Source organism: Pseudochaenichthys georgianus, chromosome 4 (assembly GCF_902827115.2).
Source record: "Pseudochaenichthys georgianus chromosome 4, fPseGeo1.2, whole genome shotgun sequence".
Taxonomy (NCBI): Eukaryota; Metazoa; Chordata; class Actinopteri; order Perciformes; family Channichthyidae; genus Pseudochaenichthys; species Pseudochaenichthys georgianus.
In genome coordinates, this window is record NC_047506.1 from 4,043,242 (window position 1) to 4,187,420 (window position 144,179).

At 42.2% G+C, this 144,179-nt stretch overlaps 2 protein-coding genes across 7 annotated transcripts; both read left to right on the forward strand.

The window, feature by feature from the left end:
• Positions 1 to 8,420: 8,420 nt before the first annotated feature.
• Positions 8,421 to 61,245, forward strand: LOC117445871 (guanine nucleotide-binding protein subunit alpha-11). 5 transcript variants are annotated; one of them, XM_034081780.1, is made up of 7 exons: positions 8,421 to 9,699; positions 37,987 to 38,171; positions 41,893 to 42,047; positions 42,845 to 42,973; positions 48,083 to 48,212; positions 52,733 to 52,886; positions 56,703 to 61,245. In XM_034081780.1, the coding sequence occupies exons 1-7, from the start codon at positions 9,564 to 9,566 to the stop codon at positions 56,891 to 56,893; spliced, it is 1,080 nt and encodes a 359-aa protein (XP_033937671.1). In that variant the 5' UTR covers positions 8,421 to 9,563; the 3' UTR covers positions 56,894 to 61,245. The 5 variants fall into 5 exon arrangements, with proteins under 5 accessions (XP_033937671.1, XP_033937670.1, XP_033937675.1 ...); XM_034081779.1 differs by lacking the exon at positions 42,845 to 42,973 and adding an exon at positions 43,474 to 43,602 and having other exon boundaries at positions 8,428 to 9,699; XM_034081784.2 differs by lacking the exons at positions 8,421 to 9,699; positions 42,845 to 42,973 and adding exons at positions 31,827 to 31,974; positions 43,474 to 43,602.
• A 1,921-nt stretch (positions 61,246 to 63,166) lies between these two features.
• Positions 63,167 to 114,131, forward strand: tle5 (TLE family member 5, transcriptional modulator). Of its 2 annotated transcripts, none has more exons than XM_034080676.2 (7): positions 63,167 to 64,064; positions 82,253 to 82,341; positions 90,820 to 90,883; positions 95,885 to 95,929; positions 109,784 to 109,846; positions 110,600 to 110,674; positions 111,888 to 114,131. In XM_034080676.2, exons 1-7 carry the CDS (start codon positions 64,038 to 64,040, stop codon positions 112,113 to 112,115), a joined length of 591 nt encoding a protein of 196 aa, XP_033936567.1. In that variant the 5' UTR covers positions 63,167 to 64,037; the 3' UTR covers positions 112,116 to 114,131. The 2 variants fall into 2 exon arrangements, with proteins under 2 accessions (XP_033936567.1, XP_033936568.1); XM_034080677.2 differs by having other exon boundaries at positions 63,168 to 64,064; positions 111,891 to 114,131.
• Positions 114,132 to 144,179: the final 30,048 nt, after the last annotated feature.

Sequence of the window (144,179 nt, forward strand, 5' to 3'; positions counted from 1 at the left end):
AGGAAACTTGATATTATAGCCAAAGCTAAGTTTCGCTAAGTTCATGAGTTTTGACACTGACATAAAACTCCAGTAAATGATACTCACAACAACACTTTTTTTCATTCATTGATTTCACAAGGACGTTGCAAACTAGCAAATAGTACAGTAAATATACCAGAATGAGCCAGGAGGCTGGTTTTATCTTTAATCATTCATGGATTTCTGACATCAGGATGACAGTGGCTCAGTCAGTAGGGGCTTGGACTGTGAGCCGTAGGGTCGCTGGTTCAAGTCCCGGACCAGACCTAAATATGGAGTGTGGACTGCTACTTGGAGAGGTCCCAGTTCACCTCCTGCCCTGCCGTGGTGCCCTTGAGCAAGGCATCGTACACCCCCCCCCCCCCTCTTTACATGCTCCCCGGGTGCTGTGCAATAGCTGCCCACTGCTCCTACTAATAGACTCCTGGTACTAGGATGGATTAAAAGCTCTGCATGTGTGACCATGAACCAGGATGTATTTATTGACAGAGATTTGTTTTTGGCATGTGTTATTTACTGTTTTATTCCTGTATCAGAATCAGATGAAAGGAATTAGCTTTGGTGTATTGGTGCATACATCAACACAGTAAAAGAGAAAACATTTGGAAAATAAATATATTGAAAGAATACGAAAAGAAAAAATTAACACAAAAATGAACCAAAACATAAACAAAATTACTAAGAAAATCCCAGTCACAGACAGTTTATCTAGCAACATGTACCCCTCCCTCATCGACCTTGAAGTGTAGCCTCAGTTGCAGCACCGTGGCTGCTGGTGTGGCAGCCCAGGTCGATGAGGGGGAGGGGTACATGTTGTCAGATTGAGGAAAACATTCACCAGGAGAGTTTTCTTGACTAATAGAATGAATTCTGGGGGTTGGAGCTTAGACTTTCCCACTTTCAATATTAAGGACCCCCCTACGTGAGGCTAAACTAAATGTTTTTGGAATTTGAATAAAATTCACCAGGAGAGTTCTCTTGACTATCATAACGAATTCCGGTGGTTGGAGCTTAAAATAAATGAATTCTAAAATGTACATGGCACTAAGGACCACCCTAATGTATATTTACATTAAAAGTAAAAAGCATTGTATTTTTAAATGTGGTATTATTAAATGTATACAATTGTGAGGCCTAAAAAAGCTGTAAAAAAAGTTAAAATAACTTTACATATATATGTTTTTGTTCATGCTGTCTGACTCCGGTTTGTAATTTACCTACTTTGGTTTTATGTATACTTTCCCACCAAAGTGTTTTTCATGGTCAAACCACAGCATTATTTTGAAAGCTCGTACCGGAAGTGGTTATTCTGTAACATGGTTCGTTTTGACAGCAGAATGAATGCGATGCGGATAAAGTTTCGGCTGCAGAGAGCTTCATGTTACAGCTTCCGAGCACTGAAGAGTTGCTTTATATGACTTAATGTGTTGGGAAATATTACCTGTACACCACCTCATTTAAGCTAACTATTCTAAATAAAAGTGTATTTGTATTCTTTGGGGGGGAGGGGGGGGGGGCTTAGTTTTCATTACTTTACCAGTAGATTTGAATTTACTTTTTATCATTTTCCCTTTGCATGTGATACAAAATATTAAGTAATACAGTTGGATACCCACACAATACAAAAAGTACAACAATGCAATTAAACATATTTCCCAAATAGAGAAGAGTTTATAAATAGCTAAATAGCTAAAGCCTTGTTTCTAGTTGGGCGTTGACATTTGAAGTTAAAATATACAGCATTAAAATATAAAACCACAATTATTTAGATAAAAAAACACAAGGTGCCCATCACATAATACACTAATACTGTACACTAATACACCTACATGTATAGGTAAAAACTCATTACTGAGCACAATGAAAGGTTGTTCTGTGAGTTAGTGATTCCAGCAGGTTGTATTTCACCCGGAGTGTTTCTGAGCAGAGTTGAAGTGCAGCAGGTATTTCATCCCTCCTCCTCCTCGCCTGGTATTAAGGTGTCAATCTTTTGTCTTGGCCCGCAGAACCGGTCGGTCCAGGTGTTCATTCTCGGGTAGAGATCACCTGAGCTCTGCATCGCCATGGTAACAAGGGAGGGGAAAGACCTGGAGACAGGGGCAGACTGGCCATCGGGAATACCGGGAGTTTTCCCGGTGGGCCGGTGCTGTGCGTGGGCCGGAGGGCCGGTCGGATTTGCAAAAAAAGAAAAACAATTTTTTTAAATTATTATTATTTTTTGGCTGGCTGGCTGGCGTTGGGCTGGCTGGCGCTGGGCTGGCTGGCGCTGGGCTGGCTGGCGCCCTGGCTGGCCGTTTTGATAGGCTACCCATGTTCTATCTATCAGATACTTTCACTTTCACATATCAGTGATATCACGATACCCACCACGTGTAATGCATAGGGTTTTTTGTTAAGTAACATACTTTCGTCGCCGGCCGATACAGAGGTGTGTGTGTGTGGGAGGTCTTGATAGAGTTGGTTTATTAAGCATTGGGAATTATTTATTGCACTCTATACACATGGTGTGTGTGTGTGTGTGTGTGTGTGTGTGTGTGTGTGTGTGTGTGTGTGTGTGTGTGTGTGTGTGTGTGTGTGTGTGTGTGTGTGTGTGTGTGTGTGTGTGTGTGTGTGTGTGTGTGTGTGTGTGTGTGTGTGTGTGTGTGTGTGTGTGTGTGTGTGTGTGTGTGTGTGTGTGTGTGTGTGTGTGTGTGTGTGTGTGTGTGTGTGTCACACATTTTAGCCATATTATATTGAGTATTCTTTGCAGTATGTTGATGTGATATTTAGAATATAAATCACAATATTTTAATATCCATGAGGGAAATGTAATGTTAGCCATATTTCACAGCTTTTTGCCCATTTTTATATGTAAGTTAAACACAAGTTATACCGTATACTGTAATAAACCAGCCTACACACTGTATATAATCTATTACAAATATATAAACATACCTTACTTTATATATATTCAAGTTGTATAACCTATTTTAAACAGTAAATGGACTGTACTAGCGCTTTATCCAGTCTTTACGACCCCTCAAAGCGCAAATATCTTTGGACATGGCATCAACACACCCAAGCAACTTCCTTGAATATGAAAATTACCCAGAATCTGATTTAGATTATTTAATAAAATTAGGAGAAAGCTGCTGCACGAGGACCATTGTATACTAAGCGTGTTACTATGTGCTGAAACATCCTCACAGGCGAGAGGAGACTTTGTCCCCGTCTCCGGCTGCTGTGGGAAACAGACGAGGATCAATGATTAACGTGGGGATGATGGAGGTGATGGAGCACCGCCCTCTCTTCATGTGTTCTCTCTTCTAACGATGAATTCACTTCTGCAAACTGTTGTTCATCATTACATTACATGTCATTTTGTTAGACGCTTTTATCCAAAGCGACTTACATACATTCAGTACTGTGGACAATCCCCACAGGAGCAATTTGGGGTGAAGTGTCTTGCCCAGGGACACAACGACATGCTGACTGCTGTGGGACTCCAACTTGCTACCCCCTGATTCGAAGTCCAGCACACTATCCACTGAGCCACAGCTCTATCCACTGAGCCACAGCCGCACTCATCAAGAGAAATCCTTTAAACTAAATGTTAAGGCATTGCTGTTTAGGGGGAATGCAATTAAACTGTATTCACTATTCTTTTGCAAGGTTGCAATAAAATGCGTTTAACATGAATGAAACTGAAATTCAACAATAAACATCGCATAGTAAAAGAGTTAAATAAGGCTCTGAGGATGCAAGAAAAACCAAACAATGTTTTACATTTTGTTTAGAATGCCTTTAAATTACAAACACCATAAACAATTTATAAAAAAGTTGTATTTCTACTTGAAGTAAATACCATTTGATTGTTCATAATACTAAGTTGTTCACATCCTTTATAAGGCTTGAGACCTCTTTAAATACAATTCTTTAGATAACATTATGTTCAGTGGTGGAAAGTACCTAAGTACATTTACGGCAGTACCATACAAATGAAAGGTACTTGTACTTTACTTGAGTATATCAATTTTTCACTGCCACTTTGCATTTATACTCCACTACATCTCAGAGGTTGATATTATACTTTGTATAGCTTTGGTTACTTCGCAGATTAAGGTTAATATACAACACAGGGAGTACTTAGTCTTCTTTTAAGCAGGACTTTTGAGGACTTTAAATTAAATAAGTCTTACTGAACCCACCTGTTGCAACTACATCTCACGTCCACAAGATGTCACCTGACTCTGCAGTATTGTCTGGCAGCCTTTAAGATTTAAATACTGTGGAAAACATTTTGTCCTTACTTTTGTTAACAGATAAAACCGTTCTAAATAAAATGTTTACTGCAGTGGTTGATAGAAGCCCAATAAATGAAATACAGTACTAATAATTTACTTCATTATTTACATTTTCTGCTACTTTATTTAGATATACTGTTTTATTGTCACTTAGATTTGTGTAAGATGTAAATCTGTCTTGAGTCCACACAATCATATTTGAATCTTAGAAAAACTAAGTTGCAGTTATAAAAATATGAATGGATTATCCTTCCACTGGCAATACAAATGAAATGGGATCAAAGAAAGCGTCTGAACATTTCTTCCACACTGCACTGGACAAGCTGAAAAACCTCCTGCAGCATATTATACATAACATGTCAATTCTAAAGTTAAGAACAAGTATTTCTGAATAGTAGGTTCCTTAAGTAGTTCAGTAAATGTACAGTTCTCTGTTTGCAGACAGATGATTAAATATGTCTTGAATAATCTTGTGAAACTCCAAGGTGACAGTGAAGATCAACAGCTGTAGGCTAGCAGTCAGGATAAGCTCACAGTGTAAGGATTAAACACTTTGTTTAAGATAATATTTTACAATAGGACACACAAAATGAAATGTAAAAGACACAAGGCCAAGGTGTCTATACAAAGAGGAAAATAACAAGGACAACAAGGCCTTTCATTCAAAAGTCTGAGCAATGCATTAACTTCAGTACTGCAGGTATAATAGTGCAGTCCTCAAATATTAGAATATTTAAAGAGTCCTGCATTCGACATATTCATTAAGTTCCTTCTTAAAAACAGGCCAGACTTTGTATACATGTGGTACTTACAGTCGGGGTCAAAATACTTTCTGCCCTATAGATCAAGTGTTCTATAGGGAAAACACCCCTAAGCAAATGATTAGAGGTTCTTATGAACATCTGGAAACATTTGTTTTAAAATATTTTTTGTAATTGATGTTTTTGTCTTTTTTTGTTCCAGTGTACCCACATTTATTTATTTTTCTCATGTCGTTAGTCAATAAAAATCATACATTTAATTTATATAGCACTTTGATAATAACCCATAGACACTTTACATTTACTTCCTATTCTTAAGGTTTCTCATGGTTGCATAATCAGAATAAGAATCAACAGGTACCGTCACACTACAAGGAATTGCTTTGGTGTAAGGTGGTGCAAACATAAACATAAGGAAATAAGTTGTAAGAGAAGGTCAAAAATGTAACAATTATAAAAAGAAAATACAATTAAAGGGGACCTATCATGCAAAATGCACTTTTTTATGTCTTTTTTATACATACATATGTGTCCCCGGTGTCGGGGAACTCACGCAGCGTCAGAAAATAAAACCCTCTCTCTTTTCCTCCGTACCCAAATCTCTAAAAACGGGGGAACAACGAGCGGATACAGATTTGCTGCCGACATGACGTCAATTTAGCGGCGGACCCACAGAAAGTTGCTATCAGAAACAATGCCTGACGTGTTTTGGACGTAATCTCGTCTTTGTTTACATTAGCAAGCCTCGCTAACACTCAGAGCTAACCTGTACTGAAGAGCACATGTGTTTAAAAAGCAGGACATAAAAAAAGAAACTCACCTTGTGGTAAACCCACAAGGTGAGTGGGTGAGAATTGTCCGGGGCTATGCTTTACCTGAACCTCATCATGACACTAGAGAGGACGGCAGGATTGTAATTTCCCGTGTTCAGTGAATGCAACAGAGACAAGACACCAGACCAATCACCAGAAAGTTGCAAGGAAATAAACGTGTCTTATTGGCTGACAGGTACCTATCCTGTGAAAATGTTTAAGCTGTCAGTCAGGCCGTTTCTCAATGTCGAATAAACCTGCTGCAGACCCACGATTTCAAGTATACTACGTCATCGAGAGGCACCGAAGGACTGTTTAAATGCATGTTAAATGCCCAGCATTCGGCGCCACTCAATGACGTAGTATACTTGAAATAGTGGCTCTGCAGCAGGTATACTCGACATTGAGAATCGGACTCTGAGTTTTTGAAGATGGACATAAGAAATGTTTTTCTTAAAAAAGACGACAATTCTCAAGTGGTGGCTCACACAACAACCCCAGAGCCACCACTTGAGCCAGGTAAACCAGATGTGTAAATGTCAGTAAACTTCCAAGTTATGCGAACATGTAAGCAAAGCATAACATAAATTACAGCTACGTTGTTGACTTTACTTTGAATTGCGCGGGTAAGCTAAACCGTTAGCAAGTAGCTATAGCTAGCCAGAGATATTAAATTAACACTTTGTCATACCATATATGAATCGTCCTGGAGTAGTCTCTGCCGCGTTGTACGATTGCCATAAGTCTCCCCTCAGCTTCTTCTGTATTCTGTCTTGCTATAAGCAGCCTTTTCCGAAACAAAGTTTTCCTTCTTGCTGTGATAAAAAACCACATACCAAGAAGCAAGGACACGATGGCTTCCGCATTCTCCATTGTTGTTGTGTGAGTTGTGTCGCATTGAAGATGACCTCACGGCAGTTGTATGCAGCGTCGCTCCGCCCGCCAAAAAGCTGATCGCCCCGCCTACACTGCGTTACTATAGTAACTACCCCAGTTCCTAAACTGTAATGGAAACGCAGCATTAAAGTGAGCCGGGCCTAATAAGGCCAAACCAAACCGAGCGAGGCCGAGTGAGGCCTGCAGTGGAAACGCGCCATAAATGTAATGTTTTTTTAGCGTTACCTGGTGATTTCAAAGAAAGGTCTCTGGAAAATGTTGACTTTCTGTCAGTGTTCGACAGGTAGAAGCTACCTTACATTACACAGTCACAGGGGAGTGATTTATAAAATATCCATAAAGAAAAAGAAAATCTGTTTACAGTTCTGTTTCATATGGATGTTGAAATATGTATCCATATCTCTTAATTTTGATCTCAAAGTGCACCAGATTGATGCTTTTAACTTCAATATTTAAAAAAAAATCTTCGGTGAGGACCCCCCTGAGGTGAGGAAGCCCTAGAGGAGGTTAGGTCCGCCCCCCACTTATAAAAAAGTGGCTGCTTACACCTATATGCCGTGAGCTGATTATCGAGCCTTCATTGTAACAGTCGCAGGTGTACTGTGTATGTGCGTGTGGGGAGTGTTGCAGTAGAAATGTCCACTGTAGCGCCCGGTACCTTAATGTACCTTAATGAACTGTGGGCTAAGCCCCAAATGTTTCCAGGTCCAGGAAACGCCCCTGGTAAACCCGCAAGAGAAAAAGCATTTGAGCTCCATACGGTTTAGATAAATAATCCTTGATGTGGTTTAGAACAGGATGGCGTTTTATCACAGCAGAATTTAACTTTATCTCCGGTAGAATTCTGATCAGGCATTAGCTCAGCCTCCTCTTTGTTTTTTTCAAGCTAAGGACCCAAAATCCGTGTTTCTCTAACAGGGCTGCAAAAGAGGGGTATGAGGCATGGCTACAATGGGTGATCTGTTTGGTATTTTAAGCAAAAAACTTCACAGACATGTTTTGTATAGGTATGGCCCTACAATATATGTTTCCAATATAGCATAATAGGTCCACTTTAAATTAAAGAGAATAAAAACAAGTATTTACGCCAAATATAAATATACAAAACAAACAATGGATAATCACAATGGATATGTATATGCCAAACTGCAGTATATTTCTGCTTCTGTACGTCTATATTTATGTTGCTGCAATATTTCGTATTTATAGAACATTTTAATGTATCCAGAATATTTTATATTATTTGTGAAATATGTATTTTCTACTGTATATGTGGTTATATTGGCTGTTTATGTTTTTTTTTAATAGCATTATGGTTCTTCTTTATCCCACCTTTTGAATGTAACACACTGCTGCTGTAACAAAACAATTTCCCAGTTTGGATCAATAAAGTATCTATCAACTATTGTATTTTTAAGATGAGGGCTGTGCAGAAATGTGAGCAGTTCTTTATGGAGTGTCTTTATGTGTTTCTGAGTCAGTGTATTTCTTCTTGTGAATGTGGATGTTACCATGAATAAACTGCTATGCCCCTCTCCCCTGGATGTCTCTGACAGATGGGCGTTGCCCGTGCAGCCTAATTCCAGTTGCTTTCGCCGACACGCCTCCGATAGGAAGACTTCCTCTCAATCAAACTTGGGAAGTTAACCATGCGGCAAAGTCCCACCTTAAACGCCAACACACGCTGTTCTCATTGGATCTCGCCCTTGTCAATCACTTATATCCCAAGCGACGTCAGCAGCAGGCAACTACACCACACCGGGGCTGAGGAGTGGGAGACGAAGAGCAATCAGCACCACCAGGAAAAAAAAATACCAGGAGCGATACAAAAAAATGTACGGACTACAAGGGAACATCTGACTGTCAGTGTTGGTGCATTTTGAAGGCGACGTTTTTCCCTATCTTGATACATGAAGGTCTTCTGTCAGGCTGAGCTTTCTGGTTTTTCGCCAGTTGGCTGCAATTCCAGGGATGGCTAGCTAAGCTAACCTAGCTAGCTAACAATTAGCCTGCCCATTTAGCTTCCACTGGTCACTGGGTGCAACAGGATAACTGCCCTGAACGTGATACTAAAGCATTGTTCTTCAGCTGGATTCACACAATAGCTGTCAATCGTCGAGTGCTAGAGACAACAGGGATATAGTTGCTGTGTGTTCCGTAGATGGACAGTTTTACGGTGCGCTCATTGTCGCTACGCGGGCGTACAGTGATGGTTTCGGGGCGGCTAGCCTTCTACTCGGCCGGGCGACCAGCGGAGGGATTGTACAAATGTGGCAGCCTGTAGTGTCCCACTGTCTCTGGGACCGAAGTCTGTAGTTTTTAAATAAAATACTGCTTATATATTTTGGATGAGTGTTAGATTGGCTGGCTAAGGATTATAAAAGTATTTGTACGTTGAAAATTAATCAACTTGTTAGCTTGGTCCTTAGCTTACGAGCTACTTTCCCAAACTAAATCCAGCTGTTTGTTTTTTTGGGAAAGTGCATCAAGTATTTTTCACACCTGTAGTCATCTGATATGTTTGCAGACATGTTGCATTGCACATTTTTCTGTGATCAGCTGTCAGCTCCTGTAACCTGAGGATTGGCACGAGACTTTGACTAAGCTGTCAAAATATTTTGACACTTGACAGCAGTTTTTACCCTGAAGAAAGGAAGGCCGGATTCTGCAGCAAGCTCCATTATCAGCGTTTTGGATAATACTTGTTGAGTGTCGGACATATTTTTGATATTTGCTGTGAGGTGTAACCCGGCGCCCCTTGTCAGACGGGCTTTTCAGCTCATGCGGTGATGACTTTAGACTCCATGATGGCTTGTTGCCTGAGTGAAGAGGCGAAGGAGTCCAAACGAATCAACGCTGAGATCGAGAAACAACTCCGGCGAGACAAGAGGGATGCGAGGAGGGAGCTGAAGCTGCTTCTGCTGGGTAAGCCTGCATTAAAGGGTTTCACACACTCCATCTCTACCTCTTGTATACACACGCGCACACAGAGCAGATCATACCTGAGCTATTGATTTGATTTGCATTGTAAAGGTTTTGCATGTAAAACTGTGCACCCACCCTGTACAAACCAGATTACTGTAGTCACCACAGGATTTGTGTGTGATGTGATATGCAAATCGAGATTCAAATGCGTTTCCGGTCTAGTAGCTTGTCGTGGAAGAGAAGCTATTCAACCTGGAATCATATATAGAAATACATTTGAGTAATTGCATTATAGCACAAGTATTCTTTTTTTTTTTCTTTGTTTAAAAAAAAAAAATAGATTACTATAAGGCGTTTCAATTTCTTGACAGTTTTTATCTGAGCTATCACTTTCCTTTACACACTTAGTCATTAGTACATATCCACATTAATGATGATGATTGATTCAAATCTCAGTGTGTTAATAGCAACAACAGTCAACCTTAATTAAATGATCTTATCAAAAATATTGAGATATTTGATTTTCTAAATGTTTTCAATATATACTCACACTTTCACACACTAAACTTATTGAATTTTGTCCATTTAAATGCCTTTTTCATGCTGAATAACTTACTTCCAGGAACACGAGCACATCTCTGGTAAACACAAGATTTGAAGTGCTGCTTTTGCATAATTATTGATGGAGAGATTCTGTGTGACAGATCTGTTCATTTAACTAATTAGTCAACAAATTGTGTCATTGTTGGTCCACTATACATCTTCTTTTCTTTATCACATGAAAGTCACCAACAGAATTTAGTTTTGTTTTTTTAAATACCATCTTGGTCTAAGAAGGAAAACACACAAACATTTCCCTAGCTATTGGTTGTGTTGGAGCTTGTGTTGCAGGCCTATTCCTTTTTGTATACCTCTAAAGCTTTAGTAAAAGCTCTTTGACTGCCTGGTTAATGAAAAGCTAATAAGGAAGACAAGTTAAATGCCACTTACTGAGGCAGGGAAATGTCTTCACTTCCTGGTGACTATTTACCTACATGTAGCTTTGTGGATTTTTGTACATTTGCCTTCATGCTTGTCTCTTTATCTTTTGTTCAGGCGTTATTTTGGTTATGGTTTGGTTTTTACGGAGCCCCCCTGGTGACATTGGTGAGAAAAATATTAAAGCGTGGCCACGAATTAATAATGCATGGCCACGAATTAGTTATTACGTTACCACGCATTAGTAATTCGTGGGAACACAATCAATATTACGCAATAACTAAATCCAGATAGTCTATAGAAACTGATGACTGAGTGACAACAAGTCGAGTAAAGTTGGAACGATATTGGCAGATTCAGATTTCACGGATCAATAACTCATGAACAAAACGTTGTTCAGACACACATGACGTCTCCTAAGTACCGTGGTAAGGTTGACAACGAACTACAATCACATTTTGATAAAAAAAAGCCAATACGTGCTGTCCTCCAAACTGGAGACATTACATTGGCCTCTATCTGCAGCCGGAGAAGAAATGAGTGCTCAGGGACCGTCTGCAAAGTGCAACTCCCAAAAAAGAGAATACAATAATATTTAATCACTTCACTATTCTACAGTATATTACTACCAAACTCACTACACACATCAATAGTCTCATGTTGCTCATACTACAGCAGAGAGTTTGGAAGAATGTGCTTTTGAATAATTTTGGTGAATATTTAGTGTAAAATCTTCAATAAATATGGCATCATCTTCAATAACGTTACTATTATACAGTATAAATATTCACCAAAATTATTCTATACCATATTCTTCCAAACTCTCTGATGTAGTATGAGCAACATACTGTCAACAGTTCCTGTAGTGATCTTCCTCATAACCGTAGTTTTATCTGCCTGTAAAACATGGCTTGAATAATGAAAAAAAGAGTTGGTTTTTAATTAAGACTGTTACAAGAGAGACTGCACTCTCCTGGTGTCTGGTCTAGAAAAGGCTTCTCTGAGGTGGCTCACTCTGGGAATGAACCTTCCTCCTGAGAATATGCTGCTCATTTCTACCCTTAATGACAGTAGCTGTGGCATTGTGCTTTTGTATGTTGTTTTATTGATGGAGAAAGCTGTTATTTTGTATTTTCCACACTACTGTTAAGCCAAAGTTCAGTGTAAGCTACAAACACCTTCACTTGAACTAGGAAAGATTTAGTGTCAGTCGGTTACTCTGTGGTTTGTTGTCGCAAGTGACTGAACTCACACTTTCTAGTTTAAGGTGCTCTCACTCATTAAGGCAGCAGGACTTAAAAGAATCACAGCTCATACGACATAACTGTTCTTGATAAGGCCGCACGATATATCGTTTCAGAATTGACATTTCAATGCACAATAGTCACATACCAGAGTTTCCGATTAATTACAACAATTAAATCCATTCACCATTCATGTCTTATAGCCGATGACATTTGATTAAATTGTTAACTAAAGCACAATATTTTTTAGCTAGCCTTTTTAAATGTGTGTCACCAAACTGTTGGCTGTAACTTTGATTGTAGCTTTCAAAATGTAAGGCTAATTAAAGCTGCAAGCAGCGTTGAGCGGGTCTTCGACGTTCCGCAGGCTGTTGTCCGCACGTCGAAGTGTCTTGAGGACTCGGCCGATCGGACAATATATTTAGGAGTTACAGCAGTAACACAAACGTTGTGTTTGATGGCGGGTGATCTGTCGCCATGGCAACGGCATATGATGACATCCCATAAGATACTGAGATGTGTTGAGGGCTGCATCGTTATCAAACCTGTGAAGTGTTGGGCCGTTTGGAGCATGTTAACTGGAGTTATGAGAAAACCGTGATTCACGGCGACCATTTTGTTACCAGAGCAACGACATTTGACGAAATCTCAAAACTGACACATATATGTCTCGAGGGCTTGACGGTTAGCACTAGGGCTGTGGCGATACACTAATCATACGATACGATACACGATATTCAGCCAACGATACGATATGTATCACGATATTCAGCCAACGATACGATTCGATATAATTCGATACACTTATATCATTTTCTGAAAGATTTTAAAGGGACAGTGTGATCTGGTGACATCTTGTGAGTGTTCCATTGACTTGGATTGAATTAATTCAACTGAAAACTGAAAGCATCAATTATACAATATATGGCTCTGACAGAGTCTCCAGCTTACAAATGCTGGACAAAATGAATCAAAAGATGTGGTGAGAAAATTAGTTTCATTTATTGAAACAGTGCAAACTGTAGCTTACAAGCCTTTGAAACGTAAGTACATAAAGTGCAGTATCACAATGGACAATGGAGAATTAAAAGGTGCAGCAGGGGGATTTGAATGGGACTTGTTAGAAATTAAAATCAATGTTTTGATGGCATAAAGTACCATAAACATACCGTCAGTTTAAATGCTGTTTTATACTGAAAAACCAGAAGTTGTCGTGCACAACCAGTTGTTGAGCTTTTATTCTGAAAATCCTTCATCTCCGGTTAGCATTTAGCATGTGGCTAATATACAATTTCCTATAGGGGTGAATTTAGTAGCGATATGACACGGAGTGTTGCACACCGAAACCTACTGATTTCAACACTACAACTATAGACGTCGAGATATTATTATTGCTGAATATTAAATGAAGGTACAGTTTATTTGAATACGTTTGTTTACAGACGTGGGTAGCATGAGACAACATTCGGAACTACCGGAAATGATACCAGCCGTGAGGTATTTTTGGAGTATTGATTACAGCGTTTAAAATGTATTAAATGAAAAGTCATGAAAGAGATAAGGAGGAGAAAAGGCGTGTTTAGTTATATATTTAATGTGCAATGTCTGAATCCTCTGTAATGCGCAACAACGAACATTGGAGACGTGGAGGGCCGATCCCCAGCAGCGCCAACCGGCCCACAGGGAGGATTCAGCAGAGGATATTTAACAGCTGGAAAGGTGGAGCTCGCTCTCTTCCCTTCGCTCACGAGAGCCAGAACACTGCTGTTTTTCTGACTGAACCATCTTCGGCTTGTAACATTACCGTGCTTTTTATTAATTAAAGTATACATTTGAACATTCTCAGAGACTCAATTAGTCTCCTTTTTAAAGCTTCTCTCCTGGACGCGAGTATAACGAACACAGTTATCAGACTTAATGTATCGATACCCGCGGCTGAAATATCGATACTTTCTCGGAAAACTAAATATCGATATATATCGCAAGATCGATTAAATTGCACAGCCCTAGTTAGCACACATGTGACATTTGAACACTTTTTTTAGCATTTACACAGCAGTTATAGCAATATCGTGCTTAACAGCAAGGAATGCGTTGCCATGGCAACAGCTTTTGAGGAAAAGTGACTATTGTCATATTGAGGGGTTCAGGGCCAGACCATTAACTGTCATCTGAAGTGTGGTGGCGTTTAGACCATTTTCATATGAGTAACAGCGACACCGTGTTTCATGGCGAGGGATCTGTTGCCATGGCAACGGCATATGATGACATCCCCTAATTGACATAGAGCTGTTGAGGGCCGGACCATTAATGATAGTCTGAAGTCTGGTGGTGTTTGGATGATTTTCCATTGAATTAGGAAAACACCGTGTTTCATGGCAAGGGAGGCGTTGCCATGGAAACGACAAATGGTGAGATTTCAGATTTCACATAGAGCTGCTGAGGGCTGGACCATTGATGATAGTCTGAAGTCTGGTGGTGTTTGGATGATTTTCCATTGAATTACGACAACATGATGTTTGACGGCGAGGGATGCGTTACCATGGCAACGCCAAATGATGACATCCCATAATTGACATGGAGCTGTTGAGGGCCGGACCATTAGCCATCATATGAAGTCTGGTGCTGTTTGGACGATTTGCCATTGACTTACAACATCGGATTTTTTGGCGAGGGATGCGTTTCCATGGAAACGGCATACGTTGAGATTTCAAATTTCACGTAGGGCTGTTGAGGGCCGGACCATTAATGATAGTCTGAAGTCTGGTTCCGTTTGGAACCTTTTCCATTGAATTACAACATCGTATTTGTTGGCGGGGGATGCGTTGCCATGGAAACGGCATACGTTGAGATTTCAGATTTCAGATTTCACGTAGAGCTGTTGAGGGCCGGACCATTAATGATAGTCTGAAGTCTGGTGGTGTTTTGACAATTTTCCATTGACTTACAACAACATCGGATGTTTTGGCGAGGGATGCGTTTCCATGGAAACGGCATACGTTGCAGCCCGGCGTACTTCGTTTGGAGACATTTCGAGGCTGCACATGTGTAGACTCCGCGGTCTTAAAATCCCCACAATGCTTTGCGCACGGACCAATTTCCCCAAATCTGTGGCGGAAAATGTAAGACGGGGCCTCTCATATGACGCACACCTGCTCGCCTGTTCCATTCTTCGTTTTCCCAATGCCAGGAAGTATTCTTACCTCGCTTCTGAAGCAAGTGACTCGGAAGACACGTGCTACCAAGCAAGCGTACTCGACATTGAGAAACACCGCGAATGTAAGAGATTTGGAGGACATCCTTTTTCTGTCTCTGCAACTAAAACATATTTGATTGGAAAAGTTAAAACACAAAGTGCAGGAGTTGTTAGGAGCCTGAGGTTGGAAGTCTGCTGTCACTACTTAAGGTTATGTGGAAAGGATCTGGGCTGTATGGAGCTCCAGTCTGAGTTATAGGGCACTCTGGTTGTCTCACTTCATTTGGATCCTATTATGGACCTCTTTGATTCTTTTTATAGACACATAGTGTAGCTTTTATAATGTTTTTGGCTCCATATCAGGTCTTCAGTCTGTTCCCTCCAGTGGATGGTGACTTCTTAAAGTCAATGTTGATTTATACATTTCTTGAAAAATGATCAGAAAAAAACCCAAAGAAAGTTCTGGTAATTTTAATTAAAGATCACCTATTATGCAAAATCCTCTTCTCCATGTCTCTTCTACATCAACATGTGTCCCCTCTTCTTCATGTCTCTTCTACATCAACATGTGTCGTCTCTTCATGTTTCTTCTACATCAACATGTGTCCCCTCTTCTCCATGTCTCTTCTACATCAACATGTGTCCCCACTTCTTCATGTCTCTTCTACAGCAACATGTGTCCCCTCTTCTTCATGTCTCTTCTACATCAACATGTGTCCCCTCTTCTCCATGTCTCTTCTACAGCAACATGTGTCCCCTCTTCTTCATGTCTCTTCTACATCAACATGTGTCCCCTCTTCTCCATGTCTCTTCTACATCAACATGTGTCCCCTCTTCTTCATGTCTCCTCTACATCAACATGTGTCCCCTCTTCTTCATGTCTCTTCTACATCAACATGTGTCCCCTCTTCTCCATGTCTATTCTACATCAACATGTGTCCCCTCTGTGAAAGAGACTCTGAAAGTTTCAGGAACAAAGATTCTCTCTCTTTTTGATCAATTTCTATAAAAACCTGTCTGAAAATGAGATCAGATTTTGGCCACTTTATGATGTCATAACGATGTGTTGTCTTGTGTAACCATTAGCCAATCAGTAACCAAGGTAACCCCCCCCCCCCCCCCCCCCCATATCACCTGAATCTCCTCTAGAGCACCATTGTGTTCTTTGTAACCAAATCTCTCTCAGAGGGGCGTGGGGAGGGGCTCCTTATTTTCATCTAAAGTAACAGACAGAGAATCAGCACTTTGGAAACAGGGCTGAAACGGAGGGAATTATGGGTAATGCCGCAATGATCTGTTTGGTGTTTCAGCCAATCAGAGAAATAGGAATAGGCATTTCAAGCAAAAATAATATTTGATTATTACAAGGAACTATTGGATCTTTCCTGAGGAGAACTGTTTATATAGCCGACACATTTGACTATGTTGATGGAGGAATACTTTACATTAGATTGTTGGAATAGTGTTAAGACTTCCCAAGACAGTTCTGGTGACTCATTTTCTTTCTGTCGCGTTTGAATGAAGTGTGGGCCGATCTGTACGTGCCACACACGGCTTGCTGGCACCTGGTTGAAAGGTTCTTGTCTGCCACTGTAAAAACAAGGACAATTATTTCACTTTATTACAAGATAGTCTTACAATCTGTTGGAGAATTTGACTGTTTTAAAAAAATCGTGACCCATCCCTACTTTGGAATACTTGCAACCTAAAAAGGCATTCCCTGTTTAGTTGGATGTTTAAAGCGCAGGCATTGATTCCAGCTGTTTATCGGCAGTGAGATGGCTTTCCTCTGTCGTTTGGTTAACTACTAGTGCATGGTGGACGTGCAGAAAAGGTCTGAGCAGTGCTCTTCCTTCTGCTCTGTCTAATGAAAGTCACAAGTAATGAAATGTGTACAGCTGGAGCTCAGGGAGCCTGCAGTAACAACAGCAGTTTGTGAGCTGCCCTCAGGAAAAAGGACCTTTTTTATAAATGTGGTAATGACTGTTCGGAAATTGGCAAATGCACTTTTAAGTGAACGGGGGATTTGATGAGTTATTGTTTATTATCAAGGGTTTTACAGCCATTAGAAATGTTCCGTTTCCCCCATCTTCAATTTGAGCAGTTTCGTTAAAAAATCCTTGTTTTATAATTTTAACATTTCTATGTTTTTCAGATACATTTTTTCAAACTGTTTCCATAACCCCCCTCCCCCCCCAAGCAATAAGGGTTATTTTTTAATAATTGAGGATAATGTAATAACATAAAAGTATGTCATAAGAATACAAAGGTATCTTATTTTATTGAGAAAAAAGCAAGTGTTAAAAAGAAAAGTACGTGTTGAACATTGAGACGTTGTGCAAACAGAGACTGGAGACTGTTCACTGTTGACTGAAGGTTTAGACGTCCCAGTGCATGACATTAGCCCTGTGGGCCGTCGAAGCTAATTTACAGATGGCCCTGAGCCCAATAGAGGTGGCCCTGAAAAATGCGCGCGGACGAAATGACGCACGAAGGGTTTGGGGGGCCTCCGTCCCCCTAGAATATATAGATTTGTGCAGGTCTTAGATGCTGTCTGGTTCTCGAGACTGAATTATAAGATGAACCACCACAATATTATATTGTTCAATTTCAATTTTATTCTTCATTTCACTTGTTTGTTTGTGTTTGCTCGCTTGCATGCCCTGCATAGCTATAAGAAATACTTAAGTTGTTGGTTAAGACACTTTCCATCTGATGAAGGCAAATGCCTTCCCAGATGGAAAAAAGTCGAAAACATTACATTCAGTTATAACTGCCAAAACAAACATTATTTACACTATTATCGCCCCTGTTAAAAATGTTATCTACTGTAAATTGATCGAACGAATGCCTCCTCATCCGGAAGCTGACCGAGCAGACCCGAGCAGCAGTCGAGAGGAGCCGAGCGCATCCGCGAAGCACACAAAATGGCGACGTCAGAGTTCACGTTAGCCGGCAAATCTAAATCTCTTCGGTCAAAATAATTTCCCTTTAGCGCAATACCGCTTCAGTTGCGCCACGTATGTGACAGACAAGAAGAGTATGTGACAGACAAGAATAGTCAACTCTAATGTCTAACACTTGATGTGGAGAAAGAGATGTCCTGTATGGGTTGATTGTGCGTTGATCTGTTGGTAATGCCTCGGGGTTCCGGTGGGCATGCAACAAATGCATAATGCTGCGCTATACTTTGTGGCCTCATCCAGTTGCATAGCGACACTTATTGTCTAGGTGTCTTTTAATAAGCAGGTAGTCCTATCATTAGCTAGAACTAGCTGCATCTGATCGATATGGACATAAACGCGAGTGAAGTCTAATCTGACGGGAGAGAGATCAGCTGCTGCTGACGAGTCGACACGCAGCTCTGCATGATCACATGCAGCGGTGAGCGGACAAAACACACACTTCAGGTTAGAATATCACACGTAGCTATTTTAATCACCTCTCAAACTACCGTAACTAGTTATAGATATGTTTAGTTTTACTGTCGGGTCACTCATTACTGGATCTGCGAGCTGCATGATACTGGCATAATAGATCGGCCAAGCAGCAGGTGAGGCTTCGTTGCCCGATCAGGCAAGCAGCAGGTGAGGCTTCATTGCCCGAGCTAAATACTAGATGGGCCATCGGGCAGTCGTTAATGTCGAGCCCTGCATCCATATGGTTGAAAAGAAAACTTGCAAGTCCTGTACTCCTGTAGTACTGCAAAAATGCTATGTATTTGTTCATCTTCTGCAGAGGTGTGTACATATTTTACAACCCAATGCAGCTCAGGAACATTTGATTTGTTTCTTACATGAAACAACAGAAATTCTCTATTACATTTTTATAAAACCTTAATCAGGGCGTCCGCGGGGTCTTAAAAAGTATTAAAAGTTGATAAATCAATTTAGTGAAAATTAAGGCTATTAAGCCTATTAAACGGCATTTTCCAAGGTATTACATTTTGTAGCTTGTTTCCAATAAGTATATAAATTGTAGGGATGCCAGCGATTATTCGAATATTCGTTACAGTCTCCATAATCGAATATTATTTTTAAAAATCGATTTATTTATTTTTTATTTATTTTTTATTATTTATGTTTTTTTTTTTTTCTTGCTTAGTTTCAACCAAAATATATATATATATATATATATATATATATATGCGCTAATAATAGTAATAGTATTAATAATTGTAAATGGCCATTGGTCACACCACCAGTTTGTTTTACTGTAAACTTGGAGGAAGCCTGCGTGCAGAGCAGACTGCCCCCCCTCTCCCTCACACGTGCGACTAAAGATGAACAAAGCGGCAGCCGGCAGGTAAAAAGAGTTCCTCCTTGTGGAACTACTTCGAACATACAAGTCCAAAGGAAGTTAAATGCAAGCTCTGCGAAAAGACGTTGGTCTATCACAACTCAACCTCAACAATGCGTTCGCATTTGAGTGCGAAGCACGCCAAAGAGGTTACAGAGAAAGACGCAGCACGGCCATTACCAACTTCACTTCAAGAACACGTCGTTGTGATGACATGCTTGTTTGTTGTTTGTACTGTTAAACATGTTCCAGTAAAGAAAACAACGGAATTCCTTTTGTCTGAGTTTTTTTTTTTTTTCTTTTTCTTTTTTCTCCCATGGGGGGGGGGTCGAATAATCGATTATTATTCGCCAGCGCTGCCGAATAATCGATTTTGATCATGGTCAGTTTCTGGCAACCCTAATAAATTGTCCAGAGAGGTTGTGTTCTACCGTCTGCCTGAATGTAGTCATGGCGTAGGTGTGTAGTGTGATTCTGTGGAGTTTATTGATGGCATCCCGTTGGGTTTGACGTCGTCTGAACAGGACATCGCACGCTCACTGCTTGATAGCGCGAAGGCCCGTTTACGCCGGTTGTTAAACATCGTTATGGGGAAATGCAAGTCTGCGTCCAAATGGTTGGAAGATAAGGGGGAAGGACAATCAATACTGTATATAGTCAATGTGAGGTAAAGTGTGTCGCCAAGGTAACCGGTTAAAACTCCAAGTGGCGATGAGGTCTTAAAATGTATGGAAAGGCTCTTAAAAAAGGTCTTAAAAGGTTTTACATTTGACTTCAGGATTCCTGCATATACCCTGTTAATATGAAAGGTTTTTTAAAACTCAGAACCACAATAGTTTGACCTTTTTTGATCTACTTTTGTCGTCAACTTTTCAAATAAATGAAGCCTTTCTGGGTTTAAAATGTTCAGTTAAGCCAGATTCATACACACGACATCAGGAGCACGTTCTTTACACCTGAACGATCCGAAGCCCTGGGCAGCGCAGGATATTTACCTGAACTCATCATTGAAATGGGAGTCTGGATGCTGACACACACACACACACACACACACACACACACACACACACACTCTGAGCACACACTTCATCTGTCAATGTGCCCACTGCTCAAACAGGTCTGCAGTATCTGGGTTAATGAGTGTTTGTTTTTTGGCAACACCCAAGGATGTCTCATGCATGGAGCCTACCTACGCCTATTATGGTTTCTCTTAGTAAGTCTCTCCTGATAAGCCCTGTTGGCCGTCTTTATTTGGATCCTTGTTAGCTGCTGCCAAGGTAACGGCAGGCATGGCGGAGTTTGGTAGAGAAAATACAGGAAGCCAACATGGGCAACCCACACAGAGTATAACATTACCCAAAGAGAATTGTATGCACAGTGGCATTATGGGACATTAGAGCTTCTCTGTGGTACCCTAGCTTTCCTCATATGCACAATAGCATCTCCGAAGGCAGTTGGCAGACGCCTCCCTGTATCCTCACTCCTACACCTGTGTGTCTAACAACGCGGACTGACTCCCAGCCAAGGTTAATAATGCGAATGTTCACCCACGTGAGCGTAGTTCCCAGAAATCTCAGATTGCTAGGCTCGTGCAGACTGATCGGGCGCTGAGGTGTGTGTGCCAACTAAATGCCAGTTATTTGAGCCAAATGCATATTGGTTTATTACCAGCCAGGAGAAGACTGGTAATCGAGAACTGGAGACCAACTAGAACATGTTCCTAAATTCCCCTTCCGAATAAATATCTAAAGGTTTTATTGATAACAATTTTATGTAGACTAATAATAAAAAAAAAATACACCCACAAATCCTTTTTTTAGAACGGTGAAAAACTAAATAATTTCTTGTCCTTTTTATGACTATCTTTAGTGATTGGCTAAAAGGACAAGGACATCCCTCTGTTGGAGGGGCAAAGGAGTCTGGTGGGATTCTTTTAAAATACAAAATGTTGAGTTATTTAGAAACAATTAACACTTATAGTTTCATGTCTTGTTGCATAAGAATAGATCATATGTGTTAAAGGTGGGGTAGGTAATTTTGGAGAAACCAGCTCGATTTGGCTAGAATTTGAAAATACACAGCCGGAAAAAATCTGCCACTTCCTTACAGAGCCCCTCCTCCAACACACACGAACGCGCACATGACCAATGAGGGCACGAGATAAGTTTGTGCCCAGGTGGAAGGCTGACAGGCAGGTAGGCCATCCAGTTACTTTAGCCGGGCCGGCTCAGATGATTGGTCGTGCTTTTTACAGCACTACGGCTTCCACTGATGACATTTTTTGTCAAAGCACTTAAGATATTCATTGCTATCGGGAAGTTAAGAGCATTCCATGGAATATAACAAAGTGTATCTCGAGCCGGTTTCTCAAACTTACCTACCCCACCTTTAATATAAAGTGTTACCTTATATTCTTCTTGAACACATTTTGAATGTCCTATTGTTATTAGCTGCTGACATATAAGAAGAACTTGTTGTGCCAGTATGCCTGCACCTTAGAGGCACCTCAACCATTTCTCTCAGGGGTAAACTGTATGTCTGAGCTTCTGTGCCCTGTAGTTTCACAGTGTGGTATGAAGTCAGGACAGGTAGGTGTTCGTCGTTCTGAACTGCTTGTCTCGCTGGTTCAGCAAACTGATGTTGACACACCCAGACTTTCTGCAGTTATGTGGCAGTCAGACCTGTGAAAAAGTGCTTCTGTGTCACCATCTGACAGGCTCGTTATTAAACTCTCCTATGGTCCGTCTTATCGCTAAATGTCTTATGTCTGTATGGAAGAGGGTTATGACACTAAGACAAAAGTGTATTATGTTCAAGTACAGTTATTAAAAGGCTGAATTGTTGAAGTTGTAGCACATTCTAAGTACTTGTCTGTGTTTGCATATGAAAATTCAATAGATCTCAAAACCTAAGAAATGAATTGTTTACATAGTAACACATCAACGACTGGCAAGTTCCAAACTAAGGCTGCGGCCCCACGAGGACGAAAACGGCTAAACGAATAGGATTAACGCAAACGGCTTCCGTCCACATGCAATAATTATCCGGATAGTGTCTGCCCACACGAGACCGCTCCGTTTAGCTCCAACCGCTGGAGAAGCTGCAGTACATATGCAGGAGCCTCTACGTGGCGCTGTAACTTCCTCCACAAAAGCAGCGAAGAAGCATGGTTGTCATGGTTGCCCTTCTGTTTATTCTCCGCGGTGGGGGCCGAGGGAACCGGGCAGAGTTTTTCGCCAGTCAGCGTGTATTAAAGTTGAAATCTTCCGGACAAAATTATAAAAGTGCCGGTCAAAGGTCTTCTTTGTTATTTATTGAGCTTTAAAACAAATGAATAACGACTCTATATAATATAATGATAAAATACACGGAGCCTCTCTTTTTCCTCCTTCTCTTCGGACAGCGTCAGTGTCTGTCTCATGCAGCAGCTCATCCAGTAATCAGTGACCCGGCCGACAGTAAAAAATAAACATATTTATAACTAGTTTAGGGAGTTTGAGAGGTAATTAAAATAGCTAAGGGTGATGATCTGACTTGAAGTGTGTGTTTTGCTGCAGAGGGAGGAGCTGCAGGTGAGCAGAGCTGCGTGTCTCCGTCCTGTCAGATTAGACTTCACTCGCGAGAGAAAGATAAATAATCTGAATTCAGGATGCAGTTTACTTTGACGTGGGGGTGAGCAGCAGAGGTGGGGAGAGGCGGGGCTATTGCCTCATCATTATTGCTGTAGATGTTGCACAAACAACTGTAGCATGGTCAATAGCGTCCGGAGCACGATAGCAACTCTGCGATCCGCCGTTGTTGTTGTTGGTGGCGAAACACTTCAGCACTGGCGCGGGGTAAGCGGAGGTGAGCAGAAGAGGTGGGGAGAGGCGGGGCTATTGCGCAATCACTATCAGTGATCTGAAAATGTCCGTATAGGGCGCACACACGGAGCTGTTTGACCCCCCAGAGAGTGGCGTATGCATTTCTATCCACCTTGGGACCCGTTGTCGTTTCCTCAGTCGTTTAGTGCCATATTCGGTCGTCCTCGTGTGGCCGAACGGTCTATATGACACTAAACAGTAACGCAAACGACCAAATTCGTCCTCGTGGGGCCGCAGCCTAAGTCTTGGACCCATAAGAAGGAAGTGAAGTACAGTAGGATCACTTTAAGTTGAGGGATTTTAAACTGAAGGCAAACGTCATTCCAGTGGGAAGTACTGCGGTTTCAAGTCAGAAAGCATTTTGATTAAATGGAATCCAAAATATTGAAGATGATTAAATTGACGTTCACATTCTTATTAGAAGAAAAACCATCTAAGGAATTTTCTCAAACTGGGCTAGAGATCCCATGATTCCTGCCCCCTATTTTCTTTCTCTCAGCAAATATCCAGACATGCTCTTGGCAGTGACTTACGCTGTAAAATATATTAAAATGGACATAATAAAAGCAAATATTGAAGACATACATATATAAAAAAAATACAATAACATTTTTTTTATGTGAACAAGAAACAAAAATGTGGAATACAAATATGACCAGTATATCTGAAAAAATAAGTACAGCATATCAGAATTAAACCAGATGTGTTATGCAGTTTTAATATGAGGGAGAGTATTGTAAAATCATATATATATTTACAATGTATTTTAGTGTCTATAAGGGAAGAGAAGTACATAACATTCAAATAAGCACCAAAAAGGCTCTGGTCCCACTTCTCCCGCATCCTTCATTAATAAATATATTTTTAATTAGCTAGATGAAGATTTAAATGCTGTGGCATGGATGGTTAGTTGGCAGATGTCTAGTAGTAACCTGAGGCGTGTACTACGAATCCAGTTCAACTTACCCTGGATATGTTTGAGTTATCTGGCTTGACTAACCCAAAACAAACGCGATCTCGCTAAGCGGTCCTACGACGCTGGTTATCAACTCGGTAACTCAAGCCAGGGTTTCTCTGTCCGGCTGAGTGCGCGTTCACATGAAAGGGGCGGGGTTAGCAACATTTGACCAATCACAAACATGGACAAGCGTACTGTCAGCGCAGCGTCATACTTCCTGAATGAAAAGTCAACTATAATATTAGACAAATATGAAGAAGTTAAACTTTAAACATCCATGACTTAAACACTTTATCCAGGATAAAAGCCATATAGCTGCACCTGCAAGGTGAATACAGCTGGCAAAAGAAAAAGTGTTTGAATGCGTACATTAACAGGTTTATGATATCACTGCCCCGACTAAAACACGATCTGACTTTCATTACATTTGACTAGAGTGTTTCGTCAACTTAATGTGTTGCTTAAAATTATTATTTTACTGCATACAGTATGTGACACTGAGTGTTGCACGGCCAGATACGGCTCAGCTGACAAGGTGATAAGGAAATATATGATACATTATGATGTGAATGATAATGGTTCATAAGTAGAAATGTGTTTTTCCTAAATGAAAAATGCCCAGGAGTTTCCTTTTCTTAGTGTGTGAATATTTCTTTCCTTATTTTTCAGTGATGATAACCTGAATACCCTAATCCAAAACAAGATATTTGAAGACCTTTCCTTAAACTGAAGATAATTGTCGGATTGATAAAAAATAATGGTTAGTTTCAGCCGTAGTTTCAAAGTTGTTGTAAAAATAGTATATTGCTCTTATTACATACATGCTTTTTATACCAGTCTGACGGGTTTTTTCAACCACCACCCTATAACGAAATATCTTTGAATCTACAGGTTTAGTAAGATAATATCACACTTTTTTACTTTAAGAACTGAAAAAAGGCTGTTAACAAATGCAGTGCATCAATACTCTCCACCATCTTTCTAATGCTATGTACCCATTTGTTTTCTTTAATATCTCCCATATGGTGTTGTCTCTGCAACTTTACATATAGGAGGAGGATTGCTGAGGGTTAAGGGGTTGCATCGCGTGACAGAAACAGTGACACGGGAAATGAATATGAAACAATTCTGTCTCTTCTCACACACACACACACACACACACACACACACACACACACACACACACACACACACACACACACACACACACACACACACACACACACACACCCTCTTCTCAAGCAAATATGAGTTACTGTATCCATAGCAGCTGTACACTGAAACATCTGCCAATAGTGTGATACTTGCAGCCAGTCCGTGCACTGACAGTAAAGTTGGGCAAACTGTGTTTTAAGTCTCTCGGTTAGCTTTTCAATAAAACAGTTTTTAAGGAGCTAAGTCAGGGGTGTCAAACTCAAGGCCCGGGGGCCAAATCCGGCCCGCGACTTCATTTCATGTGGCCCCATAAGAACTTGCAAAAAATACGATATGTTTATTATGCGGTTACATGCAACTTTACAGAAGCACGTTGCCAATAAACTACATGTCCCACAATGCATCCCAGAATTTGACTTTTCTTTTTTTTAAATGTCACTTATTTTATTTATTTTTTGACTTTTTTTTCAGAATTTGGCTTTTCTTTTTAAATCATTTTGTGACATTCTCATTGAAGAGACTTGCAATTATTTTCCCTAGACATCGGCATTTCAGACGTAGTTAATTATGAAGTTATTACCCTATCCCATCATAATCCAATGCAGACGCAATAATGCAATATAATACATTATTTTATATATATATTACATATTCATATATGTATTTTTATATAGTCTTAAAGTTACAACCGGCCCTTTGAGTGCAACCTTAATGCTAATGTGGTCCGCAATGAATTTGAGTTTGACACCCCTGAGCTAAGTAGTACTAAAGTTCTTTAAGAACAGTTGTATTTCCACTAAATCTCAAGATCTGCAAGAGTTGGCAAAATATTCAGACAATTGATCAAATAGTTTTTGTTATACCACAATGCTACAACACCTGTTCCTCTTTTGAGCAAGGTTTTATAGAATTATTTGTATTTTTTTGTTTTCTAATGACATACCTAATTTCCTTAAATGCTGATCTGTGACAAGTCAAAGGACGAATAGTGTTATTGAGTTAAGAGACTTTGATGAATCTTGCAAAATAGTTCTGATGATTGTTGTGGTTCAGCTTGATACATATTGGTCCAACGCTTTGTTTGATTTGGTACCCATTTATATGTTTCAGTTTCGCTCCCCTCGCCGACTCTCTCTCATGCTTTTTCTCTAAAACAAAACCTGTAGGAAAGTCTTCGTAATCAGCAATCCTTACATCATTGAAGAGCTATTCAGTTGACTTGATTTAAAGGAGCATACCAAAATAAAAACTACTGAAGTCCTGCAATCAAAGATGACTAACTAAATACAATTGTAGAATAATTAAAAGCCATAGCATGTGTTGTAAAAAGGGTATTGAGTGGTCGCAAGGTTCATAATAAAATGCAGTCCATTTACCGTTACTGACATTGGCTCAAATGTTGAAAAGTCCAAAGCAATATAATTTCTTTTTCCTTTAACTTCCGGCAGACCAGGCACAGTTAGAGCTCTGCTCTCTTCTGCCAGCTAAAAAGAAAAAGGCCTTTTTGTTTCTGCAAACATAAGTGTGTGTTTGCAGAAAGGGCAGGGAAGATACTGTAGATCTTAATAAAAGTGGTATGTGCAGTGTGAGAAAAAGTTTTTACAGAGTACTTGTCCATGGACAAGTGAGTTTGGCAATTTACTTGTCCGAATACATTTTTCACTTGTCCAGAATGGACAAAAATGTGGGGCCACTGGAATCTTCTTCTTCGCCATCGTATTTTACATTTTCCCACGGTTTTTACGACACCGCTAACGTAAGTGAGCGGTAAGCTTTTAATGCATCACACATAGGGTTGGGTATCGTTTGGATTTTAACGATTCCGGTTCTGCTTTTCGATTCCGGTTATTTTTGTTTCTCGATTCCGGTTCTTTGAGAGGGTAAAAATAAGTCCCATGACAAACTGGGAGAAAAATATATTTATGAAAACATTAAGTAAAATCTGTATTCCTATTTACAAATCACTTCATACTGTTTAATTTCTTTCGGTTATTGAATACAATTATATAAAAATAATCTCTGCATTGTTTAGTTAGTTCTAAGTGGTGCAGTTTGAGAATGTACAGTTGGCCCAGTCTCCTCTGATGTTACACTGCAACCTGCCTGTGAGACAGAGTCCAACCACACATGTCCAACACATAGGACATATAATAATAATAATGACACATTAGATGTATAGCCTAGAGGCCTAGCGCTTTTCTACAACTCAAAGACGCTTGCACGCTTACACATGTCCTGCAATCAGGGCCACTATTATTAATAGAAGTTGTTTATTTGCATTAATTATATTTTAATCTTTTTGAGAATAGTATTTGGCAGGAAATGCAGACGTATTCACCTGTAAACGCATACTGAACGACATACATGCACAACCATTTACCTCACTGCATAAAAAAGTGTTGATAATAATAATAATAAACAGGAATTATATTTATATTATTATATTAGCCTACTTTGTTTCGAAGAAAAAAAAAAGTTAACTCCTGTCGGTTGGGGGGGGGGGCCTCATCTCACAATGTCACTTGGGGCCCCAAGTTGGCCAGGGGCGGCCCTGCCTGCAATACACATGCTGCAGCTGCTCACTGTTTGTAAAAGTAAATAAATAGTATTTTCATTTCAATAATGTACTTTCTATACCCTGCTTCATAAACAATACTGACATCCCTGTGCTCCTCCGAGTCTGGGGGTCCGGGAATGTGAGGACAGGGCGAGGACACAGACAGGGAGGCTACTTCATAAAGGAAATGGCGGGCAATATTAACAACATAGGAGTTAAAACGCTTAATAACCTTCATTATGTGTTAGAGAAAGAACATAAGAAAGTTTGACAAAGATTAGGCTGTTAAACGGGCAGAAAGAGTGTGTGTAGAAAGAGAGAGAAAGACGCTGAGCTGCACCGCGCAGCGATCAGCTGATACGGAGCATAGAGAGAGAGAGAGCTGCGGTCCGCGGGGCTCGGCCTCGCCTCCTGTCCTCACAACTCTTATTAATCCCGGTACCGGACAATTGTTATTTGTTCCCACCCCGCTCCGCCCCGCCCCCGTCTAACTGTACAGAAAGCGGCGAGATGCATTTCCTTAGGAATCGACAAGCAGAACCGAAACTAACATTTCTAAACGAACAATGGCGGGCACGTACAATTTGCGAATGAGTTCTGCCTTTTGTAAACTGAATGTATCAATAATTTGTCAATAAATCAGGCCGAAAAGCGTCACTTGTCCGCCGGACAAGTCAATTGAAGGATCTACTTGTCCGATATTGTAAATAACACGTCCCGGACGGTGGGACGTGTACTTTTTCGCACACTGATGTGACGTTAATGCTGTCCACTTGTGATCAGATCATAATTAAAAGTGAATGCCAGGACTAAACAGTGCCTTCATTGAGCGGTTCATGGATGACGTATTCTTGTAGGTAGATCCACAAGTTGCACCGGTTCCCATGCCAAAAAGCCAATGGGATGGGTAAAAATAACGTCTGTGGCAAATAAGGCTGTGGCGATACACTAATCTCACGATATGATACGATACACGATATTCAGCCAATGATACGATATATATCACGATATTCAGCCAACGATACGATTCGATACGATTCGATATAATTCGATACACTTATATCATTTTCTGAAAGATTTGAAAGGGACAGTGTGATCTGGTGACATCTTGTGAGTGTTCCATTGACTTGGAATTGAATTAATTCGACTGAAAACTGAAAGCATCAATTATACAATATATGGCTCTGACAGAGAGTCTCCATCTTGCAAATGCTGGACAAAATGAATCAAAAGATGTGGTGAGAAAATTAGTTTCATTTATTGAAACAGTGCAAACTGTAGCTGTAAAGTGCAGTATCACAATGGACAATGGAGAATGAAAAGGTGCAGCAGGTGGCGGAACACGGGGGATTTAAATGGGACTTGTTAGAAATTAAAATCAATGTTTTGATGGCATAAAGTACCATAAACATACCGTCAGTTTAAATGCTGTTTTATACTGAAAAACCAGAAGTTGTTGTGCACAACCAGTTGTTGAGCTTTTATTCTGAAAATCCTTCATCTCCGGTTAGCATTTAGCATGTGGCTAATATACAATTTCCTATAGAGGTGAATTTAGTAGCGATATGACACGGAGTGTTGCACGTCCGAAACCTACTGATTTCAACACTACAACTATAGACGTCGAGATATTATTATTGCTGAATATTAAATGAAGGTACAGTTTATTTGAATACGTTTGTTTACAGACGTGGGTAGCATGAGACAACATTCGGAACTACCGGAAATGATACCAGCCGTGAGGTATTTTTGGAGTATTGATTACAGCGTTTAAAATGTATTAAATGAAAAGTCATGAAAGAGATAAGGAGGAGAAAAGGCGTGTTTAGTTATATATTTAATGTGCAATGTCTGAATCCTCTGTAATGCGCAACAACGAACATTGGAGACGTGGAGGGCCGATCCCCAGCAGCGCCAACCGGCCCACAGGGAGGATTCAGCAGAGGATATTTAACAGCTGGAAAGGTGGAGCTCGCTCTCTTCCCTTCGCTCACGAGAGCCAGAACACAGCTGTTTTTCTGACTGAACCATCTTCTGCTTGTAACATTACCGCGCTTTTTATTAATTAAAGTATACATTTGAACATTCTCAGAGACTCAATTAGTCTCCTTTTTAAAGCTTCTCTCCTGGACGCGAGTATAACGAACACAGTTATCAGACTTAATGTATCGATACCCGCGGCTGAAATATCGATACTTTCTCGGAAAACTAAATATCGATATATATCGCAAGATCGATTAAATTGCACAGCCCTAGTGGCAAACACATTCATGATACTTACAGCTTTTTCCAGCAGAATTATCTTCACATAAAGTGTAAACACCACTTTTGTAATTGGTAAAGCATAAATGCAATCCCTAGAACGTAAAAGCCAACATGAGGCGAAAAACTAACTACATCACCGCCGCTAAACGTAATGATATTCTGTGGTCTCATATAGACACGCTGGGAAGCTATGGACATTCAGGAGTGGGGTATTTACTGACATATTTTATGCTATAGAACACTACATGAAACTCTCTTAAACTTGTGTTAACTTTTAAGCATCCAACCAAAAAATGCATTAAAAAAAGCATCGACTTTGAGACAAGCAAAGTGAACATGCTAACCAATTTCCAAGTTTTAAGACTCTTTCCTGCCCCACTTAAATGGCAAAGTTACCCCCAATAGATCCCGATCTAATGGAACTGAAAAGGTAGGAGGAAATATTTAGGGATGCAGATACTAAGACTCAGGGACTAAACCCAGAACTCTGCTCGTACGATCAAAACGCATATTAAAGGCGACCCATCATGCAAAATTCACTTTTTGATGTCTTTTATACATAAATGTGTGTCCCCGGTGTGTCAGGGAAGTCCCAACAAAGTGTCAGAAAACAAAACCCTCTCTTCCTCCGTACCTACATCTCTAAAAACCGGGGTAAAATGGAGCTGATCCAGTGTGGACCCACGGCACTATCAGAAAGTTGCGATCAGAAACAATGCCTGAGGTGTTTTGTATGTAATTTGGTCTTTGTTCACATTAGCAAGCATCGCTAACACTCAGAGCTAACCCGTACTGGAGAGAGTATGTGTAAAAAATAAATTAAAAAAAAAGCAGGAAATAAAAAAAGGAACTCACCTTGTGGTAAAACCCGCATGAGAAAAAGTATTTGAGCTCCATACTGTTTCAGAAATAATCCTTGATGTGGTTTGGAACATGATGGCGTTTAATCACGGCAGCATTTAAGTGTATCTGCCGGTAGAATTCTGAGCAGGCACAAGCTCCCCCACAAGCTATACTCTTTCAAGCTAAGGACCCAAAATCAGCGTTTCTCGAACAGGGCTGGAACAGAGGGATATGAGGGATGTCTACAATGCACGATCTGTTTGGTATTTTTGAGCAAAAGCGAAGTCCATAGGGACTGGGATTGGCAAATGGAAGGTCACCAGTTCAAGTCCCGGAAAGACCAAGTGCTACCGAGGTGTCCCTGAGCAAGGCACCGTTCCCTACACTGCTCCCCGGGCGCCGTACATAATGGCAGCCCACTGCTCCTAACACTAGCATGGGTCAAAGGCAGAGAAACCGTTTTGTTACATAGTACCTGTACTACATAGTGACAATAAGTTGAATCTTCTTCTTCATATATCTGAGACTCATAATATATGCCTAAAAATATCATAATGGGAGACCTTTTAAGTTCCTCAAAATGTTCCTGTGGGCGAAAAGAGCCACATTCGTTCAGTCATTCAGTTCCTGCGGTACAGTCGGACAGGCCTTCTTGAGGAAACCTTTCCCCCACACTCAGCTTCCTGTTTGATGTGCTTGGGGAAGTTTTTAAGGAATCATTTACTTGGAGCTCCTTTCTCCTCCACTCTGTCACACTTCCTCGGCTCTCTTCTGTTCTCTCCCTTTTAACATGGATGCCAGACTCCGCTTCAGGTTATTACTCTTCATGTAAACCACAGCTGAACTACCGCGACCGGCAGCTGACCCGACTCTATGAAACGGATCTCTTTCAATTTGAATATTTCCCCCTGTTATTTGTGAGTTAATGGTTATTTAGCAAAATGACTAATACCCCTGCCGGTGCACGTTGCGGGCAGAGTGACTTGTTGCTCTTATGGTTAACGGCTGTGTGATTATCGGGCTTCTCCTCATCCTGCTCCCTCTGGCTTTGCTGTGTTGGGGATTTCAAAATGGCTCAAGGTCTCTGGTAAGCCTGTAAGGGACCCAGCGCCCTAATGTTGTGAAGCTTTTAGTCTTATAATATTGGTAATGAACACACAAAGTCATGGCGATTTGTCTTTCATGACTTTTGATGTCAAAATGTCGTCCAATGGTGACTTACATTTCTAAATGTGTGTTGTGGAGCAAACCTGTTTTCAGGAAAGCATTGTCAGACCTTAGATAGTAGGTTTGCTTAAAAACAGAACTCTACACAAAAGCTTAAGGGATTATCTAAAAGTTGGACGCTACAAAATCATAAGAAAAGGACCATTTTCAAATCCGACTTTTCTGTTTAGCAAATTTGGAATTACGAATAATATTATATTTCTTGAGCAGCCATATATTTAGGCTCTAGTGTTTTGGGAACTTGATACATACTAAAAAAGTTGGTATGTGTTGGCCTTTGCTGCTTTAAATGTAACCAATCTTCATATGCCAACTTTATAAAATGTCAATACTGAGACACCCTTATGTACAGTATTTTGTTGAAACTAGATGTATGTAAATAACTATTAAAAGTTGTGTAGGGGGAAATGTTTGGCCATTTTATTGTTTTTAACATTGGAACACGACTACATGAAATACAACGTTATGGCTGTACTCAAATACCATATGTTATGACTTGTATTTCATGTAGTCGTTTTCCAATGTTAAAAACAATCAAATGTTTTTATATATAGCACAACGTGTAAAGTAAGTACTCCAATGAAGTCTAATACAACATACCTAATGAAGGTTATCATGCTTCATTTCTTAAATCAACAATATGATTATTTTTGCATCTGCAAATGTGTGGTTTTCCGCAGAGGGATTACTAATATTATGTTCACAAAACGTATTCAAAAGAGAGAAGTCATACGTTTATAACCTTTATTTGAGTATGATTTGTTACAGGCCTGTTATTACCGGACCTAAAACACCTACTACTGAGCATAAACATCTTTTAAAAAAAGTTAATGTTATCTTGCTTAAAAAACACACATTCATACAGAACAAGATGCTTATAAGATTGAAATCTCCATGTCCGTTGCTTTTATAACTTTTGAATTCCCACAGGCGGATCCTGGCGTCCTGGCTGAGCATGTTGTGGGATTAAGAAATGTTTGACTGTGCTCTGTGGAGACGTGCTGAAGCCAATCAGCTGGGCCTATCAGCTGGTGCTCTCTGCCATGTTTTTATGAGTCCACACTGGAGTTGCCATGGGAACTAGCATTACCCCTCAGGAGCAGCTCCAGCGAATGTACAGTAGCTTGTCCGTGAGAAATGCTTCTGCTGGGTTTTCCAGTCGGGCAGCAAGAACAATAGGATCTGTTGAATTAAGCTGATCATGCCTGCAAGACATGTTGATTTATATTTACGCAGCTAAATAACATTCATAACACCCTGGCCTCTGGGCTTTCCCTTCCGTACAGCATACTGCACCGTCTGTCTTTTTCGATCTGTCCCTTGCCTTGCTCCTGTGTTTTTTAAGTACACATGAACACACACACACACACACACACACACACACACACACACACACACACACACACACACACAGGTTCAATTACACAGCAAGCTGATGCATCTATCCTCTGTTAACGCCCTTCATTTCTCTACTCGGAAAGCAGAGAGAATGCACTTGTTCTTGTCTTACTCCCTCACACCCCAGTATCCCCCTCCCTTCTCCTTCAGCTCTTTAGTCAATGAGAAAGTGAACTCTCCAGTGCTGTGTCTTGACGATCGCTATTTATGTCCCTCTCTGAAAGACGTACTGTGTCTGAAGGGGAAACTCCGCTGTTGGCTGAGCTGTGATCAGTGAGAGATCCTCCTTCACTGTGCACTGAACCGGGCTCTTCTGTTAGCGACAGTCAGACTGTACTCTCGTCTTCGTGCAAGATATTTGTGCTCCTCTGCCTCGGGAAGAGCAGCTGCACCTTATCACACAAATCAAATGATCTAATCAGCCATTACTGTCCTGCCCAGACAGTACGGCTGTAAACACTATCAGTATCACTTGTCGGTTGTTTTTTTGTCGGGCTGCACAATCTAATCCAAACGTGATCAAAATTGCAATAGTTGGTTGAGGCAAAATATGTAAAAGATATCAATACAAATCACACCATGTTATTCCCTTAAATATTGCAAATTGTGTCACAATTGCAATATCAGTCAATAATAATAATAGTAAATGGCTCTATTTTTCAGATGGTGCCCAATCTTTAAGTTTATTTGTTTCCTTTTACCCATTCCACTGGCTGACTTTCTGATCACCCTCAGCTGTACTTAATGGTGGATGAGACGCATATTAAATAAACATTTTAACAAAGCATTCTCTTCATCAAAGTAAGAAGGAAAATTGTTTCAAATATTGTTTTTAATTCTGCAAGCAATTTGTCGATATGTAATATAAAATATATTGTATTATTAATCGCAACTTGCAAATATCCCTTAAAATATCAAACTTTGCTAATTTAAATCGGACAAGTTTGTACATTATATGTTTATACATGTGCTTTATACATTTAAACAGACAATTTAAGCTACAGAATAATTAGATTTGTGTGAAAAACTAATCTTGAAATTTATAATGAAAATATTTCACAGTAGCCGCTCTAGATGACATCAGTAGAAACAAAGACTGGAGTGGAAGATGGAAATCAGAGAGAACATGACGCTGAAGTGACTCACACTGAATGAGTTGCATTGTGATACTAGAGGTGGAGTTTGTGTGAGACTACAACCTGCCTTGTCTTTTAAACGTCCCTTTTTTAAACTTGCTGAGACCAGAATACAAAACTCGATTTCATCCACTAAGCCTGGAGTGGTGGAAATCTCTAGGTCGTCCTCAGACAAGCCCTCCATCGTTGCTTCCAGTCGTCCCGGTTCTCCATACATCTGGCCAGTTCATTGGTACTTTGTGCTCCTACGTCATTCTTGAGTACGTCCACGTATGTTTGTGCGGGACGTCCTTGTGACCGATGCACGTGTGTTGGTTCCCAAGTGGTGGAAATGCCCATTCAAAAATATTCAGAACCTGCTGCGGAAGCCATCTTGGAGAAGTTATTGTGCTTCCGTTTTTTTTAAATATTGTTAAAGCAGGCTTTTTTCTATGACACAGTTTTTCTATTTTGCCATAGCATGGTTTTCCTAAACGATTTCCATTTATAGTGTATGCATGCTGACCGCACCTGACCATTTCCAAAGTCTCTCCAAAGACTACCGACCCCCCCCTTTCTCACAGTCAAACAAGCCTGTTTTGCGAGCGTAACATAAATTGTGTCCAGGCGTTTTTATAAGTCTCTGTGCAGCGATCTGTCCTGAATCCCTGAAACGAGTTAGCATTTTAGCACCAGACTTCCCTAGTTTTGGGTCAATGGGTTTTTCAAAGTGTTTAGTTAAATGCCTGTAAAAAGATTTGTGCTTAACACAAGCTCAAGAGATGTTTACACTGTTCCCTAACCCGACACACACTTTTAAGGTTTTGTGTCTTACAGCTGGTTGCTAACAAGTGGCTAAATCAGAGTACGAAACGAGTGCCTTCTACTTAGCGCTGGTGACGTGGAGTCCTTCAACCGTGGCGAGGTTTAACTGTAGCATTTTCCTTTTGAGGCTTTCATTTCTGCCTCAAAACAAGTGGTGCTCCTTTGTGAATATTATCTTCCTAAACAAATGTGAAAGTATTGTTAACAAAATGTAATCCCACAGAGCTTCAAAAATCCAATGGAACGATCCCATTGACTTATCGAGGCAACCAGTGCGATTCGAACCTGAGGGTTGGCGTACAAATGATGACATCCCCCGATCTTTTAAATACAGAGGACTTTTATTGTGAAAAATATACATGAATTATGATGCATGTTTCTCTAAATTAGTTTTGTTTGTGGCTATATCACAATAGCAACAATCCTAAGAATATTGCAGGGAAGAGTAAGCACCAAACATGACGGGGAATATATATTAAGAATGTATAGGAAATGAAATGCGTTTGACCACCAGTGATGACCATTGATCAGGTAGACCACCTTCAATCAGATAGCCCTGTTGTAATAACAATTACAATCTTTGCTGTGCTCGGCTGACGTGCCTCAACAAACCGAGTCAAGCCCAACCTGCACATGTGTATGGAAAAACACCATCTGTGTGTTTATGCATGTGTGCATATGCATGGTCACTGTGATGCAACATTGGAGGAATGAACTTGGTTTACCCGGCTCTATGTTGAGCCCATCAGCCCTCATGTGGTTACTCACGGGGCATTGCTTCACTCACCAAGACTGTAGCCGCAGCCAAAACAATGACTACATCGCTTTGTAACAATGCATATCTCGGGACACTAAAACCAAGATGACAAGAGGCAGGGACTCGACCGAAATGACTAAAGAAAATTTGGTCAAAATACATTTCCAACTTTTGATTTAAATTCTTGTCTAGAGCCCTCAATACGGGGATATGTAAAACCAAATGTTGCATCTTATCCTATGATATTACAAGTAGTTGGGTGTGTCATAGTGTACTTATTTATTGTTATATTGTGTGTTGTATACTGCTGTAACACAATCATTAAGTAGAGTTATCTATTACTTGATAAATACAATAACATACGAATCATACAGAAGATTTTGCTTCAAGTAAACCAAGAGTACACACAATATGGAAGAATGACCATTTCAGCGTCCTGTCATAGTAAGATGGAGACAGCGTTGGCATTGAGGTCTGGCTCACTTCCTGTGGGCATGATGGGATGCATTTCTACTCAACCGTTTGTATAAGCATTGTATAAAAATAACAACAATTGAGAATACTTGTTACTCTTTTCTGACCGTGAAGAACTTCTTAAAAACCACAGGTGGTTTGCTCTGTCGTTTTTCTACTACAATAAGTATGGATTATTCTCACTGTTGTTCTTGCCCAATGTAGAAGGTTTTACATTAGGCTGGGTGTCCAGAGAGCATCAACTTTTTCAATTGTTTCCATTGAGGAGGGAGCATATGTGGCTTCCTGGGCACAGCGTTTTTTGTTGCTTCTCCCACATTTCTCGTTCAAAATCTCTGAAGTTCTCAGAAAGTCGCTGATGTTCCCACTATCACAATCCTCCGGTTGGTGCTCATGGTGAAAAAATCCTTGATAAACTAAAAGATAGCTGCTCAAATACCGTACTTTTCGGACTATAAAGCGCACCTGCATATAAGCCGCAGCAGCTAAATTGTCCGTCTGTCTTGCTCTCGTTCTGTCTCTCGGTTCCACTTTTACTTTGGCGCGCTACCTGTCTCACTCTTTTCCGGCCTCCAGCTTTTCCTGCTGGAGCCCGTAGCTTAAAGGTGGCGGGCGCGGACCGGTCATAGAGCCCATAGAGTTAAAGGTGGTTAATTTTACCTGTAAAATCCATAGATTTAGGAGGTTCCCTAGTGGCCGTTAGCGGTACAAAAAAAATGGGGAAAAAAGTCGCGGCTTATAGTCCGAAAAGTACGGTAGATCATTAAAAGCTAAGGGGATATTACAGTACGTCATGCATTGGTGGTGAGAGCGGTGAAATGTTTTCAAGACATGGTTATTGTAGTAGTCACAACTTTTCCCAATGGAAAACCAAAAATAGAGACCACAGAAAAGGCAATATGGACACTAACTGTCTTTCCATTTCCAAATGTATCTGCACACAGTTTATCTCATTTAAATATTTTCTCTTCAGTTGATGGCAGCACTGTAGGATACTAAAACGTTCTATTTTGTTAGCGATTGGATTGGAGGACCATTTTCATACCTATTCGCAATATTGTATATATCCTGTATCCATTGATGATCCTTTTTAAATTGTCTTCTAATTCCTTTGTCGTCTTGCTTCTTTTCAGGTACTGGAGAGAGTGGCAAGAGCACCTTCATCAAGCAGATGAGAATAATCCACGGGTCCGGCTACACAGATGAGGATAAGAAGGGCTTCACCAAACTGGTCTACCAGAACATCTTCACCTCGATGCAGGCCATGATCCGGGCTACGGAGAACCTCAAGATCCCGTTCAAGTACGAGCAGAACAAGGTGTGTACCAGGTGTGAGGGTGAAAATAGGGTTGTGGTCTAAACATTTTTTAATAGATATCCAAATACATAGGATATATATATATATATAGCTTTCTGGTTAAATATGCCCATACATAAAAGAGTAGCTAATGAAATGACTGAATTGTTGAAACAGTTAAAAAAAACGGAGACGTATTTCCCCGATTAGTTTCATACCATGAGTCATGGGATCTTACAATAGCACACTATGTTGTTGCAGAAGTTTTGGTTATTTCAGTTTTGAGATCAAAGTTTTTTTCTCACACATATTCTTGCTGTTTTAGTAGTTGTGGATTATTAAGAATAAGGACATGCCATTTTCTGAAAATGGCAGCAAACACTTAAATAACTATAAAATAAAAAACAACAAAAAATTATGAAATCAGCTATCGACCACATCTTACTTTTTTTTTTAAACAGTATAGGTATGAGCCCAGAATTTGGCAAAGCGTGCACCCTCATGCAATTCAAACTACAGTCAAATAAATAAATAAACCAGAAGTGAATTCTGATATTAAAGTGAGTATTTGTATGTAATATGTATTCTTAAAGGAATAAAGCACTATTGAGGTAGTGAATGTGGCCAATATACAAATACATTATATTCTCCTGGGCATTTTATTCATAATGACTAATGGCGCTTTTCCACTGCAGGACCTAGCACGGCTTAGTACGTTTTTTTTGTGTTGCTTTTCCACCAGGGGAAGTTCCGGCTCACGGGTTTTCACTTTTTTTCTGGCCCTCCAAAATCGAGGTTCCTACCGAGCCAACAACCGAGCTGAATATGCTAAACCAGTGACGTAAACACTCCCGACTGCTGATTGGTGAGAGAGAATCGTCACAATTGTTGCGCGAGACAGTCCCCAAGCGTAAGCACAATTTTAAAAATAAATAAATAAATAAATAAACAAATCATCAACCAATCCATAAAGAAATGGCAGCAACAAAAGAAACACTCCATCTCGTTGCGGATGAAAAAATACAGCGGGAGCTCGATGGCGCAACGCGAAACGACGCCTGGACTCGGCAACGGCGTCCTGCATCCATGCAGGATGGTAAGTTTTTGCTTACGCTCTGTTCTTTGCTTGAAAGCGTTGTGTCCCTATCTATTGTAAAGCTCACTTCTAACAAACAAGCCTATTTTATCCTTACATTTATGTGCCGACAACCCATGCTTTTATGGAGCCCGAAGAGCTACGATTAGCAGGCTACGGTTAGCAGAGATAGCATTAGCTAGAGCTATTGTTTGCTAACACCCTATGTACCATTGTTTACGTCCAGTTTTCTAGAGTTAAGTAAAAAATAGACAATCGTCAGGAAGTAAAATGAGCAATAACACTGTGTGGAAATGCTCTGTTACAAGTAAAGTAAAGTACCAAAAGTAAAAGTAGTAAGAATCACTATTAATGTTGCAGCTAGTAAAATTGTGTTTGACATCCTAATATATTCTTGTATATTCTTCATTGTTAAGTATTGTGCCGCAGACACATGGACCTGCACTGCTTTCCACTTATTTTGCACTGTGCTTTGTTTTAGATTTTTGCACTTTAAACTGGTCTCATATTTATTCATACTTATATTCATTTGTAATGATCCATTTACTTCATGACTGTATATTTGTACATACTCATAAATATGTATGTATGTGTATATATATATATTAATGCTGTCAAAATTATCGCGTTAACGGCGGTAATTCATTTTTTGAATTAATTTATCGCATGTGCAGAATGGCCCGCCCCATACATCCCACCAGTGGCAGCGCCAGAGTATGGCTGGGGTAGGCTACAGCCATACCAAGAAATGGCTTAGCCCCACCATGAAAAATGATGTTAAAGTAAGCAAAATAAAGTCCGCCAACTCGCGGAGTAAATTGCACAGACAGCAGTTAGTAAGATTGATTTCAGTAGCCACTTGTCTGGAAATACCGAAGACCAGAAACGGTTTTGAAAACTGTTGTCACGTAGTGAACGTCTTCTCAATAGAACATCTTTGATAATGTCTTCTGGCCAATCAGAATCAAGATAACAGCGTGGTGTTGTTGCAAGAAGTCCTGACGGAGAATACTTTTGCTGTAGTACATCTCTATATACATCGATACAACATTACGTGTTGATAGAAATAAGACCCCACAGTTTGATGAGTGATGTGTGGGCTGTCTGTCATTTTGACACACAGAACAATGTTATAATAAACATACATACATACATGTTAAATGTTAAATGGATATATCCGCCTTCTTTCATTTATCTTTCCATTCCCACAACAATATACATAAAGAAATGGCATAGTTCATAGGACATAGTTCGAATGGTGATTAATCATGATTAATTTTTAAGCTGTGATTAATCTGATTAAAAATTGTAATCGTTTGACAGCCCAAATATATATATATTTATATTCATTATCAACAGGCTGGACATAATGTAATTCACTTTCACAATCATTGTAAACATCTAGGGCCAGAACTGTCTTTAGTTCATCCTTACTGTTGTTCTGTTTATACTTATATATGTTATTCTTATATCCTTATGTGACCTGTACCTGTCCTGTGTTTTTCATTCTTATTGCTGTTGCTGCTATAACTCCTGAATTTCCCTACGGTGATTAAAAAAGGTTTATCTTATTGTCTTCCAGGCAAGAGGAAACGAGGAGAGGAGCACCTCACAGTCCTGAGGGAGATGCACAGTGCAGATCTGGCCTTAGTGGCCTTTTACACTTGCATTTATGTATACAGTGTTGCTGTGTTTTACACTTTTGTATTTATGTTTATGGTTTGCTTTGTTATTTGCACTTCTTTGATGATTAAACTGTTTGTTTGTAACAAGTATTTGTATCGTAATTTCCTCTGTTAATAGTAGATCTAAACAGACAAAACAGACCATAAAACAGAGTTCTTAAAGGTCCCGTGTCATGGCCATTTCTACTGATCATAATTCCATTGTTGAGGTCTACTAGAATAATCACACCCCACCGCTCGGTTGAACGTCCAAACACAAGGTCTGCGACTCTGCAAATGGTATAACTTCTGAAATCACATAAAAGAGCATACATATTTTAATACGTAAAAGAGGTAGCTAAAATTAATTAAATACTGGAAACACTGGTCGTATAGTGAGCGTGACCCTAAACACATTGCTAGTTAGCAAACGTTAGCTTACCAAGTAGCGTTGTCGTGTTGTAGTGATCAGTCGTCTTGTCGTTTCTGCTGCGTTGTAGGGTTGCCCAAACTCTCCTGTTGGCTTCTTCTGTAGTTTGTCTTGCTATTCGCAGCCTTTTCCGAAACAAAGTTTGCTTCCTTGCTGTGATAAAAATGAAGAACTAAGTACACGATCGCTTCCATATCCTCCATTGTTATGGTGTTTGAGAGTTGTGTCGCATTGAAGATGACGTCAAGGCAGTTTTACGCAGCGTCGCTCCACCCGCTGAACAGCCGATCGCCCCGCCTACACTGCTTCGTTACTATAGTTACTACCCCAGTTACTAACTGTAATGGAAACGCAGCTTAAAGTGAGCCTGGCCTACCAAGACCATACCGTGCGAGGTCCTGCAGTGGGAAAGTGCCATAAGCAAGCCCTGCTTACTTTGAGATGTCAAGGCTATCACTTCATCAATTCGATCGTGAATTGATCTCCTCCACATAAAATCCTCACCTACTAAACTGACTTGTTTAAAGTGTTCTCCTTTGCTCTCCTCTCCAGAGTAATGCCCTGGTAGTGCGTGAGGTGGACGTGGAGAAGGTCTGCGCCTTCGAGCAGCCGTACACCAGTGCCATAAAGATGCTGTGGACGGACCCTGGCATCCAGGAGGCCTACGACCGCAGGAGAGAGTACCAGCTCTCTGACTCTACCAAATAGTACGTCCAACTTATTCATCTACAGGATTTGTTTTTAATCTGTCGAAGCAGAATCACTTAAACTGTCGCCTGTAAAATATCCATTGCAATGCGAGAAAACTGGTAAATAACTGTTTTGATAGTTTAAACATGATAAAATGTAACAGTTGCATTGAAGATTGCTAATAAACCATATCTACCTGTGTTACTATGTGCTACATATGAAGAAAGGAAAAGAGGGTTCAGGCAGATGTGGAGAAGAGGAGGAAATGTTGACAGGTTTATAAATGACTGCTAATAATATCAGAGCTAATTCCAACCTGCATTCATCCATTTCAGACTAAGAGGGCTCCTTTTAAATAATTGAGGTTTTAGGGTGAGAAATAAAGTTCTAATAATAAATGTATTTGTATAAACTGTATATATTTATGAGGCTATATCCAATTTGTTCAGAAGCAGATTTCTAGGGGAAAAAATATTAAAAGATGCATTATTAGACAAGAAAATGTTCTTTAATGTTATAAATGTCCTTCCCTTTGGAACCTATCCTATGGTAACATTTTGAGACATCAAAAAGCATTCGGCCACTTGCGTCAATATGCAAAACGTTTATTTGGGGAACTAAAAGAGTTTGCTAAAGCATCTTTAGTTTCAGAGTGAATCTCTAAAGTGTATGGATAGATATTGGATCATTCACATGAAGATTGATTTGAAATGGAAGAACATTTTCAATCCACCCCTTTTTGATGGTAGTATGTTTTTTTGACAGAGCAATTGTTTTCCGACCTGTGCATCTTTATCATGTGTTCCTTCCACAGTTACCTTAACGCTTTAGATCGAATAGCGACAGCGGGGTACATGCCCACTCAGCAGGACGTGTTGCGGGTCCGAGTGCCCACCACCGGCATCATCGAGTACCCCTTTGACCTGGAGAATATTATCTTCAGGTACTGGTGTCAGGTGCTGCTGATGAGGCCACCGATTGGCTAGCTGCTCCACAGTCTGCCAGCCAGTTGGAAACCGTCGATGCCGCTATCTCCATCGACTCAGCACTTTAACACATCCCTGATGGTACTCTCAAAGACCAACAAATCCCCTCCTGTTGAGTCTTTATAGAAAAGGGAGTTGGCCTCTGAATGCTAAATCATCATTTTGAGTCCAGTTCAAAGCCCCGAAACCTTCACAGATGATAAACTTGAGGAATATTTTGTCTTTGGGAGCTGCCATCAAGGATGAAGCTACATTTCTAAGAGAATGTTTGGGGGGGTAGAGGTTCAAAATGTCACCTCCTCTCCTCATAACTCTTGGGAATGGTTTTCTGTGGTTACATCTGGACTAGTCCACTTGCTTTCGGAGGAAGGGAGGGTGCTGTTTCTGCTGTTATGCTTCATCTTCTCTTTCCTCCCTCCCTCCCTCCCTCCCTGTCTGTCGTCCTTCCTGTCTCTAGCTATCTAAGTGATCTGGATCGTATTGCTGAACCGTGCTATCTACCGACCCAACAGGACGTGCTTAGGGTTCGAATCCCAACCACTGGGATCATAGAATACCCTTTCGACTTGCAAAGCATCATTTTCAGGTAGAAGGAGAACAACTTTACTTTGTCTAACCCCACTTCTGTACCCTATTAGTGTTCTGTTTCCATTTTATAATCCAAAAAAGTCATCTTAAGTCTGACTCAACATGTTTATGTCACCTACAACATTGTTTTATTTCCTTATTTTGTCTGAATATGTCCCAAATCCATTCTCATATTGGAATGCATTCAGTATTTTTTGTAAATTGAGCCAAAAACATGTAGTTGGACAAATTGAATTCACTATTTTGATCATTGATTAGTATTTCAAAGTTTACCATTTCTATTCTGGGACATCCGTTCAATCATAACAGTACAGTCGACTTTATTCTCCTTGTTTTTATTTGATGAAAAACCCTAGTTAATGCTAACCGTGGTGACAAATAAACGCCTCAACATGTTTCGCCAGTTAATAAAGAACAACACGGTCAGTTCAATTTGGTCGCCCGTCATTAATTGACTTTTAATCCAGTTTTAAGCCCCATGTGAATGATTCCCGTTTTAGATCTTGGTTGTTTTAAATATGTATTTGAACTTGATGAAGGATTTTAGTCATCTGACGTTTGGGTCTTAAGTTATTTGAGAAACGAGCAGACAAATGTTAGCAGCGTCTGAGAGACTTCATTCAGTGTTATAATCACCTGCTGGGAGACACCATTTGTTAAGACTTTTTATAGAGCACCAGTTAATTGGCCGAATAAAAGATAATGAAATTATACATGTTATGGCGTACTTCCAGGCTTTATTACAAAGCCAACTCTGTAGTTGTAGCATGTTTAGTAACTGAAAGGCTCATCAAGGCAGTATTTCTGATAGTTTTCTCTGTAGCAGGGTGTCCGCGCGGGGTCGTAAAAAGTATGAAAAGTTGATAAATCAATTTAGCGAAAATTAAGGCTATTAAAAAGTAGTAAACGGCATTTCCCAAGGTATTACATTTTGTAGCTTGTTTTCAATAAGTATATAAATTGTCCAAAGAGGTTGGACACCTTCCGGCGCAGACTGAAAACTCATCTCTTTCGACTCCTCTTCGAGCGATAGAACTACGAACAAAGAATTGCTAACAAAGCACTTATATACTAATAAAGGGCTGGCTTATCTAAAGCCAGTTGAGTAGCACTTGAAATGTTTTGGCTCTGAAACCTGATGTACTTTATGATTCTGTTTTCTTCAAGGTTGTATTTTGTTGGTCGAACGCACTTATTGTAAGTCGCTTTGGATAAAAGCGTCAGCTAAATGCAATGTAATGTAATATTCTACAGTCTGCCTGGATGTAGTCATGGCGTAGGTGTGTAGTGTGATTCTGTGTAGTTTATTTCTGGCATCCCGTTGGGTTTGACGTCATCTGAACAGAACGTCGCACGCTCACTGCTCGATAGCGCGAAGGCCCGTTTACGCCGGTTGTTAAGCAACATGGTTATGGGGAAATGCAAGTCTGCGTCCAAATGGTTGGAAGATAAGGAGGAAGGACAATCAATACTGTATATAGTCAATGTGAGGTAAAGTGTGTCGCCAAGGTAACCGGTTAAAACTGGAAGTGGCGATGAGGTCTTAACATGTATGGAAAGGGTCTTAAAAAAGGTCTTAAAAGGAATTACATTTGACATTGATTCCTGCATATATATGTAGTGAAGCTACAGCTTTAGGACTTGTCTTATATGCCGCCACCAAAACGTAGAGTAGCTTCCCTTCCTCCTCCTTTTGCAAAAAAAAGAGAGGAGGTGAGGAGATGGTGTCGGACCCGGGGAACAACAGCGATCACAGAAGAGTGCAAATCGATAGGAAGCCATCGTGTCAGCTTCCTCCCACGCCTCGCAACGATGGAAATAACTGTGCTCACACACAGAGGCTGAAGAGGCTCCCAGCTGCTGATAGTGGTGCTGACGGTGAAGCACTGCAACCACTGCATGACTTCAACTCTGTGTGAAGGCACTGGAAATACAAATATGAAGTGGGAAGGAATGTTAGAAATCCTTTATCCGTCCCACAGCGGGGAATTTAACAGTGTTTCAGCAAAGGGGCGGTGCAGATTAAATTAGTAATTCATATTAAATAAAGAGGAAATATCACAGAAATTAAATAAAAATCCAGTAAGTAAACACAATGCTAACCCTCCTCCCAATCCAAAGTCATAGCAACGCATACAAATAAACGCTTTATAGCAACATAACTCAATGCCTCCAAACAGAGGACCAAATAAAACACAACTCTATCAAATTGATTAAAACTAAAACGGTGGGTCTTGAGTTGGCTCTTAAAATGAATACTCGGTAATGTTCTGAGTTGTATTCATCCAGCATTTTTCCCATCTTTCGTCAAAGATATGAACAAAATGTCTAATTCTTATAATTTCTTCCATTTCATATATTTAATTCACAAGATCCTTCCATTTTGAGTTTGTATAGTTATCATTTGTTTACAGATTGCTACTTTTATTACTAGCAATAAGTGGGAATCTTTGTTCTAGTGTTTTCCACAGTAGTGATTTATGACGAGGAGCCGTCGTATTCCTGTTATTAAACAGGGGAGATACTTGATGCAGGATTTCCTTGGGCTGGGACTCGTGTATAGTAACATGTGGCATTATACTTCCTCTGTGTGCAGTTTACAGATCTGCAACAAGGCTGCCTTTCATACACCATCGCCTTTAGGCCTGCTTCCTCCTCTTTTAATTGGCTTTTGAAGTCGCAGAAAATGTCATTTCACTTCAGCGTAGTGGAGCTTATCGTACAAAATAAGTCACTTATTCTCGCTATAGAAAAAAAACAGGAGGTTGTTTGATGTGAAGGAGTTTTGTTTAAGGATGGCTCTTGTGCTGGACTTCCTTAAATGTCTTGCTTTTCAATAAAACTGGGTGAATATTTCTGGAATAGAGACTCAAAACTGTATTCACTTATTTATTAGTTTCTCTCCCCGCGCCTTTTATTAAATGTTATGTCTAGCAGCATTTTTAGCACTAAAAGCCTCAAACAAAAAATGATGTTGATATTAAAACTAGTTTGTCCAAGAATCAGATCAGAATCTGAATCAGAATACCTTTATTAGTCCCACGGAGGGGAAATGTGCGTAGTTACAGCAGCAAAAAGAGCCACAGACAGATTAATGTTACATTTGTGACATGCATTCAAAAGTTATGATATAATAAAAAAGTTACATGATTTCAAAGAAATGCACATCCTGTAACAGTTCTTAGGATTTAGCAGCCAGTTATATATTACAGTTATTAACGGCATCTATATACATATTGCACATCTAGCACATATTGCACATAGGTGGTTGGTATTTGACAACAGCAAGTTACACAACTTACAAAATACACACCTTGTAACAGGTCTAAGGATTTAGCAACCAGGTATATATTACAGTTATTAACGGCATCTATATACATATTGCACATCTAGCACATATTGCACATAGGTGGTTGGTATTTGACAACAGCAAGTTACACAACTTACAAAATACACACCTTGTAACAGGTCTAAGGATTTAGCAACCAGGTATATATTACAGTTATTAACGGCATCTATATACATATTGCACATCTAGCACATATTGCACATAGGTGGTTGGTATTTGACAACAGCAAGTTACACAACTTACAAAATACACACCTTGTAACAGGTCTAAGGATTTAGCAACCAGGTATATATTACAGTTATTAACAGCATTTATATATTGCACATAGTTTGTTGGTTTAGCAGCAAGGGGTGATATAGTCTGTGTTGTGGTGCATCGCTCTGTGTCTCCTACTTTTACAATCAAACCGATTAATGAAGGTTTACAAGCTCATGTCTCATTTTCCTCTATTTTTGTAATTTTTCACCATGATTTATCCTAATCTTAAATATTCCGTTTTTTCCTTCAACCACTCCCCGATGTCTATCCGTTGCTCCTCTCATATTCCCTCATATCCCTCACATTTAGCACCTCTTTACTTGCACTTCTAAACCAGAACATATTTCTTATCACTTTCCGTCTCGTGCTTGAACTCTCCTGCTCACACACTGCAGAGAAAAGAGGGAATATGGCATTGTTTGTACACACACACACACACACACACACACACACACACACACACACACACACACACACACACACACACGCTGTTCTTCTTTCTTCTGTTTTAAATATTCTCGGTGCAAAAAGATGCGTTTGTCTTGAACTATGCTAGTCTCATTGTAATGTGAAAGCAGCAGTAATTGTTAGACCACGCTGGCCTTGAAATGTATGATTGGCCATCACTGGATACAAAGCTTTGGAACATAAATGCCTCTTTAATGCACTGAAAATTAGTTTGAACTTAAGCATGTCTGTCTTTGGATCCTGAGATTCTGTTTGAAATGCATGCCAACATGTGTGCTACTACTGTGATCCTGAGTTTAAACAATGCAGATCTAGAGATGTATAGTTTTAGAGCTAATTGTCTCTTTGCTTTGATTCTTTCTGCCCCTTGTTTGGTGGCCCTGCCTCTCCATGTCTGGATCAGGATGGTGGATGTGGGGGGTCAGAGGTCAGAGAGGAGGAAGTGGATTCACTGCTTTGAGAACGTCACCTCCATCATGTTTCTGGTGGCGCTCAGCGAGTACGACCAAGTCCTGGTGGAGTCCGACAATGAGGTGAGACACACGTAGAAAGGGTTATTGTTTACAAATGGTTTGAGTACATTCACAAAATGTTACCACACTTTGAGGGGTCCGACAATTCTCAAAATCTCAGTTCCGGGTTTGTTTTGTGTTTGTGAGTTTCATTATATCAACAACACTTAGGTATATTCACTTAAAGAATTTCCTTAACATACATTTTAAAAATAAACATTTGTTCATACAGTTCGTATCTGAAGTTGTACCCATGGATGTATAAAGAATAGTTCTACCGCAAAGTTATTCTCCGTGGAGACTTCCGGCAACAATCTTGATTCTGATTGGTCAGAAGACTCGAAAAAACATCAGCAAAGACGTTTTATTGAGGAGATTATCACTACGTGACAGTGATTTTCTTCACTTTTTCCGTGACTCACTCGAAACGGGTATGCGACCCACTTTTGGGTCGCGACCCACCAGTTGAGAACCACTGGCCTAAATCATCTACTATGTAACTTTTATTAGTTTTTTGCACCATTTTCTTTGGTGCAATAAGCATAAAATCAACATGAATTTAGGAATGCATTATTATTTGTTAACAACATGGGCTTGATTGAAAGACTCCATTCACAGAAACGGTAATCTAACCTTGCTGATCGTTGCAAAACACTTTTTTATTCAAGCTTGAAAGAAACTAAATAAAACTCATAAAACTGTTTAGCATGTCTGTTTTAGTTGATGCGACACACCAGAAAAAGACGAGTAGTGTAAATAGCAACAGGCATTCTTGGCTACTGGCAATGTAAAAAGCGCTTATCGCCAATTCTTTGCCTTTTTTGGCTCCTAGGGTTAAACCAGCCAATATGCATATATTTGTTATGCGTCACATTACAATTAGCTGCACTTTTATCCAAACTACCTACATTAAGTGCAATAGACCATAAAGATAGAAACTTACGAGAAGTAAACATGCAGGTTAATCAGGGTTAAATACTCTGAAGGTGGCCAGAAACACCACTTCAAATGAAGGCTAATCTTTGCTGTGTAAATAGATTTTTAAATAAGCAACAGTTTGCTATCAAGTTCACCGTATCCATTTTATAAGCTCATTATACGTCAATGTACTGTTCCCAGCTTTTAAGTGACATGTTAAAGAAGCTTTATTGGCATGACCATATCAAAAACCCAGTATTGCAACAGCACAAAAAAAGTAAAGAAGCTTTACATAACTAATGGATATCATCAAGAATATTAAAGGTCCCATGTCATGGCCATTTCCACTGATCATAATTCCATTGTTGAGGTCTACTAGAATACATTTACATTGTTCAATGTTCCAAACTCACATTTGTTTCTCAAACAGCATCTCTGTATAGTATGTGTATTCACTCTCTGTCCTAAACGGCTTGTTGGAGCTCCTGCCCCCCCCTCCCTGTGAGCCCAGTGGCCGTCTGCGAGACACAGCGAAACCCAGTGTGAAACAAACACACACCCGCAGCCTGGCTGGGAGTTTGTGTGTGTTCCCAGGCTGAGTTCCGCGGTGTCTCGCTGTCTCGCCGACCCCACACCAGTGAGCCGGCTCACAGTGTCCCGCTACTCGCAGCAGCGAGCCTCGCAACGTGTGTGTGTGTGTGTGTGTGTGTGTGTGTGTGTGTGTGTGTGTGTGTGTGTGTGTGTGTGTGTGTGTGTGTGTGTGTGTGTGTGTGTGTGTGTGTGTGTGTGTGTGTGTGTGTGTGTGTGTGTGTGTGTGTGTGTGTGTGTGTGTGTGTGTGTGTGTGTGTGTGTGTGTGTGTGTGTGTGTGTGTGTGTGTGTGTGGTGTGTGTGTGTGTGGTGTGTGTGTGTGTGTGTGTGTGTGTGTGTGTGTGTGTGTGTGTGTGTGTGTGTGTGTGTGTGTGTGTGTGTGTGTGTGTGTGTGTGTGTGTGTGTGTGTGTGTTCGCGTTTTACTCGCTACAGGGTGTACTTTGAGGGTTCGTGACTCTGCAGACCGTTTACATGCAGAAAAATCTACATAACACAAGGGGACGGGTAATAACCAGAAAAGCATGACATGGGACCTTAAAATTGTAACGGTAATTTCCTCTTAGTCCCTCACAAAAAACAGAAAGGCCTTCTATGTCTTTACTCCACAGATATGTAGTTTGTCCAGTGTGTTCCCTCGGAGTATTACAGCTAATAAAGCTAATGTGCTCGGCCCCTGCTCGCCCTCCGCTCCTCACAACAAACCCTTTCTCCGACCCGGTCATATGACCGCTGCGTCTCATAATCCGGACCCAGCTGCTAGCCGCTCTATACACCGCCTCAATATTTGTCCACTCTGATAACAGTGTGTTAATGCACACAAACTGTACTGTATCTGCACTGGGCCTGCACAGGTGTGAGGCCTTATTGTACACACGGGCACAGAAATATGTTTTCATTTTAGCCGGTTGCTGCTTTATCTGCTTTTGATGCTTGTAATAAAGGACTGCATGGAGCTCGACAAAAACCCCTTGACAAAAAGCCAATGGGATTTTTCGTTGGATTTTGGATTATTGCAGAAATTGAGACAAACAAATATCTGATAGTTGTTGTTTTATTCAGCAGGATAATCTCCAAATCTTAACACCAACTTTAAGATGTTCAAAGGCAATACAAAAAGGTTGTTAGGCCGTAAAAAACTACAGCAGGGTACATTACTTTGTCACCACTGCTAAGCTAAACAGACCAATGTCATAGTGTTGACGTTAAGTAGTGTCCTTTCGCTACTTCAAAGCAACTGCCATTTGTGTATTACATGTAGCTTCACAAGTGTGTCATTTACTGACAAGTTGTGCTGTAGAACAACACACACACATCTCTTCAGAGGCTTTTTTTGGCCTTGATTGGACTCACTTTGTAACCTGCTCCGATCGGCTAGCGTTTCAACACATATGCACGATAAGCTAGAGGTGGGAAATCTCTTAGCGGTTGACTAATCCCAACAGAGCTGGCCAGCTAACCAATCAGAGCAGACTGGGCTCTGGTTTTAGACGGAGGAAAGCATGGAAACAGTAGAAGCACAAAATACAAATATGAACCTGAAAATGAGGATTGTGTAAACGGCAGACCTTTGTTTATGTCTTCTAACTGAAAAAACAAACCATTGTCTTCGAGTAAAGGGAAGTTCTTCCAAGCCAACTCATTTGAGGGCTTTCGGACTCATCCCTGCACCACGGTGTCACACTGGGGCTGTAGCTGAGCTCCGTTCCTGAATGTTAGAGAGCTGAGACGAGGCTGTGCTGCGTTCAGGCGTCACTGTCTGCTCAGATTATCCGGTTGCGTTGACAGGCGAGACTTTGACCCTTCAGAGCAGTCTGAGCCTGACGAGATTGTTTTCAAACATCTGTGATTTCATCGGGTCACGATCATATTAAGACTCGCCGAGACTAAACTGTGGGAGTGATGCTGGCAGCGACAGCAGTTCAGAAAGAGAAAGAAGACGGCAGCTCTCGGCTTTAAGTAGTTTACATAAGGAGGCTTCCAGCTCCACTTTTTAGGATTGCTAGACAGTTTGCTTTGGAGGAATAAGTCTTGGTTTTGACAGTCTTTGGTGTTACTCATCCGTTACTACAAAAAACCCTGTATTCACCGTGAATGCTGCACTCAACTGGATGACATGCAGCATAAATGCATTACTATTCGCAACCAAATGTTGAGTGTTTTCAAAGCACTTTGACAAAAAAAAACCTCCGAATACAACAGGGGGTCCGCGGGGTCTTAAAAGTTGATCGATCAATTTAGCGAAAATTAAGGCTATTAAAGGGCATTTTTCAAGGTATGACATTTTGTAGCTTGTTTCCAATAAGTATATAAATGGTCCAGAGAGGTTGTGTTCTACAGTCTGCCTGAATGTAATCATGGCGTAGGTGTGTAGTGTGATTCTGTGGAGTTTATTGATGGCATCCCGTTGGGTTTGACGTCATCTGAACAGGACATCGCACGCTCACTGCTTGATAGCGCGAAGCTCCGTTTACGCCGGTTGTTAAACAACATCGTTATGGGGAAATGCAAGTCTGCGTCCAAATGGTTGGAAGATAAGAAGGAAGGACAATCAATACTGTATATAGTCAATGTGAGGTGAAGTGTGTCGCCAAGGTAACCGGTTAAAACTCAAAGTGGAGATGAGGTCTTAAAATGTACGGAAAGGGTCTTAAAAAAGGTCTTAAAAGGAATTACATCTGACTTCAGGATTCCTGCGTAGACCCTGAACAAATGAATTAAGTCTCTTTGTTTTGAAACAGTTTTATACTTATGATAGTCAACTTCCTCCTCAGCTCCTCATAGTCATGGTTTGGGTAAAAATATTTGCCAAATAAGCGATAACATACAATAAAGAGACCGTTAGAGATTCATTGAATTAAGAACGTTACTCTAATTTATATATTTTTTATAGATAACATGAAGGTATCGTTATCATCAATTATTTTTGGCTGAGCTTGAAGTGAAACTCTGGAACTGAAGCAGTCTTGTGTTCGGAGTGTCTCCTAACCTTTTGTTTATTTCCCCTCTCCTCTACCCCTCCCTGTCCCCCGTCAGAATCGTATGGAGGAGAGTAAAGCTCTGTTCAGGACCATCATCACATATCCGTGGTTCCAAAACTCCTCCGTCATCCTCTTCCTCAACAAGAAGGACCTGCTGGAGGAGAAGATCATGTACTCGCACCTGGTCGACTACTTCCCTGAGTTCGATGGTAAAAACCCGATTCTTTCTGCTTTCAATCTTCTCTTAAATCAGATGTACTTTATCACATTTCAGTCAGACAACTCACGTGTTTCTTTAACATGTTTATTAGAAGCAGCATATAGTTGAGTTTGGCGTCTAGGCTCGGGCCTCATCACTCCACAGATACACATAGCACGATGAGTGATGATTAAATAACTAACCCCCCGAGCCTACAGGTGGAAGCTGGGGTGGTGGTGGGGGGAGAGTCTGCTTGGTTGGTTGTAGAGTGGCAAGGGGGCGTTATGTATGAATGCAGCACAAGTGCTCGAGTTGACTGCCTGAACCAGCTCGCAGGCTTCGCCCCATTCATGTCACAGTGGCTCCATTCAAAAGTAAACATAGAGAAGTTGGAGTACAAATGTGGACATTATGCTAAAATATATAACAATACATCTGTAACTTACAATAAATACAATAGTGTTTTTATAGTGATGCTGAAAATGGGCGCTGTGGTTATGTTTTTAATGCTGAAAGGTATAAGAACATTGCTTGAAAAGTACAGTTTAATGCAGTATTACTAGCCAAAGTGATGTGAGTGTAGCATACTTGAATAATGATTGCACATTATATTAGAAGCATAGTCAGTGTTGCATAGTTTAGATGTAATTTATGTATAGAATTGATTAGACTTCTTAATAAATGCGTACGTGTTATATGGTGTGTAGTGCAGGAGCGTGTTCGCTGAGCTTCGGCAGTGAATTTAATTCCAGCATTTATTTCATGAATTATCCAAACAGGGCAGGAGTTCAGCCTTCGGTCGGTGTCTGTCAGTAATGCTGTGGATGTCTTTTATCCTTTACCGTAATGTACACCAAACCAGTTACTTGTACACACAGAAACCTTTCATGTATATCTCTGATTGAACAGTGACACCCTATGGCTATGAGGCTGTACTACAATGCAAACTGAACTTGTCGTAGTTCATCTGTGTGTGATCAAATATAACAAAAGAAAGACAGTAACGTTACACAAGCTACAGGTGAGTATTTGTTCTACCTCTAAAAGAGGAGACAGTGGAAGAAGAAGATATATTGAAAAAAACATAACAAATATTTGGTAAATACAAACAAAGTACCGTACTTTTCGGACTATAAAGCGCACCTGCATATGAGCCGCAGCAGCTAAATTGTCCGTCTGTCTTGCTCTCGTTCTGTCTCTCGGTTCCACTTTCACTTTGGCGCGCTACCTGTCTCACTCTTTTCCGGCCTCCAGCTTTTCCTGCTGGAGGCCGCCGCTTAAAGGTGGCGGGCGCGGACCGGTCATAGAGCCCATAGAGTTAAAGGTGGTTAATTTTACCTGTAAAATCCATAGATTTAGGAGGTTCCCTAGTGGCCGTTAGCTGTACAAAAAAAATGGGGGGAAAAAGTCGCGGCTTATAGTCCGAAAAGTACGGTATAATAAAAAAAAAGAAGGTTTAAGGTCGCATTCACACGTAATAGTCTGCTTCTCTGATGCGCACCAGACTACAGTTTGTTACATCGTTTCATTTTTCAGAAGGTTCGGTTTGCGTTCACACGGGCAAAATTCAAACGGACTATAAACTTTAAACACAAGTCATGTGCTCGGAAATGCTGTTCAACCATTGGTCAGACATTACGGGGGTAAAAACGCAAATCCCGGCAATTTCTACCGGAGCCTCCGCCATGGAGCATCGGCAGGTTATTTTCATGCTGCTGTTAATCTGGAGAGCATATCAACGGCAACGGCGCATATGATTATATAATCAGACAACGTGCAATACAAAACATTATAACACATACACAGGGTTGGGTTGTAACGGAATACATGTAACGGCGTTACGTAATCGGAATACAAAAATCAAGTAACTGTATTCAGCTCGCGTTACATTTGAAAAACGAGTAATCTGATTACAGTTACTTTCGTAAACCTGAAGTGAATACATTTTGGATTACTTATTGGAATTATTGGTGGGATGATTTCCTCACAACATTTAATATTCATTATTAAAGGTACAGCCGAATCATCACAGCGCACAACAACTTTTACCGCCGCAGATCGACCAAAAAAGGGAGCGTTTGAAAAAAAGGGGCGGGTCCGCTCAGTGAAACAATAACAACGAAACATGGAGGAACAAAAGTCTGCGTTTAAGTCGTGTGTGTGTGTGTAGAGGTGTGTGGTTAAAACACATCAGCCTGCGGTCGCTCTTCAGCCTTATGATTCTGAAGGTAAACACAGCGAAGGCGGTGCGTGAAAGGCGGTGCGTGAAAGGCGGTGCGTGAAAGGCGGTGCGTGAAAGGCGGTGCGTGAAAGGCACTGCGCGCTCGTCTTCTCAGAGGCTGAGTCAACCCTCCCGCTGACTCCTGGTGCTGCAGAGATTTCATGAAGTGAAGGAGGTTTTCCTTCTATAGAACAGCTGTGGGCAGCAGAATGTCACGGACATGCATTCATAGATCAAGGCAGACTGGTGCACAGAGGCTCCTGTTTAGCCAATCCGGTGCTTAAACAAATATAGCTCTACCCCTGGCCGACATGTCCTTAAAATGAAGTCCGAGTTCGACATTTGAATTCATGTCCTGCCAACACTGGCAGGACAGAAGGCGACACGCCCGTTCTAAGCCGTGTCCCTCACTCCTCACAAGCTGCATCCCCAACAAGTGTGTTATGTTGTTACATCGTTTCAGAGGTGATGTTTCAGTTGTGCTCTTGATAAGCCATTAAAACAGTAAAAACACGTTCAGTTTCCTTTTGCTTTTTGTGTCTCCTGTTCACCAAAACATCTGTGATGGAAAAAGAAAGTAATCCAAAAGTAATCTGATTACGTTTTAAGACATGTAACTGTAACTGTATTCGGATTACTTTCAGAGCCATGTATTCAGTAATCAGTAACTGATTACATTTACAAAGTAACCCTCCCAACCCTGCACATATAATGAGACTCGTTCTGCAGCAAGGAGGGGGTTTCACCGACGGCAGGTGGCTCTGACTTTTATGTATAGTTTTTATTTTGAAAGTTGTTTTTACTTTACACGACACTGTTCAACACTTCATTCTGCTTCACTCTTTCGCTAACGATTTTGAAGACACCCGCGTTCTTGTGACACGTAAATACTACGCTTCTTATGTTTTGGTGCGGACAGCGAAGAACCGCTCCAGAGTTCACTAGCAAGCGGTCCGAGACCACCTATGTTAGGCGGACCAGAGTCCGGTTGTTTAGTTCACTTCAGAGGTCTCGGACTGCGTTCACACCGACCCAAAGGAACCGCACCAAGCGGCTAAACGCACCAGGGTTCGATTCAACCGGACTATAAGGCTGGTGTGAATGCGACCTAAAATAAACAAAACATTTACATTTACAATTTTTAGAAAATACATTTTACATTTTACAATACAATATATTGGTAAATTACTGTGAAAAATATGTCCAGTATATCTGATTAGACTTGGAAGCATTGTGTAGAAATGTTCAAAATTGTCAGAGGAATGTGCAAAGGTTCACAGTACAGGGGTAAGCGAGAGTTTGTTGTCGACAAAGACAGAGAAAATGTTTATGATCTTAACACTGTGAAGTAGAGCAGGCAAACTGTCGCCTATAACTGGACCTCTAACATATTAATTACTGGCCAAAGCTAGTTCTGTTGAACTGACTTTATAATGTATTTTAAATGAATACATTGTTATATGTACTCCTCTCTGTCCTCTCCTGTGTTTCACTTGTATTGCTGTTGCTGCTCTGACACCTGAATCTCCTTCAGGATTAAGTTTTATCTTATGCTGACGTGCCGCTCACTAGAAGCTACAAATAATGTCCCGTCTCCTCCTCCAGGTCCTCAGCGGGACGCCCAGGCGGGCCGGGAGTTCATCCTGAAGATGTTTGTGGACTTGAACCCCGACAGCGACAAGATCATCTACTCCCACTTCACCTGCGCCACCGACACGGAGAACATCCGCTTCGTCTTCGCCGCCGTCAAAGACACCATCCTGCAGCTCAACCTCAAAGAATACAACCTGGTGTGAGGAGAGAAGGAGAGCGAGAGAGAGAGAGAGAGGAGAGAAAGAGAGAGTGACCTGCAGCCCCCCCCCCCCACACACACACAATGCAGAGTCCACTTCTACAGACACACACATCTGCATGAAACACACTTCACTCTAGCAGACCAACACTACACATGTCCTGTCCTTACTTTCACATTTTTGTATCTGTTTTGTGGTTCCGCTTCCCAAATACATCTCTCCCATTTGTCCCCTTTGTTAGGGTTGTCACCGGACACGGCTCACGTTATTTCTTTTACACTACATCATCACCAGTGCTTGTGTGTTGCAGGTGGGTCGCGGCTTCTCTGGGTAGATTTGATGGAAAAAGGGCTCTCTCCCCTTGTTCTTATTTAACCCGTGCATGTTATACACTACAGAGGAGGGCCGGCTGCAGACCCTGGGTAACTAATTACGATGATAGGAATATATTATCACGCAGTGTGGGGGTGCAGTGAGGTACTTGCTTTTCCCGGGTCTTGTTTTCTTTCCGTTTTGCCCCAAATCAGAGCAAAGACGCTCTGTTGAATGTAAATAAAGTTGTCATGCTGCTCACACAGAGTGAGGGCTGCACAGAGACGATTCTCTGTACACTTTTTCAGCTTCTTCTTAGCGATAATATATCTGCTTTTCTGCAATTACATTTAAATTGAAGATGACTACTCGAAGATATACTCCATTTACACGACCCCTCGTTTCAAACATGCATTACGACACACAGAATTAAGAGACAACACTACTGGTTTTCACATACTGTATATCATCATCACGTTGACAAATTACAAACGCCTCCTTTTTGTTTTTGTAAATATATTTGCCAGTATCCCGTTCGTCCTTTACGCGGCTCAGATGCTAACACAATTTGGAAACTGGTATTGCCAAAATGAAGTGCTTGAATAATTAATATGTAGATGGCATAGCGGCTCACTTTGTGTGGCATTTTTTTACGTCGACTGTCGTCTGAATCACAAATGTATTAGTACTGTAATTTATTTTCCCTTTTTGAAGGTGAGAATAATCTTCCTGTGCACAACGAGCGAGTGATGACACCAGATTGGAGCAGTGCAATAGTCTGTTGTCGAGGAAACAACGCGCTGACACTTAGCTTAAATCACCAGTTGGTCTTGATCATGCTTTTTCTCCCTAATCAACTCTTTCTTTTGCCATATTATTCTGCCAACATTTGATAACGGATAGCAAGAGAGTAAATAGTTCTTTTTTTGTACGTCTAATTTATCAGATCTAAGTGTTGTCGCTCGGTACAGTAAGTGAGACTTCCTCCCTAGTTTCAGCTTTTTCCAACCAATGAGACGGGAGGAGATTTTATACTGCTGTAAAAAAATCTAAACTATTTTATGGACAAGTGTTCTATCTTTATAACGATACTTCATATATTCAGTTGTTGCCGTTCTGTTTTGAAACGCTTGACAATGGGGAAAAGAAAACACTGTTTCCATGTCGGGTTTGTGCTTTATGCAAATAGGAAAAAGAAAGCTAAAAACGTAGTGGTTGGATATTTACTGTCGAAGATGCTTGCTTTGTTTTTTGGTAATTCTTACGGATACGTGTTGGCTCATTGGTTCCAATCCCATATCGTGTCTCTTGCCTGGTCGTTGTTCTAATATTTCCATTAAGCCGTTAGATGGTTATTTTTTGTCTTCACAATGTAATTCAGGTAAGTTTTCATAACTTTTTCATCACAAGGGCTACTACTAGCAGCTTTGGTAGAAATGAAAGGACTCTATGGACGGCATAGAGCAAAAGGTGCAATTAATTAATTAACGAGGGGCTTTAAATCAAGAGTGTTCAGGTTCGTTGAAGGAGAGTGGGGGGGGGGGGTGCAGCAGTCCTTTATTTGCTATCTTCTGGCCTATCTAGAGGAGAAGAAGTAGGGTTTCCCAAGGTGCAATAGCACGTTTTTTAGCGTCATGCCGAATCTAACCATCCTCTTACACTTACATGGATTATGTATGGATATTTTCTTGGCTTTCTAATATTTTTCCACTATGTGGCATGTCTTCTAATCTGTAGTGTTTCACATTGGTTGAAGGGCAGTGTTTTTTTGGATTACAGATCCATCCGTACCCCCTCTGTGTATCTTAAATTGTTTGCCAAAAGGTTTACAAATGAATATAAATCGTATTTTCTACAAGGTAGTATGATCTGAAAAGTTCTAGAGACATTCACTCACCCTGTGTATTGCTTATGATTGATTTTAGTCCCGTGCACCCAGTGGGAGTCATCTTCTCTGGGGCAAATGTGTAAATGATGTTGTTAAATCTTTCCAACACATTAATGAAGAAGGGATGTTTATGCTAAGTGCCATTCTATGAGTTGGAAACATTTTGGAGGTTTCTGACTTTGACGTGAATTTCTGATGAGATCTTGTTTCTCCATCTTGTATTTGTAGTGGGTTAATCTTCGGTGCTTCAGCCGACATTTAAACGCCTTCTTGTCCAGGTTGACGCTTCTTACACTTCCTCGCTGACAGTCATCTTGTGGGTGTCACTTTTGTTTGGAATGAAGAGCTTGTGCTCGTTTGTCAGTCGATTAAACCAGTCGAGTTTGGAAAGGAGTATTGTGTTTCGCTTCACTGCTGGGAGGACGTGTCTGTGTTTAAAACCCTCAGCTTGGTGTGTGTGTGTGTGTGTGTGTGTGTGTGTGTGTGTGTGTGTGTGTGTGTGTGTGTGTGTGTGTGTGTGTGTGTGTGTGTGTTTTGCAGCAAATGGATTTGAATGGACTGCTATGAGAGCGATAAACAAAGTGAAGGTGACCACTACGGGGACCAGTGTTAGCAGGATGTCGTACTCTTTCAAGGACAGACAAAGACAAACGTCACATTTTTACTCGACCAGTGATACGAACAGAGCTGGGTCGTTAATTAGAAATCCTTTCCATTGACTTCCACTGATTTGCTTTAATCTGCATTAATTCAGCAAACCGTAATCATTATTTGGCAACTATTTAGCAACTAGACAACTGTTTTGATAATTGAGGAGTCGGTTTGTTTTTTTACACAAAATCTTGGACTCAAACGTCTTAAATGTTAACATCTTGTGATTTATTTACTTCTGACATAACATTTGAATTTCTTTGAGTTGTGGACATTTGAGGAGGTAATCGCAGGCACCAGGAAACATTTTTCACCCTTTTCTGACATTTAAAAAACAAAACAACTAATTGATTAATCGAGGGAAATCTCTAGTTGCATCCCGGTTGTGTTATTTAGAAGGTTTTTAGTACACAGAGTGCCAAACAACATCCGACACAGAAAAGATACGAAATATTCCTTATTCACTTTTACATTTTGGTGTCTTTTCTTTTCCAAATGAAGCTTGTGTGTTAAGCCTCAGTATTACTGTATTTATTGAAAGACTTGCCATGTGAAGGTACTGAAATGACCATTATGTAATGTGTTGGTGGTTGTAATCGGTAGAATGAATACTCTGTGTTTATATGTCCGCCATTCGCCGCTCTCTTTCCCTGATTTACTTTATTGGACTGTGTATCTTTCCCCGGGTCGAAGGCACTGAAGCTGCACCGCTGCATTCATGCAACTTAGACGTCCGTTAAAGCACTCGTTGGTACTCCGAGGTGTGTGCGCGTGTGTATGTATACACTTTTGATGGCTATTGCTTAAGCTTGAGATCCATTCTGATTCGAGGGATGGACATACAGTGATGTTAAAAAGCTATCTTTGCATCTTTTTGTTTCTTTTGTGAGGTTGACACACCTTAACACGTGTATTTAGGACCACTTAAGATGACGACTTTTTTAAAAGAGTCAAAAATAAACTTTGTGTAGTGGTGTACAAATTGAAAGTAATGTGTTTTTGTTTGATTTTTTTTTTCTTCTTTCTCTTTTCTTTTTTTTAAGTATACCAAATGTAAATTATGTACAATGAGTGTGCCAATCCCCTTTCTTTGTAAAGCCAGACTCTTGACAAGTGCCAATGTTGTGAAGAATCAAAGGGCCGGTGAATTTCATGGTCCAGTTTTTAAAACAAATAAACACATGTGATTAATTAACAAACAAAAAAAAGGACAATTTTATTCTATATTTAAGATAATGATGAACTGCTGTTTTTAAGATAAATGTCATTGCATGTGTTTGTCAGGTTGGGGGGGGGAAGTGGGGGGTGAGATACTGTATTCATGCAACGCCCTCATGAAAAAGGGTCCTAATGGTTATTGATTTACAGTATTTTAGCCATATTTCTCTTTTGTATGTTTCATTTCAACCACTGTTGCCTGAACCTCATTCAAACATGAAAATGATTTTCATAGCCTTCTCCTTTAAATGTTTTAAATTGGAATAAAATATGTTCCTATACTCTCTTATTGCATCCTTGTACATTATTATTTGCAGTCTGTTTGTATTGTGATTAAAGGATAATACCACTTTCAAACTATTGAAGTCTGATACCGAAAATAATGCAATCCAATGGTTTAGTATTTCTTCTCTTAAAAACCCTTAGATGCATGGGTCTTTTTGGACCCGGTGAGGTGGTTTTCTTGAAGTATCTTTGTAATTACATTTTTTTTTATCATTTCATATTCCAGCTATTCCTCAAAAAATATGTTTTGGATATCATGCCATTCACAATTTAAATTTTAAGAAATTGTAGTTTTTGTATTACTAGCCCAAGCTTCCATAAGCGGGTCTAAAACGACCCGCATGCATTTCCTATGGAATCCTATGGGAAAGAAAAAAATTCAAAATGTAAAAATTAAATATTTCTAGTGTGAACCAAAAATATAATACTAAATAGTATTCAAGTGACAAATAGCATAAAAACACATATTATTCTAAGACGGGTCCTTTTTGACCCACTTATGGAAGAGTGTAGGGTCCAGTCACTCGTGCATCTAAGGGTTAAACAATTATTTATATCGACGCTCTTTTTAAAAGCTTTTTATTGAACCATTATGGCGGACATGTTTTATTTGTGAAATGTTATAAATGTTCAGAGACCTGGTGAGGGGAAATAATGATTATTCAAACTTTTAAAATAAAATGTAAGTTGCAACTATTAGAAAAAGTGTATATCAGAGTATTATAGTATAACAATTTTATTTCCTTCACAGTAGTTATAAAAGCAAAGTTAGGAAATAAGGATACATGTTGAATTTAAAGCAGCCAGTCTAGTATATATATGTGCCAGAATAAAACTATGATTTAGTTATGAATATGATACTAATCTGTATTGATCTAGCAAAAATAGAAACATGTTTTTTTTACAAGGTAAGACGGTATAACATCTTCACATATGCGATGTTATACTGAGGTATAATATATAGGCCTAGTATAAGGTGCAATGAACTGATAGTAAAAGTTATAATGATGGAATCATATTTGTAATTAATATTAATTTAATATGTTTAGTGTGTAGCATAATGGACTGAGCTTCAACTGCATTTTGTCAAGCAATATTGTGTATCTTAATAATACTTTTCGGTAAGGACTTAACCATATGAACCATTTTCAGCTTTAATATAATACAATGTACTACTTTATTGGAATATACACGTTTTATATATATACATATGTATTGGTATACAGTTTATTGAAGTACATTTGTTTTACTTTTACTTCTCTCCAACTTTAATGTTTTGTTATTATAAAATGGAGCTACTGTAACGATAAACTACCAATTCAGTCTTTCTGATTTTCAATTATACATGAAATCCTGAATAAATATGAATATAGGAGAATATATTCAAATGTGAATAGATAGATATGTAGAAATAGAGGGATTTGATGAGTACTTCCTGTGTTTTTTTGTGGATATATGTAGTCCTTATTTGTATTTATTATATATCATTAGTAGTAGTATTAACATTAGTTGTATTATTATTAGTAGTAGTTTCATTCCACAGGCCATACGACTGTTACACACCTGAACTTTTGAAAGAACATACATAGCATTCATCTGTTTGCAACTCACATATATCATATACATATTCCAATTACTATAGACTATTCTATTTTATTTTCTTGTGCTATTTTATCTGTTTTATTGTGTTGCACTGTTGGAGGAGCCTGTGACCTAAGATTGTAATTGTCATAACTACACTGCAGCTATGCACACATGACAATAAAAGCCATGAAACTTGAGTATTATTATTAAATCATCGTTAATTCGGGCAGTGACGGTGCGGGGACTTGTCCACATGAGGCGCTATTTGCCCAGATATCAGCCGGCTGAGGAGCTAGATCTGCGGCTTGTAGATCCGCGGCGCCCCGCCGATCTATCCGCGGTGGGTCTGTGTGGGGCGTTCTCAGCTCTACCCACCAGCTCCAGGAATGGACTGACTTTGTAGCTTCACCACCACTGAAGAATCCACTCGTTCCTCCACGACTCTCCACGGATAAACGTTCTGAGTTTATCTCCAGCTTTGTGTCGTTTTAATTTAAAGTTAATTAACAGTCTTTACGACGACACTGATTTCCATTTTCCACCACTCGCACGACTTCTTTGTAGCCGTTGGACGGTTCAACTTAAACGAACCCGCAGACATTTTGTTATTTCTGAGAATTAGACCGTTTTTTTTTCTACTCCTCCTCTTTACTTTTTCATCAGCACAGTCGTAGCTGAAAACAAGAGACCTGAGCAGCTTTGAAGGACCGCCACAAGAAAAAGGAAGACACCGTTATCCTCGGTGTTTCCCTAGCTTAAAGCCATAAACGGTGACCGTAACGTTTTTTATATTTACACGCGTTGAGTTAGCGTCGCTGCCGCTCGAGCGTTAAACGCGGAAAGCTTTCAACTGCGATGGATCATTTTGACTGACAGCTTTTGAAGAATTAGCTAGCTTTAGCTAAAATCTGCTGGTACGGTTCCTGTTGTCTGACACATTAAACACGGTGTTGGGACAAGTGCAACTGAATGGTCTAGCACCAACCAGACAAGGACTATTTTACTTCGACGTGAATTACTTATATTCGGCTTAATTATTTTTTTAGTTGGGTCGCTAGCTACCGTTAGCATCCTGTGCTAACGCTGGACAGCTCCTGTGCGAGGCAGGCAGTGCTAGCTTTGGACAAAGGACCAACGCAAGGAGAAATATAAACACAACGCACTCAGTTGATTGGTGTTTGGGAAGGAGAGCTACAACAAGGAATTGACATGATGTTTCCACAATCAAGACACTCAGTAAGTGGTTTTCAATTTGACATTTTTTGCAGAAATATAGACTCTACAGTAGCAGGGTAGTTATTAGGTGAAAGTATGCATGCCACATGTTTTTTTGCAGGTAATATAATGTAAAGAGGTATGATAAGGAACAAAGTTTTGGGCAGTAATCATTGCATTGTTTAATTATGGTACATTTGACAGAAGAGGTGTAATTTGACATTATAAAATAGAGACATAATGGTTGAGAAAAGATTGATACTTTTATTCATCCCTAATTGAGAAAATATTTTGTCACAGCAGCAGTGTTGTGAAGCATGTGAGTTAAAGATAAATAAATATATAAATAATAACAAATAATATTAACAGCAAATGTATACATATTCCCAATAATCAAATGGAAATATACTACAGTATAGACATTGGGTAATTTACATTACATTAGTGCAAAGTACTAAAACATTTTGTATTCGGGATTTAAACTGGAGTCCATTAACTGTTCCCCAGATAATGGACTCCTGTAAAAATCCTACAAATCTAATAAGTGCTGTCACATTTCACAACTATAAGATGTGTTCACCCTTGTGTCAGTGCATTTTCAATCGGCTGCATTCTGAAAAAAGTGCCATAATGTATGTTTAATGTCTTGGGGTGTAGGTGTAGCAAAATATAGTGGTGTTGTCAACCACTCACAATTCATTGTACACTATTTTTTTATAACTGTAAAAGGCTCACATCTCCTCTGTTCCCCCTAAATCTCAAGTTTCCATGGTAACAGAGACTCAGTCCAGGGCATGTATTCATCAGGGATGAGGGCTCTCAGCCCATTGGTCAAACATTTATGTTAAGTGACTTCCTGAATTGTGTTACTTGTCACCGTGAAAATATGCAGATATGTCTGTCATTACAACTTTGCAGAAGTTATTATTTCAGCAATTCAGTAGTTTAGTTTGTGTGAGAGAGTAAAAGAATGATGGGAATAATCTCCTTTTTATTTCTATAATTCAATTAGCAATTTGCTGGAATTCACAGAAAGTGCACTTTATATCGATTTATCGCAAGTAATTTCGTTTAGCAATATTTAACCGTGTTTTTGCAAGACGCAACATTTATTTATGTTGTGCAGACTAATGGCAAACGGGCAAGACCTATGAAGAGTATCGCGAAAAGAGAGTTTCGTGCCGACATTAATCTTCGCTTTTTAGCCTTGCTTTTTGTTACTGAAAACCCTATATGTGTTACGTTGTCTGATGTTTACTTGTTTACTTGTTTGACTATTTTCTGATTTAATGGATTAATCGTTTTTTTTTATATATATATATGCCATAAAACAGTTGAAGACGCCTTCATTTTAAATAAAAACACCCTTGAATACTCCTTTTTATAACCTGGTACTGCAACAAAAAGCATAACATCATTGGATTTGAGAAGCTTTGACCAACAAATGTTTCGATTTTTCTTTCTTGGATTAATCGCCTAGCAAAACTTTTGGCGTTTTTTTTCCCGGCACTTAAAATTGAATAAATAACTCAACTTAATTGACTTCTTACTGTGCCAAAAGGAACCCACACATGTAGTGACTAGCCTGTATTTTCACCTTCTGGTTTTGGCTGCCATTTCACCTTTCCTTTGCAAGGGCGAATCTAACAAAAATGTGTGTGTGCATGTCAGTGCAGCGCAGGTAAACACAACAGCAGAAAGTATTTTATGTCGCCAGGGACTGTGCCCACTGCTTCTCCCTGGCAACGTCTTGTCTCCACCGCTAGTTATTCTACTACTCAAAGCAGAAGAGCTGTTTACCGGAGCTAGAACCTGAAAGTCTTTGTGACATGAATGTGTTTGCCCTTTGGCAGCCAGTGTGTGTGGCAGCCTGATTGTGCTGCTGCTGCTGCTGCTGATGGGAGTCAGCTCATGTGTGTTTCAGACAGCAGGATGTGAGGATTTGTGAACCTCTGGCCTGGCTTGTCAGATAAGTGAAATCCTGTATAAGCTGCTCATCCTACTGAGTTTAACTTAAGTGTTCTGAAATTGATGATCTAAGAGGATTTTTGTTTGTGTTTTTAAAGGAACAATTCAAACGGAAAATCAAAAAAATCTACTTTTGCTTTCGTCTGTAAACATATCTTCAATCAAAGAAGTCCTTTTTGATTCACATAAAAAGCCACTTTTTCAGGTGTAAAGGGAAAACATAGTTAGGGTGCAAAATACTTTGGGGACTATTGTTTCCTTTTCATCATACAACTCAAAAGTCGAAACACATTTATATAAAAAGACTTCCATATATGGAATCATTTTTGGTAGAACAAGGTATGACGAGCAAGCTTCTGGCTAGTTGACAAGCCCAATTAAGGAGTGGAGTTAGTCTTGTTATTTTTGCTCTTCAAGTTAGGCTGTCGAAACAGAACTGCGGCCATATTTGTAATATTCTGTTCCATAATTATTTTAAGATAATATATTGCTTCACTTAATTGAGCAAATTACTGGGACGAAATGTCACTTAAGAGCCCTGTTTTTACCACCCTCTTTCCTCTGGGTGAGGCACCTCCTGATGGGGTGAGAAATCACTCACCTTCTCCAAGGTGAGAGCAGCTGCCGCCTGCCTGCCTTTCTGAGAGCAGGTTATTTTTCTAATCCAATTGAGTGCCCTTATGCTGCTTGATTGGAGCATTAAGACCCGGCACACAGGATTAAATATGGGGTTTGGGAATTTAGGATGTCTCTTCCCTCGTTCTGCAGCTGCTTCAGCCTTAACCTGCTACAACAAGCCATTTCCACAAATACACCTGTGTGTCGACCCCCCCCACACCCTCTCCTCTGGCTTAAAACATAAATATACAGTACACACACGTCTTCTTCTTCAATCCTCTTCCTCCTCAGCTGCTCCTGTCACAGGGGCCTGAGGATGGGGAGCATATGTGACACTCATATAGATATGAGTGTCAAAGATAAGGAGCTGGAGGATGAGAGTAACAGCACTGTCTCATAATGACAGATGATGGATCTCTCAAAATGACTCGGTCAGCACCAAATATGCTTTCCTTCTCTTTTCCTTTGTTCTCTCTGCAGTACCATTAGCGTTAAAATTCAGTGTGATGTGAACAAAAGCGCTACATTCCCACCATGGAAGGCACAATCAAGGATCCTCTCGTGTGAGGATTTAAAGCAGAAGAGGATTTGGCAACGGTGGTGATGCGTGGTCACAACTGCATTACAATTATGTATAAGCTTTTCATGGGGGTTTTAGAGAAGCCGATAGAAGATGTTTGCCTTGCTTGGATACTCAAAGCTATTTTTTTTGTAAATTAAAGTGTAAGATAAAGAGCCTCATGCACGGCTTTTAGCTGATGCTTACTTAGAAACAAGAGAGATGTTCCTGTCTAAAGGCCCGGACACACCAAGCCGATTTTGGCCGTCGATGGGCGTCAGCCCGGCGATGAGCGTCGACACGCCCTACTCAGATTGGTGTGTCCGGGCCTTAAAGGTGACATGTCATGCTTTTCCGGTTATTACCCGTCCCCTTGTGTGTTATGAAGGTTTTTATGCATGTAAACGGTGTGCAGAGTCAAAACCCTCAAAGTACACCCTGTAGCGAGTAAAACTCTAACACAGAAAATACCTCCCCAAAACGCCTCGTTGGAGATACATCACTGTCCATTTGATTCTTCCGGGGACATCATGATGTCATGTCGTCCCCGGAACGAAATGGACCAATCCGTGGAGCCGTTACGTCCGCGGAGCTGTTACGTCCAAATTGACCAATCCACGGACTTCCTCACACTCGGTGCAGGCAGCTCAGCTGATATCTCCTCCCTGGCTGCAGGCTGATAACTGACAGTTGGGATCGCGGCGAAATTCTCTCTGCAGACCCATTCTCACAGCGTTTATCAACCTTTTTCTTACTCAATATCAAGCCACACTTATTGTTTTTACTTCGGCTGTGACTTTGTGTGTGCTCAGGGTGAGTTTGGCTGTGTTTCGCTGTGTATCGCTAAACAAGGAAATCACACCTCCACGGAGCTCAGCGCGATTCACAACGTCCCGACTGGTCCCGACCAATCAGAGCACACTGGGCTCACAGGGAGGGGGGGGGGAGCTGCAACGAGCCGTTTAGTGGAGAGAGTGAATACTGCTGAATACACATACTTTACAGAGATGCTGTATGCGAAACCAATGTGAGTTTGGAAAATTGCACAGTATAAATCTATTCTAGTAGACCTCAACAATGGAATTATGGTCAGTGGAAATGGCCATGACATGGGACCTTTAACACGCGGGTCATTCTTTCCCATTGGCTTTCTTTACAGATGCTCTTTACGGGTTAATCTCCGTCATCCACAGTTTGACATTTTGTTCTTTATTTGGGTAGATATTGTGTGCTCAGACGTTAGTTATTCCCTTTTTAATAGATTTGCGAGGATGTAGAAACATTGCATTGGTTTTGCTTATGTCAGATAGTTGTCCCTTTTAGACACAAAGTAGACCCAGGTTTAGGGAGGATTCATCTAGCTTTTAAAGTCAAAGACTGCATTTCTAATCCACTGTTCCGGGCACAGTGCATTGGTTTAATAGGAAAAAGCCTAATTTGATAGTGGCACAGCGCTTGACCCAGTTGATAGCATTTGCCATATTGTTTTGGGTGTTGATTAATCCTAATGCAGCTCCAACAAAGCTGGCTGTGGTGTGAAAGTGGAGCAACAGAAAGGCCCGTTGCCAAAGCCGGAGAGCAGCGAAGTAATATGGAGGCGAAATCTCTCTGCAGTCCCCCGAGCCCATGCTCCAGTGTAGAGATGGCCACAGGTTGTACGCACACACACGCACTGACACACTCCCTCCTCCTTCCCCTCCTCCTGCTTGTCTCCCTTTATCATGTGTTTCCTCCCAGATCTGATGTAGTGGTGGGAGGGTCAGGGGCAGAGGGGGCACAGGCATTATTAAGCCCACTTGAATTAACAGGACAGCCCCCAGCCTTTCCTCTAAAGCCTCCAGCTGGGGGGAGCTTAATCCCCATGGTCCCCTGTCTCGCCCATTAAACAAACTCCCCCCACCCCTTCTCCGTGTGTGTGTGTGTGTGTGTGTGTGTGTGTGTGTGTGTGTGTGTGTGTGTGTGTGTGTGTGTGTGTGTGTGTGTGTGTGTGTGTGTGTGTGTGTGTGTGTGTGTGTGTGTGTGTGTGTGTGTGTGTGTGTGTGTGTGTGTGTGTGTGTGTGTGTGTGTGTGTGTGTGTGTGTGTGTGTGTGTGTGTGTGTGTGTGTGTGTGTGTGTGTGTGTGTGTGTGTGTGTGTGTGTGTGTGTGTGTGTGTGTGTGTGTGTGTGTGTGTGTGTGTGTGTGTGTGTGTGTGTGTGTGTGTGTGTGTGTGTGTGAGAGAGACACTGAATTGTGCACACGCATACACACAGAATGTAGCATTGAACACACTTTAGCTCTCTTTTCTCTGCTGGCAATAATTGCTCTAGTACATGCATGAAAATAGAGGGATTTTTCTCTTCTACCCATCAACAGCAAGGACACACACACACACACACACACACACCGACATTCTTACCAGCCTCAAGGGTCTTATCTACTTTTTGTATCTGGGGAACAAATTGAATGTGGGGCTTGACACACGCAGACCAGCAGATGTCTGGGTCGTTAAGGTTAGGCCAGCTGATTAGCATGACAAACAGAGCCCCGCGGAGCCCCCCCGAACACCGCCCCCCCGCCCGAACCCTGCAGGAGGCCCTGCTTTAGAATGGCCGAGTGGAGGCCATGGGTCACAGGTGATGTTGATTTTTGTGAAGGGCCACAGTTGATGATTGTCAAAATGCTTTGGGGTAGGTTGAAAGGGAGGGGTGTGTATTGGTGCAGCCATTCTTTTCTTAAACACACACACACACTGATTTGGACTGAAGTAGTCAGAGAAGATACATTTGAATACACGTTCACTCTGACTTATACCCCCAGCCACTGATCAGTATCAGCTAAATGGTTAGATTTGTGGTTTTTATAAAAGCCGATCAGATGACTCATCAATTTTAATTTAAAAATGATTACTGATATTTATTGGCCTGCTTTAGACAGAAGGCCTGAGGGGAAAATCGCCTACATTCTAGCTTTCAATTAAAGGCTTTTTTATGCGCTACTACAATACTCAGCTTACTGTCAAAGTGTTGGATATAATCCAAAAAGGATGTAGGAAACTGTCAACCTTTCCCCTTCCAAATTGTAATAAATTGTTAACAAAGCAAGCACGAGGAAGTGATTGTGTTGGCCAGGGATGATTCCTGGATTTGGATCTGAGATGCCTTTTTTAACATTTTATATGAAAGCTTTTAGGATGTTTCCTCTTTGAAGAGCATTTTGTTATTGGTGCCGCATATGATGCAGCTTTATGTGTTCACATTAGGGGTCCACCGATAATCGGCCAGGCCGATATTCCGCATTTGACCGATTATCGGTATCGGCCTTTTTTTTATTATCAAATTGCCGATAAAACTTTGGCTCTGGTGCGGCCATTTCTCTGGCTGCAGTCACCACTCTGTGTACACGAGCAATGTCCCGCCCACAGCGCTATCTGATAGGCTATTACTGAAGATGTTCTGGGCTGCCAGCCAGAGAGGCGGGACCTTCTCAGATTACAGGCAGGTGCGAAAGAACGCAGACACAGACTGAAGCAAGCAGCAGCGCTGAGCGGCAGAGCCATACATGTGTTAAACCGAAGTTCAATAAACATCCATATCCCCTATGCTGAAGTTGCAAACACACCACGATCTTATGATCCAATTCTATCAGTTTCCCAGTTACACAGGGACGCGGGAAGTCAGTCAGAGTTGGGGGTGCGTGCAGCGTCTCACAGCGGAGTAACTGTGGTGCGGAGGGGGGGGCTGCGAGTGGAGCCTCGCAGTTTTTCAGGTTGATATGTGAAGCTCATTAGCTAGCCAATGTTTAGCAAAATATTAGAAGTGAGGCTACTAGACTAACGTTAGGTCTACTGTAATAGCCTCACATGCAAAACATTAGCTAGCACTAGTGTTTTGCAGTTGCCAGCAGCTTATTGGGATGTTATGCTAGATAGACGGGCATTGTTTTGATATAATAAATTAAGCATTATTGTTAGTTAAGCATGTCAGCCCCACTTCTTGTCTCTCTAACTCATTGCAGATGGCTGCACTAAAGAAAAGGGCACAGAGAGGAAACCAGTTGTAAGATGTTTAAAAGTTCATTAAACATAATATATGCTTAAATGCATTTCAAAGAAGTTGTGTTGGAGTTTGTCTTATTCCACCTTTTGACACCAAGATTTTCAGATTTTACTGCAATAATCGGTATCGGCCTTGAAAAAGCCATATCGGTCGATCCCTAGTTCACATTAGTACAAATACAGTTAAAGCAAAAACATTTTTTACATCTTTGGAGTTCACATCATACATGAAAAAACTGAATCAAGGTGATAGAAAACATGTCACCACTGAAGGAATTTACATAACTTTTAACTGTAAAATGAAGGTTAACATGTACGTAATTAGGAACTTCTCTCTAAAACTAGATTTGCAAGTTGTATCCGTGCTTCTTCTTCTTCCTGGGCCGATTTGACTTGCCTAAAGAATGGCTGAAAATTCACCAGAAAAGAACATGAATATAAATATTACCAGATGTCAACTGAGTCTTACCATGTTTTTTGGATTTCTCAAATCCGTTGGAGCTCCTAATGTGTGTGTGTGTGTGTGTGTGTGTGTGTGTGTGTGTGTGTGTGTGTGTGTGTGTGTGTGTGTGTGTGTGTGTGTGTGTGTGTGTGTGTGTGTGTGTGTGTGTGTGTGTGTGTGTGTGTGTGTGTGTGTGTGTGTCATTTATGAACGTGTGCACATGCAGTATCTGAGTGTGTTGAATTCTGAAAGACGCTTGAAGAAAAGAAAAAAATGTGTATGTGCACGTTCTTACACGCAGTTGAGAGCTCATCAGTTGGTTTGTGTGGGAGTGAAGAAGGGGGGGTGTGTGGAGTGGATGCATCAGTATTCAGCAGTGCCTCCCCACGAGGAGTGTGTGGGAGGTGGGAAGGAGGGAGGTGATGGTGGAGCGGGGCGGCCTTTCCTCAGAGCAGAACAGTGCAATGGGTTGGAACAAAGCGGCTCGACGGGGGGCCGCCGGATTGGCCCGCCCCGGCCAGGGCCCCTAGACCTGCCAAAACTCGAAGCACTGCACCAGTTCAGACAAGAGAATTAGCTGCTCTGTTTGTGTGCCTGAGAGCAGGAATTTCCAGGCTGGAACAATATGGCACCTCATCGCCACCAAGACCTCATTCAGGCACCACAAGGACTCACAGCAAGGCAATGCAAAGCTCCCTCGTTCAGGAGGGGGGAATATGGTGAAGACAGACTTCCTGTATTAGACAGGACTGGTTTCTTTTGTGTTTAGAATTCATGTTGGCAGGTGTTTTCACCACCCTGCTGTGACGTCAGGGCCCCGCTAGTCCACCAGTCTGCCACCAGTCTCATGCCTAATATTAAATGCTTGTTATTGAGCCGCTGGTTAGCTCAATGGTCAGAGATCATGTTACCGGGCCGAGTCCCTTCTTCAGCCTTCGGTCCCCCTGCGAGTCATTTTTATCTATCTTACACTTTCATTCACCAATAGACGCTCACCTGGCCCAAATAAATCCGTTATAATGATATTAATTATTGTTTAGTTTCAAGGATTATCAAACAATAAAACGCTACAAAGCGATGTGTGTGTGCACGTTACTAAATATTCTACCACAAATGTGTACCTGCATTTATTTAGCCAATGCACTAGGGTGTTGTCAGATGTCAAGGCATTGGGCTTTTCCAAAACATTTTCTTTATAGTAGTTACAAAGGGCAACACTTGTAGGAGGGGGTAAAGACTGCTGTAATAGAAAAGGGTTGATGTGATTAATAAATCAAATATGTGAATAACCGCACTCACTTTGGAGCTTTCTTATTTGTGAAGGCATTGGTATTCGTTCGTTGTTTTTACAAAGAAAAAGTGACGAAAGAAGTTGTGTAAAGAAAACTTTAAATCCGTACTTTCGGACCCCTGCACTGCTAGCCAATTGCTGAGTGAATTGGACACACTTGTTGGATTGATGTTTTATACAAAGTTATGCAAAGTGTAAAGCACATTTGCTCAGCTGAAAACATAGAAAATATGTCGGAGTCTACAGATGCTGTTTGACCATTTGAAAGAATGTAATTGGTAGGGATGTCCCGATCACCTTTTTTTGCTTCCGATCATTTGATTTTGACAATCTGCCGATACCGATTTTTCCAGATCTTTATGCAATGCATTAAGAGAAAAAAAAGGTAACAGATAACGGCTGGTCATCCAACGCGATGAATTCAGCTATTTTGGCTGTTATTTTTTTGGCCTTTTCACTGTTCTGGGGTAGTTTCTCTTTCCTTTTGAAAGTCTCTGAAAGTGTCGGTTGTTTCAGTGCCGTTACCGGAGTGGCCGCTGTGTACTCGTCGTGTTGTTGTTGGTGTTTGTTTCTCAGGTCGCGTATTAGATTGGTCGTGTTGAACGTAGCTCTGTTCTTTCCACCACGCGGAACCTCCGCCTTGCAAACATTGCATCTGGTTGTTACACTGCCTTCGCTTTCAATTTTATAATACTTCCAAACTCCTGACATTTTCTCTGTCCCGACTCCCGAGTCACCAGCTGAACGTAGCCTCTCGTTAGCTTACTGCTACCATTAGACACTGCGCCCACTCTGTTGCCAGATTTCAGAGAAATAAGCAACCAGGTCTGAAAACAAGCCCAAAAGAAGCAACACATACATGATGTTGTGTAATTTTAAACCAAAACTAAGGCCTCAGGATGACTTTAAGACGTGAACATGGTCATTTTTGTTTTGTAACATTAAATAAAATAATACAAATATTTTATATATAAAAAAATCCCGATCCCCGATTTTTTTCCTTCCGATCTTTTGAAAATCACGTGATCGGCTCCGATCCCCGATCACGTGATCGGATCGGGACATCTCTAGTAATTGGACATACACTACTAAAGCCTTAACACACTTAACACAGCGCGATTAAAATGAATGAGTGTTTTATTCTCACTGTACTGCTGCCTGAACGTGCGGCTAAACGTGCCGACATTATACTATAATAAAGCATAATGTCAAGATTAGACTCAAGGAATGGAATTGCTCTACCTTTTCTAAAACTTTTAAAATTAACAGAGACTAGAACTGTAGTGCACCTCAGATGAAACTGAGGTTTCCCTTGTGTCAGCCACATGTTGGCACTCCTGCTTTCATTGTCCACTTATTTGTTGCAAACTTTGGGACTAATCTTCCTTCCCTCCACGTCTTCCCTGTTTCGCAGGCTGTTGTTAGTAATAACCTTGGTTTTTACAAGCAGGCATCAATCATCTCCACAAACGTACTGGGTGTAATCTTAGAGCCCCCCCTTCTGCGAGGCTGGCTTTAATCTCAGCCATGGTCTCCAAACCCACAGCCCTGTCGGCCTCACCACTTTCCCCACTCTTGACAAATTGCCCATTTCCCTTGGCTTTGCAATCTCTGCACAATTTTCCTTTGTGTGTGTGTGCGCCCCTACCCCCACCTTGTTTCTGCTATGTTTGTGTACATACATACATGTGTGTGTTTGTGGGTAAAGTTCACTACATTTTTGTGCGAGCAGGGCATGTGCCTTAAGTGTCATGTTTGTGTGTGTTTCTACTGCGCGCTTGAACGGCCTGCGGCCTTACACAGCGGGTCGAGACAGTTCTGCAGAGTGGGCAGGGAGGCCGAGCCATGCCAAGCCTATGTTTGCAAGGGCACTTCACTCGAAGTGATAAAAGTAGAATAATCCCCTTTAAAGCGTCTTAACGAGGTCAAATCTGTTGGGCTGCAAGGGGGAGATGTGTGTGTTGTGGGGATAGTGCTGTAGAAATGGGTGTAAGCCATGGCTTGGTTTGTGAGAGATAATAATCAAAATCAAATTCCTGGCCCAAACAGGATTAGACTCTCCCCGCGCTCTAAAGCCTCGGCTGAAGACACAATCCTATTCCTCAGCCTCCACACACACACACACACACACACACACACACACACACACACACACACACACACACACACACACACACACACACACACACACACACACACACACAGTGAGCAGCTAACATAGCAAGGCGCACTTGGCCCAGACAGAGTTGGCTTGGATGGGGGCCAGTTAGCCCTGTCCCTCTCTCAGATCACTGCGCACATACGCTTTATTCCAAACACTAATCTGGATATTTAGGTGGAATTGTTTGGTCAGAGCTATTCTTAGATGGAGATGTGATCTTGTTTGCTGCTGGTGTATTAGCAAAAGGCTTAACGTCTGGCTCAGTGAATCATGTCATGATGGATTTTTGCTGAGAGCTTTGCCTACATGTTAAACACATACCCCACATGTTGTCTTCACCATATACACAGAGCCAGGCATAATTAGGCCCTCCGGTAGGGTGAACGCTTCATGTTGTTACTTATTTTAAAGGAAATAGGCTCGGAAAATGCAGAGTTGTATAGAATTACTCCAAATATTTTTGCAATAGTGCATCTAAACACCACCTTCTGTACCCGCTCTCGGCAAAAAGAGAGCAGCAATCTTTCTAAACGACACACGTACTGCGCTCACATCAAGGCTCTAATTTACTCCCATAATTTCAACTCAAAAAGCCTCATGATTATTTTGCTTTCCACACAAATGCGTTCCACTCTTCTCAGTCATAGTGTGATCTCTTGAATAACAATAATGTGTCTGAGATGGACATGGTGGCTCAAATGGCATCATGGCACTGTTGCTATGGAGCAAACAGTCAGCCTGGCGTGGAGAAATAGGGCAACTGCTCGTCAGCGTAGATCTTCTGCATTCATTTAAAAGTGGGAGTGAGATAACATCCAGTCATTAGTGAGTGATTACAATGCCAAGGCCCCATCCCTGCCCCCAACACACACACACACACGCAAGCAAACACACTCCAACTGAGATGTAAACAGTCAGGCAGTGCTCCAGGAAATACAATCCCCACACTGCTGCTACCCTCAGGCAGGATTTATAAGGAGGAGGATGTTTTCCTGTGTGTGTGTGTGTGTGTGTGTGTGTGTGTGTGTGTGTGTGTGTGTGTGTGTGTGTGTGTGTGTGTGTGTGTGTGTGTGTGTGTGTGTGTGTGTGTGTGTGTGTGTGTGTGTGTGTGTGTGTGTGTGTGTGTGTGTGTGTGTGTGTGTGTGTGTGTGTGTGTGTGTGTGTGTGTGTGTGTGTGTGTGTGTGTGTGTGTGTGTGTGTGTACTATACTGGATATATGTACTATATTCATGAATGTTGGTGTATCTAATCACTGTTGTGTGTAAATCCAAGCCCCCCCCCCCCCCCTTAATCTCTTACCCTTCCCATCGCCTTTGTCGACTGATCTATGGAGCAGAAAAAGCCTTAGCTTGATTCTTATTTAAAATAGACATTATGTTTCACAGTAGATTTCACATGGATTGGACCAGATGATGAGGCCAGGAGGGGTAGGCGGGGGGGGGGGATGGGTGATGATGAGGGGGCTTTGGGTGGGGGATAGGGGGTGGGGCAGCAATTTCCTGAAACGATGAATCCCATTTATTCGCTGAAGACTGTCTCAATTGCCTCACCAGCGCACAAAGCTTTTTAATGCTTTAATTACGTCTCAAAGGAGCAGGGTAGAATCAAATTAGAGATTGTCCTACATTTAGGGTGTGTGTGTGTATGCGTGCTATGCAAAGTGTGTGTGTGTGTGTGTGTGTGTGTGTGTGTGTGTGTGTGTGTGTGTGTGTGTGTGTGTGTGTGTGTGTGTGTGTGTGTGTGTGTGTGTGTGTGTGTGTGTGTGTGTGGGCTGTTGTATCCTTGTGTATGATTCATAGCAGTGAATATTTGTTCCTCTGGCAGCCAAGCATCATACAGAGGCTTATCACACCCCACACAGTTGCGTGCACACACACACACAACGCACACACACACACACCTATTCTACGCTAAGGCTCTCTGTTTTGCTCTACCACACATATCCTTCTCCGCCATATTCACATTGTTTAGGCTACTCTGCTGTAACAAACAAAAGTACACACACACACACACACACACACACACACACACACACACACACACACACATATTAGCCTCTCTTTTGCACAAACACATTTTCACACACAGCATGTAGGCACCTTTTTTGTCACAGCAGATGGCATGTGTCACAACATTACAGCAGTATTTCATTAACATTATGGGCATCCATCTGTTGTGGGCTCTCAAGCCCCCATAGAGCACCTTGTTTTGGTCACTGACGGAGAGAGGGATAATAAACATTGTTAGCTGTGTATATTGCACAAAGCCAGGAGAGCTTACATAGTGCGGTTGTGTAGTGGAGAGGTTTCTGGTTAGCACTGTGAGAAACGTCCTTCAAAACCCTGCTGGACGTTTGAGCCAGGATTTAGGCTGCTTTGTGATAACCTTGATGGAGAATGTTATACTGTACTTAGATTACATCATTAGCAAAACAAGTTAATTAGACTGTTGTTACTTAGCACTTTAGGCGGCCTGGGACTTAAGATTTATTTTTCCAACAACTACGCTCCAACTGTTGAGCTCATGACAATAAAGGCAACACATCTTTGAATCTTGAATATACTTTTGTTGGCAGTTCTTTGAGCTACCAATGGCAGCGCATTACTCGCAATCTATCGAAATTCGCTACATGGACTTTATATTAAATATAAAAAAATTGCAGTAAGCAAAATATTCGTTAAAGGCTAAAATATGTTATGAATACAATTTTAAATTATTGAATCGTGAGCTAACCCGGCCTATTCATATATCTTACAGACTTAGCTAAACGCATTTGTTCGGTACAGATCCTCAATGACACTGAGATTTATGATGCAAACATGATCGAACCCTCCAATGTCATTAATTACATGTGAACTTGGTGCAAGCGTTCTGTTCTGGTTTTCTTTTTATAAACGATTCCTTTAAATTGTCTAGCTTCATTTCCTGTTAGCAGGGTTGTGAGCTAGCGTGTGCACCAAAATCACCTCCAGCCATCTTTTTTAAATGATTGCCAGCCTTTAGCCAAATATAGGGTTATCAAAAACATCCTTTCGCTGTAGACTTCTGATCTATGTTGGAAATCTGTGAAACATTTCCAGTAGAAGGTGAAGTGTGACGGTTATCTTGTTCCCCCAGGCACCCAGATGCAGACCACTGCAAAAATATTTCTGTCTGGTTGCAACCATTACACCAACATTAAAACATGTCCTGAAGCCATTTCATTATATAATGAAATGTTTGACATACACAGGTCTGCCATATCTCCAACGTTATAACCACTCTCTCCTCGCTTACATAAACAAAAGGGGATGGCCTGGTTGTAAAACGTATTCTGGGATAATGTTTAATGTTGTGGTTTATAGAACTCCTCTCCCCAATAGAAAAGCCTGCTACCAACTATATTATGCCTATAAAAGATAACGAACGATAACGGAGAGATGTTGTTCCGGAGTTCACACAGTCCTGATATTGGTGATAAACAAAACCTTCACCTCAATATGTTTAATCATTCTTCTCACTGATATTTGATCCGAAAAAGAACTATGTTGATGGCAATACTTGTAGGTTAACTACTTTTGTCTACACATCTTCTGTTCCTTTATCCTCTTCTTCTTTGTCTTTGTCTTCTTTTTCGTCTGTCTCTGTTTTCCCCGGGGGGTGCAATCCTCTACCCCGGGATATTGACTGACAAACTTGGTATTTTAAACGTTTGCATACAGCACTACACATGGAGGAAATTAGATCTAGGGCAACAATGCTACCCTCAGGCACCGGGGCAACCTGTACACACACACACACACACACACACACACACACACACACACACACACACACACACACTAGGACAGTGGTCACCAACATTTTTAAGCCCAAGATCACCGACCTCGGCCTAGGTGAAAGGCGAGATCTACCTATTGCAGAATTGAGTGAAAAAGACGGCCCAGACAGTGCTTCCAATTTGAGGCCTTTTTATAGGCTAATTGCATCTGAATTACTGTTACAATGAAGGCTCCATAATCAGCTCACGGCATATAGGCAGGGGTAAAGTGCTATTTTTTACGAGTGGGGGGCGGACCTCACCTCCTCTAGGGGGTCCGGGGAAATGCTCCCCTGGGAAGATTTTTTTTTTTAAATATTGAAGTTGAAAGCATCAATCTGGTGCACTTTGAGAGCAACATGAAGAGATCTATGGATACCTCTCTCAGCACCCATTTGAAACACAACTGTAAACAGATTTACTTTTTCTTTATGGATATTTTACAAATCACTCTCCTTTCAAACTGTATTCTTGTTTTACTGCCATATAGTATTTCATACCTGTTTCTGTATTCTCTTATTGTTTGTATAACTATAATGATCATATGAAGGTGTGCCGCGGAAATAATCTTTTGAATAATTTGTGACAAACCCGTTCTAAACACTCAGTCCTTTAGCTCAGCTGAGCCCCTCAGTCTGACAGGGGAGGACTCTCCTCCAGCTTGTTGTGGAAACAGCTACTTATGTCCGTTAGTGCAGCTAGCTACCCAGATGCTAACATCACGGTCCCCGCTAGCACCAGTCCCTCTCTCTCCCTCTCCCTCTCCCTACCTCTCTCTATCACACTAAATGCGCTATTGCCACACACACACAGAGCCGAGCTTGAATGACACAAGCACAAGTGTATTTCCATGCAACTCTCTGATTGGTCTGGTGACTTGCCTCTGTTGCATTCACTGAACACGGGAAATTGCAGTCCTGCCGTCCTCTCTTGTGTCATGATGAGGTTCACATAAAGCACGGTTAATGTATTATATTATTGAGGTGTCTCAAATATATGTCAATCAAGTGGCACCTGCTAGCGGGGTGGTGGATGATAGGTTTACGTCTAAAAACGTATTTTTCAAACATTATTATTTTATTTTTATTTATTTCGGTTTTTTTAACGGTCCGCGATCTACCCGCACCACACTGGTTGTCGACCACTGCACTAGGATATCACGATTATTAAAAACGATTATCCATTTACTTTGAAAACATCAATCGTTTTATTTCGATTATGTTGTTTTCATAATCGTTGCAAGCCAAAATCGTAATTGCGATTAAAATACGATTAATTGAGCAACACACACACACACACACACACACACACTGTTCAGGATCCATACCAGTGCAGGGAACCATTATTGCAGTGTGAGTTTCATGGCTGCCTGTAGCTAAGTGCTTTGTGTTGACACAGGCTCAGTGTGGCATAGACCCAAGCTGTTATTTGCTGCTCATACCGGCCAGAAAGCTAATAAAAAAAAAAAAAGGTTATTCTGCTTTACAGTCGGAGCCTCTGTCTCCAAGCAGCGGATGGCTTGTGTGATTTGGGGTTCTTTTTTATGTGTGTGGGGGCAGAAATATAATGTCAGCCCCTATCATGACATTTGACAGTGTGTGTAATGGCTGAGGTCACATTCCCCGTTTGGCAGGACTGGAATTTAGTTTTTTTTTGTAGCCAATAAAATAACATGAGAATGTATGTTTACCCTGGGAGGCTTTAATAAGAATTCACCCCCCAACCCTTAACCATATTAGAGCCAGTCGCTGCCTGCTGAGCCACAAAGCAAAAACATATTCAGGCTTTGAAGTTCAGCACAACCTGAAGCAATCCTGTTGCTTAGCATATTCTCTGGCCATGGTTCTGTGAATGTGAAGCAGCCTATTTGTAGTTAAAAATGAAGCTGAGCGGCATGCTGTGGGGAGCAGGGTACAAAGCGATGGGTCACTCCTAACAGCGGCGGGCTAGCTTCCTGTAAGTGCGGCAATCAGATTTCTGTTGTTTTTTTTTCTGATGCCTGCTCAATCGTAGTGGGGAAATGTCGATTCTTTTTTTTCTTTTTTTTCTTTCCCCACCTGACCCATTATGCAGCCTGCTGAGAAATAATGAGATTTTGTCCCTATTTGGGTTTGATGCTTTCTGTGCTCTCACACACAGCCAGGCCATCACTGCTGCCTGGGGAATGTAGTGTGGACAGAATTACAATAAGGGCTAATGGCAACATCCCGGCTATGTGAAAGAGCGCTGATGTAGCTTGCTGTGTGAGGCCCAAACAAAGTCTTCCACGTGACATACGGCGATTTGGTGCACAGTTTTGCCTTTTTGGTGAACATAAGGCTTGCCAAATGATATGAACGTGTAACCCTTACCAGACTTGTGCTAGGTTACACAGGAAAACATTGGACACCATGGCAATCATTACCAATTATTTTCAATTAGTTAATGTCCAAACTGTTTTCTTTATTAAATACAAAAGTGGATAAGCAAGCAGGTTTATACACTGTCCCCATTTGTTGGAGTACCATCAAGGAATTTTGAAATAATATTAGACATTGGATAATAACTTTGACTCGCTCATGGGTCACAACATATGCTTTTGTTCATAATGGCCGGGGGTAGTAACTCTTACGGTTTTTTTCACTGTACAGCCGGAGCCAGACCAAGGACAGAAAGAGTCTGGGTTATGTCTTTAGAAAGTTAAATAGGGGGAGTGTCAACATCCATTTATGGCTAATTTTGGTGTGTGTGTGTGTGTGTGTGGTGTGTGTGTGTGTGTGGTGTGTGTGTGTGTGTGTGTGTGTGTGTGTGTGGTGTGTGTGTGTGTGTGTGTGTGTTGTGTGTGGTGTGTGTGTGTGTGTGTGTGTGTGTGTGTGTGTGTGTGTGGGTGTGTGTGTGTGTGTGTGTGTGTGTGGTGTGTGTGTGTGTGGTGTGTGTGTGGTGTGTGTGTGTGTGTGTGTGTGTGGTGTGTGTGTGTGTGTGTGTGTGTGTGTGTGTGTGTGTGTGTGTGTGTGTGTGTGTGGTGTGTGTGTGTGTGTGTGTGTGTACAGTGATGGAGATATAGAACAGTGCATGCATGGGGTTAAAAAAAAGATGTCGGAAACAATAGGAATGCGTGTTTCTGCTTTTTCTACGCTCAGTTTTGTTCTCGAGTTGACGAGGTTTGATGCATTTGGCCACTTATGTGTGGAAACATATTTGGCAACCAATTTCTTATTAACGCTGTACCCATTGGACTGCATCAAATTGAAAACTGCTTGATTTAATGTGCATGTTTTTAATTATTTCTCTCACTCTGCTCTCATCTTTCTTAGTCTTTTTTAATTTCACTAAATGTTTGTGTTTTTCTCTTTGGCAGGCTTCATCGCAGCAGCTGAAATTCACAACCTCCGACTCCTGTGACAGGATCAAGGATGAGTTCCAGTTCCTCCAAGCACAATACCACAGGTGCGGTCAAACACTTCCCTGCACACAGACATGCAAACACACACAAATACAAAGAGGAAGCGGTTACATACCACAACCTGACTTCAGCTCATTGTAATAAGGAGTCTTTCTGCAGGCAACACATGTATCACTGTGTGTTAGGGGTGGTATACACGTTCTCAATTTCATACCGAATATTTTCGGTACGAAATTGAGTACGTGAACAACTTTTTGGAAGTAATCTCAGGTGCTGCGTCGCATCATTCAGTATACTTTGCTCACATTGGGTTCAACGCGTCATAGAGCGAGCAAGTCATTTCATTGGACGAGAGGCATACTATGAGAGCTGGTCACAGGGATGCGTTCAAATTTAGTCAGTAATTTGAAGAACTGTCGAAATGGCGAACGCAGATAAAGTTGAGCTCGAAAATCCTCCAGCATCATTGAAGTCTCCGGTTTGGGAACATTTTGGTTTCGCAGTTACGTACAAGGATGACGGACAAAGACAGGTGGACCGAACCAAAGCTGTTTGTCGGCATTGTTCAACTAAAATTGGTTACGCGGCTGGCAATACATCAAGCTTGCACACTCATTTGAAAAGGCATCACCTGAACGTGAATATCACCGGTACCAAAAGACTGAAGTGCAAACCCAACTCCCACTAGCATTTAAGCCTCCACCACTCGCAGAAACTTCAGACCGAGCCAAAGCTATTACAAACGGCAAATATCCTTATGTTGCCATGTTAGCAAAGCGCTACCTGGCTGTATCTGCTACCTCTGTCCCTAGCGAGAGGGTGTTCTCCACAGCAGGAGACATTGCTAGTGCCAGCAGATCTGCCCTTTCGACAAGCAATGTGGACAAGTTCATCTTTCTTTAAACAACATGAAAATACAATGACAAGCAAGTCCTAATGTCAAACTGGCTGCTTAGGTGCTAGTACAGTACAGTTCAAATACAGATTATTTCAGTTCATCGAAATGCTGCACCTTAATGTTTATTTTATTATATTTAGTATTTATTTGAGTGAATACATTATTCACAGTTTAATAATAATTAAAAATATATATATATTTTATGTTTTGTGATCATTTTTTCTGCTGTACCGAAAACGTGACCTAAAAACTGAGGTACGTACCGAACCGAAATGTTTGTGAACCGTTACACCCCTACTGTGTGTGCCTTTTTCTAACGCAGTTTTGTAATGGGAGCAAATGTGAAAGTGCAGAATCAAGCTGCAAAATGGCCTGCCTTAAATGGGTTTTAATATGAACGTATGGCCTTTTTCAACTCTTAATTTCACACAATGTTACAGGTCTTTCCAAAGAAGTTCCCTGGAATGAAATGTAGAATTTGAAACTAATTATAGGTGCCATAAAGACAGTGTTCAGTTGGTACTCTTCCAGTTAATACATTCCTTTTGAATGCTTAGCTACTGTTGCCGTTGGTCACTATACAGTAGATCAGATGTGCATTTTGTCCACAAGCAGCGACTCAATTTGTAATGAATGACAAAATAATGAATATTTACTATATTATTTAGCAGTTCCCATTTTCCCCCTTACATGTCTGATCCTGACTTTTATCTGTGCAGTTCAAAAGAACGTTTTCTTTTCACAATCCTCTGCTTCATGACAGAGGGCTAGCTAAGCATCCATGCTAGTCACCAATGTAATCTCTGCTTTAAGCTCTTTTTAAATTACATTTGACTAAAAGTAATGGAAATCCCAGATATAAATCAAGCAGAATAATTGTTTCAATGCTTGAAGAATTAAAACTGTTTTTGAAATTATTTGGATATAACTCTTTAAATAAATCATTGCAGAAAAGCGTAGCATAGGCTTTAGAGACGCACTTGTCAACTGTGATAAAAATGAAGTCTGCCTTTGTTCCTCTTTTCCTCAACTCTACCACCACACTGCTCACTGATGCAACTTCCTTTATTGATTCATGCCTAAATCAATCTCGTTTACCCTCGGCCATTGATCTGCCTAAATACCGCTGCAGTACCAGAAGTCTGAGGCACTTCCAAAAGTGCCAGGGCCGACCTCAATTGATCTGTTTGATAGCAGCTATAAAGAGGAGGGCCGCCACGGGGTCTGTATCTCTCAGAGAGATCCTCTCTTTGTGAGAGCGGAGTCTTTGAAGCCCGTCTTCCTTCCTGAGGAGGTTGGTTTGTTCCTCTGTACCTGTTCTCCCAGAACCGTACAGAGGCTTTCCTCCGCCGCTTACAGACACAGACGAAGGCAGATGAAAGCCTGGCAAATTGTGAGCAAAATCCCCGCTCTGGTCTGTTCGCTGTTGTTTGCGGAGGATTCTGAAGCGGCAATAACACCCGGCGCGTCTTGTCCCTCGCCTTTGGTTTCTGTAATTCCCATAACGGTGAGCAGCACCGTTTAACCCTCTTCAGAGAGCCAGGGCGCAGTTGAAAGAAAACCTTTTTTGTCTGAGCATACAGAACATGCATACAGTGTCTATTGACTCAGTCGGGGGGCTGAGATGAGGCGGGGGGGCTCGGGAGCCACAGACAAGGCTTTGTAGCACTTTGCTGCTGCGCCGCGCTTGTCTGTTGCCGAAGCCTTTAAACAGCAAATGTACCGCAGGCGTTCCCCCGGGGATAGTAGCGAGCATTGTAGCTGTCGCTGTCTTCCTCTTCCCACCCCTCCAACCCCGCCTCCTCTCCCACCCCTATCCCTTCCCCTCTTTCACATGCATAAATAGATCAGGGAATACATAAATCAAAATAAAGATGACAGCAGGAGCGATTTAGAGATGGAAGAATCTGCAATAAAACTCCATCAAAGTGTCGTTTGAGAGCAGCGGTGCAGGCCCGGGGGCTGCTGAGCACCAATCAGAGGAGGCACAGAGCCAATCCCAGGTAGGCTGGCAGCGGGGAGGCCAGTCGTCATGACAACCCACCACACAGCCTACGCATGTACACAGGGAAAGCAGGAAGGGTTTTATGTAGGAGGGAAGGGGAGCGTTTTGGATAAGTGGAGGCTGCTCACACACACACGAAAGAATAGGTGGTAGAATAAAGCTCGAAGCACCGCCCACCCCCTCAACGCATGACTGTTGCTCAGGTTGGATATCTGTTGCGTGCCATGGCATAAGCCACAGATATCTTGTGAAGTGTCTGACTGTGTTCACATACAACAAAACACATCCTCACTTTAAATATGTGTTGGGCCTTCATGCGCCTCTCACCTGCATGTCTTCTTTGGATTATATCTGGCTGCATCTGCTCTCCATTGTTTACTATCATCATTAAAGGTCTCCGATATATATATACACAAAACATGTCTCTGAAGTGTTTGGCTCAAAACAGATTGCAGCATTACCCATAATCCCCTCTGTTTCAGCCCTGTTTCCAAAGTGCTGATTCTCTGTCTGTTACTTTAGATGGAAATAAGGAGCCCCTCCCCATGTCCCTCTGAGAGATATCTGGTTAAAAAGAACTAGGGCCGGTACTTTAACGAGTTAAATAAGATTAATTAATTACACAAAAATTAACGCGTTAAAAAAATTAACGCATTTTAATCGCACTTTAATCGCACTTATTTTTGCACAGCGGAACGTTTCTCACTGGATGAGTTTCAGGCGTACCGATTATACTGGAGCACCAACTAACGTTCATGACTTTAGCATGGGACTTCAAACAACAACAAACCACGGTGAACAATAGTCAAACATGAACGAACAAGCTGATGAGACCGCTTTGGTCTGGGAAATTTTGTTTTGAAAAACGGACGGATGGAAGCGTCGATAAGAGCACGGTTGTGTGCAAATTATGCAAAAAAGAATTTGCATATCACCGCAGCACATCAAGCCTAAAGTACCACCTAAATGCAAAGCATGTAGCAGCTAGCGTGGACGTTAGCCCGACTCCGAGTGCAAGGAACCACACCCTGACCCAACCCACACTCAACCAGATGACTGGTTTCAGGGCCAGGATAAGTAAGTCCACGTCTGAGAGAATAACCAACTCCCTGGATTGCACTCGACATTAAGGACTGCCCGATGGCCCGGGGCCATCTAGTATTTAGCTCGGGCAATGAAGCCTCACCTGCTGGTTGCCCGATCGGGCAATCTATTATGCCAGTATCATGCAGCTCGCGGATCCAGTAATGAGTGACCCGACAGTAAAACTAAACGTATCTATAACTAGTTTATGTAGTTTGAGAGGTAATTAAAATAGCTACGTGTGATATTCTAACCTGAAGTGTGTGTTTTGTTCCGCTCACCGCTGCATGTGGTTATGCAGAGCTGCGTGTCGAGTCTCGACTCGTCAGCAGCAGCTGATCTCTCTCTCCCGTCAGATTAGACTTCACTCGCGTTTATGTCCATATCGATCAGATCCAGCTGGTTCTAGCTAATGATAGGACTACCTGCTTATTAAAAGACAACTACACAATAAGTGTCGCTATGCAACTGGATGAGGCCACAAAGTATAGCACAGCATTATGCATTTGTTTACATGCCCACCGGAACCCCGAGGCATTACCAACAGATCAACGCACAATCAACCCATACAGGACATCTCTTTCTCCACATTACGTGTTAGACATTAGAGTTGACTATTCTTGTCTGTCACATACTCTTCTTGTCTGTCACATAAGTGGCGCAACTGAAGCGGTATTGCTCTAAAGGGAAATTATTTTGACCGAAGATATTTAGATTTGCCGGCTAACGGGAACTCTGACGTGTGCTTCGCGGATGCGCTCGGCTCCTCTCGACTGCTGCTCGGGTCTGCTCGGTCAGCTTCCGGATGAGGAGGCATTCGTTCGACCAACTTACAGTAGTTAACATTACAAACATTTTTAACAGGGGCCATAATAGTGTAAATAATGTTTGTTTTGGCAGTTATAACTGAATGTAATGTTTTCTACTTTTTTCCATCTGGGAAGGCATTTGCCTTCATCAGATGGAAAGTGTTTCGACCAACAACTTAAGTATTTCTTATAGCTATGCAGGGCATGCAAGCGAGTAAACACAAACAAGAACAAACAAACAAGTGAAATGAAGAATAAAATTGAAATTGTACAATATAATATTGTGGTGGTTAATCTTATAATTCAGTCTAGAGAATGCACCAGACAGCATCTAAGACCTGCAAAAATCAAAATGTTCTAGGGGGAAGGAGGCCCCCCAAACCCTTCGTGCCATTTCGTCCGCGTGCATTTTTCAGGGCAATCTCTATTGGGCTCAGGGCCATCTGTAAATTAGCTTAGATGGCCCACAGGGCCATCTCCCAAAATCCTTAATGTCATGCACTTGGACTGTAGACCACTTGGAGTAAAATCCATGTGAAAATTGCTTCTCACTGTTCTCAGGTCAAATATGTATATTTGATTAAAAATGCGATTAATTTCGATTAATTAATTACAAAGCCTCTAATTAATTAGATTAATTTTTTTAATCGAGTCCCGGCTCTAAAAAGAACACAAAGGTGCTCTAGGAGGAGATTCAGGTGATAAGGGGGGGGGGGGGGGTTACCTTGGTTGCTGATTGGCTAATGGTTACACAAGCCAACACATCGTTATGACATCATAAAGTGGCCAAAATCTGATCAGCTCATTTTCAGACAGGTTTTTATAGAAATGGATCAGGACAAAAAGTGATCGAATCTTTCAGAGTCTCTTTCCACAGAGGCGACACATGTTGATGTAGAAGAGACATGAACAAGTGGATTTTGCATAATAGGTGACTTTTCATTCATTTCATTTTCAGTCTTTATTTCAAACAGATTAACAAATAACAAATGTGAAAAACGGAATACCGTATTGTTATAATACAGTATTTATCCACATTCATGGTAATATTTGTATATTCAACAAAAAAACAAAATTAATAATAATCAATCAATCAATGTTTATTTATATAGCCCAATATCACAAATGTTACATTTGTCTCAGTGGTCTTCAGTGTGTACAGAATATCAGTATGACAATACGACACCCTCTGTCCTTAGACCCTCACATCGTACAAGGGAAAACTTCCGGAGAAAACCCACAGTTTAAAGGGAACATGGGAGAAACCTCAGGGAGAGCAACAGAGGAGGGATCCCTCTCCCAGGACGGACAGACGTGCAATAGATGCCGTGTGTAAATTGAAAAGATAATACATTTGCAACATAGGTAGTCCAAATGTTTGGAAATGCATGTGTGTATAATAGGAAGATGAATCCACGAGGATATCCATCCAGGACCTATGATCCAGGACCACAGCCACGACTCAAGATCCAGCGCTCGCGATCCAGGACACAGGACCGCAGGATCATCCATGACTCCGGATCCCAGCGTATATAGACACCAAAAAGAAAGACATTTGGGGAAGCTGGGTTCATCGGAACATGAGAGTACACGGGTATAGACAGAGAGAAGGAAGAAGTAAGATGTCCCCCGACAAACTAAGCCTATATCAGCAAAACTAGGGGCTGAATCTAATCAGCCCTAACTATAAGCTTTATCAAAAAGGAAGGTCTTAAGCGCACTCTTAAAAACGGATAGGGTGTCTGCCGCCCGAACACAAACTGGAAGCTGATTCCACAAATGTGGAGCTTGATAAGAAAAAATAATAAATCATGTGTCCGAAAGGGAGCAGGAGGAAGCAAATGCTTATTAATTCCCACCCCTTACTTGATCAATGATTGTCCTTTAAATCATTATGCAAGTTATTCCTACATACATTTACATGTATACATACATATACAATCATTTCTCATCTTCAATCACCTTTCTTCATTCTCATAGTTTTCTAAAAAAGTGTTTCTGTCCATCCTTTTAAACTGAATTATGCTTGTGCTTTGTTTTGACTCCTGCTCCAAACCATTCCATAACATCACCCCACAGATTGTTAAACTCATACTTCAAAAGCTGATCCATATCTGCATTTGAAACAAGTAGTTAGCCCTCAAACAATACCATCACCACTGTTAGGCTGAATAATTACTACTTAGTTTTAAATTGTTCAAAGCTTTTTTTACTTTTAATGCGCCGCCATTAAAGCTAATTTGAAATAATGATAAGGCCTTTGCTTGTCCTCATTCGACTCCAGAAGTAATAATACTTCTGAGACTTATGCGAAGGTAATTAATCACAGTGAATGAGCATCAGGATGCTGATATTATGCCTTTTTATATTTTGAAAGAGGTTCTGAGTATTGAGTGTACTGAATAGTGAGTTTTTCAGTAGCACAATAAGAGCGGAACGATTCTGGGTCATTACAAGATGTCTGTGCTCTTTTTTAGAATAAATATTTCACGCAATAGATTCTAAACTGGGTGGCCTTTTCAACATGCAGAAAGTAGGTCCTGAGTTTAAAATTAACTTCAGTCTTATCTGATTGGACTTCTAGGGATTTCTAGCTTCTGATTGTGTGCCATGAATGTGTGCGTGCCAACAACATGTCCCCAATACATGTTGAATAGACCCCAGTCCCTCAGTGGGGGTGGATAATAGATTATTAATTCAGCATGCACTGGAAAATGTAAAATAAATACTTGTGTATTTTTAAAGCATGAACTCTTTCAAATACTAAATCGGATAATCATATATTATCACTGTTATAATATGAATCAAGAAACAAGTGTGGTCCCTGCCGTTAACTCCAGCGAACACTGCAGCTGCTGTGATAATTATAGAAGCAGCACAATGCAGCGTGAGCCCACAGCCCTGTGGTACACTGCGTTCAGCCTGCCAGTTAAGACTAACAGCGATGAAGAATCAGCCAGCGCTCACTCTAATCGAGCTGTCATTCCTGCAGACAGCTGAGAAGAACATCCCAGCATAAATATACACACACCATCAAACAGGTTTCAGACTTATCCTAAATCTGAAGCTATCCACCGTGTGCCTGCGCATATCTTTATGTGATCGGAGTCTTATCCTGTCCTCACATCGCATGATGCCTTCTGAGACTGGCACGCTGTAACTGGCTGCTTCAGTCGAAAGCCAGCGAGAGGAATTTGTCTCCCCCTCTGTCTTTTTCATTTCACCATCAGGGTGACTTGTTGACGCGTCCTCCTTTGTCCTGTCGCCTCGCGTGACATCAGCGCTGACATGATTACAGCTAATGGCTGTCACTGGGACTGGGTCGCAAGAAATGCTCCCAACTCTATATTTAGACTCTTTTTTTACTTCAGTGCATCTTCTTTGATTTAGAAAGCAGACATTTTGGCTAGACACAATCTCTGGAGTTGGGTTTGACCTCCTCATGTCAAACGACACCCTGTCGAGCTTTGTGGAAACGCTGCCACTAGTGAAGGTGAGGATGTTGACGGCGGCGGTAGTGATGATGATGGAGGCTGTGAAGACAGCTGAGATGATGACAATGGGGGTGGTGCCGGTGATGAGGGTCGAAGAATTGATGATGAAAGGCATGACAGAGCTGCTGGTGATAATGATGAAGGGGGTAGAAGTCACCTGGCGTCAGCACTTTACAGTGAAAGACTGTCAAGCTGAATAACAAGGTCTGACTCTCCTCTTCCCCTCTCCGCAGTTTGAAGCTCGAGTGTGACAAGTTGGCCAGCGAGAAGTCAGAGATGCAGCGCCATTATATCATGGTGAGTGAAGCTCTGTGTGGGCGTGTGTACCAGACATGATGGTTTGTGTGTTGAGCAATGTGCGATTTGATTCTTACATGTTTGTGTTTATGTACAAAGAAAATCTTTACTTTACTTTTAGGTATCAATATACATGACCAAATACCATGATACAACATATTTTGCTGTCAGCTATTGGGGCGTTCACTAACTTTCATAATCATCAGTAACATGGATTAAAATGACTGAATAAAAATAAATTGGAATGATATCACTTTAATGTGTTGAAACCTTTCAAACCAGGAAAAGAGGACACTTGTGCAATGTTACGATATCCAACGTCTACTACAACATCTGGTATCATATCACAATATTGATATATTCCCCAGCCCTAGTTTCCCCTCTCTGTTAATTAATACTCTTCTCCCCCAAATCCACCACCTCTCTTTTCCTTTCTCAATATAAAATACCTCTGTATTAAATATAATCCTGGTGAATTCTAACTTGTTTCATGGCTTAGTTAAAGTTGCTGAGATCAGTCAAGTTCAATGATCATTAATGCTGTCAAAAAAACCAAGATTGATTAAATTAATACAAAAAAGGAACCGCTCTCACTTCAGTTCAGTGCGTGCCAAACCATTCACTGAATTGTGTTCTGGAGAAAAAGCTGAACTATCTGTCCTTGTCCCTTTATGACCGAACAGACGGAGAGAAAGAGAAAACTGTGGGAGAAAGACTTTAGCTCTTTTGTTTGAAACGGTTCATAATCATGAAGCGTGTGGAAGCATGTGACAGTCTTCTGCTTTTCTCTGAATGATGAAAATGAACTGTGGAATTTACTGAGAACCAATTCCCTTCCATAACAAGATGTGATCCATGCAAAGTTGTGTCGCTCAGGTCTCAATGGTTAGCTTGAAAAGAACCATTTTATTATAACCAATGAATTGTAATTGTATTTTATTATTCTCTCCCTTTGTTTCGGGACAACTGTATGTGTGCTTTCTCTCTCCAACTACCTTCATTTCCTCTCTTCACACTCACACACTGTCACACACAGACGTGTTTGCTCGCTGCTCTCTGCTCCACCTCAGGGCTAATCTCATTGTCGCTGGCCGTGGCTGTGTTGCCGTCTGATGTTTTGCCTCTAATTGATCCTCTGACTGGCTTTAATCTCATCTAATCTGTGCCGCCGCACTGCTCTCTCCACCATCAGCAGGCGCACACACTTGCATACACACTTCCTCTCTGAGTTGGAGGTAGGTGTGAGTGCTAAGAAAACTCACAAACACACTGCACTCAATGCCGGCCCGATAGCAGCAGCACAGACATGTCAGGAAACAGACAGGAGAACATGATAAAAAAAATCATGACACGTTTTTTAGTTTAGATATTTTACATTTAGTTTATTTTTATCGAGATTAAAGTGCTTGTTGAATGTAGCGTTTAGTTGGTTTGCAGAACCTTCCTCCAGTTGACATTATTTCTTTGATGGTAGCATTAATGTCCGGCAGGATGTGTGCTAGCCTGCAGGCTGATGCTATCGCTACGGAAAGGAAAATGAAGAGTTTCCATCATGGTTTGGTATTTGTAATGATCCGTTTGTAGTTCACTAAAGTGCAAGGCTTGCAGCTGGGGATATTTCTGTAGGCTTTCCATAGTGCATGTCTTCTTACTTTTAAAAACACTGCTTTGCTTCTATTTTACTCTTTGGCCTAATGGGTGCCAAATCAAAACACGAAGAGAAACCAGACACAGCAGTAAAAATACACGGTCATTGAAAGTGTTAAGGGGAAGTTCAGCTCTCTGTTGTTTCTGTTCCGTGTAGGATTGACCAACTCAGTATGGATCTGTTATAGGTCCTACCTTTTTCATCAAAGTTTAATATCCAATCTTTTATAATCTTATTCTCATTAATTGTGTTATATATCCCAGTCTAGCAGTCCATGCTGCACACTCCAGTAGTGCGCCTCGGTTCAATGCAGTGCATCTATTATCCACCTTAAAGGCCCTGACACACCAGGCCGAAATTGGCCGTTTTCGTTAGCCGGATGACGATGCGTGCCCTGTCGCCCAAACTCAATTTTGTGTGTCCCGCACCGTCAGCCGTGACACATCTTATTTGGCCTTTCATGGCCGACGCACGGCCGATTCAACATGTTGAATCGGCCGTGCGTCGGCCACAGGCAGTCGGACAAAGACATCACTCTGATTGGCTGTTCAGCTAGCGAATCAGTGCATGAGAAGCAAAACGGTTGCTTGAGAATGTCTTCCTCAAGCAACACTCCAATGGCTGATAGCTCCAGTACCGCACGAAACATGTTTTCGATGGACGAGAGTGAAAATGGAACGCACACGCTATTTGTTTGTTTAGATCACGCAGTCTGTTCTTCTTCTGTCTTCCGGTTGTTGCCTCTTTTGAATGATGAATACACACTACTGCCGCCTGCTGGTAAGGGGAGTTATTGCCGCTCACGCATGCGCAGTTCGTACGTGCTCGGCTGAAGTCTTTGCGGTGTGTTCCAGTGCGACACATGGCCAAGACGCAGGAGAACAAGGCGACGCAACAGTCGGCGTTGGCGAGTTCTCTGGTGACTGCTTGGTGTGTCAGGGCCTTTACAGAAAGAAGGGAAAAAAAGTCTGTTCTTAAGCTTAAAACTACGATTATTCGTTTAGCATAACACACTTTTGTCATCCGTCTTAAGTAAATGTGTAAAAGCATATAGGATTCAAAGCCACATCATTCTTAAAATAGAAGACAATTTTTGTCGCCTTCTTATAAACGCAACTGCCTGCAGCCATGGTTACCACAACCACAAATCTGATGTCACCCATTAGGTTGTCACCCAGTGAAAGAGTGGATGAAATGCAAACCAATGAAACACTTCTGCAACGTTTTGTACGATTCGGCGTTGTACCCCACGTTTGTTTTAAACTTGTTTGTTTTTGTTGTTCGTTCCTCGTTGGGAATTTGATACTTGTGTGAGGCGGCAGTATAAACCTGGCTTAACTCTAGTTGTAACCTTGTAACCTTGTAATTCATTTTGGGGAATCAATTATTTTCACAAAGCTTTATGTAACATCTTTATGTGAAATACAAAGGGATTTTCTTTAGTCTTCACATTCAGCTCAAAATGTTGCGATAAAATTGAGCTATGAACGCAATACAGCTCATCCCTCCTCCTCCACTGACACACCATGCACACACACACACACTTTCAATCGCACTTCCACTCCATCAGTGGCAAGCCCGGCCTTGTATCCCCACAACGAGCACCCCCCCTCCCCCACTCCTTCTCTAATAGCATATCAGGTTGCCCCACTCCCCCGGCCGGCGGCAGCACCTCCATTTCCCCAGCGCTGTAATTACTTTAGGGAGCTTCCGCGTGGGCGCAAGCAGCTACAGAGAAAAAGTGTGTGTGTGTGTGTGTGTGTGTGAGAGAGAGTGTGTGTTTAGTGTGTCTATGCATGTGCGTGCCCGTACAAGATAGTGTCAGTGTGAGATCCAATAGAAAACAACAATTGTGTGTGAGTCAGAGCAAGTGATTGACAGAAGTGTGTGTGTGTGTGTGTGTGTGTTTGTATGTACGCGCACATTTATGTGTGAGAGATCTGTGTGTTTGTTTTCCAGTGACAGAGCCAGCCCCCCCCTGCAGACAGAGTGGGTGATTAACAGGGTTGACGCCTAGAGGGTGGCCCTCTCATTAACACTGAACTCACTCACATATACACACACACACACACACACACACACACACTACAGAGGCTCTTTCTCTACTCTCGCCTTTTCTCTCTGTTCCTTTTCCTATTTGTCACCGTGTGTCTTCTCTTCTCTTTGTGTGTGTGTGTGTGTGTGTGTGTGTGTGTGTGTGTGTGTGTGTGTGTGTGTGTGTGTGTGTGTGTGTGTGTGTGTGTGTGTGTGTGGTGTGTGTGTGTGTGTGTGTGTGTGTGTGTGTGTGTGTGTGTGTGTGTGTGTGTGTGTGTGTGTGTGTGTGTGTGTGTACAATGTGATGAAGAATAATTTGTACCACTTAGATTTCAATCTAAAAAAATATTTTTAATTGTGACACATTTGTAGAGTTAGAGGAAGCACTACTCTGACTTCACATTGTTATTATAGTCATACTCTATATCACTAAAACATTAGGGATGCACGATATTGGTTTTTTGAAACCGATACCGATAACTTCCTGCTTCTCAAGACCGATACCGATAATAAAAAAAAAAAGAGAGAGAGACCTTACGTGCATTGTTGTTGTTAGCATCTGGTGCTAGCTAGCTGCGCTAACGGATATAAGGAGCTGTTTAAATGAAAACAGAGGAGCGACATTTCGCTACAACTGCGCCGAGCACTTGACTTTATGCAGGAAGCCAGACAGTGGGACATTGTACGAAAAGTCAGCACACTCAGCACGGATAGTGCGCAACATTATTGCAGCATCCAGGCAGCTCCGGTTCGAGCATATGCCTTGAGTTGCACATAGCTCCAACGCGCGCACACAGACACACACACACACTTTGTATTGTATTATTGTCTTCGTACGCTTTTAACACACCATCGTAGCGATGGCGATGTTTCAGGTGACTGATCAGGTTCGAAGTATTAGGGAGCGCTGGATTTGTGAAGAACTCTCCTCTTCCTAAACGACTAATACCACAGTACTGGCAAAACGGGAGGAGCCGAGTGAAAAAGCGCCCCTCATCTCAATCCACCCACACCGCAGTATTTTTTCTTTTTTTTTACCCAAAAATATATTGTATATTATCGGGGCTATTAATACTGGCATCGGGTTTATCGGGATGACGTCATAATTCCTAATATCGGACCGATAATTATCGGGCCGATAATTATCGGGCTGATAATTATCGGGCCGATAATTATCGTGCATCCCTATAAAACATACATCAGGTGAACGGCACACGATTGGTTCCTCACAACAATCGTTGCCTAATTTAGTTTAAGAAGATGGTCTGTTACAGTTATTTGATGCCTGTTGTAACGCTTTGTCCTCTTTTTCTTCCCAGTATTACGAGATGTCCTACGGGCTCAATATTGAGATGCACAAACAGGTGAGTTTAGATTGAATCATTTTATACAAATATCTTCTGTTCCCATCACATAAAATACAAACCTGATGCGAGTCCATGCATGGTGGACAATAGAGGCGGACCATGCGATGGAATAAAACGCCAACTTGGTGCGACAGTGAGTAGGAAAACACCTCTAGAACCAGCTGTGTGTTGGGGTGCATTCCCTTTGAAGTGCTTTGGAAAAACAAAAGAATCCACCAGATTTGTCGAATGAAACTAATACAGAAGTGAGTTTTTTGTTTCATCCCACCATTTGTGATTCAGTCAGCATAATTTTGAATCTTGACGATGAGTGTACAAAGTGTCAAGGACTACCAATCCTTCATCGCATACTAGGGCTGCTCAATTAATCGTATTTTAATCGCAATTACGATTTTGGCTTGCAACGATTATGAAAACAACATAATCGAAATAAAACGATTATTTTATTTTTTTATTGGTTTTTCAGTTGAATTATACTTAAAGTTCAGGGTAATCAACTGTTAAAAACATACTTTTTCAATAAATGGATACTTTCAAAGTAAATGGATAATCGTTTGTAATAATCGTGATATCAATTATTGACTCAAATAATCGAGATTATGATTTTTGCCATAATCGAACAGCCCTATCGCAGGGGTGGCCAACCCGCGGCTCTTTGCCTAGTTTCATGCGACTCTTCAGTTCATATTGAATTGTGTGAGTTTGGGGGGGAGACACTGACTCCTGATAAGTGTTGCACGGTGTACCGATACTTGAAAGGTACCGCGATACCCTGCCGTTAAAAACGTTACGATTGCTCCGTTTCATTAGTATCGGTACTTTAAGAATGACGGCGGAAAGTACTCCGGTGAGAAAGCGCAGTTTTAATAAGAGCCGTGTGTGTTCAGTGCTCTGCTTCCACTCCCTGCGCTGCAGCCGTGCCTGCAGTCCCGCCCCTCTCAAGCACGCTCAAGTGCCTCCCCTCTCTCGTGCACTCAGCCACGAGCTAGCTGCCAGAGCATGTGAGAAAACGAGAAGCATGGCTGCAAGTGGGAGTGCAACTGCCGCTGCGCCTCGGCTTGTTGACAAAAAAGTATTTGAGCGATATCTCTGACAGTGAGGGCAAGCCTACGGACACCACGAGGCCTGTCTGTAAGAAATGTATTAATTTTACTTAATACGAATTCTTGTCATTTATTTTATTTATTGTTCTCATTGTTTAAAAGTTTGTGTTATGGTTCTGGTGTGAAATAAAGCACAATAATTACATTCAAGACTGTTTCCCTTTTTTTAAGAAAAGTATCGAAAAATAATCGGAATCGCAATTCTTGACTTGGTATCGAAACCAAAATGTTGGTACCGTGACAACACTAGCTACTCCTGACAGTTAAACCTGATATTTAGTAGTTCTGTTAAGTATTGAATGCTGATCATTCTGACGTAATTTGGCCGGTCAAAGTAGTTTGGGCTCGGATAAAATCGCTCCGTTACTTTCGTCCCGTGTTACTTTCGTCCCGGCTCTCCCTACGTTCAGGATGACAGCGCGTCTAATTTTGATGTGGCCCAAGAGCCAATCACAATAATACCTGCGATGCAGTGAACCAATCACCTTTGAGGGGGGGGGGGGGAACCTATCGTTGATTAAACACTATCCAGTGTTTCCCCTACCATTGTCTTGGAGGGGCGCTGCGCCCCGCCAACGGAGCCCCCCCGTGAAATTCAAGGTGTTAAAAAAATATATTTAATTATTTTTTTATATATTTATATATGTTGCACCAAATTGCAAATAATCTATCACTACTGTCACTTTTCACATTGAACATGTGCTCTTTTATTAAATAAACTAAACGCTTTCATTTTAAGTTGTGAGTTTAGTGTTTTTGACCCTAAGAAACACTGATGCATTAATCAATAACAATAATCCACAGCTCCTCTCTCTGCTCCAGAGGATTTAAAAAATATATATCCCAATGCCACACAAATGCATCAGTGACGTGTTGAAATCTTGTCTCCAGAAAACAAAAAACTGAAACAAGCGGAATCAGTGACTGTGTGTTTGATGTGGCTCTTTGCAGTAACAGAGAAACAATGTGGCTCTTAACCTCTGACTGGTTGGCCACCCCTGCCCTATCGCATACCCTCATTGCAGATGTTCATAGACTTTCATGGCCATCAAAACCTTGGCAGTGTTCCAGCTTCCCTTCCCCTCACATCAGCTATGCAGAGAAAAAATATTTTATTTTACAGAACCTTGAGCGTCCAAAATAACACCTCATGTTGTTATTCTGTTGATGCAGACACAGCTGTGCGTTCCCAACTCCCCACCCCCCTCCCCCATGTACACCTGCAGCTCACTGATTGGCAGGTGTGAATTACAGCGATAATCTCCCTTCACTTTGGGAGTGTTCGGAGACGTTTGAATGATGCCACCTGAGGCTGTGTGTAGATATGCACGCGCCGAGGGGGTTAGCCTTCCCGGCTGTTGCCAAATCTGTGATGAAGTGTGTAAGATGTGCATTTTATCATCCAATTTAGGGGATGAGGGAATCATTTACATTTTTGGAAATTGATTTGGCAAAGTGCATAGTGGTAACGGTGAAATTCTTTACCAAATGATTCAAAGGGCTGTATGAACATCTTTTAGATTTAAGAAAATGTATAAGGAAATAATAATTAGGTATTAGGATGTCAGCTAGCAGCACTGACGGTATATTGTTGTGTTGACTTTTGATTTTGTGTCACTGTAAGTATTGGTTATAAGCAAGGGGTAAAATAACACTTTCTTCTCCCTGCTCCTTTCCATCATGTACTACAAAAAAACCAGCTTAAAGTGTACATGTTTTATAAAAATGGCCATGAAATAAAACTATAATAAAACTTCCAGCTAATATCTTAAGAGACCCTTCCTGAATCTAGACGGTGCAGCTCGAATCTGTTGGCCATTTTGAAAAGGAAAGAAAAGACAGCAGAGGGGTGAGGAGGCGATATCCGTACAACAGTTTGTGTGGCTGAAGCCGGGGGAGTAATTTATGCTCAGCCTGTAGGAGGGAGAGAGCGATGGGCCTCTAAAGGGCTAGCCCTTATCGGTGACCTCGTCTGGCGCTGCCTCTCCACACACACTAACACACACACACACACACACCGTCTTTATGATTGACGGTGCGCGCTGACAGCCATATTGGGAGAGCCGAGAATGCTTTGACAAATGGTCACGCAGAAGTAGCAGCTCCCATGATTTAAAGACCTTCACATGTATGCACACACACACACACTCACTCTCACACACACACACACTCACTCTCACACACACACACACACACACACACACTCACTCTCACACACACACACACACTCACTCTCACACACACACACACACACACACACACACACACACACAGAGTAAGGATGCACAAGGTGGCTGTGGTGCACACACAAAAACACACAGACTGAGACTTATGTGTGTGGTTCATCCCACCCTTTTCCTTTGTGTGTGTGTGTGTGTGTGTGTGTGTGTGTGTGTGTGTGTGTGTGTGTGTGTGTGTGTGTGTGTGTGTGGTGTGTGTGTGTGTGTGTGTGTGTGTGTGTGTGTGTGTGTGTGTGTGTGTGTGTGTGTGTGTGTGTGTGTGTGTGTGTGTGTGTGTGTGTGTGTGTGTGTGTGTGTGTGTGTGTGTGTGTGTGTGTGTGTGTGTGTGTGTGTGTGTGTGTGTGTGTGTGTGTGGTTTGCAACTGCCTAAGTGTTGATGTGGTGCCTTTCTATTGGCGTGTGTGTGTGTGTGTGTTAATGGCACGTGTTTATAAGCATGTGTGTGTTAATGGCACGTGTGTTGGTGCATGTGTGTGTCGGTGCGCTTGGTGCACGCTAGTATAAGTGGGTGCAGAGAATCTCTAGTTCCATTAGAGAGTTGAAATTGAAGGGGATGTGTGGAAATGAATGTCGAGGAGCATTCATGTCTGGGCCTATTGTGCACAGCCAGTCCCTCCCCCCACCCCCCCACCATCATCACCTCCTCTTCCTCCTCCTCCCTTCCCACCTCTGTCTCTATTTCCCTCTCTTTCTTTCTCTCTCACACTCTCACACATTCAATTGCTCCCTCTTGATCACTCTGTCCCACTCAATTCAGAACATTTCTCTCTTGTCTCTGTTTCTCCGTTTTGTCTCTTACCAGTTTTCTTATTTGAACTCCACACATCAGGTTTAGGCTTGCCCTTTCACACACGTAGCTCAACACAGGAGATTGATCATGTCAGAGGTGATCTCATTTGGTCGCCTAGACTACAACCCATTTGTCAAGCCATCGGTTGATCTATGTGGGTAGAAGTACAAATAAAAAGCCATTAAACTCTAAATTAACTGTATAAGCTGCAGTGAATTCTACTTGTGAAACCTCAATTATTTATAAATAAACTTAAATAGGCTAATGTAGCATTTGAATAGATTTTGCGTTATTCGTGATACCTAAATGACAATAACAGACTCAAAGCCAATCAGTATCTACTTGCACTCATTCATATGATTTCCAAAAAATAAAAACACCAAAGCAAAGTGGATTTCCATGCAAGTGTACTAAGTTTATCATTTAAACTCAAGGCACTTCTAAAGGCAATACTAAAAACAAACAATTTTGCTATTTATTAGACCTAACAGGAAATATACCAATTATAATATCCCTTTGTGTTGTGATGTGCTGCGTCAGGTTTTTTTTTTTTTAATACATTCGCCCATCCAACCTATTAATAGAGCCAATCCGCTTCACCAAACTCACAATATTTGTGTATAAATCAACCACCCCGACCTCCCTAAATATTCTGTATTCTTTCCACTGAGACCTTGATGGGAGCTTATTGATCAACCAACCAGAATGTCGTAGTTCTCATCTTCTGAAAAAACCTTACCTCTTCTTATCTCTATTGTTTCTTATACCTTTAGGGGTAAGCAATACTTGGAAGCTTAGTCAGGGATTCATGACCTGTATAAATAGATATTCATGACTATCGTTATTCTATAGTATCACAATTCCAAAGTTCCCACATCTAGTCGTCCTATCAGTTGGACACTATAGTTGCCGTATTTATGTAAATTCCCCTTCTTCATCACCCTCGGTAAGGTACGTTTATATATATATATATATATATATATATATATATATATATAGCACATTTCAGACGCAGAGGCCATTCAAAGTGCTTTACATCCTCGAGGAACACAATAAATAAACATAATGGAATAACAGATTCATAAAGACAATGCATTAATGAGATACAAAATAGTTTAAAATCGACATTGTAAATACGGTAGGTGCTAAAACAAGTTAAAAGGCTTATGGGTAAGCAGCTCTAAAAAGTAGTGTTTTTAGCCTCGACTTAAAATAACTCGGCGTTGGTGAAGACCTCAGGTTTTCTGGAAGTGTGTTCACTTTGTGGGGAAGCATAAAAAAAATAGTGTTTTGGTAACACGGGGTGTTCAGGTAACACTTAAAGACTTTGTTATGGAACGCAAAGCAGGGTAGGGGGCTAGTACACCCTCCTGAGGGTCCGATTGGGGATGTCATGCGAGCATAACATGGTGAAAACAATAAGTCTAAATTAACAATCGGGACGGAAATGTTCGGATTTCCAAATGGAGGTTCTGTGAATAAATTAAAAATCAAGAACCGAAATAATTGAACTATTCATATCTTAGACTGCACTGTAACTTTTAATGTTTATTTTATTAGCTTTTCTTTTTAATGACTGATTTTAAATGCCATTTTCTTAATGTCTTTCATTTTTTGTTTTTCTTTTAATGTTTCTTTTATTATCTTTTACTGTTTTTAAATGCCTTTGTCTGAATGTCTTTCATTTTTGTAAAGCACCTTGAATTGCCTGGTGCTGAAAGGTGCTATATAAATAAACTTGCCTTGCATAAAAACTAAAAGCAGCTTCGGCGTGTTTGGTTCTGAGCCGGGGAACAATAATGGGTAAGCCCGCCCCCGATGATCTCAGAGCTCTGGGGGGCTCGTAACAGGGCAGCATGTCAGACATATATTGGGGTCCCAAACCATTTAATGCTTTATAAGTTACCAATATAATTTAAAAATCGATTCTGTAAGCTACCGGTAGCCAGTGCAGAGATCTGAGTACTGGGGTGATGTGTTCTACTCTTTTTGTTTTGGTCAGAGACCTGTAAATACACTATTGCAGTAATAGTAGTGTTTGTTATCCAAAGCCAACCGCAATAAAAACATCAACACTTAGTCGTTGTGAATCATCCGGACAATTCACAGATGGGCTCAATCTGACATTGCACAGGTTTTGTTCTGGGACTCTGGCGGGGGAAAGTCTGGTCAATGTCCGGTTCAAATCATTGGGATATTTGGGTTTCACATTCTGCTCTTCTGGGTAACGTCTGTATAGTTCCAGGGTTGCAGCGCAGGTGTGAAAGGAACTCCGGTGAAGAGAAGTCGGGTTGAAATCTGGATTGAAATGGGAATATGTTGAATGAAGCGCCATTGTTGTTGCCGGGTCCCCTTTGTGTTCCTTTGTTCTGTTTCCTCCCCATCTTCTTTACTCCGTGAATGCGTTTCTTGCCTGACGACATAAATCTCCATCTGTGGTTTGTTTACGATGCATGTAGTGTATGTACTTTTATTGTGCGTCTAAATAATGCACAAGCAGTCGTAATGCACACACTGTACAGTATTCCCAATTCCCACAACATTCATGCCTAATGAGGGCGCCTATAGGTTGAACTCTAGAAGCCCTGTTGACTAGTTACGTTTGTTAAGTGTGATGGCATCATTATGTAGAGCTTTTTAAATAATTAAAAACAGAAGAGCTGAAATAATAGGATCATTATTTGACTGTTTATTTTATTTCATAAGAAAGTCATCTGCATACTTTCGCAAATATTGCACTATGCTGCTTTTCTACCTCTTATGTGATCGTACCCTTAACATAGATTTGTGTTTTGGACTGCAGGAGATCAGGCTGGCTATTGTTTTACAATGTTCGACATTTTGTAGAGCATTCCCTCTTTTCAGTATCATCAAAACGATTGGTAATATAACAAATTAAAAAACTGAACTATCGAACAGGGGCTCATGAGACATAATGGACCCCTTGAAAGTTTAAATGTATCTTATTGTGCTAATGGACGAAATGGTTTCTGTGTTAATCCATTTTCAAAGTAACTAGCCATTGTAGTAAAGTACAGTATTTCCTTCTTAACTTCAGTAGATTAGAAAGAGTAAATGCTTAATAATGTCACAAGTACTACCTGCTTGATTACGTTCTTCTACTGCTGGTCAGGTTGTGTAACTGTTATAACTGCAAAGGGCTATTTCTACGTCTTAAATCTTTTTGAGCTGTTAAAATAGTTACGAGCGAGCATCACGTCCGGTTGTGTTCCTGGCAAGAAGCGGCAGGACTCAAACAGTGCAGCTCATTCAGGGACGACGCTCGACACCCTGAGGAAGTCTGTGAAATGTTACGTTTGTTTAGGCTGCTTCCTTGAAACCCATTTCAAATCAACTCAAACACATTTCTGAATCGGTGTTTGCTTTCCTCATTGAGTCAACACTTTTGAAATTACAAAAGATGAAGCTTATTTCAAGACATCTCCGACCGCAGTGAATTCAGTCCCTTCCACATCTCTGGTGTATTTGTCCAGTGTCCAAGCCCAGTTGTGTTATGTGTGCGTTACGTGCACACATACAAAGCGCCCGTCGGTGAATGTGTGCTCCAGTAGCACTTGAGGAAAACTAGAAGCAAAATGTAAAGGACAAAAGGGAGGAAGAAACTGAGAGGGGGAAAACGGAGAGCACAGATAAAAGAAGAAACAGAATCTGGGTTGGGGAAAAAAGAGAGGCGGCATAAAGGGCACCGAAAAAGAGGAAGAGACATAGTTAGCATGGAGCGAGTCCCGCAGAGACATTTTTGTGTGTGTGTGTGTGTGTGTGTGTGTGTGTTGCGCGGATAGCAGAGAAGCGCTTGATGGGAGCTGTGCTCTGCATGCATAATGATTGTTAGGAGGGCCCCTCTCCTCCTCGCGCCACAAATTAGGCTCTAACACAATTACTGCTGCTTTGCATATCTCAGACGGATTGGATGATTACCAACCAAATGTGATAATAGACCTGCGTGTGAGAAAGATAGGGAATGTGCTCGGCCAGAAATTGGAAAAGGTGTGTGTGTTTCATGGGTGATGGTTGCACAGTGCGTTTGCATTCGCTTCCACTGGTTTGTGAAAGAGTATTCAGTACAAGCAACTTAATTAATTGTGTGTGTGTGTGTGTGTGTGTGTGTGTGTGGGTGTGGGGGGTGGGTGTGGGGGTGGGTGTGTGTGTGTGTGTGTGTGATATATGAGGGTTTAAAGGATAAGTCGCTGATATTCTGTATAAAGAACAGACCAAGAATTGACAACGAACAACTGTGATGTCAAAATGACAAACATAGAAAATAAGGCGATGAAATGTTGGCTCCAAACCAGATCTGCAGAGTTTTGTCCTGTTTTTTTAAATATTATAATGGCGCACTTTTCATACAAAGTATAACATCAAATTGAATGTAGTATGTCATGTATTTACACCGCATAGTATGTGGATCATTTGTACACAAGAAAGTCCCAGATTGTTTACTAAGCCGTGAGCTTACTCTATACTCAACTGCCCCACAATGCATTGCATGCTGCTGAGACCGAATGTCATAATGTATGATAGTATTGTTACTTTTATTAAGTGTAATACGTTTCCATGGGCTCCAGTCCAATTGAAATACCAAATATGTTGGCAGTTCCAATGACTCGAAATGTCCTACGCTGTTTTCGAGGATATAACGGAATATAAGAGGTTCCTTTTTAAAATGTTGCGGCCGTCAGTATTATAATAAGTCATACAGATCATACATAGTAGTATAGTAATAGTAATTGTTGGCAGTATGCTGGACATACACATTAAGTATGTAGCCGGTTAGTATGCTATTTTTAGTGGTGGAAAGCTACTAAATACATTTACTCAAGTACTGAACTTAAGTAAAATGTGTGCGCTACTTGTTTACCTCACTATTTCCATTGTATACTTCTTCTCCACCACAATTTGGAAGCAACCATTTTTCTTTTTACTCCACTACATTCATTTAACAGCTTTACTTACTAGATACTTGGCAGATCAGATTTTAAATTCAATTAAATCATGATAATATGATCAAGCAGCATAATAAGTGCAACTTGAAAATGATGGACAAATTAATGCGTTTCTAATTATAATACAATAATTTAATGGGCTATTCTGCATAAGTACTTTTAAATGTGTTTATTAAAGTATATTTTGATGCCAAACATGATTAGGGTTTTAAACACCACCTTGGTAAGATAAGAGTGGGTGGGCTTTTTTTTCATTCAGCACATAAAACGTCACCCTCGTGTATCAACGCCTCTCTGTGACACCTAAACAAATGATCACTTGTTCCAACAGCGCCTAAATAACAGAGTAATAAACACGTTTCACATGCGGCTGAACGTGTGTTGGAAAACACCTAAAAATAGCCGTCATTTGAGGGTTTTTCCCACCTTTGCTGCTACCTAACGAGCTTCACGCTGTCTCGTGATAATCGTGCGAAAGAAATCGAACAAATATAGCCCAGTCTGTTCAAGCCCAGTCTGTTCTCACCTACATAGTCCTGAGTCTAGGTCTGCTCATGCAAAAAAACCTGTGGACTAATGTCGGGTTAGGACTACACATTATTTTTTATCGGCTACGGTCGTCATTGTGTCAGGTTAGGGAATTATGGAGTCGTTGAATCTTGCCATGGCGAGGTCGAGGGACTTCCCAGACGGCACACAGTAAAAGCCCCCGACTTTAACGACATCAGGGGGAGATGCTAGTGACCGACATCCGGAAACAAATAGTGAGAAGTTGAGACTGTGCTGGATGTCTTGTGTTTGGGAAAGCCTTCAAAGTAAAGACAACATAACTGACCTTCATCTTTACCACAGGTCCTTGAGAGTTGGCAAATTCGAAGGGGGAAATACCTCAAGCAAACGCACATCGGTCATTGAAAGTGCATTCATTTATATATAGATGTTTTAGTCTGCCTTCACTGTAATGTAGCAGAACGGAGAAGCATTCACACGTTCAAGCCTCTCTCTCTTTTTAATTGTTGTCTGTGAGCTTCTGTAAAGCCCGCAAGCTCTCATTATAAAAAGATCAGTGTTGTATCTGTAATTAACCTTGATCCGTGTAACAAACAATGACGCTTTGGTTCCTGAAATGCGAGGCCATTTCGCCTGAAAAGTCCTTGAGGTAGATGTTTAAGAAGGTGTGGGAACCCTTCTCATATTATTCCCCTTTCACTTCCCTGTGTTTACAGAACGCTCTGTGCCGCTATCACTCACAGTCAGTCGTGAGGGAACGCGTGAAAGGCACAAAAAAAATCTAAAATGCTTTTCTTTCTGTCTGACGAAGCTGTGAAACACCGTAGTTTACGTATTTGTGTTCACCCTTCTAACTTGAGCACCACATTCATCTGCATCCGAAAATAGTCTCAAGCAAATACGCCATTAACTGATGTGAGTAAAGGTTGCTCAATGTCGAGTATGCTTGCTTGGTAGCACGTGTCTTCCGAGCGTCTTGCTTCAGAAGCGAGGTAAGAATACTTCCTGGCATTGGGAAAACGAAGAATGGAACAGGCGAGCAGGTGTGCGTCATATGAGAGGCCCCATCTTACATTTTCCGCCACAGATTTGGGGAAATTGGTCCGTGCGCAAAGCATTGTGGGGATTTTAAGACCGGAGTCTACACATGTGCAGCCTCGAAATTTCTCGCAACGAAGTACGCCAGGCTCGGTAGAATTCCAAGTGTGCTGGACATTGGAACAGTCCTTCAGCGGCACTCGATGACGTAGTGTGCTTGAAATAGTGGCTCTGGAGCAGCTTTACTCGACATTGAGAAACACCCGAAGTGTAGACTAAAACATTAGACTAAATATACTCCACTGATCCCAAATTGGGATTTTTTTTTTTGTCGCAGCAGCATTTCAAAAACATAAAAAGTGAATAAAAGAAACAACAGTAAATACAAACATATTAATAATAGAAAGATCTATTTCTCTTGAGTATCCACTAGAGATGTTAAGATTCACCGATTCGCATCGGTGCACCGGCATAAACGTTCACGATGCGAGTGCACCGGTTGAAAGAGTGCACATCGGCTACAGTTTGGGTTGAACTCGCGATGCATCGATTGCATAGCGTCTTTGCATCGGTAAAAAAACGATTCAAAATCCCCTCATCTTGTCAACGCTCAGCAGAGACGATCTTTGATATTTGCTTCGCCACTACGGAGGCCGAGAGTCTCAGTTATCAACACACACGGAAGTTGAGGAGAAAGAGAAACACAGCGCACCGAAAAATACCTACAAATCAAACGTTTGGCAACACTTCGGATTGTTCAAGAAAGACTGTGTAATAGTCCTTTTATGCTATATAGTTGACCGCAGGTCATGGAGAGTAATAAGGTATCCGTAGACCTTTGTATGAGGTATCTTTATCACTCAACAGGTCTACAGCCATGATACATAGATCCGTCCAGAAGCGGGCTTGCATACACACAGTATCACTCCGCAGCCGCACGCCATCAGTAACGTCCTGATGGTATATGTGCGCGGCACTATATACTACAGTCAACTTGAAAAATCGCTCGCAAATTGTTAACGATGCCGAGCCGCTTTAAAGTACACACGTAGTACGAGGAACTTAGCGACGCACATAAAGAGGCGACATGGGGTCTGCGGCTGAAAAGAGAAACCTGAAAGTTAGACATTATGAGTTAAATCACTCAGTGAGGTGTTCTGTCAGAGAGAGTGGTGTTTAGTTTACAGCAGCCTGTGACGGCCAATAACAATTTAAATGTCTTCCTTACTGTAAGCAGTTATGAAAGACCTGTTTGTGAAAGGTTATTTGTATTCTTTATTGTTCATATAGAACCCACTGCTTTCTGCTCACTGGTAAGTCAGCCTATGGATGAGTGTTCAGCACATCAGGCAGCAGCTGTATGGGCATTGCACTATGCTAGCTGTTATTTGCACATTGTTAATCATGAGCAATGCATCCTTACATTGTTTAACTGTGAGGTGTTATACAATTGTACTGTAGCCTACTCTGGAGAGCTTTTAAAGTTAAAAAAATAAACGGCATGATGGGAGGTGCAGTACCAAATATGTAAAGCACTTGTTTGTTAATGTATGATTTGCTGCATATAAGGAATAAAACAAAAATCCTCTGTCGTACCAAATTGAAGTATCATTATTTTTGCATCGAGTTGAATCGCACCGAATCGCATAATGTTGAATCAAATCGTATCGAACTGTATCGCCACAGGGGTGAATCGTATCGTATCGCATCGCCTGGTGTTTCAAATGTATCGTTAATGTATCGTATCCTGGCAACGTATCGAGATGCGCATCGGCCTCAGTGATGGAGATGCACATCCCTAGTATCCACAGAGTACACAATATAAACATAATACGTTAAAAAACACTAACTGACTGACCTACTAACTAGGGCTGTGCATCTTCACTGGTCTCACGATTCGATTCGATTACGATTATCCTGTCAACGATTCGATTCGGTTCGATATCCCGGTGCATCACGGTGCATCACGATTCATACCAATGCGTTGCATCCTCAATTTTCTATATTACTGCACATGGCTTATTTTTCATCAATGCATACATGCAGTAAATACATATGAACTCTCTTTTTATTATTTAGAAAGTGCTTCAGAAATCAATTACATAAATGTCTTGACATTAATTTATAAACCAAAATAAATGAATTGTATAGGTCTAGCCTCCGTGTGTGAAGTTGTTCCATTCTCAATGTCCTGAATGAGGCATCACACACAGGACTTGAGTCTGAACACAGCAGACAACAGGAGTATTTACAACAGCATATACAAACAAATACTGCATGTGGGTGCACACTTACATTCTCTGTCTTACTGTTACATAAATCCCATGAATGTATGAGATTAAATTAGCTTCATTATATCTCAGTGATTAAGTGAATAACAACGTTTCTATCGGGTCACTATCAGCCTGTCACTCATTATTTTCAGGGAGGGGGCGGGGCTTGGAGTAACGGAGAGGAGACGGTGATCGCGGAAGCTTTTTTCCTCCTGCCTTCACAAACTTTACACACGTATATATCGTCTGCAAATTGCTAGAGGACATTCATACTCTGCAATCCAAGACTTAATTAAATCCACCAAAAACCTGACATGATTGTAACGCGATTATTTTTGAAAAACATAAATCCCTCCCTGTGTCTCTGAGCCGCAGCGACACGGAGTGATTCAGAGCGGGTCCTGCTGTTGTCGGTTCTGGACTGGTGTTCTTGTGTTGGTGGATAAAGCAGACTGCTCCGTGTTCGGTGTTGCTGTGCCGCTCTCCCGTATGTTCCCTGATCTCTGCGTCACCGACCGATTTGATATTAAAGTGACAGAAAAAATGTTATAGTAAAGCCGCGGCCGGAAAATCAGGAAGCAACGTTACTACTCTATAACCGATTATCTTCCGTCACTGCATCGAGACCGAATCGTCCACGTCCGCATCGCAATGCATCGTAGAAACGATTATTTTCAACACCCCTACTACTAACACATTTCTACACAGTTATAACAACAATGAATATGCACGAATGTAAACATAACAATGTGGTGTACTAGTAGGGTTAGGGTACACCGCGTTGCAAAGCAGATGAATGCAAAGGACCAGATTGCTGTTGATGCGGTTCAGTGTAAAACAGTCAATCGAAGGAAGGCCTGCGTACGGGCGGATCAGAAATGTGGTTTTTGTTTTGATGATCCTTTTAACTGAAGTATCTCTCTTTCTCCTCAGGCTGAGATAGTGAAGAGATTGAACGGGATCTGCGCACAAGTCCTCCCCTACCTGTCTCAGGAGGTAAGAGACGTCTCTCACCCCCTGACCCCCTGCACTATTCCTTACATCCTGGAATGAGATCAGCCTCATTCCCGCCTCATTACCTCCCAACCTCCACGACCCCTCACTCCTCTCCTCTTGTCATTCATCATCACTCGCTTCCCCTTCTGCAAATCACTTTCACTCCCCTCCCCCCACTCTCCTCTGCCATAATCAATCTGTCCTCCCAGAATTCCCTTCTTCCTCCCACTCTTTTCCTTTTATACATGTTTGTGTGTGTCAGCGTAATAAATGGTCGTGTGATTCAGATAAGCCTGGCTCTTATCTGCCCACCAGGGCGTTGACCTCCACCCATTACAGCACACCAGCCTACTGTGTGTGTGTGTGTGTGTGTGTGTGTGTGTGTGTGTGTGTGTGTGTGTGTGTGTGTGTGTGTGTGTGTGTGTGTGTGTGTGTGTGTGTGTGTGTGTGTGTGTGTGTGTGTGTGTGTGTGTGTGTGTGTGTGTGTGTGTGTGTGTGTGTGTGTGTGTGTGTGTGTGTGTGTGTGTGTGTGTGTGTGTGTGTGTGTGTGTGTGTGTGTGTGTGTGTGTGTGTGTGTGTGTGTGTCAGAGAGGGTTGTCGGGTCTCTGTTGGGACTATTGATATTGATCTAACCTCTCAACCTCCCCCCCCCCTTCCCAAACTCTCCTTCCCTTGTTTCTGTCTCGCTTTTATTGTCTCTCTCCCTTTCTTTCTCCCCCCCCCCCCCCCCCCTCTCTCTCCCTCTCTCTCCAGCACCAGCAGCAGGTCCTGGCAGCCATAGAGAGGGCCAAGCAGGTCACCCCCCCAGAGATGAACTCCATCATAAGGGTATGATGTTCTTCTAAACATAAAATGTATTTTAATGAATAAAACTCTTCAGTGTCATCAACATAAACACATATTTGGTTGTCTAAATATTGTTTTTGGTGTGTTTTAATATTGCTGCTGGTGCACCCTATTAATACAGGTGTGTGCAATCTGCTTTTTCCTAAACAATATGGATTGTAACGGTGTATATTATTACATACAAACATGTTGTGTTGCATCCACCGCTAGAATTCTACACATATTTAACACTTATAATATTAGTTCGGCCTAATCTCTCCATAGCTGTTCAGAAGTACCATCTTTACACAATGCATTAACTCCAAGTTGTTATTAATGAAGCTTTGAACGCGTACATCCCGAGTAGCTAAAACGCAGAATGATGTTGGAGGCATGAGCTGCTCGCTGTCATCCTTCATCTCCGGCTCCAACGTTAGCCGGCTGCACTTTATCAATACAAGCCTAGATGCTAGCTTAGCTACTCCGTCATTTTACCCGAGCTTTAGTGTTAGCTATCCGAGCCACTCCATCATTTTTACTATGCGTCTGGTGTTAGCTAGCATAGCCACTCCATCACGGTGATTCATGATTCAAAGAGGCGCCTTGTCTTTGTGTCTCCTGCTTTAAATACAGAGGGTACAGGCCTGCTTCTAAGGCTACGCTGGCTCTTCTTGGCACAGGGAACCATTTTCACTTGTGTATGCCTTTCTTCATGGCCATTAATATCCGACTAGGACATAGTTAGCTCTGGTTCTGAATGTAAAGCAGAGCTGTTGTCGGAGTGGTCTGGATTGTCCACTGTCCTGACGTCACATGTGTGTACAATGCGTCTCTTTCTGTACGTTAATATCAGGCGTGTATCCCATGGTATTTCTTCATATGTTACACAGACCTCCGTTGTGTGCACAGTGTTCCCCTCTCTTGCTTGTTTTCTCGGGGCGATATAGATTGAGAAATTGCGTCTGTTATAAATGAGTGATGTGTGCTGCAGACTTTCCATCTCCTACCCAGCATGTATTGTAGCTATGATATGTTCCCTCCATCCATCCTTTTGTGCCCGAGCTATTAGCAGCGTGCCTCGGGGGTTATATATTAAACATCATTTGAGATGTATAATAGGTCTGTGCATTGCAGATTTCTCTCCTCAATGTTTTGCAGTGATGTGTGTGTGTGTGTGCTGCTGTGCCTAAGTTGTGTGTGTTTGTGTTCCATGTAGCAGCAGCTCCAGGCTCACCAGCTGTCTCAGCTCCAGGGTCTCGCCCTGCCCATGACCCCCCTGCCGCTGGGCCTGAGCCAGCCGAGCCTCCCCGCCGTCACCACCTCCTCCGGCCTCTTCTCCCTCTCCTCCCTGCTGGCCTCCCAAGCCCAGATGGCCAAGGAGGAGAAAGCGTCCCGCGAGGGCGTGGACAGCCACCGCGAGGAGGACGGAGACAAGTCCGATTAGAGAGGTGTCCCCCATTCAGCTCTGTTTTTGTCCAGAGACCTGAACACCCAGATCTGAGCCCCCTTTGGCCTCCAGCCTCTCCCCTGGTCTCTCTCTCTGACCTTAGCTAACAGGCTTCAGTCCCACCGCTACAGACCCCTAAACTCCTCCTGTTAACGGGAGGGCTTCGGCACCGGCCCTTAAATCAGACTAGCCCTGATCGCTTCATATTTACTCCACTTGTTTCTTTCCCGCCATCACAGCGTCTCCCGTTTCTTCAAATACTGTCCTTTTTTTCTATGTGATTAAGTTTCAGTAATAATGCGTTTTACTTTTTTAAATCAAGACTGCTCTCTATCATCCTGTCTCCTGTTTCTTTTCGCCTCTCTTCCTCCCACTCTCACACACCTCTTGCCTCTGTTCTCAGCGGGTCCTTGTTATACTGAACTCAACTCACACTAGGTGTTAAAATGGTAGGAGTCTTTGGCGAGCTGTGCGACTTCCATCACACAGGATTCCTCCAAACTGATGTTTCTCCTAAGAAATGGGTCCGACAGGTCTGCAGCGGTGATATGTGGTTCAGTGCAGCATTACAGTCCAAACAGTGGACTGTTACAGATCAGGAGTGTTTAAAAATGCCAACATGTCCCGCTTAAAGATGGAAACGTCCCGTACACACACACACACACACACACACACACACACCAAAAACAGATGTATTCAGAAGACATCTGCCGTACAGAAACTAGAGAAAGGAAAAGCACCTTCTTCAAATAAACGTCCCACTGGGCGACTCGGCGTACATAACAAACCCTCTTAAGTAAATAACCCCCCCTTGTTATTGTTGATCCTCATCTGACCCCGCGAGGTGCGTTAGATATATCCTCCCAGCACCTCAGCTGAAACCCTTTCTCCGGTGGTTAAATGAACGGAGATGCCGCCGCCTGGCTCCCACCACCTTTTGCATTTTTAATGTGCACTAATATTAGCACAGAGGGGGAGTGTGTGTGCATGTTGTGTGTTTGACAGCAGAGGGCAGTGTGTGTCTTCCGCCTCTCTGAGCAAAAGGAGGACAGGACAATGACAGAGTGCAGGCCGTGTCACCAGGGACAACGGCTTATTTATCCCTCCTGTGTGGACTAACTTAATATACAGGGCAAGACTGGTGACATTAATCTCTGCATGCGGTCAGGCCCAGTGTGTCGTGATCTGAAAAGTCTTTGTCTCTCGGCGTGAAGCAAACACAACCGTGCTTTAGATCTCTCGGCACATTCAGATTGAAATACTGTTCGTCTTGACTCACTGTACACACAGGGTGGGACAACTCTTCAGTGCAGAACTCACACATGAAGCACAAGCGTCCTCCACAGCTGCTCCGCTGAGTAAAAACTCCCATCAGCCCCACAGGATCTGTTTTCAATTATCTTGTCTGATTAGGCCCCTCGTCAGGTGGAAGTTGGCCGGCTCTGTCCGGGGAATAATGTGATGTCTGTGAACGAATCTGTGTTCAGAATCTTGGAATCTCCGTAGCGCCCCAAGCAATTCACATATTTGGAACATGACATAAAACCACTGCATGTCGAACCTCCGTCTCTCTCCATGCCACAAAAGAATCCCACATTCAGGGTCGTAGTTAACACTCACACAGTATAATCCTCATGTTCACGTCTCAAACTCACACACACACAAAGAAACTGCAGAAGGAACCTTCACACGGACTATTTGTCTGATCAAATACTCCGTGTGAAGGGGAGAAGAAACACTGGATTGACAATATGGTACTGGTTTTGTTGCATTTGGGTTTTTCTAATTTACACTCCAACATCATGAAATGCTTTCCCCATCCCAGACAAATGTCCACTGTCAATATAAAATGCAAATTTGGGCTCCAGTGAACTATTCTTTGAGATACAGTGGCCATAAAACTCCATAACGATCCAATCAACAGCTGTGTGTGTGTGTGTGTGTGTGTGTGTGTGTGTGTGTGTGTGTGTGTGTGTGTGTGTGTGTGTGTGTGTGTGTGTGTGTGTGTGTGTGTGTGTGTGTGTGTGTGTGTGTGTGTGTGTGTGGTGTGTGTGTGTGTGTGTGTGTGTGTGTGTGTGTGTGTGTGTGTGTGTGTGTGTGTGTGTGTGTGTGTGTGTGTGTGTGTGTGTGTGTGTGTGTGTGTGTGTGTGAGGGTTGTCGGGTCTCTGTTGGGACTATTGATTATGATCTAACCTGTGTGTGTGTGTGTGTGTGTGTGTGTGGTTAAAAGGGTCTAGTAGCAGCCACAATGGCCCCATTAAAGTCTTCTTACACAACATTAGATGACATTTAAGATTTAACCCATCTTTTGGATTATTTTGCAAACATTCAATTCCAGATTAGCCTCGGTGGTGATCAGACTGTCGATCCACAGATATTATTACTTAGGCATGTTTGTTTTTAAGTGTTAATTTGAAGACAACCCGTGTTCAAAGTCGTTATACACACCTGGACCGACACACACACTTTCTCAGCGTCCTCTCTCTGATGTTATGGCTACACTGAGAATGACTTCATGTGGAGTGTGTTCAAAGCTTTTATTTTGAAAAAACATCTTAGGCATGATGATGATAAAGCACATGAAGCGATAGTATACACATTGCACGTTACTGCATTCAGAATAAAACCCTTCATGTGTCTACAAGTTCAGATCAGATGCTGTCGGTGACTTCTGTGTTGTGGTGTCTGTGTGTGTAAACAGTTGTGCATGGTTGATACACACATGGTTGCTGTCCTACTCAAACTAAAGCTAACCTGCTATTCTTCTTGCAGCACCTCCCCTCTCATATACATGTAGACAAAGCAACACACACACACACACTCAATGCATGTCAGCGGGGGAGCCGACAACGATTGATTTCTAGTGGAGACATTTTTTTTTTTTTTTAATGAATGTTTGGTCCACATTTCCTGTGATCAATGCACTTGTTTTTTTCTCCTCTTCTTTGTTTTTTAAATATTAATCGATATGAACTAGAACGAGAGTTACAAAGCTGACGTTATAAACATACAAATGAAATTCTATGTATTTGTTAAAGTAGTTGGAGGCGCTCGTCTCCCTATACAGTTCTACATAGAAAGCTTTATGTGTATATAGCCACATCTTTTCCCGTCTGTCTGGATGATTCTTGTGCTATTGTGTTACTGATGTGACACCAGGGGGGAAACTGCAGTACGTTCAACCTTTGACCCTTTCCCTCTTCTCTGGACCCCGACGCCCTTAACTCCCCCCCCCCCCCCAACTTTTTGCCCCATAGCGTGAAGCATTGTAAGCGTTTTGAGCTTTGTAAAGGTCTTTTTTTAAATACTTATTTTGTGCATAATGTAAAACCTGAAAGTGTGTACTTTGGCAAAAAAAAAAATGTTTTGTGTCTGAAATCATAGCTTCATTGAAAAAAGAAAAAAAAGAAACTATAAAAAGTACAACAAACATTTACTATAAATAATATGAAATGTTCTGCAGTAAGGAAGGACTTCTGGTGCCTTACGAATAAAGTCAATCAAATCATAAAACAACTGCTTTTCTCTGTCTCCTTTACTTTAAGCCTTTACTATGAATGATTTAATGTATTTAACAAATGTACACTTGTTTTAGGTCACGATGACTGTTCATGCTGAAAACCTCGATTTAAGATGGGCAAACCTGCCTCTGAGGGTTTTAAAGGGCTCCTATCGTGCAAAATGCTTTTAAACAGATATGTGTCCCGGTGTGTCAGGGAACTCACAAAGTGTCAGAAAATAAAACCCTGTCTCTTTTCCTCCGTACCCAAATCTCTAAAAACGGGGGTACAACGGAGCTGATCCAGATTTGCGTCCGATATGACGTGATATCGGAAATGTGGACCCACGGGCCAATCAAAAACGTAGCTATCAGAAACAATGCGCGATGTGTTTCGACGTAATATGGACTTTGTTTACATTAGCAAGCATGCTAACACTCAGAGCTAACCTGCACTGGAGAGACTGTGTACAAATGGAGGAAATTAAAAAAAGGAACTCACCTTGTAGTAAACTCACAAGAAAATAAGCATTTGAGCTCCATACTGTTTCAGAAATAATCCTTGAAGTGGTTTGGAACATGACGGCGTTTAATCACGGGAGCATTTAGCTGTATCCGAGCAGAGCAGACTGTCTGTCACAGTGTGCTGCTCAAAAGGGGGCGGGGCCAGCAGACGATCAGCCTTTCTCTCACAGGGCTGAAATAGAGGGATGTCTAAAATGCATGATCGGTTTGGTATTTTGAGCAAAACACCTCATAGACTTGTTTTTTATAAATGTGTATATATCTGAGAGCCATAATATATGCCTGAAAATAGCATGAGAACACAAGCTTGCATGGCGTTGTGAATTGCCGGTCCATTTCATGTTTCAGACCCATCATCCATCATCCTTAGTTCTCTCCCTGCCTCAGGCGTCCTGCAGTTCCCCTCAGCTCCAGCAGGAGGAAGTGTTGATTTACGCTCCTCTGCTCCCTGACTCCAGCAGGTAATTGCTCAGAGGTATTCTCTCACACGTGCTTCACTGTTTGTGTGTCACGTTGGAGAGGGAGCTTCCTGTTATTTCTCCTTGATGAAGGTTTATCTATTCAGCACCGCGTGTACCCAGAAATTGATGTGACATCTCGGAGACGGGAGGATCACGGCTTGTTGGACTCCTGCGTGTAATCCTCATTTAGATGCTCCTGAAACATGTTGTGCTGAATCCACAGCTCATTTGTGTGTGCGCGCGCGTGTGCGTGTGCGTGAGAATGACGGCACATCCTTGCTCCTCGATCTCATCACTCTTGTTTGCCTTTTTCTGTGTGTGTCCATGCAGGCAGATGAGTGTGTGTGTTGAGAGAAAGAACCGCTTGTGAATCCTCAGAGTTCCTGTGGTTGCAGCCCTCGTTCCTCTCCTCCTCTCTTCCTCCTCTCTTTCTCTGTCCCCGCAGACAGCTCTGGATCTGACACTTGAATAAATATGAAAGTGCCCTATTTTCCCTTTTTTCTGTCTTTGCGCGCGCTCCTCGCACGCAGCGACGCAGAGGGGAGCTTTCCTCTCATCACGTCTCTTTCTGTCGAGCACATTAGAGCCTGTGGCAAAGAGATAAAGTACTGGAGTTGTTTAATTAGTGGCACCTTAGAGGATAACACTGAGGAAGTTTCTTATTGTCAAAATACCAAATCTGACAATTAATTGATCCTACTCTTAATGAATATCTGATATTCCTCTGCGCTATAGACATTCACTGTTGTCCAAAAAATGTTAAATACTTTATTATTCATTCCAAAAAACAAGGCCACTGTAGTCTATTTTAAGTTATACACATTAGAGGACTACATGTGTATTAATCTGCATCTGAAATATTCCTCAATACACCATTTAAAGGGACCCTATTATGCTTTTGCGTTTTCCCTTTCCGCCAGACCAAAGATAATCTGACAGGGTACAAGATGATTGAACTTTAAACACTTTAGGCTTCTAAAAAGGAAGGGAAATGAAACCATTCAAGAAGGAACATCCCTTTAAAGTTGCAAACAATGCCCCCATCTACGCTACAGACCAAACGTCTGTCAGATATAAGCATTAATGGAACTTTAACTTCGGGTTGCAACTGTGCTCTTATCAATAGGTGCCATTATATGTATCTGTGTATAAAGAGAGGGCACTCTGATGTCTCTCCTCTTTAAATGCATTCATTAAGACACTTTGAGTTAGTTGCATATCCACATGAGGTAATACTGGCAGTGCACTCAAGCCGTACTTTATCCATCATGCACTTCACTCCACTCACCTGAAGGCTATTCTGTGACGTTGTGTTAAAGGTCCCATGTCATGGCCATTTCCACTGATCATAATTCCATTGTTGAGGTCTACTAGAATAGATTTATACTGTGCAATTTTCCAAACTCACATTGGTTTCTCATCTCTGTAAAGTATGTGTATTCACTCTCTCCACTAAACGGCTCGTTGCAGCTCTCCCCCCCCCCCCCCCTGTAGCCCATGTGTGCTCTGATGGTGGACAGTCGGGACGTTGTGAATCGCGCTAAGCTCCGTGGAGGTGTGATTTCCTTGTTTAGCGATACACAGCGAAACACAGCCAAACTCACCCTGAGCACACACAAAGTCACAGCCGAAGTAAAAACAATAAGTGTGGCTTGATATTGAGAGGAAAAAGGTTGATAAACGCTGTGAGAATGGGTCTGCAGAGAGGATTTCGTCGCAATCCCAACTGTCTGTAATCAGCCTGCAGCCAGGGAGGAGAGATCAGCAGAGTGTGTGAGGAAGTCCGTGGATTGGTCAATTTGGACCAATCAGCGGGGGCTTAACGTAACGGCTCCACGGATTGGTCCATTTCGTTCCGGGGACCACATGACATCATGATGTACCCGGAAGAATCAAATGGACAGTGACGTATCTCCAACGAGGCGTTTTGGGGAGGTATTTTCTGTGTTAGAGTTGTACTCGCTACAGGGTGTACTTTGAGGGTTTTGACTCTGCACACCGTTTACATGCATAAAAACCTTCATAACACACAAGGGGACGGGCAATAACCGGAAAAGCATGACATGTCACCTTTAACAAAACTTCACGGAGGAACCACGTTGACCATGGCATCCATCAGAGCTACATCTAATAACCAGCAGGCAGCAACAAGGAGTCGGATTGATTAGAAGTATGAGAAATGTGGGGACGGGTGGCGCAGTGGTCTGTGCGTTTGATCATCAGATCAAGTTGGGGAACTCCAGTTCGAAACCCGCTCCCGCCCCACTGCGTCAGGCCGTTGTGTCCTTGGGCAAGACACTTCACCCGAATTTGCTCCTGTGGGTATTGTCCACAGTAGATGACCATTACATATCTGTATTTGTAAAGCGCTTTAAGAGTCATTGATAAAGCGCTATAATAAATATAAGGATTATTATTATTATTAAATGTCCCTATTTTTCTCACCTTAACATTGTCCTAATGAGTCTATGGTCTTAATCTCTAGTTGTAGGTCTTTACAGCATGATGTTCATATCGTGAATTTTAGTGCCGCTCATGTTTAAATAGCCAATAAAGCAGGTTATGCTTTGGGCGTTGCTGCGTTGTGATTGACAGGTGTTGCAGTTTGGATGCCCTCCGTGTTTCCTCTGAAAACGTTTCAAGGCAAATTATTAACTCAGTTAACATTTTCCTGACGAGATTATGGTCTTAACTGCTAGCATTAAGTCTTTGTTCAATACAGTGTGATGTTAATCAAGTGAATGATGGTGCATTTAAGAGTTAAAGAGACGATAAAGCAGAGTCTGGTTTAGAGCAGGGCGCCACCACGGTGTCGTCAGTGTTTTCCTCTTGATACTTTGAGCCTTTCAAAGCTAATTATCACATCAGTAAAAACAATTCCGACAAGTTTATGGTCTTAATCCCTAGTTTCACTTCTTCTCAACTTCAGCATGATGTTCATTTCTGTAAATTGTGCTCTAAAGAAGCGTGTTTACCTTGTGATAGTCAGCTCGCTGCCACATGTTGTCAGGGTTTTTGTTTTACAACTTTAACCTTTTCACAATGTGTTGTCAGCTAACGAAAGTTCATTTGAGCTTACGAATCACCTTTTAGCATTAAGTTAGCATTACGTTACAGTTGTTCAAAAGAGCAAGATGGCGACGGCCAATACAGCAAACTTGGGGCTTTTAAAACCGTTGTCCTCAAGTCACATGACGATGATAACGGCCTCTTTTTTCTATAAAGACTGGGTCTCTTACAGTATATCATGTATAATGGAAATAGCAGTTATATTTTAATGTATTCCATGTGAGGCGGCTGATTGAACTTAATTTAAAATGATCACAAGTTTGGAAACCACTGCTATAAAACTGCCTGGAAATGTGTGTGTGTGTGTGTGTGTGTGTGTGTGTGTGTGTGTGTGTGTGTGTGTGTGTGTGTGTGTGTGTGTGTGTGTGTGTGTGTGTGTGTGTGTGTGTGTGTGTGTGTGTGTGTGTGTGTGTGTGTGTGTGTGTGTGTGTGTGTGTGTGTGTGTGTGTGTGAGATGGTGGTGATGAGCAGGAAGAGGGAGACAGCGACGGAGAGCGAGAAGCGTCTTGATTAATCATGATTGACTCATTCAGAGCCTCTCGTCTTTTCTCCCGCTCTCTCTTTATGGCTTGATTACGGAGACGCACTTTATCTCTCATTACCTCCCCTCACCCATCCCTCACCCCTTTTCTCTCCCTCCATCCGCCGGTTTATTCATCTGTCCTCTGGAAAAGGAGGCTGTCAATCTCCGCCTGCCTCCCCTCCATCCTCTCACCCGCCACACGTCCCTCCATCCATCACTGTCACTCTTCCTCCCCCCTCTGCCTCACCCATTGCTGCCACTTCGAGACTCTTTCATAGGCCTCGATGCTTTCTCCCTGCTCAAAGGCTCCTCTATTTATCTTTGTACGCCTCCCTTTCCTCCTCTGCTCTCAGTGTGATCTGCCGTCCCTGTGCGACACGCAGGCAAACACACACGCAGGCAAACACACACACATGGGGAAACACACACACACAGGCAAACACACACACACAGGCAAACACACACACACAGGCAAACACACACACACATGGGAAAACAAAAACACACATTCTACTGTCTCTCCCCTCTCTCTCTCTCTCCCCCTCTCCTTCTCTCTCTCTCTCCTCTCATCTCTCTCTCATCTCTCTCCCCCCCTCTCTCTCCTTCTCTCTCTCTCTCTCCCCTCTCTCTCCCCCTCTCTCCTCTCTCTCCCCCTCTCTCTCTCTCTCTCCTTCTCTCTCTCCCTCTCTCTCCTCTCTCCCCCTCTCTCTCTCCCCCTCTCCCTCTCCTTCTCTCTCTCCTTCTCTCTTTCCCTCTCTCTCTCTCCCTCTCTCTCCCTCTCTCTCTCTCCCTCTCTCTCTCTCCCCTAATTGGTGTGTTTATGTGTGCTAAAATGTCGTCATCATTCCATTTGTGTGTAAATATTGTGTACAAAAGTGTGTGTGTGGAGGCTGCTTCTCAACATGTGTGTTTGTGTGCATCTGTATGTGTACACAAACAAGTGTGCGCATGTATGTGTATTGTATATCTAATTGTTGTGTGCGTGTGCAAAAAATGTCGGCATGAAGCCATGTTTGTGTGTAAAAGCTGTCTCGACGTGTGTGTGAGTCGGTATGGGTGCGTTTATTTGTTATGTGTGTGTGTGTCTCCGTCTCCGACCTTCCTCTGATATTTTCGTCTTTATTCTTTAAAATCCTCTCTGACCTCCCGCCTCTCCTCTCTGTACTCTCTCCTCCTCACTCATTTGTTATTCTCTTCATCATCTCACCTCATTTTTTCACACTCCCTTTTAGTTTTGTCTTTCATCTCCCATCCCGTCTTCATGTTTGACTCATAATGGCTCTCGTCTTTCCCTCCATTACTCACCGTCTCTCCGCCGCTTGTTTCTGTCTCTGAATCTCTTTCTGCTCCTAATGACTTCAACCAATGCTGCGTCGCTTTCCTTATCTCTCTCTTTATCTTGGAAATACGCTGAGAAAATCATTTTCACCAATTCCTGTCTAAGAACTAGGGCTGTGCGATTATGGCAAAAATCATAATCACGATTATTTTGGTCAATAATTGATATCACGGTTATTAAATACGATTATTCATTGACTTTGAAAACATCCATTTATTGAACTTTAAAACAAATTAAAATAATAATTTGAACAGTATCTTTTTAACTGTTGATTACCCTGAATGTAGAATTCAACTGAAAATGAATAAATAAAATAAATGATACATTTATATTTAAATAAATAATATCAAAATAATAAATACCAATAAACAAGATCAACAAATATTTTTGGAGCGCACTTCAACAAGCTACTAAACATATTTAAATATGATACATAAATGTGATCAAATATGTTGCAGTGCACTGTACAACCTAGCAAAGCTAAATAATCGTTTTTTTCGATTATGTTGTTTTCGTAATTGTGGCAGGCCAAAATCGTAATTGCGATTATAATACGATTAATTGCACAGCCCTACTAAGAACCATCAAAACATGTGAAGGAATAGTTTGAGACATTAGCTGCAGCACCTTTTTTCACCCTCCGTCTGAAACCAGAGCCCAGTCTGCTCTGATTGATTAGCTGGCCAGCTCTGTTGTGATCAACCGCTTATAGATATCCCGCCCCTTAGCCTATCACGTACAATGTGTTTGAGCGCCAGCCAATGAAAGTGCCAGAGTTACATAGTGATGTCATTACACTACAGGAAAGGGAAACCCCCCAAAAGCAGAAAGGTGTCTCCTTAACAACCATGTTAACAATAGGGGTGTAACGGGCCGTTTCTCAATCTCGAGGATATGGCTTCCAAGACAATATTTCAAGGATGCTATGTCATCGAGTGTCGCCGAAGTACTGTTCCAATCTCCAGCATACTTGGAATTTCACCGAGGCCGCGTCCTTGGTTTGTGGGAAATTTCGAGGCTGCACATGGGTAGACTTCGCGTCCTTAAAATCCCCACAATGCTTTGCGCACGGACCAATTTCAAAGACCCTTGCGGAGAATGGCTGAACCGACGCAGCACACATTTAAATTAGGGCTGACGCTTTTATCCAAAGATAATGACGCTTTAACGCAAAAAAAAATTAACGGCACTAATTATTTTAACGCGATTAACGCATGTGTATTTTTTGTCCTCGGCCGCCCCGTAGTTTCAGAGAGCATCAAGTTTAAAATACATTCTACAAGCTGATGCTGACAGCCCCGCTCCTGCCGCCCGCTTGTGGCAGACCCGGCAGACCACACTTCCATGCTCACCGGCAGGCACCGACTGGCCATCGGGAGGACCGGGAGGGTGTGTGTATGTGTGGCACGAGCGAGCGAGGCATACCTTACGTATTGCTGTTGTTAGCATCTGGTGCTAGCTAGCTGCGCTAACGGATATAAGGAGCTGTTTCAATGAAAACAGGAGCGACATTTCGCCGAGCACTTGACTTTATGCAGGAAGCCAGACAGCGGGACATTGTACGAATAGTCAGCACACTAAGCACGGATAGTGTGCGCAACTTGATTGCAGTGTCCAGGCAGCTCCCGTTCGAGCATATGCCTTGAGTTGCACATAGCTCCAACGATCCATCACAGTGTCTCTCTCTCCACACACCACACACACACACACACACACACACACACACACACACACACACACACACACACACACACACACACACACACACACACACACACACACACACACACACACACACACACACACACACACACACACACACACACACACACACACACACACACACACACACACACACACACACACACACACACACAATTGTATGAGAGAGGTTCCAGGTTGAATTGAGGCGAATATTTGTAATGTTCAGAGGTTGTTGTGTTTAATATTCATGAGAATATTTGTCATTGTTCAAATGATAATAAACATTAGCATAAAGCATATTTGTCCACTCTCATATGTTGATAAGAGTATTACAAATTTGAAAAATATCCCTCTAAGGTACATTTAGAACAGATAAAAAATGTGCGATTAATTTGCGATTAATCGCGATTAACTATGGACAATCATGCGATTCATCGCGATTAAATATTTTAATCGACTGACAGCCCTACTATCTAATTATGAACTTGCTTTACTTTCACGGAACACATTTTTGGTGATAACAAATGTAACAAAGTAACATATTTACCAACACATGTTCTACGGTTCTACGCCACTACATACTTACATTTAAATGTGTGCTGCGTCGGTTCAGCCATTCTCCGCAAGTTTTTTTGAAATTGGTCCATGCGCAAAGCATTGTGGGGATTTTAAGGACGCGAAGTCTACCCATGTGCAGCCTCGAAATTTCCCCCAAACCAAGGACGCAGCCAGTATCCTCGAGATTGAGAAACGGCCTGTCACTCAGGGCAGTATCCATACACTACAATATATAATCCAGGGGGCGGTATTTCGCCTAAAAGCTGTTTGCCAGCCGCCCTTAATAAACAAGAAATGAAGAACAAGAAGAAAACACAACAACAAAACGAAGAAAATACAAGAAGAAGAAAAGTTAGTATGGCGATTTCAGATAACACACAGGAGCTAGAACCCACCTGCTTCTTTTAAATCAGCTGTGTGGTAACATTTCGGGTTCCCTGTGGACTACAATAACGATGGAGTGCGAGTGGTGGATCGGACGAGGACGGTGTGTCGGCGTTGTTCGACAGCGGTGCGGTATGCTAATCGGAACACACACCAAACATGCTAAATCATATCAGAAGGCATCACCCAGATTTGCCAATCACCGGAGCCCGGAAAAAGACAACAGCAGTTCAACAGCTCATCCCCGCTGTTTTTAAGAAGCTAATATACATGAAAGCCGAGTTCCAAAATAAATAACGGAAGCTATTGACATATATATTTCAACGGCTATGCACCCTTGAAACACTTTCTTATTATTTATTATGTAATATTTTCAAGACATTCTTTTTTGTTTGACATCAGCCATTATAGATAATATGGCCATCTGAGAGTGTGTGGTACTGTTTGTGGTTTGTTTTTAACTGTGTAATAGTTAATTATTCAAAATGTTAGAGTTCCTTATTTTTATACTGAAACTTGCACTACTGTTCAAAAATAAATAACACACCTGGAATTATGCATTTGGGACTTTATTTTGCTTTTTCTTGTTGTACCGAACCCGTACCGAACCGTGACCCCCAAACCGAGGTACGTACCGAACCGTGAATTCTGTGAACCGTTAAACCCCTAGTTAACAATATCATGTAATTTACAATCAAGTAAATAAAGAAGCTGAGCATAACTGATTGATATGATGGACCAATTCATCATGTGTTTATCTACGTCCATGTGTGTATCTACGTCCATGTGTGTGTATCTACGTCCATGTGTGTGTATCTACGTCCATGTGTGTGTATCTACGTCCATGTGTGTGTATCTACGTCCATGTGTGTGTCTACGTCCATGTGTGTATCTACGTCCATGTGTTTATCTACGTCCATGTGTGTATCTACGTCCATGTGTGTATCTACGTCCATGTGTGTATCTACGTCCATGTGTGTATCTACGTCCATGTGTTTATCTACGTCCATGTGTGTGTCTACGTCCATGTGTGTGTATCTCCCTCTCTCTCTGGTAATGTTTTCCAGTGTAGTTCCCTCCCCTGTGTGGTTAGTGGGCTGTTACCCAGCTGCCTCTGATACTTCCTGCCTGTCACTTCCAATCCTGGTGACAGTGCACCTACACACACACACACACACACACACACACACACACACACACACACACATCCTCGCCTGCTCCACCAGCGTTCAGGAACATTATTTAGTCGCCTGTCCAAAATATATGCATAAACACGCAAGCTAATGTTTTCCACTCACATACTGCAAAACCATTCATGTGTAAGGGGACACACACACACACACACACACACACACACACACACACACACACACACACACACACACACACACACACACACACACACACACACACACACACACATTACCGTCACAGCAGTGGAGTAGACTCCCCATTGCTGAAAGCCAAATTCATTTAGCAAGTGCCCTCTCTTTCTCTCTTCTCCAGCTCTATTTGCAGCTTGAAAAACGGTTCCTCCTCTTCCTCCTCCTTTGGCTTCAAAAGGAGAAACCAGCTTTTATTTGTTCTCTTCTTCCATCTTCTGTCTTTCTCATATTTTGTTCTTATTCTTTCATATGTTTTAGAGTTCTCTCTTTGTACGTGTCCTTTTTTGTTGTTTTTTGTGATAAGAAATATTTCTCACAAACACCCGAACTGGGAATGAACAGGTAATAGTCAAATTCAGATGTCAAATTCAGATGTCAAATTCAGATGCGTCTCATGATCTTTTGTTGTCAACATAGTCCGCTCATTTGTCTTGGACTTTGAAATCCTTCCACTGAGATGTGGTTGAAAGACACGTGATTTTTAACCTTACCTTGAACACTCAGACGAATACAAAGCGCATGCACAAAGGTTACCTTGATTGAAAGGACATATTTATTTTCAATTTAAATGTGCTGCGTATTGTACATCCAAATGCCTTTTATTCTTTGCAGATATTGACTTCTTTCAAACAGTAGTACATGCAGCAGTTATAATGCAAAGCCTCCGGGATCCCTTTTTGTGGCTGCTGTACATGTATGTGTTTCTAATGTTTCCAGATATCTGACAACAGCACTTCCCCTCTACATATTTCCAGTGTTGAAACAAGGTCTGACAGATATTTCCTTTTCAGCTGCCCAAAATGTCGACAGTGAAACCCGAGACTTAGACTTGGAACGTAATCAATGAACGGAGTCAAAGCTTGTCAGTTCCTGCCAATATTTCACAATCTTACAGAGAGAAGTCCTCATGGAGGAGCTGGATAACGTTTCCTTTCTCACTGACAGCTTTTTTTAAACCGCAGAGCACTGTGTAGCTACATGTTTATTTCGGCCTACAGTACCTGCCTGTCAGCCTTCCACATGTGCACAAACGTATCTCGTGCCCTCATTGGTCATGTGCTCGTTCGTGTCATGGATGGATAATAAGAACGTGTGTGTTGGAGGAGGGGCTCTGTAAGGAAGTAGCAGATTTGTTCCGGCTGTGTATTTTCAAATTCTAGCGCACTCGAGCTGGTTTCTCCAAAATGACCTACCCCACCTTTAAAGACAATCTGTTGATAGTCCGATTATAGGATATGTGCATTAACGTTTAATATGAAGTTAAAGATAATTAACTACTGATTTAAATGTTTTTAATGTTTCACACTTTTGCAGCGACGTGTTAGGCAGGATGAATTGTTGACTTTTAAATGTCTTATAAAACATTTTTTTCATAATTTGCATTTACAGTAGGCTACTAGTCGCTTCTTTGATATAATACATTTTTCTACCCTCATTTTATTTTACCTTTTATTTTGACCAACATTCTCGCCTCGCTAGTTTGTGACAAGAACTAACATGTAACGTTACAACTCTCTGTCTCCTGAATACCAATATGTTGCTTTAAATCCAGGAACATTTTAGTCTCAGAAAGACAACAACCTCTTGACTTAAACCCACATTGTACCAAAGGGAACCAGCATTCACACGGACGCGTCTTCAGATCGCACTGAAGTGTTGGTATGATATGTGTTGACAGTTCATGAGTTCACTCCCTCTCTCGTGTTAATCCTTATGTTTGGTCGTCCCTGTAGTTTTCTGGAAAGCACTCTCCTCCTGATCCTCATCACTAATTCATCTGCTTATGAACTCCATCCATCAGCGCTAGCTCAAAGTATGAAAACACCTCGGGCTAACGCACCACAGCACTAGCCGGCTTCTTCTACACCGTTTGGCCCTCCCTGTTTCTACCCTTTTCCTCGATACACCTTAAAAAAAAAACCTCACTTGTACTTTTCTCTCTCCATCTCTCGTCTCTCTGTTTCTATCAATATCCTTGTTTCCTGCCTCCTTTATTCTCTGTATTTACTGTTCTTTTTCCCTTCGCTCCTGCTTTTCCCTTTGTGGTATCTTACCTTGTGTTATTATTACATGTAATTGCATTTGTCCAGCAGGGGGCAAACTCACTCTTGGTATTAAAAGAGCCTGTTGTATACGTTCCCACGAGAAAGTCCCGGAAGCATGTTACCAAAGTAAACCAGTTAAATCTACTCTTACGTTGTGGAAATACAATTATTGATCACAAGATACAACATATTATTGGCGACGAGGATTAAGAAAAGGATCAAGACGGGATCAAAGAGGACATGCCGAACGGACTGGTTAGCAGCTTACATGCAGGTTTGGGTCGTTAGCGGCAGCTAGCTCAAATTTTTAGCAACGTCTGCGGGTGGAGGAGAGGATTCATTGACACACAATGGCAATGATTGGCACGCTGGCACCTTTTGATGCAAAACGAAGTGGGAAGAATACTGTGAGGTATTGGAACAGTTTTTTGAGGCTAATGAAATTGATAATGGAGACAGACAAAGAGCCATATTAATAAGTGTTCTGGGATCATCAACATACAGCCTTATGAAAAACCTCCTCAGTCCGGATAAGCCCAAGGATAAGACTTACACACAACTTGTGGAGCTGCTAAAAAATCACTTTGACCCAAAGCCTAGTGAAATTGTGCAAAGGTACAAGTTTGACTCCCGTAACCGTGAGCCCAATGAGTCAGTAATGGAATACGTGGCTGAGCTGCGTCGGTTAGCGCAGGATTGCAACTATGGTAACACTTTGCAGCAGAGGTTGAGAGACAGGATCGTCTGTGGAATAAATGAAGATCGGATTCAGAGAGGACTATTATCAGAAGCGGATTTAACATTTGAAAAAGCATTGTCAATTGCTGTGGCGTCAGAGACTGCAAATACAAATGCACAGGAGATACAAAACCAAGGGGCCACAGCTAAATGCTTCAAAATGGATAAAAAGCCACAGGAGGCTTATGCACACAGAGAACCTACCAACGAGTGTTACAGATGCAAGGGAACCGAGCACGAAGCAGCAGACTGTAAGTTTAAACAAGAGACATGTCATGCTTGTGGTAAAATAGGACACATTGCCAGAGCTTGTCGTAGTAGATCTACACAGAATGGAAACAGCAACACACATGCAGACCCAAAGAGAGAAAGGAGGCAAACCACATATCACCGTTCTCATAAAGTACAAGAGCAACAGAGCCAAAGCGATAGCTCAGAAGATTGGGACGCATGAGTGAAGTGCACCTGAGACGAGGAGACCCATACATGGTTGAAGTGAAGCTGGATAGTAAGTGTGTTAACTTTGAGATAGACACTGGCTGTAGTCTCACCATAATGAATGAACAGACATTCCAAAGACTACGGAAAGACACAAAAAGTCAGTTTGAGACCAACCAAAATCCACATCGAGTCTTATACAGGTGACCCTGTTAATGTGGTCGGAGCTGCCATTGTTAGAGTGAAATACAAACATCAGAGGCGGTGCCTGCCCCTCATTGTGGTTAAAGGGGACGGCCCCAGCCTGCTGGGAAGAGGCTGGCTGGAGGAAAGACATCTGAGAAAGAAATCAAGCTCAGACACAAATCCCGAGTCCTGAAACACCTGAAGACAGAGGACAAATCGCTGCAGCAAGTACTGAGCAAACATGAAAAGGTCTTCAAAGAGGAGCTTGGCACACTGAAAGGTATGAAAGCTACCATCCATGTGGGCCATCTTAATAGAGATTGCCCTGAAAAATGCGCGCGGACGAAGTGAGGCACGAAGGGTTTGGGGGGCCTCCGTCCCCCTAGAACATTTAGATTTGTGCAGGTCTTAGATGCTGTCTGGTGCATTCTCTAGACTGAATTATAAGATGAACCACCACTGCATAGCTATAAGAAACACTTAAGTTGTTGGTCAAGACACTTTCCATCTGATGAAGGCAAATGCCTTCCCAGATGTAAAAAAGTAGAAAACATTACATTCAGTTATAACTGCCAAAACAAGCGCAATACCGCTTCAGTTGCGCCACTTATGTGACAGGCAAGAAGAGTCAACTCTAATGTCTAACACTTAATGTGGAGAGAGAGATGTCCTGTATGGGTTGATTGTGCGTTGATCTGTTGGTAATGCCTCGGGGTTCCGGTGGGCATGCAACAAATGCATAATGCTGCGCTATACTCTGTGGCCTGACCCAGTTGCATAGCGATGCTTACTGTTTAGGTGTCTTTTAATAAGCAGGTAGTCATATCATTAGCTAGAACTAGCTGGATCTGATCGATATGGACATAAACGCGAGTGAAGTCTAATCTGACGGGAGAGAGAGATCAGCTGCTGCTGACGAGTCGACACGCAGCTCTGCATGATCACATGCAGCGGTGAGCGGACAAAACACACACTTCAGGTTAGAATATCACACGTAGCTATTTTAATTACCTCTCAAACTACCTAAACTAGTTATAGATTAGTTTAGTTTTACTGTAGGATTACTCATTACTGGCATAATAGATTGCCCGATCGGGCAACCAGCAGGTGAGGCTTCATTGCCCGAGCTAAATACTAGATGGCCCCGGGCCATCGGGCAGTCGTTAATGTCGAGCCCTGTAAAGGCTGATTCAGTCCCTCGTTTCTTCCGTCCACGGTCTGTCCCGTATGCCATGCGCACCAAAGTAGATGAAGAAATAGACAGCTTGTTGAAAGAAGGAGTAATCTCACCTGTTAAACATGCAGAATGGGCAGCACCAGTGGTTCCAATACTGAAGCCTGTTGGGACAGTAAGGCTGTGGAGACTACAAGCTCACTGTAAATACGGTTTCCTCACTTGAACAATACCCCATACCCCGAATGGAAGATCTGTTTGCAGCACAGGAGGAAAACAGTTCACAAAGTTGGACATGAGTCATACCAGCAAATACTCATGGATGATGAATCAAAGAAATACTTAACAGTGAATACGCACAGAGGCTTATTCACATACAACAGACTGCCTGTTGGAGTAGCATCAGCCCCAGCTATATTCAGAGGACAATGGAAGGTCTCCTGCGAGGCATTCCTTTCGTGGCAGTGTATTTAGATGACACCCTGGTGAGCGGTGTGGATGAGGAAGACCATCTGCAGAACCTCGAGACAGTGTTGACAAAGCTGGAGGAGGCAGGATTGCGTCTGAGAAGGAGCAAGTGCACTTTCCTGGAAGAGGAAGTGGAAATATCTGGGACTTCGAGTGGACGCACATGGACTTCATCCTGTGGAAAAGAAAGTCAAAGCCATCATGGAGGCTCCCAACCCCACACATGTTACTGAACTCAAGTCATACTTAGGTTTGCTAAATTACTATAACACATTTCTGCCAAACTTAGCTACACTATTGGCACCACTGCATGAGCTCCTGCGACAAGATGTGCGATGGACATGACAAAAGAAACAGGAAGAGGTTTTAAAAAAAATCAAAGGCCCTGTCAAAGGACTCAGCAGAAGTGTTGGTGCATTACTCTGCTGACCGAGAGTTAATTATGTCATGTGATGCGTCACCTTACGGGGTGGGCGCTGTTTTATCACACGTCATGGACGATGGAACTGAACGTCCTTTGGGGTTCATGTCGCGTATCCTAGCTCCTGCTGAAAAGAATTACTCACAGCTAGACAAAGAAGGCTTAGCAGTTATATTTGGAATCAAGAAATTCCACAAGTAGTCGAACTTTCATCATCCATACAGATCACAAGCCACTGATCTCTCTCTTCAACGAAAAGAAACCCATTCCACAGATGGGTTCCCCTAGAGTTCAGAGATGGGCGGTGCACCTGAGTGCCTATGAGTACACGTTGTACACTGCACGTTGTGTACAAACCAGGAAAGAACAGCGCTAATGCGGACGCATTAAGCAGACTGCCGCTGTCGGAAGATGTGCGAGAGAGTGAGACCGCAGAACAAGTGCTCATGATTCTGGATGACACACTCGTGGACACAGCCAAAATAAAACACTGGACAGCTAAGGATGTAATATTGTCTCAAGTTCATGGTTATGTCCTGTCGGGATGGCCTTCAGTGACTGAGGCTCCTCTCAAGCCGTATCATTAGAGGAGAGAGGAACTGAGTGTGAGGGATGGCTGCGTGCTCTGGGGAGCCAGACTCATCGTACCAAACAAAGGCAGGAAAAGATATTGAAAGTACTGCACCAAACACATTCCGGCATGTGATGAAAGGTCTGGCTAGATCTTATGTATGGTGGCCGGGGGTGGACCAGGATGTAGAAAAGGAAGTGCAGTCTTGTGAGGAGTGCCAAAAGCACCACAAGTCACCACCATCAGCACCATTACATCCATGGGAGTGGCCGGAGTCTCCCTGGACGAGAATTCATGTGGACTATGCAGGTCCTTTCCTGGGAGAGATGTTTCTACTGATAGTGGATGCTCACTCAAAATGGATGGATATGTATCCAGTGAAGTCAGCGACATCACAGGTGACCATTGAAAAGCTACGTCAGAGTTTCAGTGTTTTTGGACTGTCGAAAATGTTGGTGTCAGACAACGGAACCTGTTTTACAAGTGCTGAATTTGAGACTTTCATGAAACAAAATGGCATCCGCCGTGTGAGGTCAGCACCGTTTCACCCGTCTTCTAATGGGCTGGCAGAGAGGGCGGTCCAAACCTTCAAAGGGGGGATAAAAAAGATGAAAGGTGAAACATTGCAAACTAGACTGTCAAGGTTTCTGTTCTGTTCGCTTACGGCATCACACCGCACGCGACCACAGGCCTGTCGCCTGCAGAGTTGATGATGTCAAGGAGACTCAGATCTGCACTTGACCTGCTCCTGCCAGATGTGAAAACAAGAGTGCAGCAAAGACAACTAAAACAGAAACCGTCCCATGACACACACAGGAAACTGAGAAGTTTCTCACCTGGGGATAAAGTTTTCATCAGAAACTACTCTTATGGACCTAAATGGATCCCTGCGCTCATCGACAGCTCATCAGTGGATCAAGTGAGAGCCAGATTGACAGACACCGTGTCCTCAGAGCCGGTGCTGGACTCCGACAGAGACACTGTGGTTCCAGTGGCAATCGAGCAAGACGGACCTCCTGCAAGTGAGCCAGTGATTCTGTGTGCTCCGGTCCCGCCGGACTTGCCTGCTACACCCGTAGTGAGACGATCAGAGCGCGAGAGACAGCCACCTGTACACCTGAAAGACTTTGTTAAATAGATCAAGAGATGTTCGATTAATAGAGCAGCATAATTCTCTGTTCTCACTTTAAGGAAATGTTTTGAATGTTAATCTTTGAAAGGGAAATGATTTATGTCAGTACCTCGAAATGTTGTGTAACGGGAGTATGTTATACCCCCACCTTCGGGAAGTGTTGTCAGCTTAAAGGGGGGGAGATGTGGAATCTTACCTTGTGTTATTATTACATGTAATTGCATTTGTCCAGCAGGGGACAAAGTCGCTCTTGGTATTAAAAGAGCCTGTTGTATACGAGGAAGTCCCGGAAGCATGTTCCCAAAGTAAACCAGTTAAATCTACTCTTACGTTGTGGACATACAATTATTGATCACAAGATACAACACCCTTATTGCTGCTCGTATCCGTTCTCGGCCCTAAAAGCATTGCAGCGAGAGCCAAACACTAGATAATGGTCTGCTCGTTACTCTCCTGAACACACTGATGCTAATGTTAGATCCTCTCGCTCCTCTGAACAAATGTTCTCCTGCCAGCTTGTACTTCAGGATTATAATCATGTTGATTTTCTGTGTTCTTTGTTGTTCATATTAAAAATGCAGGGATCACAGTTAAGCTGCTGCTCATGCAGTAGAACGCACTCAATCTTGTTAGGGTTATTATACTTCTTTTAGGTCATTTTCTTTTGCAGTCTGTAATAAATGTCCACAGACCAACAATTCTGACTTTTTTTCTGCATTAGAGGCAGAGTTTAAGGATTAAGAATGCAACCAACAATTTATTTATCGGTTCATTTGGCAATGATTTTCCTTATAAAGAGATGACATATTTGTTCTATAAATGTTAAAAAAGTACATCCCAGTTCCTCAAAGTCCAAGGTAATGCCGGCAATTTCTTGTTTTGTGCATGAAGGTGGCTATTCAAATAAATCATTTCTTCACGGAGACTCCTCCAGACTCGGTTGTCAGTAGTAAATATAGCATGCTTCAGGCGGAGGGGATAAAGATGGAAAGCTACTACATCCTTTTTTGAATGCTTAAATTTGGTTCTTGGTCTGTAAATGTCTACTGCGTTCCTGCTGGTCTCTCCTCCTTTTCTCTACCGACAGTTTATTTTCATCCTTCTTACCAACACTCCTCCTCCTGTCGTTTCTCTCCCTTTTTGTGTCCTTCAAACACACACACACACACACACACACACACACACACACACACACACACACACACACACACACACACACGCACGCACGCACACACACACACACACACACACACACACACACACACACACACACACACACACACACAATACTGACTGTCGCAACCACTTTGCTCATATGCAATATACACTTTATACTATTAGCTGTTGTTATACTGGCTGCTTGAAATTGTCACTTAGCGCCCCGTAATAAAAGTTAATGTATTTCAGATTTTGCCATGGGAGCCTGCCTGCAGACCTCCACTCTCAGGACAGTTCCGGTGCAGACCTCCACTCTCAGGACAGTTCCGGTGCAGACCTCCACTCTCAGGACAGTTCCGGTGCAGACCTCCACTCTCAGGACACCTCCACTGTCAGTACAGGAAGTGACGATTCTGACGCGTTCTTTTCCCGCCCACCGAAGGACTCGTTTGATGGAAGTTTTCAAATCACAATGGAGACTCATCACGGAGGTGATGAGTCCGCCCACCGTGCACTTTGGGTCGGCCTTGGTCAAGCCCTTTTGACCCCCCCAGCCTGGTTCTCGTAAAAGTTTTTCGCTCAAATGATACCATAGAGGAATGTAACGGGAGTTGACAGGGGACTCTGCCCGCCTCACGAGTGCCTATTTTCGGACACTTTTTTTCACTTTTCCCCGGTTTTATTAATTTTTTGGCTATTTCACCCGGTTTCTACCGGGGACATTGCCCGGTCTCGGGGATCCCCCCACGGCCTGTGTCCAGCCCCCCCCCCCCCACACTCATCCATATATTAACGGATTTTCTCCTCTCCTCTCACTGATCGAATGGCAAACGCGACCCACTGTCGGAGGGCCTCTGCGCCGGCCGATATGAAGCGTGACCAAGACGCACCGTCCAGGGGTCCCACGGGTCCCGCAGCGGGGTGGAGGTTCCCAGCTGGAACCTCCTGGCAAACATGGTTGTTTCTCGAACCTTCCACTGTTGTCTAGCGGGTGTAACTAAAATACAAGATGTCGTATTTATATATATAAATAAATATATATATCTATATAGATATATATATAGATATATAAATAAATATATATATATCTATAGATCCTCTCTGAAGAACCAGCACCTTACCGTGGTAGAGAGGTTTGTGTGCCCTGATGAACCTGGGGGCTGTGTTGTCTGGAACCTTGTGTTCCTGGTAGGGTCTCCCATGGCAAATTGGTCTCAGGTAAGGGGCCAGACTAAGATTGGTTCAAAAGACCTCATGAAAGACGACACAGGAAGTGAGGATACCCGGCCCGGAGGAAGCCCGGGGTCCCCTTCTGGAGCCAGGCCCAGAAGGAGGACTCGTCGGCGAGCGTCTGGTGGCCGGGCTTACCACGGAGCCCGGCCGGGCCCAGCCCGACAAGGCAACGTGGGCAACACCTCCGCTTCTCCGTCCCGCGGGCCCACCACCTACGGGAAACATCGATGGGGTCAGGTGCGCTGCCAGAAGGGTGGCAGTGAAAGCGGAGGGTCTCGACGGACCAGACCCGGGCGGCAGAAGCTGGCTTTGGGGACGTGGAACGTCACCTCTCTGGGGGGGAAGGAGCCGGAGCTTGTGCGGGAGGTGGAGCGGTACCAGTTGGATCTGGTTGGGCTCACCTCTACACACAGCGTCGGCTCTGGAACCTTACTTCTGGATAGGGGTTGGACTCTATTCTTCTCCGGAGTTGCTCAGGGTGTGAGGCGCCGGGCGGGTGTGGGGATACTCACAAGTCCCCGGTTAGGTGCTTCGTTGTTGGAGTTTACCCCAGTGGACGAGAGGGTCGCCTCCCTACGCCTGCGGGTTATGGGGGGGAAAACTCTGACTGTTGTGTGTGCTTATGCACCCAACAGCAGTTCAGAGTATTCGGCCTTCTTGGAGACCCTGGAAAGAGTCCTGTATGGGGCTCCTGAAGGGGACTCCTTAGTCTTGCTGGGAGACTTCAACGCACATGTGGGCAATGATGGAGACACTTGGAGGGGCGTGATTGGGAGGAACGGCCCCCCTGATCTGAACCGGAGTGGTGGTTTGTTACTGGACTTCTGTGCTAGTCATAGATTGGCCATAACAAACACCATGTTCGAACATAAGGATGCTCATAAGTGTACGTGGTACCAGAGCACCCTAGGCAGAAGGTCCATGATCGATTTCGTTATCGTATCATCGGACCTGAGGCCGTATGTTTTGGACACTCGGGTAAAGAGAGGGGCGGAGTTGTCAACTGATCACCATCTGGTGGTGAGTTGGGTCGAGTGGCGGGGGAAGCCTCTGGATAGACCTGGTAAGCCCAAACGTGTAGTTCGGGTGAACTGGGAACGTCTGGAGGAGGCCCAAGTTCAGGAGGCCTTCAACTCATACCTCCGGCGGAGCTTTTCGGGCATTCCTGTGGAGGTTGGGGACATTGAACCAGAGTGGTCGGTGTTCAAAGCCTCTATTGCCGAAGCCGCGGTGGGGAGCTGTGGTCTCAAGGTCCTAGGTGCCTCAAGGGGCGGTAACCCTCGAACCTCCTGGTGGACACCGGTGGTCAGGGAAGCCGTCCGACTGAAGAAGGAGGCCTTCAGGGATTTGTTATCCCGGGGGACTCCCGAGGCAGTTGCAAGGTACCGACAGGCCCGAAGGCAAAGCAGCGGGTGTGGGAGAAGTTTGGAGAAGACATGGAGAAGGACTTTCGGGCGGCACCAAAGTTGTTCTGGAAAACTGTCCGACACCTCAGGAGGGGGAAGCAGGGAACCATCCAAGCTGTGTACAGTAAGGATGGGACGTTGTTGACCTCAACTGATGGAGTGTTGGGGCGTTGGAAGGAACACTTTGAGGAACTCCTGAACCCGACAACTCCGCCCTCTATGTTAGAGGCAGAGCTGGAGTATGACGGGGGATCAACACCAATCTCCCGGTGGGAGGTCACTGAGGTCGTTAAACAACTCCACAGTGGCAAAGCCCCGGGGGTGGATGAGATCCGCCCGGAAATGCTGAAGGCTCTGGGTGTTGAGGGACTGTCATGGTTGACACGTCTCATCAACGTTGCGTGGAAGTCGGAAACAGTACCGAAGGAGTGGCAGACCGGGGTGGTGGTCCCCCTTTTCAAAAAGGGGGATCAGAGTGTGTGTGCCAATTACAGAGGCATCACACTACTCAGCCTCCCCGGGAAAGTTTACTCCAAGGTACTCGAAAGGAGGGTCAGGCCGATTGTCGAACCTCAGATTGAGGAGGAACAATGCGGATTCCGTCCTGGTCGTGGAACGACGGATCAGCTTTTTACTCTTGCAAGGATCCTGGAGGGGGCCTGGGAGTACGCTTATCCGGTCTACATGTGTTTTGTAGACTTGGAGAAGGCGTATGACCGGGTTCCCAGGGAGTTACTGTGGGAGGTGCTGCGGGAGTATGGGGTCTCTACTCAGGGCCATCCAATCTCTGTACTCCCAAAGCGAGAGCTGTGTCCGGGTCCTCGGCAGTAAGTCGGACCCATTTCCGGTGAGGGTTGGCCTCCGCCAGGGCTGCGCTTTGTCACCAATCCTGTTTGTAATATACATGGATCGGATTTCGAGGCGTAGTCGTGGGGGGGGGGTCTGCAGTTCGGTGGACTAAGGATTGCACCACTGCTTTTTGCAGATGATGTGGTTCTGATGGCTTCATCGGTCTGCGACCTTCAGCACTCACTGGATCGGTTCGCAACCGAGTGTGAAGCGGCTGGGATGAGGATCAGCACCTCCAAATCTGAGGCCATGGTTCTCAGCAGGAAACCGATGGACTGTCCACTCCAAGTAGGGAATGAGTCCTTACCCCAAGTGAAGGAGTTCAAGTATCTCGGGGTCTTGTTCTCGAGTGAGGGAACAATGGAGCGTGAGATGGGCCGGAGAATCAGAGCAGCGGGAGCGGTACTGCAGTCGCTTTACCGCACCGTTGTGACGAAAAGGGAGCTGAGCCAGAAGGCAAAGCTCTCTGTCTACCGGGCCATTTTCGTTCCTACCCTCACCTATGGTCATGAAGGATGGGTCATGACCGAAAGAACGAGATCGCGGATACAAGCGGCCGAGATGGGTTTCCTCCGCCGGGTGGCTGGTGTCTCCCTTAGAGATAAGGTGAGAAGTTCGGTCATCAGGGAGGGACTCGGAGTTGAGCCGCTCCTTCTTCGCGTCGAAAGAAGCCAGTTGAGGTGGTTCGGGCACCTAGTTAGGATGCCACCTGGGCGCCTCCCTAGGGAGGTGTTCCAGGCACGTCCAGCTGGGAAGAGACCAAGGGGTAGACCTAGGACCAGGTGGAGGGATTATATCTCTTCGCTGGCCTGGGAGCGCCTTGGGATCCCCCAGTCAGAGCTGGTTGATGTCGCCAGGGAAAAGAAAGTTTGGGGCTCTCTGCTGGAACTGCTACCCCCGCGACCCGACCACGGATAAGCGGGAGAAGATGGATGGATGGATGGATGGATATCTATAGATATATATATATATCTATAGATAATAAGTGTCAGTGCTATTTTATGTTGTATTAGCGTGCATTTCCTGTTCGGAAAGTGGTGCTGTACTGAGAGTAAACAATACAAGGTGTCCCTATTTTTATATATATCTATATATACTTTATGTATATAATAAGTGTCGGTACGATTTTATTTTGTATTTGCGTGCATTTCCTGTTCGGAAAGTGGCGCTGCGGCTGTACTGATAGTAACTACAATACAAGGTGTCCGTATATATCTAGATATATACATATGTATTATATTAAGTGTCATGATCCGATTTAATTTTGTATTTGCGTGCATTTCCTGTTTGGAAAGTGGCACTGTACTGATAGTGGTGATTTTATTTTGGAATTCTTAGCGTGCACTTCCTGTACTGACAGTGGAGGTGTCCTGGGAGTGGAGGTCTGCACCGGAACTGTCCTGAGAGATTTTTTTTTTGTAGTTTACCACTGACCTGTTGACATGCAACCAATCAGATGACAGGTGTAAGAAGTAGCGCTCGCTAGCAGGGGAGCTAACCATAGAAACAAAACTGAACTAGCTGTTTTCACCACAAGGCTCTGCGCCCACCTTGCAGAGAGCAGATTGCATATCATGTGAAGGCCGCTTAAAAACAAAGGATACTTAAGGCTGTTCTAGCTATAGCTGCTCAGTCAATCTAATGCATTAGCTACATTTTGAGTCTAGCGATTTAAATAATTTGCGGGAACATGTACCCAGTGTCCCCAGAGTAAGTAAGTGTAAGTGTATTACACATGTGCTTCCTTCTTTTTTTTGCCTTTCAGCTGCTCTGTCTTTTTGCGGTTGTCACGCTGTTAATGTCCCCGCTGTGGGACAAAAAAATAACCTCTGATTCATTTCCCTTTACACTCTACAACACCTCATTTAGACTTCGCCCTCTCTCCCTCCTCTCTCTCCTCTCCCTAACCTCTCCCTCCCTTCAGATGCAGTAAATGTCCGGGTGTTGATGTGGTTTCTCTGTGGTGTGTTTGCACTGCGGTTCACTCTCAGCCGGCGGCTTCACCCCGTCTGGACCCGGCCGCTCCGCAGACTGACTGACGGCTGCCTTCAGTAATAGAGGCGGTAGAGCAAAGACACACACACACACACACACACACACACACACACACACACACACACACACACACACACACACACACACACACACACACACACACACACACACACACACACACACACACACACACTACCACCACCACAAGCCCGTCATTAACTGAGTGTCGGCCCAAACAGAGGCCAGCCTTCAGAGTCACTTTGCTGCTCCAGTTTAACGCTCCCTGTGTCTAAACACCATTTATGACGTGATAATTGCAACCTGCAGAAAGCTGGTCAGTGATATAAAGCTGAGCGTGATTCATTTGATGAGAAATATGATACATGTTCAAAAGTGTAGGCTATATGGTGCGTCAAATGTGTGTCTTTTGCTGCAATTAGCTGGTGAATAGATACATTTCAATACAGTGGAGCAAGACAAAAAGAAAAGAGATTATCATTAAAGTGGCAAATAAGTTATTGTTTGTTATTATTTGTTTAAATATCAGAAAATACACATTACAGCAAAGATGAGTCTATGTGTTTAAACAACAACCCATTAAGCCCAACTAACACAAAATGGACTAGTCTAAAGGCCAAATCGCAGTCCACTATAGTTTGTTAAATTGTCCTTGTGACACAAATAAATTAATCCGCCATGTCCGCAGAGTCTGAATACAGCCCAAAATGTGGGACAACAAACACATTTTTGTCGCAGAGGAAGGAGAAATAAACAAGAAATTGTGATGACTCTGAGGAGTTTTAGCGTTACCAACCTGGATATAATTAACTTTTTACAGACCAATAGCGCTGAACTATTGGCAAAAAACAAACCAGGATTGTAGAGTGAATGAAACCACGGGCAGATCTGCGGGGCTCCATCGGACAGAATGTACGAACTGTTACCCATGAATCATTATGTGCAGATTACTTAAGCTAGCAATCCTAAACTAAATCACAGTGCACTTTTCTATAATGGCGAAATAGCGCCTATGTATAATTATTTTAATGGACTAGTTTTGTACGCACCATAAACAGGTCTGTATATACCTGGCTTGCCTATGGGCTGATTAAAGGCCCCTGGTGTACGGGTTATTTGGGATAAGACACGGGGGAAATAAGGTCATGTTTGACACTTAAATGTGTGTTTGTGCATGTGTCTTTGTGCATGTGTGTGTGAGGCATGGAGGCAAGAGAGAGGAAGCAGGCGGAGCGGGGCTGCCAGAGGCTGGATGTTCAACATCGAGCACGCTGTGTTGATTTGATTAAATTCAGTTCTGTTCTATTTGCAGTAGGCCTAGTTACTCAGCTATATTTGTACAGTGCTGTCTGCTGAGTTTTAACAACAGAGACTCAGATCTCTGGGAGAACGGGAGGCTTGGGATTAGACTCTGAAAAAACATTTTTTAAGAAGTATTTTTGGGGAGCTTAGTGCTCAGTTTTATGATTTATCCATTGCCGCTGACAACAAATGAATCCACCTTACCTTGTTTTTCTCCTGTGCTCTCTCCGCACATACATAAAGATACACTATTTAGTCAAAATAATAACAATGATTATAATGTTATAATAACCCTTTATTTATAGAGCACTTCTAAAAAACACAGCTACAAAATGTTCAACAGTCATAACACATTTAAAACACATAGACAATTAAATAAAATCCCCCACAAAAAAACACATACAATACAGAGGGCAAAATCCTCCAAAATGTTATTATCTCAAAGATGAAGATTGTATTGTACAATAAATGTTACAGAAAGGACGAGCTCATAGTGCAGCAGCATGGACAAGACAGCCTTTAACACAGCATACCAAATTAGACATGTTGTGAAAACAGTAAAGCATTTTAAAATACTCGAAATACCGTCAATATGAAAGATACAGATCTGTGACCAACAGACGTCACAAAGTTCCAAATGCTCGATTGAAGATGTGTGAAGGCCTTCAGTCTTTGAAAATGAGATGACGTCTATCTGTCTCAGTCCTTTGTTTTAAGTTCATATGACATGTGGGGTTCCTCAAGGCTCCATCCTGGGGCCTCTTCTCTTTAACATCTACATGCTGCCACTGGCTCAGATAATGAAAAACAACCAAATAGGTTACCTCGATTACATAATCATTTCACCAGGAGACTATGCCCCAATTAAAACACTGAGTCATCACACATCCAGTCATTGAACAAATCAATGACTGGATGTGTCAGAACGTTCTCCAATTAAACAAAGATAAAACTGAGGTAATGGTTTTTGGAGGCAAGGCAGAACGTATAAAAGTTAGCGCTGAGCTTCAGTCTGCAATGTTCAAAACAACAGATAAAGCCAGAAATCTAGGTGTAGTCATGGACTCTGACCTGAGTTTCAATAGTCACATTAAAACAGTTACTAAATCAGCCTACTATCACCTAAAGAATATATCTAGAATGAGAAGACTAATGTCACAGCAGGATTTGGAAAAACTTGTCCATGCTTTTATCTTCAGTAGACTCGACTACTGTAATGGTGTTAAATCTATTAGAAAGCTGCAGCTGATTCAGAACGCCGCTGCTCGAGTCCTCACTAACACTAAGAAAGTGGATCACATCACTCCTGTTCTGAAGTCTTTACACTGGCTTCCTGTGTGTCAAAGAATAGATTTCAAAATACTGCTGCTGGTTTATAAAGCACTGAATGGTTTAGGCCCAAAATACATTTCTGACCTCCTGCTAAATGATGAACCATCCAGATCTCTCAGGTCTTCAGGGACTGGTCAGCTTTCTGTCCCCAGAGTCAGAACTAAACATGGAGAAGCAGCGTTCAGTTATTATGCTCCAAATATCTGGAACAAGCTCCCAGAAACCTGCAGGTCCGCTGCAACTCTTACTACTTTTAAATCCAGGTTGAAGACTTATCTTTTTGCTACTGCTTTTAATTGATATATTTATATCTTAAACTGAACTGTAACTTTTATTATCTTTTTATCTTTGCTTTTAAATTAGGGTTTTTAAATGTCATTTTATAATATGTTTCTTAATGTCTTTCATTTTTGTAAAGCACTTTGAATTGCCTTGTGTTGAAAAGTGCTATATAAACTTGCCTTGCCTTGCCTTGCCTTGCCTTGCCTTGCCTTGCCTTGCCTTGCCTTGCCTTGCCTTGCCTTGCTTTGCTTTGCCTTGCCTTGCCTTGCCTTGCCTTGCCTTGCATTGCCTTGAGTTACCTCCTTGCTTCCTTGCTCTGACAGAAATGTGCTGGTGTCCTTGATGAGCTCATTGTGCAGCAGCAGCCTCTCTGATTGTCTCTCCATGCTGACTGTGAAGCTTTCACAAAGTCTGTTTTTTGGAAGCGTTGCTCCGTTCTCATTTTTTTAACGTATCAGTTCTGTGAGTGACTGTGAGAGTCTCAGTAAGAGCTTGTCAGATTATGCTTCGAGTCCCAAAGAAGGTTATTCTGAACTTGGAAAATGTGCCTTTTGTTTTTCGTTCACCAAAGACAGAGTTTTCTGGGACCGACACTCTTTGTTTTTCTGGCTAATTCAAGATCTCAAACAACTTCTCTTCACTGTGCGGTTGTCTTACTGAGTATTGTCCTCTTTTATGTGTATTTATCTTCACATCTTGGTAAATGAGGGGGAAACCTCTTGGCTTTTGGGTTTTCCCTTTCCTGTTTATGCATGGAAAGCAGGGATTGGCTAGGAATACAAAAGTGTTTCCTGTACCGCATAAATACCAGAAAGCCACTTTGGCGGCTGTGGCTCAGTGGATAGTTGGCTGGACTTCGAATCAGGGGGTACCAAGTTCGAGTCCCACTGAAGTCAGCATGTCGTTGTGTCCCTGGGCAAGACACTTCACCCCAAATTGCTCCTGTGGGGATTGTCAACAGTACTGAATGTATGTTAGTCGCTTTGGAGCGTCTAACAAATGACATGTAATGTAATGTAATGATACAGCTCCAAGAACCGTCTTTTTACTCCGTCTTCACGTTTGGCCATCTTGCCTCACAAACAATGTTTGGTTGCACACTGTGTAAACTGTTTTATTTCAAACATCCTGGATCTTTTATCTAACAAGCTCTTCCTTAGAGGCGCTCACATTCCCAGAAATGGTTCCCAAAAACAGAAGCAGCTTTACGAGGGGAGAATCTGAGACCTATTAGCTGTTAATGATGAGTGTAGTACAGGGAGCAGTCGATATCTACGAGTTGCACAGTATCTCTCCGTGAGTTCAACAAGAATCATGTAGTGAAGACAGGCAGGAGGGAACAGAAATGCAGAAGAGAGATTTCCTGTTGTTCAGTGAAATCGTTGAAACCTTAATTGGACTGGCAGAGAGTTCAATAATGAAATATTTCCTCGAAACAAATTCAAATCCTGACGCAGCAAATGAGATATTTCTAAAAAAGTATTGCTTTATAATATCAATACATAATTCAGTTGAGGAAGCTAAAAAACGATTTAATTCCCTTCAGCGCATCGATTCAAAGTCTCTCTCAGTGTGTTTATGGATGTGATGGATAGATGGTGAGTGTATAAGGGTTTGAGTCAATGTCTGCTGACAGCTTGGGAACAGTCAGCCAGCTCCAGAGCCAGGGGATGCTCAGACGAGGACACACACACACACACACACACACACACACACACACACACACACACACACACACACACACACACACACACTCACTCTCCCGCTTGATGCTCGCTCAATGTCACTTTGACATTTACTCTCTGAGGGAACGTTGCTGTCACTGAGGACGCTGTGACATAAAATGGAGGCAAATTCTTACAAGAT

Excerpts from the sequence above, each read along its gene's own strand:
- LOC117445871 (XM_034081780.1), top strand. The coding sequence starts at position 9,564 with ATGACTTTAGACTCCATGATGGCTTGTTGCCTGAGTGAAGAGGCGAAG. Across the intron at positions 9,700-37,986 it reads GCTGAAGCTGCTTCTGCTGG|GTACTGGAGAGAGTGGCAAG; the intron begins GTAAGCCTGCAT and ends GCTTCTTTTCAG. Across the intron at positions 42,048-42,844 it reads CTCTCTGACTCTACCAAATA|TTACCTTAACGCTTTAGATC; the intron begins GTACGTCCAACT and ends TTCCTTCCACAG.
- tle5 (XM_034080676.2), top strand. The coding sequence starts at position 64,038 with ATGATGTTTCCACAATCAAGACACTCA. Across the intron at positions 95,930-109,783 it reads ATATTGAGATGCACAAACAG|GCTGAGATAGTGAAGAGATT; the intron begins GTGAGTTTAGAT and ends CTTTCTCCTCAG. Across the intron at positions 109,847-110,599 it reads TCCCCTACCTGTCTCAGGAG|CACCAGCAGCAGGTCCTGGC; the intron begins GTAAGAGACGTC and ends CTCTCTCTCCAG.